This window comes from Acipenser ruthenus, chromosome 24, assembly GCF_902713425.1.
Source record: "Acipenser ruthenus chromosome 24, fAciRut3.2 maternal haplotype, whole genome shotgun sequence".
Lineage (NCBI taxonomy): Eukaryota > Metazoa > Chordata > Actinopteri > Acipenseriformes > Acipenseridae > Acipenser > Acipenser ruthenus.
In genome coordinates, this window is record NC_081212.1 from 14,377,523 (window position 1) to 14,490,822 (window position 113,300).

At 43.4% G+C, this 113,300-nt stretch overlaps 2 protein-coding genes across 8 annotated transcripts; one reads left to right on the plus strand and one right to left on the minus strand.

Moving 5' to 3' along the window:
• Positions 1-32,668: 32,668 nt before the first annotated feature.
• Positions 32,669-83,070, minus strand: LOC117429240 (protein mono-ADP-ribosyltransferase PARP6). Of its 4 annotated transcripts, none has more exons than XM_058998416.1 (23): positions 82,743-83,070; positions 80,142-80,300; positions 76,109-76,268; positions 73,536-73,630; positions 72,871-72,931; positions 71,889-71,979; positions 70,567-70,633; positions 68,663-68,812; positions 67,856-68,006; positions 65,094-65,225; positions 64,871-64,966; positions 64,282-64,374; positions 63,693-63,818; positions 61,803-61,868; positions 60,339-60,406; positions 60,206-60,254; positions 54,308-54,420; positions 53,173-53,245; positions 50,283-50,352; positions 41,498-41,577; positions 40,819-40,882; positions 37,510-37,594; positions 32,669-36,979 (listed from the first exon to the last, which is right to left on the minus strand). In XM_058998416.1, exons 3-23 carry the CDS (start codon positions 76,217-76,219, stop codon positions 36,877-36,879), a joined length of 1,944 nt encoding a protein of 647 aa, XP_058854399.1. In that variant the 5' UTR covers positions 76,220-76,268; positions 80,142-80,300; positions 82,743-83,070; the 3' UTR covers positions 32,669-36,876. The 4 variants fall into 4 exon arrangements, with proteins under 4 accessions (XP_058854399.1, XP_058854400.1, XP_058854398.1 ...); XM_058998417.1 differs by having other exon boundaries at positions 76,109-76,183; positions 80,142-80,304; XM_058998415.1 differs by having other exon boundaries at positions 80,142-80,304.
• Positions 83,071-87,393: 4,323 nt separating this feature from the next.
• Positions 87,394-112,220, plus strand: LOC117429241 (pyruvate kinase PKM-like). Of its 4 annotated transcripts, none has more exons than XM_058998419.1 (11): positions 87,394-87,438; positions 97,136-97,317; positions 97,899-97,990; positions 103,450-103,581; positions 104,495-104,681; positions 105,006-105,276; positions 105,354-105,504; positions 105,784-105,936; positions 107,675-107,841; positions 109,877-110,058; positions 110,671-112,220. In XM_058998419.1, exons 1-11 carry the CDS (start codon positions 87,410-87,412, stop codon positions 110,775-110,777), a joined length of 1,653 nt encoding a protein of 550 aa, XP_058854402.1. In that variant the 5' UTR covers positions 87,394-87,409; the 3' UTR covers positions 110,778-112,220. The 4 variants fall into 4 exon arrangements, with proteins under 4 accessions (XP_058854402.1, XP_058854403.1, XP_033904423.3 ...); XM_058998420.1 differs by lacking the exon at positions 107,675-107,841 and adding an exon at positions 108,414-108,580; XM_034048532.3 differs by lacking the exon at positions 87,394-87,438 and adding an exon at positions 88,587-88,866.
• The last annotated feature ends 1,080 nt before the right edge of the window (positions 112,221-113,300 follow it).

Below are 113,300 nucleotides of genomic sequence, written 5' to 3' on the forward strand. Positions count from 1 at the left end.
TTGCTCTTCTTTTTTGCTCTCGCTTTTTCTAGAGCAGCAATATCCTTTTTGTAGCGAGGTGACCAGAACTGAACACAATATTCTAGATGAGGTTTTACTAATGCATTGTAAAGTTTTAACATTAATTGCCTTGATTTAAATTCAACACTTTTCATTATATATCCAAGCATTTTGTTGCCTTTTTTATAGCTTCCCCACATTGCCTAGATGAAGACATTTCTGAGTCAACTTAAACTCCTAGGTCTTTTTCATAGGTTCCTTCTTCAATTTCAGTATCTCCCATATGGTATTTTTAATCGACATTTGTATTACCTGCGGGCAGTACCTTACACTTTTCTTTATTAAATGTCATTTGCCATGTTTCTGCCCAGTTCTGAATGCTATCTAGATCATTTTGAATGAGCTTTGCTACTACAACTGTGTTTGCCACTCCTCCTATTTTTGTGTCGTCTGCAAATTTAACAAGTTTGCTTATGTGACAGGATTGACCGAGGTTTGAGACTCAGAGACAGTTTAGAGTTCAAAAATAAAGTTTTTAATAAACAAAAATACAAAATAAACCAGCACAAGGGCCAAACAAAAAGGTTTTAAACATAAAATACAAACACAAAACAAAAACTTACAAAATAAAGTTTCCAGGCTGGGCGTTGCCTTCACTGGAACAGAAAAACACAGCACAAAAAAAACACTCCTTCTCCTTCTCCCACTCCTTCTCCCACTCCTTCTCCTTCTCCTTCTCCTTCTCCTTCTCCTTCTCCTTCTCCTTCTCCTTCTCCTTCTCCTTCTCCTTCTCCTTCTCCTTCCAGAACTCTCTCTACAATTCTCCCTCTCCTAGCCAGGGCCTCTCCCCTGGCTTTTATCCCCTGTGGCTGGAGCCCAATTATTCAATAATTGCTGATTAGTCAATTAGGGCTCCAGCCACATTCTCACATGTTTTCCTGTCAGGGAGGAATTTTAACCCCCTCCCTGCCAGTCCCAACCATGATCATAAAGACGGGGCAGTCCCCCGTCACAGCTTACTATACCAGAATCTAAGTCATTAATGTAGATTATGAAGAGCGGAGGACCTAATACTGATCCCTGTGGTACACCACTGGTTACCTCGCTCCATTTTGAGGTTTCTCCTCTAATCAGTACTTTCTGTTTTCTGCAAGTTAATCACTCCCTAATCCATGTGCATGCATTTTAATTCCCTACTGCATTTAATTCTCATATGTTTTCCTGGCAGGGAGGAATTTAAACCCCCTCCCTGCCAGTCCCAACCATGACCATAAAGACGGGGCAGTCCCCCGTCACATATACCCCCCCTTGTGCCAAGCACAACATGGCCTAAATGGCCACCTCCCCCCTCAGTCTCAGTCCCGGAAGAGGGGGAAGCACAGTATCCATGGGGGTGGCCATGGTGGGACGTCCGGCACCACCCAATTCTTCGTGGCCGGCAGCTCCCTCTTCCGGGGCTCCGGCCACACACTATCTTGCCACGAAAGTGCCGCTGGGGGAGCTGGTCTACTGTCCTCCCTCCCCCTCTTCATGGCCAGCAACTCCCCTCTGTGGGGCTCCGGCCATAGTGTAGCGACCCCAGGTGAAGCAGGATCCCTGGCAACCCCAGGCGAAGCAGGATTCCCGAAGACCCCAAGCGACGGCAGCAGCAGCGGACCCTCGGGAGGCGACGGCAGCAGCAGCGGACCCTCGGGAGGCGACGGCAGCAGCAGCGGACCCTCGGGAGGCGGAGACGGGAACGGCGGCCCGGCTCCCTCTGGTGGCGGAGGCGGGAACGGCGGCCCGGCTCCCTCTGGTGGCGGAGGCGGGAACGGCGGCCCGGCTCCCTCTGCTGGCGGAGGCGGGAACGGCGGCCCGGCTCCCTCTGCTGGCGGAGGCGGGAACGGCGGCCCGGCTCCCTCTGCTGGCGGAGGCGGGAACGGCGGCCCGGCTCCCTCTGCTAGCGGAGGCGGGAACGGCGGCACGGCTCCCTCTGCTGGCGGAGGCGGGAACGGCGGCTCGGCTCCCTCTGCTGGCGGAGGCGGGAACGGCGGCTCGGCTCCCTCTGCTGGCGGAGGCGGGAACAACGGCTCGTCTCCCTCTGCTGGCGGAGGCGGGAACAACGGCTCGTCTCCCTCTGCTGGCGGAGGCGGGAACAACGGCTCGTCTCCCTCTAGTGGCGGAGGCGGGAACAGCAACTCGTCTCCCTCTGCTGGCAGAGGCGGGAACAGCAGCTCGTCTCCCTCTGCTGGCGGAGGCGGGAACAGCAGCTCGTCTCCCTCTGCTGGCGGAGGCGGGAACAGCAGCTCGTCTCCCTCTGCGGGCGGAGGCGGGAACAGCAGCTCGTCTCCCTCTGCTGGCGGAGGCGGGAACAGCAGCTCGTCTCCCTCTGCTGGCGGAGGCGGGAACAGCAGCTCGTCTCCCTCTGCTGGCGGAGGCGGGAACAGCAGCTCGTCTCCCTCTTCTGGCTCTCGGGACAGCGGCTCCTCCCCTTCTGGCTCTCGGGACGGCGGCTCCTCCCCTTCTGGCTCTCGGGACGGCGGCTCCTCCCCTCTGGCTCTCGGGACGGCGGCAGCAGGGGAACCAGCAGGCATGCTCCTTCTGCTGGTGACAGTGATGGAGGCAAAACCAGCAGGAACTCTCCCTCTGCTGGTGGACACCTGGATCGTGGACATTGGGCCTTCCCCCTCTTGGGCTCTGGATGCACCGACTTCCCCCTCTTGGGCTCTGGACGCACTGACTCCCCCCTCTTGGGCTCTGGACGCACCGACTCCCCCCTCTTGGGCGCAGGACGTTCGGGCTCCTCCCACTCAGGCGCAGGACGTTCGGGCTCCTCCCACTCAGGCGCAGGACGTTCGGGCTCCTCCCACTCCAGGTCTGTGTCCGGTAACACCTCCGGGCAGTGGTGCTCCTCATGCCCGTACTGCATGCACTGGGTGCACCACTCCTCTTCCTCCCATGTCTTCCTTCCTCTCTGCCTCCTTCTTCTCCCCTCTGTTTGCGTGGGGCAGATGGCCACTGTGTGCTCATATGCCCCACAGCCAGTGCACAACTCTGCCGCGAGACTTTTTAAAAACAACTCCCCGTCGTCATCTGCCTCCTCCTGGGCCAGGGCGTAGGGGCGTCCTGCCCAGTTGTGGCCATAGACTTCACCACGCCCACGCCAGTCCGCTGGTAGCACTTCAGGGCAGGATCTCCATCGATGGTCCAGCATCCCGCACCATGAGCACCAGGGGAAAAGACTGGCTGGGTCCTCCAGCTGGGGTGGCTGTTGTTGCAGCAGCCTACATTTCTTCGGCTGCTGCATCTCCTGCCTTTGCCGCTGTCTGCTCTTCTTCCCCATTTAAATAAAGTTTCCAAAAAAAAACTCCCAAAAAAGAAAGAAAAAAAAAATACTGCTCTGAGCCTCCAGGTGGCGCTATCCCACTCTGACACCAACTGTGACAGGATTGACCGAGGTTTGAGACTCAGAGACAGTTTAGAGTTCAAAAATAAAGTTTTTAATAAACAAAAATACAAAATAAACCAGCACAAGGGCCAAACAAAAAGGTTTTAAACATAAAATACAAACACAAAACAAAAACTTACAAAATAAAGTTTCCAGGCTGGGCGTTGCCTTCACTGGAACAGAAAAACACAGCACAAAAAAAACACTCCTTCTCCTTCTCCTTCTCCTTCTCCTTCTCCTTCTCCTTCTCCTTCTCCTTCTCCTTCTCCTTCCAGAACTCTCTCTATAATTCTCCCTCTCCTAGCCAGGGCCTCTCCCCTGGCTTTTATCCCCTGTGGCTGGAGCCCAATTATTCAATAATTGCTGATTAGTCAATTAGGGCTCCAGCCACATTCTCACATGTTTTCCTGTCAGGGAGGAATTTTAACCCCCTCCCTGCCAGTCCCAACCATGATCATAAAGACGGGGCAGTCCCCCGTCACAGCTTACTATACCAGAATCTAAGTCATTAATGTAGATTATGAAGAGCGGAGGACCTAATACTGATCCCTGTGGTACACCACTGGTTACCTCGCTCCATTTTGAGGTTTCTCCTCTAATCAGTACTTTCTGTTTTCTGCAAGTTAATCACTCCATAATCCATGTGCATGCATTTTAATTCCCTACTGCATTTAATTCCCTACTGCATTCAGTTTGAGAATTCATCTTTTATGCAGGACTTTTTCAAAAGCTTTTTTGAAATCTATATAAACCATGTCATATGCTTTGCAATTATCCATTGTCGACGTTGCATCCTCAGAAAAATCAAGCAGGTTAGTTAGACACCATCAGGCTTATTGGTCTGTAGTTACCTGGTTGGGTTTTGTCTCCCTTTTTGTGGATTGGTATTACGTTTGCAATTTTCCAGTCTGTTGGTACAATCCCTGTGTCAAGAGACTGTTGCATGATCTTAGTTAGCGGTTTGTAAATAACTTCTTAGTTAGCGGTTTGTAAATAACTTCTTAGTTAGCAGTTTGTAAATAACTTTTTAGTTTGTGGTTTGTGAATAACTTCTTAGTTAGCAGTTTGTAAATAACTTCTTTCTACAGTATGTACTTTAACCAAAGCATATTTGGTTAGTGACATAGGCACTGTTGTGCAACAAAGGATTCTGAAGAGATCATCTAGAAAGGGGGCATTAGAGGGGGTGTGGCAGGACCCTCTAGGCATAGAGTGAGGCATCCCTATAAGATGGAGGATGAATGCAAATCCTGCTGGGTACAGGAACCCTCAGCACTCACGTTACCAGCTCTGGGTTGGGTACAGGAACCCTCAGCACTCACGTTACCAGCTCTGGGTTGGGTACAGGAACCCTCAGCACTCACATTACCAGCTCTGGGTTGGGTACAGGAACCCTCAGCACTCACGTTACCACCTCTGGGTTGGGTACAGGGACCCTCAGCACTCACATTACCAGCTCTGGGTTGAGTACAGGGACCCTCAGCACTCACGTTACCAGCTCTGGGTTGGGTACAGGGACCCTCAGCACTCACGTTACCAGCTCTGGGTTGGGTACAGGAACCCTCACAGCACTCACGTTACCAGCTCTGGGTTGAGTACAGGAACCCTCAGCAGTCACGTTACCAGCTCTAGATTGCTCCCAGATAAACTGATGAGCAGAAAGCACTGATACATCCCAGCATTCCCCTAGCCTGTGCTCCAGATCCTCCGTGGACTGCTGAAATCTGCATCAGAGTGTGGGACATGTTCACTGGTACGCAGGAGAGGGAGCTGCATCATCAGTAGAGAGAGGGACAACTCCAACCAGTTTGGAGGGCAAAGAATTTGGATATCGGCTAGTCAGGACCTCAACAAAGGGCTCCCTAGCAGTGGATGGGGGAGGGTAAATCAAAGGTGATCAGAGAAAGCAAGACTGGTTCAGAGTGTGTCTTCCTGTGTTAGGAATGTGAATTTATCATTGTCATCAAACATGATGCCTGAGAGCCACAGAGCAGTATGGGGTCTTGTATGAGGGATCAACCAGACCAATCCTTTAAGACCAGCGAACTCTACAGCCTTGAAAGCAGGTCTGGACAGAAGTAGGAGAAGAGAGAATCAATAGCCACAATCCAATTAATGAAGTGACTTTCTCAAAGGCATCTGTCATTAGCAGTGAACCCATTAGGTCGTTAATGTGCTGATTTTCTTACAAGATCCAATAATGTAACGTTTTCATCTGCACAATGAAACCAGTCTGTAAAAATCTCATTGCATCCCCACTATCTGAGTTCTAAGTTCAGGCTACAATCCACTTTGTAATTCAGCATTATACAAAGGTAAAACATGTCCAATTTGTAGCATGTTTTAATTCCCATGCAGGAATTCCCTCTGGTGCCTCCGTTAGCCTCCAGCATCCTCTCAGTGGACACTTGTTTGGCAGCTTGAGAAGGAGATCTGCAGCTAGCCACAATCCTAACCGGGACTGACAGAGGCTTAGGTCAATGCAGTTTGATCTCAGTCAGGGCTGATTACAAATCCTCTCTAACTCGGCTCTAGTGGCAGATGGAAATGTAACAGTTTGTCCAGGATCCAGGCCAGCATTCTTATTGACTATATCCTGTAAACCCCTCAACTCTTGCTCTTTGAAAGACAGTAATCCAGTCCCAGACTGAAGTTCTGTCTTGACTAGTTTAACATCAGGTACACAACTAAAAGTTCTCACCTGTAGTTTTCCTCCTTTCTTTACTTGGCCGGGGAGACGCCCAATAATATATAAGGAATATTTTTGTTTTAGACGGCTCTGTACTGTAGTATTTCTATGGTTAAGTTTCACACTTTCACTTGGGCCCTTCCACCTGGTTCTCCATTTGCATTCCAGCCCTGGCGACTCTATAAAACATTTACAAGATCACATGCTTTTAATTGATCTGCGTAGATTACTGTGGCATTTTTCTCACCTTTTATTCTAAATGTCATCGGCGCAGTCAAAGCCCAGTTTTTACACTGTAATTTTAAACTAATTATTTCCCAGCTGCACTATGCTGGTGATCTTCTGCTCTCCGGCGACGTTACGTTGTGCAACCTTGCGAGTCTGAGGAGGAGGCTGAGAGGTGACAGGTCCGCTGTGCTTATTGTCAGACTCAGCAACACACACACCGCTCTGCACTTTCACCCTCACACCTCCTACAGGCAAACACCAAGAGGATGCCAGGAACCCCTTTAATGCGCTTCAATGCAGTTTATATCTTGACAGAGAAGATGATATTTTAGAACAGCTATTCCTGACGATCACTGAATATTCCTGCACTATTAGAGCTGAGAAGCAGCTCCCTCCTATTCTGTGGGTTGCAGAGTCCCTTTAAACATCCCTGGCCTGGCAGCTTAACACAGACTGCAGAGAAGACAGTGAATAAAAAGAGGTTAGATTTGCAAAGCTAGTTCAGAAGAAAAAAACACCAATTAAAATTTTAAAAATGAATAAGAGACACCTTTTTTCTGGTTCTGTAACTTTATTGGGCGCCTTTTTTCCCTTGTGCTAATGATGATTTGGATTTGGTAAAGAGCTTTGAGAATCTAGCCCAGTGTGTGCAAGCTGGCAAATATACTGACAGCGGTTGCTTGGTTACCAAGTTGTATCTCGGTAAAGATGACTGTGTGACTGTGCCTGTACAACTGTGCTGCACCAAAGCAAATTTCAGAGCAAATGCAATACATACAGGTGATACATGGTAGTTGTTTCAGATTAGTATGCTGGTCCCCCAAAATGAATTATATAGTTGCTACACTATTGGGCAACAAGATATGGTACTGTTCAGAAAACATGACTTGTGTTTAAATTTTATCTTAGAATTCTGATTGAGTGTTTTTATGTATGGATGATAACATGTATATTGCACAGCTGCTTGTGGTTTTAAACTAAAAGCCAGAATGTCATTACAGCACATTTAATTGTTAATACATGAAGAGCTGCTACTTATTCTATTTGCTGTTAGTGATATAATGAGGTTGCAAGTGTCTTCAAGATAAATGCAGCTGATCTGGAAATGGAAATCCTAACCTTGCAAACTGGTGTGCAGTTAAAGACAAGATAATCTCAGCCAGAGTTCTGGTTATTAGCAGACAAACTGAAATTTCCACGTCTGCAAGGGGTTTCCCTTCGATTTAAGTGTGTGTTTTAGGTCAACACACATCTGACTAAAATACAAAATAAAATAACTCCCTCTTTATAATGCACATATAGTGAAGCAAAAATGTAACTTTCCGTGAATTAACCATGCATAAAGCACCATGTAATCTATATTTTTTACAAAAAAAAAAGGTAACATTCCCACTCGTGGATCATTTTAATTAGCAGTTTTTAAACTATAAATAGCCTGGCTAAACAGAGGTCAGGAGTTCAATTTGACGTTACAGAACAAGTGCGAGAAGGAGAGCGGGTCGGGAGAGGGGAAGAGGGAATGGGCTCGCCCCAGGTTCGGCTGCCGGAGCGGGCCTGAAGCGAAGCTGAAGCATCTCGTCTCCCAGAGAAAGCCGCAGCTCCTCTCGCAACAAAAAAGTAAATACATTAGGAAAGATAACCACGTGATAGGCCTAATATTTATTTAGTTATAAAACAAATGCTGAATAAGATGTATGTGTTATAAAGTACCATCACAGCCTTTCTTCTATTCAGATACTGTATCATAAGGGAGAGACAGAAACAGAAGTTAGACTGAGAAGTTGTTTATAGTTTGAACAACACCGGTACTGTATTTACTGTAGAAATATTGCATGAATCACTAGGATAGGGAATTTGCTGGACATGCTGTAGGAGCGTTATATCTGAGGCGCTTTATAATCGAGAGCTTTATAGCGAGAAAACAAAAAAACCTTGTCTAAAATGCAAGACAAAATGACATTTTAACCAAAACCCTAGATTCAACACTCCTATATTAATAGTAGTACTGGCTTCTCAGAGGAGGCAAGCCTCCATTATAAACTCCTATCTGCTATGAACCACAGTACTAGCAGTAGCAGATGACATGATTTAAGCACAGGTGGAACACAGAGAGTTTTTTTCATCAGAGGAGACCACACACAGTACCAGTGGCAGATGATGTAGTCTGATCCCTGGTTTTAATTGGAGAAGCAACTCACTGCTGAAGCAAAGCTGTAGGCCTGCTATGCGCGATTATGAGTGAATTGTTGAATAATGGAAATTGCATCATTCAGTTTCAAGATTTTAAAGTGACCAGAAAAAAAATCCATTATAATGGTAGGAAATGTTTTAAAACACTACATATCTTTAAAAAAAGAAATACAGGCTCCCGAGTGGCGCATCCAGTAAAAGCACTCGCTAGAGTGCAGGATGCGCTCTATAGCCTGGACGTCGCGAGTTCGAGTCCAGGCTATTCCACAGCCGACCGTGGATGGGAGCTTCCAGGGGGCGGCGCTCAATTAATTGGCCGAGCGTCGCCCGGGGGGAGAGAGGGTTAGGTCGGCCAGGGTGTCCTCGGCTCACCGCGCACCAGCGACCCCTGTAGTCTGGCCGGGCACCTGCGGGCTTGCCTGTAAGTTGCCCAGAGCTGCGTTGTCCTCCGACGCTGTAGCTCTGAGTTGGCTGCACGGTGAGTTCGCAGTGTGTAAAGAAGCGGGCGGCTGAGGGCACACGCTTCGGAGGACAGCGTGTGTTCATCTTCGCCCCTCCCGAGTCAGCGCAGGGGTGGTAGCGGTGAGCTGAGCCTAAAAAATAATTGGGCATTTCAAATTGGGGAGAAAATAATAAGAACTAATTGGCAACGACTAAATTTAAAAATAAAGAAATAAAGAAATAAAGAAATACAGCACGTAATTGAAAAATATTACATTGAAATATAATGACCTACGAATTTGTGCTAGTATTATTATTTATTACTGATACTGTACAGTTTTACGCATACATCTGTGTATACGTTGTGATGATTTTAAATGCTTCTACCTTTGAGTCGTCTGAGGCACATATATAAACAAAAAGCAGGCAGAAAGGAAAGTAATAACTACTGTGTTCATTTATTTTTCACTTGATCTGTTTTGTGTTTTGGTGTTTTTGTACTGTTTTGATGTCTAAAAACATTTAATTTATAATGCCAAAAGTTTACATTGAAACCTGGGTGGTAATAAATTATTATGCGCATATTTAAAGTCATGCAAAATTTGGCACAACACAGGGAACTTACAGAAATAATTCTCGATATGACGAGTTACTGCAGCTCACATTGAAATAAGGAACCGTATTTACTAGGATGTCAGAAACCTTACAGAATGACCTGATTCCACCCGTTTCCTTTACTGTGCTAGAAGAAATCAATAAAGAAACGAACGAAGCTCCTTTTTTGCATGGCAGATTGATTAGATGAAACAACAGGTTTGTAATTGGACCTCTTGTGACTTAAGTCACCAGCCACCACTGGTACAGAACGGTCCATAGTTATTTTGTAGGTCATTTATTTACATTTAATAAATAAAGTCGATAGGATGTGCTTGATTTATGTCTACTTTTCTCCTGGCTTACAACTTTATTTAGAATTTTTTTTTTTTGGAGAGTTAGCAGGGTGCAGTTTGACGTGTCCCTGGATCTGATTTTTGTATCACAGGCTCTGCTCTTTCAATTTTCATCCACAGCAGGGAAAATAGATTTTGTAGTGACAATGTCTTTCTGCTGGAAAATGTCATTTGTACAGATGATATTCAAACATTTTGCATATAGTATGGCAATTCTGTATACTTACAGTACACCGTCACAGTGTTTTTAGTTAAAAATGTTGTTTGTAGCAATATAAGCAGACGTTGTTATTACATTTTAGTTATCGATAATAATAACAATAATATAATCATAAAATGTGTGAAATGACAATAACATTTGCATGGTGGAAGATCTTAGCATGTTAGTGACCCCCCCACTGGAAGGTTGACAAATTAGCCCCTGTGATGTGGTCTTGAAATCTACATGCTATATTAATCCTGTATGCAGTGCATTTATAAACATACATTGGCAGTGTGTAACAGTTACGTTTATTAGAATAAACTATGATGGGCTACTGTTTTATTTTCTCTGCTGGCTAGTGGAGAAAATGCATTAAATACATTGGGGTAAGTTAAGAAGATGTGAAAAGTGTTGTCAGACAGAATACAATAATAAGATCCTAATGCTGCAGCCCCCTGCCTTTTTTCCTGCCTCCCCATTCATTTTGGCCACCAGCTGCCACTGATGCGAATGGCAGTGACACATTGCACACCGGCTGAGAATATGCAATGGAGTCGCTCTGAAGAGCTATCTTTGTAACACAGGGAGGAATCATATAACGTAGTGTCTGTCACTAGGATTGTATGCTTTTATTTTTGTAGTATTAGGAATTCAATACATTGAGCCATATTGAATGTATATGGCAGCATAGAAAGGGGGTGTGAGGGTGTTGTTGTTTTAGCAGGGTGCTTAGTGAAAAACAAACACAATATAACTTAGACCACAGAGAGTTTGAAGAAAGATATTGTCAGCAGAGGCTTGGTGTATTCTTAAACCCTGGAATTCTGACCTTAACCATTTTATAAGCCAAAGATATCTTCAGGTTGACTTATCATGATTATCATGATTATTGTTATTGTTATTGTTATATTTCAGTTTGATGCTAATAGGGCCTGTGGTCTTTTTCTCCCACACCGTGCTGAGAGTGATTGAGCTGGCTGTTAAGCACAGATGCTGTTCTTAGGGTATGCTACAGGCCTCACGGTGAAATTGCAAATTGCAAATTGTGTGTCATGCAATGAACATGAAATAAGTAGGGCTATAAAAAAGCCTGCTGGAGGTGTGGCAGCGAGAAGGTCAGCCTGTACTGTGATCTGCCGGCTCAGCCTTGCAGGGGACCAGTGAAGCCAGGCCACCTGAATGAGAAGCTGCGCTTCAGAGCTGCTTTCAAACACAGCATCAAAGTGGCACAGAAATGTCATCCCCGCTGGAAGGGAAAGCATCTTAATGTCATCGTCTCTCGGGACACAACCCTACAGCAGGGGGGCGAGAGAGCCTTGAGAAGGGATGAAGACAGGGACTGAAGCCCCTCCCTCCCCCATCCTTCCACTCCCCTCCAAATTAATATGGGGAACAAAATACCTTAGTAGGTGCAACTGTACACTGTGTCATATTGTTTTTTATTTGTTTATAACAATATCACCGCAAGTTTCACCTTCACTTCAGTCCAAGTGCTTGAGCCAAAAACAAGTTTTTGTTCACAGTTTTTTTTTATATGAGACAGATTTATTAAATTTTATTAAAGTAACAAACTACAAGAATGGTTATGTACAAACTCTAAAGTCCACCTACATTGTTTGTTACTTGTGTGAACAGGAGAGACGGAATCTGAGGAATCTACCTCCTGACCATGAAGGGCACTAAAGTAAGGTTGGTGGTGTGCAGGGCCGGATTAACACAGGGCAGCAGTGTGGAGTAGTGGTTAGGGCTCTGGACTCTGGACCAGAGGGTTGTGGGTTCAATCCCCAGTGGGGGACACTGCTGTTGTACCCTTGAGCAAGGTACTTTACCTAGATTGCTCCAGTAAAAACCCAACTGTATATATGTGGGTAATTGTATGTAAAATAATGTGATATCTGTATAATGTGAAACAATGTATAATGTGATATCTTGTAACAATTGTAAGTCGCCCTGGATAAGGGCGTCTGCTAAGAAATAAATAATAATAATAATAATAATAATAATAATAGGCACACTAGGCCCAAAGTCATGGGGGGCCCCAAAACGAAAGGTTTATTTATTTATTTATTTATTTATTTATTTATTTATTTATTTTTAAACAGATATGGAATTGTGCGCAAACTGGAAGAACTTCACTCACTGACATTTCAACCTAGGCAGTGTATCTCACTTGTGTTCACACAAAATCAAATTGGCTGACTTGGAACTTACTTTCATGCTCACTTTCATGCGACGACACTAAAGTAAATTCCAGGTCAGTAAGTTTCATTTTGCTTGAATACAGCAAACAATGTCTCTTTCATGGGCAGCAAAGCATAAACACAAGAAATGGGAGGAAGAGGAATGTAATTGTTATTGGAAATATGTGGAATAGCCTTGATGGAATTTATGCAGTACAAAGTGACTGACTTGACTGATCTCAGACAGGATCTGGCAGCTGATGAATACTGGCACAAAACTGCAATCTTGTCTACACCTAGCGGAGAGACACGTTTCCTACACTTGCCAAGGTTGCCATTAATATGTTGACTTTGCCACACAGTACTGCAGAATTAGAATTCTCAGATGAACCTTGTAAAAACAGACGTAAAAAATCAATTGTCTCCAGACATTCTGAATGGAATTCTGAATATCAAGAGTGCTGTTAAAAACACCAGTAAGACCTAAACAAATGTAAGTACACAAAACCAGACTATTTTATAATGTATTTTTGGTTATTGTTTCTATTTGTTTTTTAAATGATGTCAGTAAAAAAATACAGTGTCAGTAAAAAAAAAAAAATGACAAGGTTGGCAACCCTGATTTGACTACACGACAATGTGCAGGTGTGTTTGTTTATTTATATATATTTTTGTGGACTATGGGGGACCTAGTTAGTGGACAGAAATTTGAGCACCCTCCTATATAGAAGTACTGTATCATGTTTTTTTTTTTAATTGGATAACAATCAACATGGTGCTCTTGTCCATATTTGAACTGTTGTGTTTATATTCAGTAAATCGTGAAAGGTGATTATCAAGCTCCGCTATGGGATTTGACGTAGGCTTCAGGTTTTTCCAAATTTATTTTGAAATGTATTTAGCACATCGCCTTCAGTTGAACTGTTTCTGGCAGATATGGTCAGTCGTTCAGTTCAGAGCAGTGCATGAAATTTTTGTCATAATTAATAACCATAATTGACTGTTTCTGATCAAAACCATGTATAATAGCTTAAAAACAAAAATTATACCTTTTGCAAATTGGTGGAGCGTGAGTTAAGCGAATATATATATATATATATATATATATATATATATATATATATATATATATATATATATATATATATATATATATATTGTTGTTATTCATATAAGAAGATAGGGGGCCCAGACATGTATGTTTGCCTAGGGCCCCGTCGGCCCTGGTGATACGCCTTCACAGGAATGGGCCGACTCGATGGTAGGACTGAACCGAAAGTTGGCCACCTTGGCCGTAGCTGTAAGGCTGCTGAACGACTCTATTGTATGTCGTGCAGTGATTGGATAGAGTGTGGTGCCACACTGATCACAGGGAGGAGCTTAGCAGTACAAAGGGAACGCAGCGACATGAGTACGGCCTCTTATGCTGAAACGTGAATCCAGCCGGAGCACTGTGTTTTGTGTTGTTTTGTTGTTGGCAGACTTGTGGGCCACAGATTATTATTTGTTTTTTTGTGAAACCTTTTTGTTTGGGACTGTAAATTCACTGTATGACCCCCATACCATTGCTGGTATAGGGGTGGATCTTTTTATTACAGTTTTTTACGATTGCTTTGACTCATTTTTCAATACAGCGACCCAATGTGCACAACTCTTAACAAAAAATGACAAACTGAGTGGTAAAATGCAACCGTTTAGACACATTTTTCCATGCTAACATACAACATGCATAACTGTAAATCACCTCTTCCAATCATAAAGTTGCCCTGTCAACCATTAGGACTTATGTCAAATGCTAACATTTATCTGGTAGAGTTCTTAACTATTTGATCACCTGGTAACAATTGGGGGTCATAATTGCAAATATCTTTCTCTATGTGAGAATGCAAGACAGCTTAATTGATAATTAGTTCATCACTACATAAAGCTCTGAGGAAATGGCAGTAGTAGTTAAAATGGAGCTAGAGGAAGTTGCTGATCGTGCTCGTGGTCGTGCTCATGGTCGCGGCCGCGGTCGTGCTCAAGGTCGTGGTCAACAAGAAAGGCGCATTACAGTGTCCAATGAAATCGGAGCTACAGTGGTTGATCTTGTTATAAACAGGGGTTCAACTATGGCAGAGGCTGGTCACACGGTCCAACCAAACCTCAAATGGTCAACGGTTGCATCAATTATCCGGACATTTCGCGCTGAAAATAGGTATGTGTGTAGCATTCAAATTTTATTCTTTACAGTAATTACTCAATGTTACTCATTGTATATACTTGGTGCTGATGTCAAAGTTTTGTCTTGCAGAACCGAAAGAAGACCTTCCTCTGGAGGGCGAGGGCGCACCCTTACTACTCAGCAGGAGATGGCCATTGTGGACATGGTGGTGGCACAAAATGAAATATGCCTCAGGGACATACAGCAAAACATCTTAGGAAATAATGAAACGTTCCAAGGGGTTGAGACCATAAGCATTACCACTATAGCACGCATTCTGAAAAGGCACCAAATATCTATGAAGCAGATATATTTGGTTCCTTTCCAAAGAAATGAGGACCGAGTCAAGGCATTACAACGTGAATATGTTCAAGTGAGTTTACAGTAATGTTGCAAGTATTCTAGTGGTGGTATGAACACGGTGGTGCTTAGTGGTACATCATTTTGCATCATTGCGCATATTCTTTTGCCTAGTGGCCATTGTTCTACAGTACAATGGACAAGCTCTAAACATTGCTCTGTGATTGTAATATGGCAGAATCTACTGTAAATCACATGCATTATCATTGTTGTTCAGAGAATGATGGAATTGGATGCAGGGGTCAACCACCACGAATTCATCTACATGGATGAGGCAGGCTTCAACCTGGCCAAACGTTGACGACGGGGTCGCAATATCATTGGACAACGAGCCACTGTCAATGTGCCTGGACAGCGTGGTGGAAATATAACCATGTGTGCAGCAATTTCTGACAATGGTATTGTGGCCAGATACCCAGTCATTGGGCCATATAATTCTGCTCACCGTCTCCATTTTCTGGATGTGCTTCACAGTCGCCTCGTACAACCACATGCAGCAACAACATTTGTCATAGTTTGGGACAATGTGAGTTTCCATCACGCAGTGAGGAATTATTTTCTGCCTGGAGGTGGAAGGTCTATGAGAGTAACCCTTACCAGCAGGCCACACTCATCCAAGCCATGGATGAGACATGTGAGGATATAACAGCACAACAGTGCCAGGCTTGGATAAGGCATTCCAAAAGTTACTTTCCTCTGTGCCTTGCTAATGAAAACATAAACTGTGATGTTGATGAAAATCTTTGGCCAAATGCAGAGCAGAGAATAGATCATTGATGTCAATATCAGTAAATTCATGTTACAGTATATCTAATATTCTATAGTTACTGTAAGTAGATTTTGTTCATTTGTAATGTTGATTATTTTATGTATTATACTTTGTAAAACAAAATGTCAGCATACTTTACTTTAGCTTTCTATTACTGTAGTTTTATTTTTTTTTATTTTTTTCCCCCAACAGCAGTATTTGTTATTGTTACTGTAAGACTCATTTATGTTATTGTGTTTCAAAGATTAAAAAGAAAATGTTCACACAGTTTCTGATGTTTTGGACACTATTTGCTTTTGATGTCTTTATTGTTGCATGGTTGACTCCACTGCATCCATTGATTTTGACCAGTAGTTTGGGTTTTGGTCATCTTTGGACTGCTACATAATATTTGATACAATTGTGCAGAATATCACTGAATGCTTACTGTACATTATTTAGAATATGTTTTATTCTGTAGGTTGCTATCATTTTGCTCATTATAATGGTGATCATTTGAATATGAGCAAATTACACTTTTAGACTTTGTTTTGATTTGAATGATTTTGTGTTTGACAGCATTATTTGCTAATGGGTGTTTTATTTAGCAATGCTTCAATGATTACACTTCAGTGATCAAAGCATCTGATGTTTTGGTGCTATGATTTGCTTTTGCATGATGTATTTATCTCATTTGACACAGTAGTATTTATTTTGCACTCTGCATGGGATTTTGACCCCAAAATGAGCAGTTCAGCATCTTGTGTTAAGAGTTATGCACATTGGAATGCTGTATTGAAAAACGAGTCAAAGCAATTGTAAAAAACTGTAAAATACAGATGTTTTGTGTAAATATACCCTATGTTTAGGACATTCAGTTATTCCCACACTTTTCACATCCTGACACTTGTGTTGTAACATTTTATTTTTCTTATATAAAAAATTGTACAAATTGCTCTGTGAAAAAAAGGTGTAAAAATTGATAAATCAGCCTGAAATGTGCTAAGGATCAATTTGTAGTCTTGGTTATTTGTATGGGAATGGATGCAATGTTTACTCTCTATGTTTTGTTTGACACATTACATTTCTAGTGTGTCCGCTTCCATGATATTATGACATTGTGAGTTAATATTTACTGTTTCTCTTCATTCAATCAATAAAGCACAACTGTTCACATTGGTTTACTGTGTTTTAGGTTATAGGGCGCTATTCACAATGTTAAATAATGCAATTATAAATAGTTATCAACTGTTCTAGGGTTTATTCTTATTTTCCAAAACACTTTTTAAAAGCTGTCCTTTGGCCCAGAGCTGTAAAACATCATTGTCGCATTTTTCTTTCTGAAAGGAAAAAACATCTGTAACGGGGTGACCCACATCACTTTATTTAGGCTCTTTTTATTAACATTTTAAATGATAGTAATCACGGTTTGATTTATCACCTTTTATTTAATGTTAGTTTGTTTTGATGATACCACCTTGCTTTTGTAGTCTAAGCACAGATCCCACTGGCACGTTTATGCTCACTTGTTCTCAGCGCCCATAGGTGTCAATTGGATAATTTGAAGAATCTGAGCACCTGGTATAAAAGTTCCTGATTGCTTCCATTCGAGAGATTGGATTTTGGTTGGACGAACAGCCAGCAGGAGCAGAGAAGGAATTAGACTTGTTTGTGTTCGGCGGTGGGTTGGGAGAAAAATGAATGAAACAGCCGCTGACATTTAGAGCAAGGCTCCTGCTGTGCTTCCTGTCTCCCTCCATGAGTGTGTGTGTGTGTTTAACTGCTTTAGATTTAATATTTTTAAAAGGCATTGGGGATTTTGGAGGAGTGCTGTAGATGGGGGCTATCGGCGATCGTATTGAGCAGCACTGCACTTTGTTCTTGAATTATTATTCACTATTTATTGTTTTTATTGAATAGTGCAAACCCCGTGCCGTGACTGTGTATTCTAGACTTGTCCTATTTGTTAAATATAGTTAAGCACCTGTATTTAATGAAACGATGTTCGTTGCCCTGCATGTTGTTGTGCTCTTAGTTTATTTCCTTCTGGTATTCTGCCTGACTGATCCCACCCCGATTGAAAAGAAGGAGTGCCCTTCCCAGGTGCTACACATCTATTTATTTATTTACAAGCCACAAATGAAACATCAGAGTTATTTATTTCTGGTTTGGTAACTTTTAATAGGTGCTTTTTCCCTTTCTTACAAAATGTGCAAATTACAGTTTGGAGCCACACAGTGCCATAGAACAGGAAACACATCCACACAGTGCCATAGAACAGGAAACACATCCACACAGTGCCATAGAACAGGAAACACACGCATCCACACAGTGCCATAGAACAGGAAACACATCCACACAGTGCCATAGAACAGGAAACACACACATCCACACAGCACCATAGAACAGGAAACACACACATCCACACAGTGCCATAGAACAGGAAACACACACATCCACACAGTGCCATAGAACAGGAAACACACGCATCCACACAGTGCCATAGAACAGGAAACACACACATCCACACAGTGCTATAGAACAGGAAACACACACATCCACACAGTGCCATAGAACAAGGGTGTTGATTTATTTAAACATGTTCACAAAAACAACGTAAGCACACACATTAAGCTGGGGTCTCTGTAAAAGCCAGTCCAAACCGTGCCCATGCCCTTTTGGCAGGCTAGTTAAAAGGAGCACAGTTTGCTGAACTGTGACTAAATGAATGCCAGTGTAGTAGGAAATAAGTTGACCAGGAAAAAAGTTGATCACGCAAGCGCAGTAAGGCAAAAGTAGACAAAAGTAAGGCGGGGCTACAGTTTGATTAAAGGGGAGGTTCATTGCTTGGCATTTTATTTTTATCTGGCCGTTTTATTTACTAGACTGTAAATTGGTGCGTGTTCGTGCCACTGTCTTTTTGTATGAACTTTAAAATGTGTGATCGACGGCTCTTTATACGGTAAAATGTTTTAAATTCCTGTCTTTTTATGTTTCTATAACATCGTTGTCAATCAGATGTAGTTTATGTGTGATCGCAGAGATTTATTTATATATTAAATTATTTTACACGTCAAAATGTTGTCAATCTTTAATCAAAATTAAAATGTTTCAGTAATATAATCTGATGACATGCTGCATCCATCATATTAGTATGACAAGGTCGTATTTTTACATTTTAAAAGAGTATAGCTGTAACTTTACTACAGTTTAGACGTGGCAGAACCGCCAGTTAAAAAACACTATGTAACACAATTTTTGTTCCTGGGTAGTAAGTGTTATTTCCTAATTGCTTATGCCTCAAAAGTATAGAAAATGGCTATTATTCCCCACAAACTTTGCTTTTGTGACCAGGACAGTGACATTTTGAAATGTACCTATTTCCAATGAGAAAACGGGAGAATTTGTGTCTTTTCGTTCACATAAAGTCATAAAAAAACAACACATGAATCTAAATTAACATGTATTTATACTAAAGTAATACAAAAAATGACTACAAAAGATTTAGAAGTGAGTAGTTTTTCGAGATTTACGATTATACTGTAAATCACTTTCACGAATCAGCCCCCAAATGTAGTCTCCCATCATGTTCTCGTTATACTGTCCTTGGTAGCGGCGTTCAAAGTCCAGTATATCCTGGTGGAAGCGCTCGCCTTGCTCCTCCGAGTACGCTCCCATGTTCTCCTTGAATTTATCAAGATGAGCATCAAGGATATGGACTTTGAGGGACATCCTACAGCCCATTGTGCTGTAATTCTTCACCAGTCTCAACCAGCTCCACATAGTTTTCGGCCTTGTGATTGCCCAGGAAGCCCCGAACCACTGCGACAAAGCTGTTCCAAGCCGCTTTCTTCTTACTAGTGAGCTTCTTGGGGAATTCATTGCACTCCAGGATCTTCTTTATCTGTGGTCCGACGAAGACACCGGCTTTGACCTTTGCCTCAGACAGCTTAGGGAAGAAGTCTTGAAGGTACTTGAAGGCTGCCGACTCCTTATCTAGAGCTCTGACAAATTGTTTCATAAGGCCCAATTTGATGTGCAGTGGTGGCATCAGCACCTTCCGGGGGTCCACCAGTGGCTCCCACTTGACGTTGTTCCTCCCCACAGAGAACTCGGTCCGCTGTGGCCAGTCCCACCTGTGGTAGTGCGCCTTGGTGTCCCTGCTGTCCCATAGGCAAAGATAGCAGGGAAACTTGGTAAACGCCTTGGAGACCCATCAGGAATGGGAAGTTTGTGGGGAATAATAGCCATTTTCTATACTTTTGAGGCATAAGCAATTAGGAAATAACACTTACCACCCAGGAACCAAAAAAAAAAAAAAATTGTTACACGATGTAGTATATACAGGACCTTGATTTGTCTGCATGTCTTATGTTTATTTTAAAAAGTTCTAGGTTTAGGATTGTGGTTTTTAAATTGGGATAGGGTGAAGGAAATTAACCACAAATAGCCAGACGAAAGTTTTTTTTTAGAAAGGAATTGTGTCGTGTAGGCTGGGAATTAAAAAATTTAAAAAAACAAATCTCTCATGTTGTTTGCACACAATATACATTAACATAAATGCCATATTCTTCGTAAACGTGACAATTGTATTCCTTGCAGTAATATATAGTATTACTAAGGGATAAGATTTGTACTATGTTTAAAAAAAAAAAAAAGGACCCTGTCATATCCTCTTGATAGGACAAATACAGAAATGAAAAACGTATGCCATGGTAGATGATTGCTTATGTCTTACATGGTTGTTGCACTACAGGAATTTATAATGAGATAGAGATATATATATATATATATATATATATATATATATATATATATATATATATAAAGACATATATAATGAAGGAAGAGAGACACTGTGTATATATGTATATCTACATTAGGGTGATTGTTGCATTTAATAAACATTAAGTTCTCAAAAGTACTTCAATTTGCATGTAAACGTTAATAAACTTTACCAGCAATACTGAAAAACTATTATAATTAATATTATTGAAAAGTATTTAAATGCATTTGAAATAATTTGAAGCTTTAAATACAAATGGAAATATGTATTTAGAATAGTCACATGCAAATAGTTCAGAAGATTACATTTAAATACAAATGCATTAACATTTGACGCCACATCTGCTTTACATTACACTGTACAGTGTATTTTAAAACACATTCATATTCGTGTATACATACCCGCCTAAAAAAAGGCGCAATTTGTAATAACTTGCTACTCCGCCAGCGTTACAGCATAATCCATCTGTAAGGATTTCCTTGAAAAACATTTTAGGTTGATTATGTAGTAGCCCTATGCCGACAGAAATATAAGAGTTAATTCTACTCATTAAAAAAAGTAAATTGCAATTATTAATGTATGGATAACAACCTTATTAAAAAGAAAGATTTCGCATTAGTATCGTGTCGTAGGTTTATTTCTTTTTTTTTTCGCAATCCTGCTTCACGTATGATTATAACGAGATGTGTTTATGTGTTTATTTCTTACCTTGAAATAAATGCAGGTTTTACTGAGAGTACTTTATATTCTTCTTGAGTTAACAAGTTAAGATAATACACATTTTAACATCACCATGATTAACTTTTAACGCTATTTCCTACATTACAGGCGTATACAATTGCCTGCATGTAAAAACTACCAGAGTTGAAAGGTCGTAGTTAAATTACACACATTTAAAGGTGTGGGTACAAATGTATTAGTTGTGGCATTTTTGTTTTCTACAACTAATTGTGTTCATGCATTTTATCTTATAGTTTATTCAACAACTTCAACAACAGCAGGTAAAATACCCATTTAATATCGCCAGTATTATTATACTGAAAAAAGCCATCCATGTGTTTTGTTTTGTAATCTCTGTCTTTTGCATAGTTTACACTTGTGTAGTGTTCATATTATTACAATACTTACAAGGAGGGCACATTGATTTCTTATATTAGGCACACATAATGCATATAAATATGTTTTTCAATTATATACCTTGTATGCAGCAAACTTCTGATGACAATGTATTTATACACACACATATATTGTTTCTAACAGACTCAAAAAATAAATAAAAAAATAAAAAACAACTATGGACGCCAGGAGAACTGCCTCAGAAAGTAAGAGTATTATGTTACCTGTGTATGAATTGTGGCAGAGCTGTGTCTCTGCCACTGTGTAATGTAATGATGCGAAAACATATAAATTACTATGAATGCAGTTATTGTAATGTGAGAGTTAAACCACAGTGGAAGATGTCTAATTATTTTGATTATTTAAAGACATTCTTTAAGCTACTTCGTTACCTTATAGCTGATGTCTTTGTAATATTTTGCAACTGAAGTTTTGACAATTCACCTGATTTTGAGAACACATACTGTACATATACCTGTTAAGCAAAACTCATACTGTTTACAAAGATGCATGCTTTAATTTATTGACCACTTATTGCTGTGTTTGTAGTGATTGCAATCAAACTTCTTGACGCTACATCATTTTTCTTCACAGTATCTGTGTGGATTGTCGGACACAGTTTTGTCCACTGGGCTGAACAGCAGGCCAGAAGAGGGCTCGGGCTGGGCCTGCAGCTCCAAGGCGCCTCCATCCATTGGTTCGGATGGAGGGGCCTGAAATGGCACATGTTTTTTAATTTTTTTTATTTCTTTGATTACTAATGGTTCACCTCCTGATGTCCTGGTCATCCATGCTGGGGGCAGTGATTTAGGGAAACTTAGAAGTGTGGAGTTAATTCGAGTTATAAAGAAAGATATAACTAAATTGCATGAGATATTTCCATAAACAAAAATTGTTTTCTCATGCATCACCCAGAGACGTCTTTGGAAAAATATTAAGGCATCACCAAAAATAAACAAAGCACGTAACTGGGTGAACAATGTCATTTCGGATTTTGTAAGGGGTTTAGGGGGGGGTTCAATTCGGCACCCCAAAATTAAATATGATCAGGTTGGGCTTTTTAGGAGGGATGGTGTCCATTTAAGTGACACAGGTAATGGTATATTCCTAAGAAACCTCCAGCATGGAATCAAAGACCTTATGTAAATGATTCCCCATCCCATTCCCAACACTTACTGTTTCTGAATTGTTTAAAGTTGTTTTTTTTTAAAAAGTCTCTCATTCTTTCCATCCATCCATTATCATAACCGCTTATTCCTTAACCTAACCCAGCAGACACAGGGCAATGCAAGGCAGGACTACACCCTGGACGGGACACCAGTCCATTGCAGGGCACCACACACACACACACACAGAGGGCAATTTTAGAGTAACCAACCTGAAAGTGATTTTATACTGTATTATCTCTCTTTATTATAAATGTATATTGGTTGGTATTGAACCACAGATTAAAATCATGCTGGTACACTCTATGATCTCTCTTCCTCACTATTTAAGTCTCTTGGCTGGTATTGAAAAATTGTAATTCAACACAACAGACATATAATGAGGAAGAGAGATACTGTATATATGTGTATATCTACATAATTTTAAATCGTGATAATTCACTTTAATTCAATATACTGTATCTCTTTCTTGTTATATGTCTTATTGGTTGTTGGACTGCAGGGATTTACCATTTTAAAATTACGCTGATATAGAGTAGCCTACATATACTGTATGATCTCTCTCACAACACAGAATCTTGGTTGGTATTGAACTACAGTTATTTACTACGGTTTAGCAAACTCTAACTCTAGTTTTTAATTAATGAATGTATTGTTTCTTCCCACATTTGTAATTGAAATGCATACACTATGATAACCATTCTCCTGTTTGTTTTCTGTCCTAATTATACAAAGTACTGTATGTAAAAAATAAATGAAAGAACAAATATAAAAAATACTGTAGCGATCTCGGTTCCCGCAAGCAGGCACATCACACAGGGCGAGGCAATCCACACACAGGCGGAGGGCGGGCGCGAACCCGGGACCTCTCGCACTAAAGCATAGCGCCGATACCGCTGTACAAAAGAGCCGGCTCCTTTGCAAGGAGCGTATATCGGGCTTATGTCACCTACCAGCCCTACTGCTGCCTTCTCCCCTGCACATTACAATACTGTATAAGCAACGTTTTTCAAGTACATCGTGTGATTGATGTGCACCGTGGCCTAGTTAGTAATCGCAGCATGGAGCTTAATACCAGCACAGAGCAGTGAGCCCAGCTCACCTGTAGACATACCAGCACAGAGCAGTGAGCCCAGCTCACCTGTACCCATACCCAGCACAGAGATTTCCATTACACGAGAGTAGATGTTAAAACTTCATGCTGATTTGAACTCGGCCCTCGCCAAGATAAGCACCAACTAAGACGTAGCTTTACAGTAAACTAATGTGATCCATATGTGTCTCCATCCATTTACGTTTCCTTCCATATGATGATGTAGATATCCTTCAGTCTGGTGTTAATGGCTGAAGTGTAATGCTGGCTCCAGGGATCAGCTTATTTTGCCTCCCTGGCGCATCAGCACACACAACGGCTGCGATGCTGGCTCCGGGGATCAACCACAGTGCGGCCTCCCCAGCGCATCAGCATGACAACCGTCTGGATTGAGCTAAGTAGGGTACATCTCTGGGGTTTTCAAGTGGGCACCTTCCATCCTCAGTGTTTCGTCGACTAGCCCACGACACCTCAAGAGGGCTCGACGGTGATTCTGGCGTCCCAGCATCACCCCCCTCCGTCCCCCACTCAACTCAGCCCAGCTTACTTACCTGTACATCAGCGTTTCTTTCTTTCTATTGTGCTTGAGATCCCCAGCCAAAATCTTTCCGTCTCAACCACAGCCAGTTGCTGCTCCTCTCTGCTGCTTCAGATAAGTTCTTCACTGTGCGACGCAACTCTTGGCCACTGAATCAGACGTCTCTGAGAAACCGGGTTGTAGAGTGTGCCACAAATCCTCGACAACCCACTTCCACTGGGTAAACCCAAACTCTCCATCCTCGCTGTTCCGCTTCAGTGGCTAGTTGAGCATACCGCAGTTTCTTCCTCTCATACGCCTCATCTACAGCATCCTCCCATGGCACTGTTAACTCTACCAGGTGAACAAGGCGTGCTGATCCAGACCCCAAGACAATATCTGGTCGAAGGTTAGTGATGGCAATCTCAGGTGGAAAAATAAGCCGTTGACCAACATTTGCCAGCATTTTCCAGTCTCTAGCAGCTTCCAGTTGTCCTGGGCGAGGATTGGTTTCAACACCATTTCTTGGTGGTTGCTCTCCTGGGCGGAGGAATGTTGTCTTTTGTGTGTAATGTTTTGATGGAACAGGTGACAACTTATTGGTCATGTTACGCTTGTCTTCCAATGCTAAGGCCAAACATCGCAGCACCTGGTCATGGCGCCAAGTAAACCATCCTTGGCTAAGAGCCACCTTACATCCTGTCAAAATGTGCCTTAATGTTGCAGGTGATGCACACAAAGGACATGAGGGATCCTCTCCTACCCAGAGGTTTAGGTTCTGTGGTGATGGGAGAACATCATATGTTGACCTGATGAGGAAACTGATCCTGCTCTGTTCCATTGACCATAGGTCTTGCCAGCCAATCTTGCGTTGTTCCACACTCTCCCATCTCATCCATTCTCCCTGCTTGGCCTGGGAAATGGCCTTTATACACCTCATCCTCTCCTCCTGCTTTTGCACCTCGTTGACTACCAGCTTCCTCCTTTGAGCTGGGGCTGCCTTGTGCCATGTAGGAGGAGCTGAACTGAAACCAAGACCCCCTCTTCCATGCTGAACTTGCCCCATGATATCACCAATTCGAAGGGCAGCCTTTGCATCTTCCACAGCTTTCTTTACCGCCCACTTTCTTCCAGTTTTCAACACAGGTGCTGCCTCCCTTACGCATTTATCGCGTGACTCTACTAATGTCATTTCCAGTCTGACCTTGGCGCACTTAAACTCCTCGGTTAGAGCAGAGACTGGTAGCTGCAGTATTCCTTTACCATAAAGTCCCACTCTGCTGAGGCAGCGTGGAACTCCCAACCATTTCCTGATGTATGAACTGATTAAAGCTTCCAGCTTCTCTACTGTTGTCAAAGAAACCTTGTACACAGTCAGTGGCCACAGCAACCTCGGCAGTAGACCAAACTGAAAGCACCAGAGTTTTAGTTTACCTGCTAGAGCGCAGCTGTCTATGCTCTTCAACCCTTCCACTGCTTGTTGTCTAACTTCTCCCACACGAACTGTGTCCTTTAGATCCCCGTCGTACCATCTCCCAAGACTCTTCACTGGCTTCTCAGACACTGTTGGTATTGCCTCACCATTAATGAAGAATGTTTTATCTACTACTTTGCCTTTAATTATAGAGATGCTCCTTGATTTAGTGGGCTTGAATTGCATTCGTGCCCATTCAATGTATTTGGTTAATTTGCCCAATAATCGATTAGTGCAGGCTACTGTTGTAGTCATGGTTGTCATGTCATCCATGTATGCTCGAATTGGTGGTAGTCGCATTCCAGAAGCCAAGCGCTCTCCTCCTACTACCCATTTTGATGCCCTAATGATTACTTCCATTGCCATGGTAAAAGCCAGTGGAGAAATGGTGCATCCTGCCATTATTCCAACCTCTAGGCATTGCCATGTAGTGCTGAATTCTGAAGTTGAAAAACTGAATTGCAAATCTCCAAAATAGGCTTTCGCTAAATTTGTTATTGTCATCGGTACACTGAAAAAATCAAATGCTGCCCAAAGTAGTTCATGTGGCACTGAACCATATGCATTAGCCAAATCCAGGAATGTCACATGGAGCTCCTTCCTCTCCTTTTTAGCTGATTGAATTTGTTGCCAGATCACATTGATGTGTTCTAAGCAACCTGGGAAACCTGGAATGCCCGCTTTTTGTATTGAAGTGTCAATGAAGCAGTTCTTTAATAGGTAAGCTGACAATCTCTGAGCAATAATGCTGAAGAAAATCTTGCATTCTACGTTTAATAGGGAAATGGGACGAAACTGACTGATGCTTGTAGAATCTTTTTCTTTAGGTATAAAGACTCCACCTGCTCGGCGCCATGCTCTTGGTACAACCTGTTTTTCCCATGCCACTTTCATCAATTTCCACAGAATTCGTAGAACTCCTGAAGCACTCTTGTACACTCTGTACGGAACTCCATTAGGCCCTGGAGATGATGAAGCCATTGCTTTTTTCACAGCTTGCTCTATTTCTTTCCACTTAGGTGCACAGTCCTCCATTTGGTATTCTGGTGGATTGATAGGTGGGATGTCTGACGGAATTGACATAGGCTCCTGCCTTTTTGAATCTGTATGTGTTTCCTCCAAATATCTCTCCAGCTCAACCTTAGATGCTTTTAGTGTGCCATTCTTCTCACTGGTGAATAACTTCTTTACAAATTTGAATGGGTCTTTATAAAAGTTAGCTCTCGCACGCTCCTTCTTTTTGTAGCGTTTCCGTAGGCGCTCAGCTCTGCGCAATGTTGCAACTTATCTTTTATGACCCTTTGTAAGAGATTGAGTCCCTCCTTCTGACTTTGTTCTGCTCTTCTCCATTGATTCCTCAGCTGTCTCCTTTCTCTAACTAAGCGTTCAATCTCCTGCTGCCGTCTAGACTTTCCAGGAATAGTTTGTACTTTTTCCTTCCTTTTTTCAACTCCAAACCTCTCACTTCCATATGCGTAGATGATCTCCCCAAATTTATCCAGCTTCTTTTCAACTGTTCCTCTTAATCTTTCCAATGCAACGCAGAGATCTGTGTTTACTGTGTCCCATGCAGTTTTCTCACAAGCTCTTGGCCATTTAACTCCAGGCTTGTGCCCGTTGAGGTTCTTTTCTCTCTTATGCTGGTTTGTCTGACCGGGTTCACAAGGATCATTAGGTTCATCACTAACTGTGTCCATGCAAGTCCTCCTCACATCTATGACAGGGGTGCTGATATCCTGCGAACTGTGGTTTGCTTCCTGTCGCTGGATTTCATTCGACTGACTTGACTGACTTCGTAAGAAGTACTGATCAATGCGAGGCCCTTGTCCCTTCTCCCTCAAGCATTTCATTCTCCCTTGATGAATCTTCAAACCCCTGACTGTTGTCGCCTTGCTCCAGCCGCAGACACAAACCTGGAGTTCCATGTCTTTGTTAACTGCAGATCTTGAACTAGTCTTTTGTGAAGTACTCTCCATACTCATATCCGTTTCCATTCCTAAGTCGTTAACCGTGTTGTCCAACGTTGAGTCATCTTCCGCCCCCGCTCTCGCAGACTCTAGGGGTATTTTGCTCTTTAATTTCTTAGAAGCCTTGGGCGGGTGTCTCCAGCATCCTGTAAACACAGAGCTGGATACTGCCGACAAGGGCAGCTAACCCTTACCAGCCCCAATGGGGTCTCTTTCCTCCTGTCAGCTGTCTCTCCAGGCTGTCACAAGGTCTTTCCCTTGTTGCCAGCTGCACTATTCACAGCAGTCACTGGACGTATCCAGATCTTCATGATTTCCATTACACGAGAGTAGATGTTAAAACTTCATGCTGATTTGAACTCGGCTCTCGCCAAGATAAGCACCAACTAAGACGTAGCTTTACAGTAAACTAATGTGATCCATATGTGTCTCCATCCATTTACGTTTCCTTTCATATGATGATGTAGATATCCTTCAGTCTGGTGTTAATGGCTGAAGTGTAATGCTGGCTCCAGGGATCAGCTTATTTTGCCTCCCTGGCGCATCAGCACACACAACGGCTGCGATGCTGGCTCCGGGGATCAACCACAGTGCGGCCTCCCCAGCGCATCAGCATGACAACCGTCTGGATTGAGCTAAGTAGGGTACATCACCTGTACCCATACCAGCACAGAGCAGTGAGCCCAGCTCACCTGTACACATACCCAGCACAGAGCAGTAAGCCCAGCTCACCTGTACACATACCAGCACAGAGCAGTGAGCCCAGCTCACCTGTAGACATACCAGCACAGAGCAGTGAGCCCAGCTCACCTGTACACATACCAGCACAGAGCAGTGAGCCCAGCTCACCTGTACACATACCAGCACAGAGCAGTGAGCCCAGCTCACCTGTAGACATACCAGCACAGAGCAGTGAGCTCAGCTTGCAGAAGATATGCTACCCCTGTGGTGCCAATACTTATACATTCAAAACAAAGCGTTTCCAAGGGCCACAGTTCAGCCTGGTTAGTTCCAGTGTTTTCCAGTTACACATCTATTCATTGCTGTCCAATCAAGAACTGATTGGGATTACTAGAGCGGAATTGAATTTGTGAGTGCTGAAAAATATCCATCCCCTCACTGGCAGCACAAATAAGAAGGCAGAGCTCTGGGGAAATTTAGTAAAAATAATCATTTAGAGGGAAAAAAAGAAGTTTGGACAATAGCAGGAGAGCAAATATAATTGGGATTGGAAGCAGAATTCTTTATGAGGTAGGTGTGTAGTAAATCCGTCCTGAAGAATTTCCATTTAAATACATTCAGACAAATTCAAGTGATTTACAGAATGCAGAGTCCTGGGTGACTTGCCAATACATTTAGACAAATTCAAGTGATTTACAGAACGCAGAGTCCTGGGTGACTTGCCAAGAAAGCTCTTTCTGCCTTCTGACCTCGCTTAGCTGCCTCTCTTTAAAGTGCTGCATATATCTAGAGAACTTCCCAATTGTGATGAAGCTAATAATGCTGAAACTTGACAATGAAACTTATTGAGTTGATTTTAATCAGTATATGGAGGCTTTTTAACTGCGACTGTGTCTGTGTGTGACACCTACATGTGTACATATATGTGTGTGACACCTACATGTGTACATATATTATTATTTCTTAGCAGAAATAATAATATATGTATACATGTAGGTGTCACACACAGACACAGTCGCAGTGTACATATATCTACAGCACTGCTCATCCAATTGAGATGGAACTTGCTGAGGACGTTTTATAAAAAGTTAGTGAGTAGCTGACAATATGGGGTACATGCACGCTTCCTGACAGTCTGTCACACTTATTATATTTTTACATAAATGCAGAGAACCACTTATCAAACTGTGTTGAAACGTGTTGGTCAGCAAATATTATTCTGAATCTGGGGTTATGTATTGGCTGTCTGTCTGTCTGTCTGAGTGTTTTAAACTTGAACGCATGCTTGACAGAAATGAGTAACAGCAGTTCACTTCATAAAGTGATGTACACAGGATTTGAAATTCAAATGCATGTGTGTCATGTGTACACAGGTCATTCACTTGCAAGATTAACAGTCACTGTAGGTGTTATTTAAAATACAAGTGGCATAAAGTACATTTTAGACCCTAAAGAGAATGTCATGTAGCATGTGGTAGTAAAGGGTTCATTCATGCAGTGTGCTTCTGTGTCATGAAGAGTGCCTCTCCTGAGCTATGCACCACACTGACACATCTTTCATCTGCCACTGGGAGCGAGGTGAAAGCCTTTTGAACCCAGCGATAGCGATCCAATCAGTTTGAATTGGGACTCTGTCAGCCTGTGAGGAACTCAGTCTCTCTGTTACCTAATGAGTGTCCAAAGCAAAGAATGCTTGATACAGCCTGTGTTGAGCCTTGCACTACAAAGAGCATGCATGCTGGCAGAACGAAAGGTAGTAGGTGAAGAAATGTCAGTGAATGTATGTACATTTTTATATTATAAATTCTATACAAATTGTGTATGTTTGTCCTTTGTGGAAAGCCTGGTCGCAGACTGGATTGCAGCCCCAGTTTGACACTAGAATGAGATGAAATGGAATTCTTGAGCATGCACACTGGTGCATATGCGGTGCCTGCTATTGGAGGGGTTAGTTTACAAAGGTCTCCTCTCTGAGACTGGCAGCACACAGCCTCACAGTTATACACCACTGCCTCCTAGTGGAGTGTTCTGAGATTACCTTCTGGGAAGAAGCTTACTGGTTGAGAGAGAGTAGTGGGCTCGTGCAAAATTATCAGATTGATACCTGGTCCACTGAATAGATATAGATGAGATGCCCTCATTGTATACTGGATTTATTGTTCTGATCCAATACCCACAATCAAACTTGATCAAGAGAATCACAGGTGTTCAGAGTATGAAGTGAATATTTAAAAGGTATTTTTCATCCAAAACAAAAAAAGTCAAACAATATGGCGCACATTTTAGGTGAAAGGTCACGCGAGGGACACCATGAGATGGTTTTCCATAACGCTGACAATCAGCGCCACGAATGCTTTGAGAGACGTGAGCAGTACAAGTAGATATATAGAAACGTTTAAAAGATTCATCAATCCTACACATACTAGAAACAATGCAAGAATTCAGAACTGACCAGTTAGGTAAAATTGTGCAAAATTCTTTATTTTTCTTCCATTCACACACACCACAGACAACGACTAAAGAAGTTGATTATAAATACATAAATACTGTACAGGTCACCATCGGACGAAATTATTCACAGTCCACGCTCACAACATCGAGACAGCCTGGGGAGGGGGGGCCAGGCTGTTTGGGAACATCCAAGAGAAACCAGTCCAGTCCTCCAGAGCTCCACTCCCAGTTAGAAGAGGACCTAACCCTGGGGAGTCCTGTGACTGAGTGCCTATGAAGGTGCAGCCCCGGTAAGCAGAGGAGGGAATGTAGTAGTGCTGCATTATTACACTGCCCTTAATGACAGCCCTACTTAATTTAAAGTATTTTCATATTCAAAATAGACTGTTTTGCACTAAACATGTCTGCTTCAAAATATAGCTGTTTATGGAAAGGTGAAGCAAATTTGTCCCGCGGCACACATTACAAGGCTTAAGTGGATGTAGTCCTGAGTTTTAGAACTGCTGTCAATAACGTATATTACGTAAATGATCAGGAGCAGGAGTCTGATGTTCAGTACATTGTTCCTCCCTGACAGATGCATCAACAACTCATGTAGTAAACGTACAGACTCAGGTTTGACTTACTAATGCTGCGATAAGCATATTAACCAGGGACCTAACTGTTCAAACTCATGCAGTAAATGTACAGACTCAGGTGTGACTTCTTAATGCTGCAATGAGAAGTGTTATCAGTTCATTGTGAGCAGATTAACCAGGGACCTAACTGTTCAAACTCATGGCACCTGGTCATTTCAACAATATACCTGAACAAGGATGTTCTGAAAGCCAGGACTGGGTGCAGAGCTAGCATGACACTGACTCACTTCCTTCCTGTGTTACCGGTTACCTCAATGTCTATATTGCTATTGATAGGAACCAAGGTTTTTAAGAGCTGTTTAGCACAGGCAGAACTGAATGCTGTGCTGACTGCACTTCCTTGTCAGTGCAGAGGAGAACATTTCTTTTCAATTCTCGTGATCGGTTTGAAGACACACTGGAACTCAGGTAGAGGACTCTGACAATACCCTCTCCTCCTCCTTGAAAAGAGTTGTTTTTGTATTTACATACAGGAGAACAAATACAGGAATATATTCAGCATCTCCACTGGAAAAGTAGGCATCATTGAACAGGATGCATGCTGGAGGGCTGTTAGGGATATTTTATTTAAGAGTTATCAGGTTAGTAGGTTCTTGCTTGGTTTGGGAATGCAAAAGTGCAACAGAATGTATTTAACATTTGCACCTTCTTTAACTTCAAAATACAGTTTGAAAAAGTGCCTGTGGCAAAGTGCCCCGCCCCTGTGTGCATTTGTGTGTTCTATGTTGTATATATGCGTGCGTATGTTAATGTTGGTGTATAGATTGGTACACGGGATATAAACAGGTCTGTGTTTCACGTGTGTTTAAAAAGTGTATATTTGTATTTAGGCACGGGATTGCACATCACGCACGTGCATTTAAAATATAATATGTGAGCACGGGGTTGCACAGAATTAATTCACGTGCTGGGATTCAAGGTGAATAATTAATTAGTAATTGAATCCCAGCACAACAGTATAAATAGGCACATTTTTAGTCAGTCAGGGTTAGGTGTTCGGAAGAGGAGAACGGGTGAGAGAGAGAGAGAGAGAGAGAGAGAGAGAGAGAGAGGAGAGAGAGAGAGAGGAGAGAGAGAGAGAGGAGAGAGAGAGAGAGAGAGGAGAGAGAGAGAGAGAGAGAGAGAGAGAGAGAGGAGAGAGAGAGAGAGAGAGAGAGAGGAGAGAGAGAGAGAGAGAGAGAGAGAGAGAGAGAGAGAGAGAGAGAGAGAGAGAGAGAGGAGAGTTAAAATCATTAAAAGTAAACGTAAAGTGTTTGTTCTCACCGTGTTTGTTTGTCTCTCCGTGCACCGTTTGTTTAGTGTTAGTCCGTTTTGTCTGTCTTTTTTTTTTGGCTACAAGTGCCGTGTCCTGTGTTTTGTGTACCGTTTAAAACCTTTTATTTGTTAATAAACGCTGAGTGCAGCCATTGCACTCAGCTCATCACCACCGTCTGTCTGTGTGTTTGAATTCCTGTCTGGTCTGACGCAACCCACTCTGGCCGTCTTTGTGACAGTGCCATACTGTAGTGCTGCACTGTAGCTATATTGCCAATCTCTTTAAATATGACAGGAATTTGAAATAAAATGGCCTATTCCGGTCGTTAGAAACTGTCCTGTGGCTGCCATTAGCGCTCCTGGATTTTAGTTCTGGGACGAACATGAGTTTAATGGAATAATCAAACTTTCTTTTATTCTCCATTAGCTGGAAATTGAAAGTATAAATCTCTCAGGAGTAAAGTACCCAATTAAATGACCTAAGGGAAACATCATGTGTTTCCATTGCATGATATCTTTTTAATACAAACATTTATAAATTCTGGAATAAGAATACACACAAGGTGATTTTTGCCATTTCACGCAGTGTTTGTTTGAATATTTTAAAATGTGTCCCAGCACTGCTGTATTTATTGGAGTAATACTTTAGACATGTCTGCTTGTAGCCGTCACTAACCAGAATATGGATTCCAAGCAGGCAATAAAAAAAAAAAAACCTCAACGCACCACCCTCAGGCAATAAAATAATAAAAGAAAAGACTACTCAGATCGATTGAAAACATCAGTAAAAAAAATGTTTTTACTTTCTTTCCAGTTACTACAATAATCTTTGTGATTGGGGTGTCATTTGAATCAGTCAGGAGATGACAGTTGTCTTTAATGATCTAAACAGAAGCAGATCTCAACACTGCTGCCATAAAGCTTGCGAACCTGCCCCACTGAAAACATCTTTCCAGAATATTGTATTTTGTAATGTTAATTGAGGGGAAACCCCAGCTGGATTACTATAAGTGAAAGGGATATGCAGACCCTGCTGTCTGAAACAGATCCAAGGTTAGTGAAAAGTAGCGCTTCACACTGCCAGAGTCCTAAAGCTTCTGAATGAACAAACCTGCCTCCTGAAACAGGCCTGTAATCGACAGGGCACAACGCCAGCTAGGGAACACTGCGGCACACACTAGAAAGACGCCAGCTAGGGAACACATAGTGGCACGCAGTAGAAACTCATCATGGTGACAAACCTGAAAAAATCCAGTCGTTTAGAAATGGCACAGAAGTTTCAAGCAAGTCCTTATAGAATATAATGTTCCCAAGTAGCTGTTTTAAGGAAGGCATTGCAAGCAACCTGCCCCTAGTTGCTGTTCATGTTGTTCTACTTTCACCTGGTGCGAGACCCTGGGGAACAGCAGGGTTTGGGCTCTCTGTCACCTCTCTTAGTCTGTGGCTGCAGGATAGAGAGCTGGTCTTTGTGCTGTGATCACAATGCTGAGCCTGGGGGAGTGGAGCTGATGACAATGCTGAGCCCGGGGGAGTGGAGCTGATTACATTGCTGAGCCCGGGGGGAGTGGAGCTGATCACAATGCTGAGTCTGGGGGAGTGGAGCTGATCACAATGCTGAGCTGGGCTGGGGTGGAGCTGATCACAATGCTGAGCTGGGCTGGGAGTGGAGCTGATCACAATGCTGAGTCTGGGGGAGTGGAGCTGATCACAATGCTGAGCCTGGGGGAGTGGAGCTGATGACAATGCTGAGCCCGGGGGAGTGGAGCTGATCACAATGCTGAGCCCGGGGGAGTGGAGCTGATCACAATGCTGAGCTGGGCTGGGAGTGGAGCTGATCACAATGCTGAGCCTGGGGGAGTGGAGCTGATCACAATGCTGAGCCCGGGGGAGTGGAGCTGATCACAATGCTGAGCCCAGGGGAGTGGAGCTGATCACAATGCTGAGCTGGGCTGGGAGTGGAGCTGATCACAATGTTGAGCCTGGGGGAGTGGAGCTGATCACAATGCTGAGCCTGGGGGAGTGGAGCTGATGACAATGCTGAGCCTGGGGGAGTGGAGCTGATGACAATGCTGAGCTGGGCTGGGAGTGGAGCTGATCACAATGCTGAGCTTGTGGGAGTGGAGCTGATCACAATGCTGAGCTGGGCTGGGAGTGGAGCTGATTACAATGCTGAGCCTGGGGGAGTGGAGCTGATCACAATGCTGAGCCCGGGGGAGTGGAGCTGATCACAATGCTGAGCTGGGCTGGGAGTGGAGCTGATCACAATGCTGAGCTTGTGGGAGTGGAGCTGATCACAATGCTGAGCCTGGGGGAGTGGAGCTGATCACAATGCTGAGCCCTGGGGAGTGGAGCTGATCACAATGCTGAGCCCGGGGGAGTGGAGCTGATCACAATGCTGAGCTGGGCTGGGAGTGGAGCTGATCACAATGCTGAGCTTGTGGGAGTGGAGCTGATCACAATGCTGAGCTTGTGGGAGTGGAGCTGATCACAATGCTGAGCCCGGGGGAGTGGAGCTGATCACAATGCTGAGCTGGGCTGGGAGTGGAGCTGATCACAATGCTGAGCTTGTGGGAGTGGAGCTGATCACAATGCTGAGCCCGGGGGAGTGGAGCTGATCACAATGCTGAGCCCTGGGGAGTGGAGCTGATCACAATGCTGAGCCCTGGGGAGTGGAGCTGATCACAATGCTGAGCTGGGCTGGGAGTGGAGCTGATCACAATGCAGAGCTCAGCTGGGAGTGGAGCTGATGACAATGCTGACCCCGGGGGAGTGGAGCTGATCACAATGCTGAGCCCTGGGGAGTGGAGCTGATCACAATGCTGAGCTGGGCTGGGAGTGGAGCTGATCACAATGCTGAGCCTGGGGGAGTGGAGCTGATCACAATGCTGAGCCCGGGGGAGTGGAGCTGATCACAATGCTGAGCTGGGCTGGGAGTGGAGCTGATCACAATGCTGAGCTTGTGGGAGTGGAGCTGATGACAATGCTGAGCCCTCGGGAGTGGAGCTGATCACAATGCTGAGCTGGGCTGGGAGTGGAGCTGATCACAATGCTGAGCTGGGCTGGGAGTGGAGCTGATCACAATGCTGAGCCTGGGGGAGTGGAGCTGATCACAATGCTGAGCCCTGGGGAGTGGAAATGATCACAATGCTGAGCCCTGGGGAGTGGAGCTGATCACAATGCTGAGCTGGGCTGGGAGTGGAGCTGATCACAATGCAGAGCTCAGCTGGGAGTGGAGCTGATCACAATGCTGAGCCCGGGGGAGTGGAGCTGATCACAATGCTGAGCCCTGGGGAGTGGAGCTGATCACAATGCTGAGCTGGGCTGGGAGTGGAGCTGATCACAATGCAGAGCTCAGCTGGTAGTGGAGCTGATCACAATGCTGAGCCCGGGGGAGTGGAGCTGATCACAATGCTGAGCTTGTGGGAGTGGAGCTGATCACAATGCTGAGCTTGTGGGAGTGGAGCTGATCACAATGCTGAGCTCAGCTGGGAGTGGAGCTGATCACAATGCTGAGCTGGGCTGGGAGTGGAGCTGATCACAATGCTGAGCTGGGCTGGGAGTGGAGCTGATCACAATGCTGAGCCTGGGGGAGTGGAGCTGATGACAATGCTGAGCCCGGGGGAGTGGAGCTGATCACAATGCTGAGCCCGGGGGAGTGGAGCTGATCACAATGCTGAGCCTGGGGGAGTGGAGCTGATCACAATGCTGAGCTGGGCTGAGAGTAGAGCTGATCACAATGCTGAGCCTGGGGGAGTGGAGCTGATCACAATGCTGAGCCCTGGGGAGTGGAGCTGATCACAATGCTGAGCCCAGGGGAGTGGAGCTAATTACAATGCTGAGCCCGGGGGAGTGGAGCTGATCACAATGCTGAGCCCAGGGGAGTGGAGCTGATCACAATGCTGAGCCTGGGGGAGTGGAGCTGATCACAATGCTGAGCTGGGCTGGGAGTGGAGCTGATCACAATGCTGAGCCCAGGGGAGTGGAGCTGATCACAATGCTGAGCCCAGGGGAGTGGAGCTGATCACAATGCTGAGCCTGGGGGAGTGGAGCTGGTCGTGTTCTTGTTTCCTCAGTGTAGTAGCTGCCCTCTCCCTGTCTCATCCCCTGCCCCTCCCTCAGCTGGAGTAGACATGAGTCCCGATCACACGCATGATCTCCTTCTGGATTTTAGGCTCCTGAGTATTGATATTGGCATCTCCCACTTGGCCATCTTCATATCTGCAGTATAGGGAGCAAGCAAAATAACAACTCTGTCCTAATCCAGCAAATAGAATCTAGAACTAAAACACTCACTCATAAAACACGTTGTCTGCTTACCCTAAACCTTCATTAAAAAAAATGAATCATACTAAGTGAGAAACTGAAAGCTGGAAGTTTTTAAGTTAAAAGAAAAAAAAATAATTGTTGAGTTTTTTTACAGCTGTTAGATACTGTGTTTAGACCTACGGTAACACCCTCATCCTCATGTTATTAACCAGTTGCTTTCGGAAGACAATGATTACTACCCGATTCCAAACTGAGTGAAAAAGCAACTGGATTCAAAAGAACATTGTACCAACTATTTAAACAAAATCATCTTCAAAACCCATCTTGTTTTTTTTCCAATGCAGCCAGGTTAAAACCAATATTTGCCAAAGGGAAATATTTGTATCTTGTTAAATCTGCCATTTTAAAATATTTTAGCAGTTTGTCTTACCAGGATTTGTATCCAGCCCAATATATGTTCTAAATCCAGGCTTCTTACTTACACAAAGAAGAATCTTGTGCAGACATGGTCTGACACGGGGCACACCCAAATATTCCCGTGCTTCTGCAGGTCTTTTGACGTTATGACTGCGAAAACAACAAAGAGAAGCACACTGCATCATTAGACTTCAGAAGACAACTCCCAGGAGCAGCTTTAAAAGACAGCAGGATTCGTGCCGGAGGCAGGTTAGTACTGCACCCGGGGGTCTTGTTCAGCATCGCTGCAGCTTGTCACCAATCTCGCGAACCACAGTAAGGAGGAATGCAGGAGCCAGGAAAGAAGGCTTCATATGAATACTTACAAGCCCCCAGCCTCCTCCTGTCTGTGCTGTGCGTGTGTAATAATACTCATTACTTTGGCCTGGGCTGGTTCTCAAATGACTAATTCATTTGTCATGCAAGTGGTATCCCTGACATGGTATATATCTCCCTGTTGGATCACTGATAGAAGTACTGGGTGGGCAGGTGCTCTCCAAGAGAAATTACAGATGATTCCAGAGGAACAATGTGAAAAGTGATGACCCTCTATGGGCTATTCTAGAGAACTAAATGATCGACAGCATAATAACGGACCTTGTGAGAAGACTGTGGTGCTAATGACAGATAAGAAAATATTTGATGCCTTGGTTATATCTCTTTCATGTAAAATGCTAAGGTTTGGATTAAGCGATAGTGCCCATCGATGAAGGCTCTACCTCATGGTAGTTGACCAAGTCGAGGGCGTGAACGAAAGTCAAGGTCAACTACCACAAGGTAGAGCCTTCATAAAGAGGGCACTATCGCTATTAGAAAACCTATTTTTTGAAAAAAAAAACACTTTAAAACCTAGATTTATAATCTAGGTTAATAAATTTGGACCAGTTGTGTCTCTGTTTAGTATTTGCCGTGCAATAGATATGAGCTACACTTTCAATACAAGAAGTCAAAATGAAAAAGCCGACACTTGCATAGATTGGTTTTGCGTTTGATTTACAGTTGATGCTGTGACATTCTAGCAGGAGGTCAAAGGACGGGTTTGTAGTGTCTCTGTGGGGTTTTCAGTGTTTCTATGGTTTGTAGTGTCTCTATGGGGTTTGTAGAGTTTCTATGGTTTGTCGTGTCTCTATGGGGTTTGTAGAGTCTCTATGGTTTGTCGTGTCTATATGAGGTTTGTAGTGTCTCTATGGTTTGTCGTGTCTCTATGAGGTTTGTAGTGTCTCTATGGTTTGTAGTGTCTCTGTGAGGTTTGTAGTCTCTCTTTGGGTTTTGTAGTGTCTCTATGGTTTGTAGTGTCCCTATGGTTTGTAGTGTCTCTATGGGGTTTGTAGTGTCCCTATGGTTTGTAGTGTCTCTATGGGGTTTGTAGTGTCTCTATGGTTTGTAGTGTCTCTATGGGGTTTGTAGTGTCTCTATGAGGTTTGTAGTGTCTCTGAGGTTTGTAGTGTCCCTATGGTTTGTAGTGTCTCTATGAGGTTTGTAGTGTCTCTATGAGGTTTGTAGTGTCTCTATGGGGTGTGTGGTGTCTCTATGGGGTTTGTGGTGTCTCTATGGGGTTTGTAGTGTCTCTATGGTTTGTAGTGTCTCTATGGGGTTTGTAGTGTCTCTATGCGGATTGTAGTGTCTCTATGCGGATTGTAGTGTCTCTGTGGGGTTTTTAGTGTCTCTATGGGATTTTTAGTGTCTCTATGGGGTTTGTAGTGTCTCTATGGGGTTTGTAGTGTCGCTATGGGGTGTGTGATGTCTCTATGGGGTTTGTAGTGTCTCTATGAGGTTTGTAGTGTCTCTATGGGGTTTGTAGTGTATCTATGGGGTTTGTAGTGTCTCTATGGTTTGTAGTGTCTCTACGAGGTTTATTGTGTTTCTATGGGGTTTCTAGTGTGTCTATGGGGTTTGTAGTGTCTCTATGAGGTTTGTAGTGTCTCTGTGAGGTTTGTGTGTCTCTATGGGGTTTATAGTGTCTCTATGGGGTTTGTGGTGTCTCTATGGTTTGCAGTGTTTCTATGGTTTGTAGTGTTTCTATGGTTTGTAGTGTCTCTATGGGGTTTGTAGTGTTTCTATGGGGTTTGTAGTGTATCTATCAGGTCTGTAGTGTCTCTATGGGATTTGTAGTGTCTCTATGGTATAGTATTTTCTTCTCGTTTTTTGATTCCTTGGTTCTTGAGAAATCAAAAAATCCTCAACACTGTCACAATATCAAAGTAGGGACAACAGACAATGCCAAACCAACATAAGCCTGATTTGGCAGCCACTATTATTACAGTAAGATATAGTACCTCCCAACCATTCAAAACAATACATCATAAAAGGGTATACAACTATTAGGCATTTATATAATTTAAAATGCACCATGGTAATGTGGTGGTGACTGTGGACAGATATGAACCAGGATTCAAATAAGCATCCACAAATCCACAAGCGGCCCAGAATTGAAAAATGTGGACTTCATAACATGGATGATGAGCGCCAATGCGGACCATGGAGCATTGAAGGAAAGTAAACAATCCCACAATCACGCTCCGGGGCCTGGGCTGGACGATGCAGACTGATGTCACATCTCATTCCAGGATTGTGCTCGACTGCAGGATTATTTATAGCACTGACTGACATCGCAATTTTAATAACCACCCATTCAACAAAGTCATTTCCAGCTCATTACCCATATTCACAATTTTCCAGACGGCCATGTAATCCCATAAATAACAGTCTCTGAGTGGCGCGATATGAGGCACTTAATTTTGATTGCTCTCTCTGTTAAAGGTTGGTTAAAAGAGACATTTTAATCACTCTGCGACTTGAAGAGAAATGCAGTATTGACATTCTGTACTGCACACTGCAATCCATAGAAATATAAAGCTGTTCATGTGTAGCTAGAGGGAATGGCGGAGATATGAGATTTCAAAACCTTGTTCGCTAACTTCTCTCCATTCTTCTAAACACCGGATTTCAATACCACCACTGTTAAGATACCAGTAATTACAATAGGGCTGTACCAAGATTATGAGAATCAAACATCAAATGCATGTGCTATTTTATTAATAAAAATGCAGGGATTGGAAATTTGCTCTCCAGAATACCTCATAAACTGAGACATCAATCATTTATGCCATTTTAGATATGGAAGCATCTACCAACCAAGCAACTGCTATTAGTTGTCAACCAAAGTCAGTGTGATCTGTTTAGTGATCTTAACAGCAGCAGATTTAAATGTGTATGATTATTTCCCATCTTACTAACATCAAACAATACAGTGGATAAGCGTTACTGCAGGTTCACAAGTGTTCTGTTGGTAGACTGCAAGTGTTATGATGAATAGAATGTGAAGCAGCTCTTACCTTCACAAAGCGCTATGCAGTTTAAATTGCGGCTCTGCAGGAATCTGGACTGGATCGGGCGACTCTGAAAAACAGAAATGAGACACCTGACTGGGAATTCTGGGGCAGGACTGCACTGAAAGCACAAACAAGGAAGAGAAGGCTGGAGACTAGAGCTGAGGGGCTGGGAGGGAGGCAGTGTGGTCTAGTGGTTAGAGCTGAGGGGCTGGGAGGGAGGTAGTGTGATCTAGTGGTTAGAGCTGAGGGACTGGGAGGGAGGCAGTGTGGTCTAGTGGTTAGAGCTGAGGGGCTGGGAGGGAGGCAGTGTGGTCTAGTGGTTAGAGCTGAGGGGCTGGGAGGGAGGTAGTGTGGTCTAGTGGTTAGAGCTGAGGGGCTGGGAGGGAGGCAGTGTGGTCTAGTGGATAGAGCTGAGGGGCTGGGAGGGAGGCAGGGTGGTCTAGTGGTTAGAGCTGAGGGGCTGGGAGGGAGGCAGTGTGGTCTAGTGGTTAGAGCTGAGGGGCTGGGAGGGAGGCAGGGTGGTCTAGTGGTTAGAGCTGAGAGGCTGGGAGGGAGGCAGTGTGGTCTAGTGGTTAGAGCTGAGAGGCTGGGAGGGAGGCAGTGTGGTCTAGTGGTTAGAGCTGACGGAAATAGTGGTAGTATTTCCAGTACTGCCGTAGCTCCCTGTACCCTTACACTGTACCTGTGGGATGGTGTTCATCCTGTTGTAGCGCTGAACTAGCTCGTCTTTCGAAGGCATGCGGTGCTGCCCCTTCCCCATCCCTATCAGAGAACAAAACAACAACAACAGCCTGTCAGCAGAGCTCCTCTAGAGCAGCCCCCCTACACACTCCCCTGCGCTCCTCTAGAGCAGCCCCCTACACACTCCCCAGCGCTCCTCTAGAGCAGCCTCCTATACACTCCCCTGCGCTCCTCTAGAGCAGCCCCCTACACACTCCACTCCGGCACAATCCACAAACCAAGCAGAGGCATACCTTGAAATGTGCACTATGATCCTGTCTGTAAACACTATGCTGTCCAGATTGTGGACCACATTTAGCTCTGTTCTCCAGTATTGTTACTGAACTAGTAAGAAACAACAGAGGTGCATGTAGTGCAGTTCAATTCACTTTTTAAGGGATTTTATTGTTTTCCTCCTATAGGGCTAGGGGACACAGGCCTCTACTGTCATTCAGCGCTGGAGGCCTGGGGTTCTACTCAGGTCACAAGTGAAAGGAGTTGTTGGTCTCGACTTAGCCCCCCCAGAGTACTGAGGTGTGCTTGCAGCTTGCAAAGTGATTGGGGGGGGGGGCTTTCACATGTACAAAAACAAACAAATACGGAAAAAAGGGACAGCCATATAAAGAGGTTAAACAAGACACAATTGGGGCAAACTTGGACACCCATTTTAATGTCAGTGGAGAAATACTTCCAATAAAGTTTCAAGAGCAATGAAACGGTTGTGTGCTGCTCACATTTCTTTTCTGACCTGTCCCTTCTATGAGATATCCTGTCCCTTCTATGAGATATCCTGTCCCTTCTATGAGATATCGTCCCTTCTATGAGATATCCTGTCCCTTCTATGAAATATCCTGTCCCTTCTATGAGGTATCCTGTCCCTTCTATGAGATATCATCCCTTCTATGAGATATCCTGTCCCTTCTATGAGATATCCTGTCCCTTCTTTGAGATATCGTCCCTTCTATGAGATATCCTGTCCCTTCTATGAGATATCCTGTCCCTTCTTTGAGATATCCTGTCCCTTCTATGAGATATCCTGTCCCTTCTTTGAGATATCCTGTCCCTTCAATGAGATATCCTGTCCCTTCTATGAGATATCGTCCCTTCTATTAGATATCCTGTCCCTTCTATGAGATATCCTGTCCCTTCTATGAGATATCATCCCTTCTATGAGATATCCTTTCCCTTCTATGAGATATCCTGTTCCTTCTATGAGATATTCTGTCCCTTCTATGAGATATCCTGTCCCTTCTATGAGATATCCTGTCCCTTCTATGAGATATCGTCTCTTCTATGAGATATCCTGTCCCTTCTATGAGATATCCTGTTCCTTCTATGAGATATTCTGTCCCTTCTATGAGATATCCTGTCCCTTCTATGAGATATCCTGTCCCTTTGAGATATCCTGTCCCTTCTATGAGATATCCTGTCCCTTCTATGAGATATCCTGTCCCTTCTATGAGATATCCTGTCCCTTCTATGAGATATCATCCCTTCTATGAGATATCCTGTCCCTTCTATGAGATATCCTGTCCCTTCTATGAGATATCATCCCTTCTATGAGATATCCTGTCCCTTCTATGAGATATCCTGTCCCTTCTATGAGATATCATCCCTTCTATGAGATATCCTTTTCCTTCTATGAGATATCCTGTTCCTTCTATGAGATATTCTGTCCCTTCTATGAGATATCCTGTCCCTTCTATGAGATATCCTGTCCCTTCTATGAGATATTGTCCCTTCTATGAGATATCCTGTCCCTTCTATGAGATATCCTGTTCCTTCTATGAGATATCCTGTCCCTTCTTTGAGATATCCTGTCCCTTCTTTGAGATATCCTGTCCCTTCTTTGAGATATCCTGTCCCTTCTTTGAGATATCCTGTCCCTTCTATGAGATATTGTCCCTTCTATGAGATATTGTCCCTTCTATGAGATATCCTGTCCCTTCTATGAGATATCCTGTCCCTTCTATGAGATATCATCCCTTCTATGAGATATCCTGTCCCTTCTATGAGATATCCTGTCCCTTCTATGAGATATCCTGTCCCTTCTATGAGATATCGTCCCTTCTATGAGATATCCTGTCCCTTCTATGAGATATCCTGTTCCTTCTATGAGATATCCTGTCCCTTCTTTGAGATATCCTGTCCCTTCTTTGAGATATCCTGTCCCTTCTTTGAGATATCCTGTCCCTTCTATGAGATATTGTCCCTTCTATGAGATATTGTCCCTTCTATGAGATATCCTGTCCCTTCTATGAGATATCCTGTCCCTTCTATGAGATATCATCCCTTCTATGAAATATCCTGTCCCTTCTATGAGATATCCTGTCCCTTCTATGAGATATCCTGTCCCTTCTATGAGATATCCTGTTCCTTCTATGAGATATCCTGTCCCTTCTTTGAGATATCCTGTCCCTTCTTTGAGATATCCTGTCCCTTCTTTGAGATATCCTGTCCCTTCTATGAGATATCCTGTCCCTTCTTTGAGATATCTTGTCCCTTCTTTGAGATATCGCATTGCATAATCTGTTGATTGCCTAAACTCTTGTTTTGGGAGTAAAATGAAGAATAAATGTCTCTCCATTCCGTTGATAATAACTGGGGTACCACTGCACTGTGAGATTGCTTGCTCATTAAAGTTATTTACATGCATGTAAGAGGTTGATTAGTAATTCAGGATACCAAGATATTTAGTGAACAAGCAAGGGGTGTAAGTAGTGGGGTTAAATGTGAACGAATTCCCCATTATTCTGAAACATTGATATGGTCCTATAGGAAGGTAGTGTGTGCGTGTGTGCATGTGTGTGTGTGTGTGTGTGTATGTGTGTGTGTGCGTTGTGTGTGTGTGTGTGTATGTAGGAAATCTGAATCTTCACATGTGCAATTCTCTGTTTTGAAATTTAACATTGAAATTTAACATGTGATTTAGACAGCACGACAGAGACATCTGGTGGCCATAGAGGTACTCTGCAAACAATTACATCAGTCTGGGAGACAGACAGACTTACTCCACGCTGGGCAATTTCTCTCAGTTCTTCCATGGGTGGGTGTGGCAAAGTGCCCCGCCCCTGTGTGCATTTGTGTGTTCTGTGTTTGTATGTTCCGTGCGTGTGTTAATGTTGGTGTATAGATTGGTACACGGGGATATAAACGGGTCTGTGTTTCACGTGTATTTAAAAAGTGTAGAATTGTATTTAGGCACGGGATTGCACATCACGCACGTGCATTTAAAATATAATATGTGAACACGGGGTTTCACGTAATTAATTCACGTGCTGGGATTCAAGTGAATAATTAATTAGTAATTGAATCCCAGCACAAACAGTATAAATAGATGCACGTTTAGTCACTCGTGGTTTTGGTGTTCGGTGAGTGGAGAACGGGAGAGAGAGAAGGAGAAAGTAAAAGAAAGCAAAAGCGTAAAGATAAGTGTTTTCACTCACCGTGTTTGTTCGTCTGTCCTGCACCGTCTGTTTAGTGTTTAGTCGTTTTGTATGTCTGTTTATTTTGGCGCAAGTGCCGTGTCCTGTTTTGTGTACTGTTTAAAACCTTTTATTTGTTATTAAACGCTGAGTGCAGCCATTGCACTCAGCTCATCATCACCACCGTCTCTGTCTGTGTATTCCTCTCTGGTCTGACGCCACCCACTCTGGCCGTCTTTGTGACACGTGGTGTCAGAACCGGGACAACAGCGCCTCCAGGGCTCAGGCCAGAGCGGGAACCGCAGTTTTTTTTTGGGAAAAAAAAAAAAAAAAAAAAAAAAACCCAAAGGAGAAGAAATGGGGAGAAGAGCACAGGAGGGCAAAGGGAGAAAGGTGGAAGCAGGGCTGTGGTGTTTCGACTGTGGCCAAACTAGCCACACCACCATACCCTGCTCCGTCCACCGGACCCTACAGGCAATGGCCCAAAGACTGTGGGGCATATGGGCACACGTTGGCCCTATGCCCCATGCAGGATGAAGAAGAGGAGCCCTTGCTGCCATGTCCTATGCCTGAGCGGGAGGAGCCCGAACGTCCACAGCCCGAGTGGGTGGAGCCCGAACGTCCACAGCCCGAGTGGGAGGAGCCCGAACGTCCACAGCCCGAGTGGGAGGAGCCCGAACGTCCACAGCCCGAGGGAGAGGAGCAGGAGCTGCCTCTGCCTCCACCACCCGAGGGAGAGGAGCAGGAGCTGCCTCTGCCTCCACCACCACCACCTGAGGGAGAGGAGCAGGAGCTGCCTCTGCCTCCACCACCTGAGGGAGAGGAGCAGGAGCTGCCTCTGCCTCCACCACCACCACCTGAGGGAGAGGAGCAGGAGCTGCCTCTGCCTCCACCACCACCACCCGAGGGAGAGGAGCAGGAGCTGCCTCTGCCTCCACCACCACCACCTGAGGGAGAGGAGCAGGAGCTGCCTCTGCCTCCACCACCTGAGGGAGAGGAGCAGGAGCTGCCTCTGCCTCCACCACCACCACCACCCGAGGGAGAGGAGCAGGAGCTGCCTCTGCCTCCACCACCTCCAGGAGCAGAGGAGCAGGAGCTGCCTCTGCCTCCGCCACCACCACCGCAAGGAGCAGAGGAGCAGGAGCTGCCTCTGCCTCCGCCACCACCACCGCAAGGAGCAGAGGAGCAGGAGCTGCCTCTGCCTCTGCCTCCACCACCGCCAGGAGCAGAGGAGCTGGAGCTGCCTCTGCCTCCACCACCACCAGGAGCAGAGGAGCTGGAGCTGCCTCTGCCTCCACCACCACCAGGAGCAGAGGAGCTGGAGCTGCCTCTGCCTCCACCACCGCCAGGAGCAGAGGACCTGGAGCTGCCTCTGCCTCCACCACCTCCAGGAGCAGAGGAGCAGGAGCTGCCTCTGCCTCCACCACCTCCAGGAGCAGAGGAGCAGGAGCTGCCTCTGCCTCCGCCACCACCACCGCAAGGAGCAGAGGAGCAGGAGCTGCCTCTGCCTCCGCCACCACCACCGCAAGGAGCAGAGGAGCAGGAGCTGCCTCTGCCTCTGCCTCCACCACCGCCAGGAGCAGAGGAGCTGGAGCTGCCTCTGCCTCCACCACCACCAGGAGCAGAGGAGCTGGAGCTGCCTCTGCCTCCACCACCACCAGGAGCAGAGGAGCTGGAGCTGCCTCTGCCTCCACCACCGCCAGGAGCAGAGGACCTGGAGCTGCCTCTGCCTCCACCACCGTCAGGAGCAGAGGAGCTGGAGCTGCCTCTGCTGCCCGTACCTCCACAGGGAGTACGGTGGCCGGAGCCCCAGAAAGGGGAGCTGCCGGCCACGAAGAAGGGGGACGAGGTCTGGAGACCACTTTCCCCAGCAGTAGTTTCGCTGCAGGAGTTCTTGTGGCCGGAGCCCCACAGGAGGGAGCTGCCGGCTACGAAGAAGGGGGAGGTCGGGGGACCACCTGCCCCCGCAGCTTTTTCGCTGCAGGACGGGACCAGCATGCTGTCAGCCGTGCCACTACCGGCAGGGGAGCTGACAGCATTTCCAGACATGGGCCCACTGAAGCCTTCCTTCCCAGCCCAAGACTTTGGCCTGGACTGCTGGGTATTTAAGGGGGGAGGTGGCCGTTGAGGCCATGTGTGCTGCGCACAAGGGGGGGTATATGTGGCAAAGTGCCCCGCCCCTGTGTGCATTTGTGTGTTCTGTGTTTGTATGTTCCGTGCGTGTGTTAATGTTGGTGTATAGATTGGTACACGGGGATATAAACGGGTCTGTGTTTCACGTGTATTTAAAAAGTGTAGAATTGTATTTAGGCACGGGATTGCACATCACGCACGTGCATTTAAAATATAATATGTGAACACGGGGTTTCACGTAATTAATTCACGTGCTGGGATTCAAGTGAATAATTAATTAGTAATTGAATCCCAGCACAAACAGTATAAATAGATGCACGTTTAGTCACTCGTGGTTTTGGTGTTCGGTGAGTGGAGAACGGGAGAGAGAGAAGGAGAAAGTAAAAGAAAGCAAAAGCGTAAAGATAAGTGTTTTCACTCACCGTGTTTGTTCGTCTGTCCTGCACCGTCTGTTTAGTGTTTAGTCGTTTTGTATGTCTGTTTATTTTGGCGCAAGTGCCGTGTCCTGTTTTGTGTACTGTTTAAAACCTTTTATTTGTTATTAAACGCTGAGTGCAGCCATTGCACTCAGCTCATCATCACCACCGTCTCTGTCTGTGTATTCCTCTCTGGTCTGACGCCACCCACTCTGGCCGTCTTTGTGACAGTGGGACAAAAAATAGCAAACACCAGCAGCATGTACAACACACTTTTATGAAAATAGGCAGTCCCTCACATGACTGATTCATTTACTATAGTGCATGAACACAATAAACACAAAATGCAACATGACTGATTCATTTACTATAGTGCATAACCACAATAAACACAAACTGCAACATGACTGATTCATTTACTATAGTGCATGAACACAAGAAACACAAACTGCAACATGACTGATTCATTTACTATAGTGCATGAACACAAGAAACACAAACTGCAACATGACTGATTCATTTACCTTAGTGCATGAACACAAGAAACACAAACTGCAACATGACTGATTCATTTACTATAGTGCATGAACACAATAAACACAAACTGCAACATGACTGATTCATTTACTATAGTGCATGAACACAATAAACACAAACTCTGTGCAGGTCAGGTCAAGCAGGACAGACAGGAGAGTGAAGAAAGTTTGATAGAGAGCACACAGTAGGTGCACTATTGGAAAGTGATTTTATTGTCATCTTGGTTTGTCCCATGGTTATACAATACTCAACCATGCTTGCACTGAAACGGTTTGGATTCCATATCACAAAACAATCTGCTTGAGAGAGGCACAGGACTGAACAGCTGTTCAGAGTCACCATGTACTGTATATGAGTTAACCATGCACATCAATGCACATCACACCAACATAAGAGTCCTTCATCAGCTAAAATGCCATGGAGTCCAATGAGTTTTTTGTTTTTTAAGAACTGATAAAGCCAAGTGGGGCTTCATGGTAGAATGTTCATCCCAAGAGGTTCCGTGCAGAGTTTGAAAATCAGCTTGTGTTCTTTTTGCTTTCTGGTTGTGTGTGTTCCATAGCATTTGTAAATTCCACAGACAGTGACATCACCAATAGAATGTCCAACAGTATTAAAATGTATAGCTACAGATGACCAGGTGGATTTGATCTTAATGCTTCTGAGGTGTTCTACAAAGCGAGCTGCTAAACGTCCTTTAGGATCTACAATATATAGCAGGTTGCACTTTTTGCAGACGATACAATCCACAATCCCCTTGTTAGTGCAAGTCAATTGTTCATTGATGGTGATAGAAGATTTAGGACCAGGAATTTCCAAGTTTGTGTTTGTGTGTTTACAGGTTGCACAACGAGATGTTTCTTAGACATCAATGTATGTGTTGTCGACAATTCCTGTATTACTACCAGCGTCTGTTACAAAGAAACAGACTCCCATTCAAATCTCCAATACAACTCCTTGAATCTCCAATATGACTCCCATTCGAATCTCCAATACAACTCCCATTCAAATCTCCAATATGACTCCCATTCGAATCGCCAATACAACTCCTCACACCCTAAAACCTGTTGAGATTCCATTGCTTATTCACAACTATTGTGCCTCAGACGCATCTGCAGTGAAGAGGATGATTTCAAAACAAAAGCAGATGAAATTTGCAAGTTTAAGAGCTGTGGATACACAGACCACATCATCAATACAGCCAAGACCCGGATATTTATATTAAACAGGAGCGAAGCCCTATATCAAAGAAAGCAATATGCAAATCATCATATACCTCTTCTACTAACAGATCCTCCTACAAATAATTCAATACATCATTGAAAAGAGCTTTACAATTTTGCAAGAGGGTCCATCTACGGCAGTCATTTTTAAAGAACCTCCATTAATATCATATAGGAGAGTAAAAGCATTAGAGACTATTTGGTCCACAGCTCTATCCCTTCTGAAAGCAATACTTCAAAAGGCACTTTTCCTTTCAACAGATCTCGTTGTGCAACCTGTAAACACAAACTTGGAAATTCATGGTCCGAAATCTTCTATCACCATTAACGAACAGTTGACTTGCACTACGAAGGGGATTGTGGATTGTATCATCTGCAAAAAGTGTAACTTGCTATATATTGGAGAGAATAAAATACATTTGGCAGATCACTCAGAAAGATTAAGATCAAATCCACTTGGTCATCTGTAGCTATATATTTTAATACTGTTGGATAGTCTATTGATGATGTCACTGTCCGTGGAATTTACAAATGCTATGGAACACCTGAAACCAGAAAGCAGAAAGAACACAAGCTTTTTCAAACTCTGCACTTCGGAACCTTTTGAGAGGAACATTCTACCATGAAGCCCCACTTGGCTTTATTTGAAATTAATTCTTTAAAACAAACAACTCACTGGACTCTTGTTGTAGCTGATGAATGACTCTCATGTCTGAAACCTAAATACGTTTGAATTCATGTTGTACTTGTCCACCTTTACTATTACTTTAAAGTTTTTGTTTATAAGGACTGAACAGCTGCTCAAAGTAACCATACATATTAGTTAACCATGCACAGCAATGCATATCAGATCAAACATATATATATATATATATATATATATATATATATATATATATATATATATATATATATATATATATATATACTGTATGTATATATGGTTGATGTGATATGCAAACACAATCCCATCTGGCTTCATGGTTTGGTAAGTTAGTAAAGTGTATTCCTACCTGAGTATCCAAATGATATACTGGAGATGGGGCTGAGATAGATGCCCTTCCCGTACGCTGCCCCGTGCAGCTTGCATTGAAAAGACACGGTGACAATCACAATTACACTCACAGTGAGAGAGGCAAGGGCAAGGAGTGTGTGTGTGAGTGAGTGTGTGAGCGTGCTGTAGAAAAACATCCCGGCTTGTCTCTCTTCAGCTCTATTGTAATGATCTGAACACAGGCAGCTCCCAACACCAGACACAGGGAGGATATTACTTTACAGTTACTTTATACTTCACAGCATCAAAGTGCTAATGTAGAATTGATCCAAAACGTTCAGCTATTGTCAAGGATATGCAAGTATAGAGGCCAGCTTCTCATGATGGCCTTTCTCCTTGGTTAAAAACATTTGAAATATTTAAAAGTTTAAATGAGAAATGAAATAGAATCTGTGAATTCTACCCCCTGAATCGTGTCAGTGCAGCGCAGTGAAAGCACTGTGAATTCTACCCCCTGAGTCGTGTCTGTGCAGCAGTGACAGCACTATGAATTCTACCCCGAGTCGTGTCAGTGCAGCGCAGTGACAGCACCATGAATTCTACCCCGAGTCGTGCCAGTACAGCACAGTGACAGCACTATGAATTCTACCTCCTGAGTCGTGTCAGTACAGCACAGTGACAGCACTATGAATTCTACCCCGAGTCGTGTCAGTACAGCACAGTGACAGCACTATGAATTCTACCCCCTGAATCGTGTCAGTCCAGCACAGTGACAGCACTGTGAATTCTACCCCCTGAGTCGTGTCAGTGCAGCACAGTGACAGCACTGTGAATTCTACCCTGAGTCGTGTCAGTGCAGCGCAGTGACAGCACCATGAATTTTACCCCGAGTCGTGCCAGTACAGCACAGTGACAGCACTATGAATTCTACCCCCTGAGTCGTGTCAGTGCAGCACAGTGACAGCACTGTGAATTCTACCCAGAGTCGTGTCAGTGCAGCACAGTGACAGCACTGTGAATTCTACCCTGAGTCGTGTCAGTGCAGCACAGTGACAGCACTGTGAATTCTACCCTGAGTCGTGTCAGTGCAGCACAGTGACAGCACTGTGAATTCTACCCCCTGAGTCGTGTCAGTGCAGCACAGTGACAGCACTGTGAATTCTACCCCGAGTCGTGTCAGTGCAGCACAGTGACAGCACTGTGAATTCTACCCCCTGAGTCGTGTCAGTGCAGCGCAGTGACAGCACTGTGAATTCTACCCCCTGAGTCGTGTCAGTGCAGCACAGTGACAGCACTGTGAATTCTACCCCGAGTCGTGTCAGTGCAGCACAGTGACAGCACTGTGAATTCTACCCCCTGAGTCGTGTCAGTGCAGCACAGTGACAGCACTGTGAATTCTACCCCGAGTCGTGTCAGTGCAGCACAGTGACAGCACTGTAAATTCTACCCCCTGAGTCGTGTCAGTGCAGCACAGTGACAGCACTGTGAATTCTACCCCGAGTCGTGTCAGTGCAGCACAGTGACAGCACTGTGAATTCTACCCCCTGAGTCGTGTCAGTGCAGCGCAGTGACAGCACTGTGAATTCTACCCCGAGTCGTGTCAGTGCAGCACAGTGACAGCACTGTGAATTCTACCCCCTGAGTCGTGTCAGTGCAGCGCAGTGACAGCACTGTGAATTCTACCCCGAGTCGTGTCAGTGCAGCACAATGACAGCACTGTGAATTCTACCCCGAGTCGTGTCAGTGCAGCACAGTGACAGCACTGTGAATTCTACCCTGAGTCGTGTCAGTGCAGCACAGTGACAGCACTATGAATTATACCCCCTGAGTCGTGACAGTGACGCAGTATCTGCACTATATGCACTTGCTCCTTACTTCCTGTATAAACATGCGCTCTATGGTGCTTGCTTTGTGCTTTTTGTACTCACACTTTAGATGGAGTATAATGCTCTGTCTAACACAGCAGTCAATCATTTTTTGTTGCTCGGTCAGTGCAGGGCTCCCCATTGAAGTCAAAGAGGATTTACGGTATTGTTTGATAATTATGTGTGAACATAGTGTAATATTGCAGTGTGAGTTACCTAACTGCCTATTGTCTATTGTCTTTTTCCCCTTTGGGTGGCCGGTGCACAGATCTTACCCTGAACCTGTCCGGATGGTTGTTACATTGTGTCTTGTGTAAACCATTTAATTCTGAGAATGTTTGTGGGTGACAGCTATTGAGAAGGCTGGACAAGTGAGGGTCTAACCCAGACCCTTACAACCAGTTTTGTGTGTTGGGTGTAAACTGTATCTTTATTCAACCACCATCACAGACAATTCTCTGCTTTGAAAAAATAAATGTTAGTAAACAGCAGCATACATTAGCAGAGTTCAAAGGTAAAAAAAAAAAAAAAAAAAAAACAACCATGCTCAATGGTGAATTACTAACCTTGCTGTTGGATTCTCTTTCCCACTACAACCTTTTACCAATGTCCCCCACCGACCTCAATGCCTTTAGGCTGCCAGCTGTTTCCAGGGGCCACCCTGGAAAAGGTTCTTTCATGGAAGCAAAATTCCGCTCTGAAAACTGATGGTTAGTGGTTCGCGCTCCAGCTAGTGGCCCACCCTTGCCTTAGCAAGGCAGACCGAAAACCCAGCCACCCAGTGGACGCCATATTCCACACTTCCACGCTGGATGTGACAGCCAATAGGAACAGGGAGGAGAAACATGGCGTCCATTGCTGTCAGAGCTGAAGAGGAGGGTGACATGGGCTGGGTTCACCGGTGGGCCTTGCAGAAACCCATTGCAATGAGGAGGAACATGGCATCCGTTACTGTCAAAATGGAGCAGCTGGACCCCAGGCCTGGGTTAAGGCAGGCCTTGGTCCAGGGATGGATGCATCTCTCTAGCTGTGATAGCTACATACCTGCAGTTTGGTATAAGACGCATTGACTAGTCCATTTCTCAGAATGGAGTGCCAGTTCTCAATATGGGAACCACTAGAATGGGGGCAGGGAGAGAGAGAAACAGAGAAACTGTGAGAACAAAAAGGGACCCGGATACTGTCTGAACACTGTCCTGAGGTGTGCCTGTGTTCTACAATACAGGAGATGGGCTCACTCAGGGGTATATAGGACTACCGTAATTATTAGAATACAACATTCTCCCTGTGTATAACACACAACCAGGGAATAACACACACCTCTTCTGTTTGTGTGTACATCTCTCACTTCTTTGAAGATACTTAGCATCTCAGCCAATTCAATTGAATGGAAAGGCAAAGACTGGACACGAAGCGATAACGGTTCAAAGACGAACATCTTAACATTCAACAAAAGCTCAAGCTCTGTAGTCGAGAGGTACAGTAAGTATGTGGCTCTTGCCAATGTCGGTATTATTAACTAATCAGCAGTGATCCATTACATCCTGCTTTCAACCCTAGCAACAAATATTATTCAGGTGAACTGCACAACCTCAATATAACTCACAGACATTATCCAAATAATGTTGTACTCTGTATATTACGGTACTTTTGTAGTTTCTTTCTAAAAGAAGTTACCAAGGGCTGATTGAACTATGGGGTAGTTTTACCATTTTTTAAACTGGTTATATTACTTTAATGGGTGTGTTGCTACTGTATATATTTCAAAAAGTCAAAAAACTAATTTCAATATAGCCAACATATACTACAGGGCTCCCTGCTCAATTCACCATTTCATTATTAAAGGGCCCTTATAATGTAAAATATAGAACTGTTTAAATTTACTGTCAACATGACCTAACAGTGAGTTAAACACGTCACTGATCTATCGAACGGAGAAGTATCAGTGCTGCACTGTATGCCCATCTGGCAAAGTGAAATCTCTTTTGAAAAGGGTTGGTGGAAATTGTGATACAGAGCACACCTCTTATAAAAAGAAAACTACAAATCCCATCAACCATGAGAAGCCTGGGAGGCCTGGGGAGGGCCGCACACGCCCTGGGGCTTGTGTTTGACACTCATGCTGTGTGAGGTGAGCTCTGTCCTGCTCTGTTCTGAAGGGAGCTGGGGCGTCACTCACTGGAAGGCGAAGGTGCTACCATACAGCTTCTTGGCGGTCCGGAAACGAGCTTCCTTTGCGGGGGGGCTGCTTAGCAACAGGAACTGGTGAGAGGTGTGCATGAACTTGAGTTGCTAAGAAGAGAGAGGGGGGCGCAAGGTTAGGAATAAGTAGCTACATATGTCATTTTAATTTCTGTTTTTACATTTGCTATACTAGTTTGGTCCTTTGGTGTTTGGTGCTTGGGTCGTCTTCTCCAATATTGAGCCTTTACTTGGCTTTGAGCTGCTTGTCTGGAGAACGTGCCAGGACAGAACAGTCTTGTCTACATGTATATAGGTGGGGCTGGCAGTGTTGAAAGGTTATATTGCCACCTGCTGGCAACTTGGATTCTCCAGACAAGCCAGGTAAATACAGATTTATAGAAAAACATTATGGCAAATCAATATTGGAGCAACAGAACCCGTCACCACTCTGAATGACATAACACAATAAACAGAACCCGTCACCACTCTGAATGACATAACACCATAACAAGACCCGTCACCACTCTGAATGACATAACACCATAAACAGAACCCGTCACCACTCTGAATGACATAACACCATAAACAGAACCTGTCACCACTCTGAATGACATAACACCATAAACAGAACCCGTCACCACTCTGAATGACATAACACCATAAACAGAACCTGTCACCACTCTGAATGACATAACACCATAAACAGAACCCGTCACCACTCTGAATGACATAACACGATAAACATAACCCGTCATCACTCTGAATGACATAATACCATAAACAGAACCCGTCACCACTCTGAATGACATAACACCATAAACAGAACCAGTCACCACTCTGAATGACTACCAACACCATAAACAGAACCCATCACCACTCTGAATGACATAACACCATAAACAGAACCCGTCACCACTCTGAATGACATAACACCATAAACAGAACACGTCACCACTCTGAATGACATAACACCATAAACAGAACCCGTCACCACTCTGAATGACATAACACCATAAACAGAACCCGTCACCACTCTGAATGACATAACACTATAAACAGAACCCGTCACCACTCTGAATGACTGCCAACACCATAAACAGAACCCGTCACCGCTCTGAATGACATAACACCATAAACAGAACAAGTCACCACTCTGAATGACATAACACCATAAACAGAACCCGTCACCACTCTGAATGACATAACACCATAAACAGAACCCGTCACCACTCTGAATGACATCACACCATAAACAGAACCCGTCACCACTCTGAATGACATAACACCATAAACAGAACCCGTCACCACTCTTAATGACATAACACCATAAACAGAACCAGTCACCACTCTGAATGACTGCCAACACCATAAACAGAACCCATCACCACTCTGAATGACATAACACCATAAACAGAACCCGTCACCACTCTGAATGACATAACACCATAAACAGAACACGTCACCACTCTGAATGACATAACACCATAAACAGAACCCGTCACCACTCTGAATGACATAACACCATAAACAGAACCCGTCACCACTCTGAATGACATAACACCATAAACAGAACCCGTCACCACTCTGAATGACTGCCAACACCATAAACAGAACCCGTCACCGCTCTGAATGACATAACACCATAAACAGAACAAGTCACCACTCTGAATGACATAACACCATAAACAGAACCCGTCACCACTCTGAATGACATAACACCATAAACAGAACCCGTCACCACTCTGAATGACATCACACCATAAACAGAACCCGTCACCACTCTGAATGACATAACACCATAAACAGAACCCGTCACCACTCTGAATGACATAACACCATAAACAGAACAAGTCATCACTCTGAATGACATAACACCATAAACAGAACCCGTCACCACTCTGAATGACATAATACCATAAACAGAACCCGTCACCACTCTGAATGACTGCAATCACCATAAACAGAACCTGTCACCACTCTGAATAACATAACACCATAAACAGAACCCGTCACCACTCTGAATGACATAACACCATAAAACAGAACCCGTCACCACTCTGAATGACATAACACCATAAACAGAACCCATCACCACTCTGAATGACTGCCAACACCATAAACAGAACCCATCACCACTCTGAATGACATAACACCATAAACAGAACCCGTCACCACTCTGAATGACATAACACCATAAACAGAACCCGTCACCACTCTGAATGACATAACACCATAAACAGAACCCGTCACCACTCTGAATGACATCACACCATAAACAGAACCCGTCACCACTCTGAATGACATAACACCATAAACAGAACCCGTCACCACTCTGAATGACATAACACCATAAACAGAACAAGTCATCACTCTGAATGACATAACACCATAAACAGAACCCGTCACCACTCTGAATGACATAATACCATAAACAGAACCCGTCACCACTCTGAATGACTGCAATCACCATAAACAGAACCTGTCACCACTCTGAATAACATAACACCATAAACAGAACCCGTCACCACTCTGAATGACATAACACCATAAAACAGAACCCGTCACCACTCTGAATGACATAACACCATAAACAGAACCCATCACCACTCTGAATGACTGCCAACACCATAAACAGAACCCATCACCACTCTGAATGACATAACACCATAAACAGAACCCGTCACCACTCTGAATGACATAACACCATAAACAGAACCCGTCACCACTCTGAATGACATAACACCATAAACAGAACCCGTCACCACTCTGAATGACTGCAATCACCATAAACTAGCAAGGGAAATATAAAAAAAGAAGTCAGATGCCATTTGAAACAACTTGCTCTTTAACAATGAGAAAGATTGAGGTAGAAGCAGTGGCTTGAGAGGGCCACTGAATTAGAACTCAACACATCAACATTTTCATCGGGATAACAGAAATGTGACATGTTTTGCACTTCTATTAGCTAGATACTGTAGGTCTCTTATATGCAGTTTGGGAAGAAACAAATGTTATACCAAACATGATATTTTAAAACATGACATCTGGTACAACAGGTTGAATAAAATTTACACGCCTTCCCTTATAAAATCTTACCACAATAACAAGAGTAATAAGGCATAGAAAACGATTCACTACGATCAGCCAATCAGCTTCCAGCTCTACCGGGCTTCTATTAGACAGTAGATGCACGCTGGAACGTCACCGCATCAACTGTCAATCAAACTTAAAATCAATTTGAGAAAGTGCCGTTTTTTTCATTGTGACATGCTGTATTAAAAGCTCAGTTCACATCTATTGGACAGCAAATACTGAACAAAGACACAATTGCTCCAAATTTATTTTATTATCCACCAAAACCAGCCAATCAATACTTTGCACTAGCAAAAGCAACTAGTCCTGTACCCGCAACTGCCGAATCAGCCAATCACAGCCTGTCAGCTCAAATGGAGCTCAGCTTCTTTCAACAACAACAACAAACTGAGACACAGACAATTTAGCAATATTGCTCCATTCAGATATCTGTTAAATACAGTTTTCTTTTTTCTCTAATTATGTGTGCGATCGTTTATGAAAACTTTCAGGACTATTTTCCTTTATTATCCCCCTAAAGCTTCTCAGTGGAAGGTTACCTGAAAATCATTAGCAGTTCAAAGTAAATGTAGGTTTTGAAGTGGTTTTTAAAAGAAAATAATAATAAAAATTCTTATTGAAAAATAGTGCCCGTCGATGAAGGCTCTACCGTGTGGTAGTTGACCATGACTTTCGTTAGTACCCTCGCCTTCGGCTTGGGACGCATAACTCCAGTCGTGGTCAACTATGACATGGTAAAGTTGTCACTGGATGATATTGAACAGTTTCCACTGCCTGACCTTCACTCACACATCTCTCTGTGAGAATCATGTGATACAGCCAGGCAGTGCTACAAATCTATTGTCGCATTGTTCTGTCCATGAAGTCTCATCTAATTTCACTCAGTTCATTCAAGACATATTAGAAATGACTGAGATAACCACTGCCTTGTTCATAGAATCACAGTGGAATTGGATTCAATCCACCTGTTTGAGGAATTGATTCCAAAACGATCAAGATATTCTGCATGTAACCCGCTCGGGAGCAGCAGTTGGGTTTGACTGGATTTAAGTGCATACGGTTGGTTAGCCTGCTAGTACCAGCCAGTAAACCCTGAAGTACTTTTCTCAACATAGTGAATGAGAGAGCCAGTTATCCACCTGTTAGTTCAGCTTTCACTCAATTGATATTGGCAGGTGGTACATTACAGTGATTTATTACTGATTTATGCTGGACAACAAATAAACACAAATTACATTTAATAACTTAAATTTCCTAGGAAGACGGCTATCTGATTGTCTTCCTTTGAAATACAATGTTTCTCCTTTTGGAGTGATAGAGGTGTTCTGTATGGTTTATTGCATTGGAATTGCACAGTTCTTTAGTTTCCAGCAGCTGTTCCAACTCTGAAACATCCTGATTGTTCATCACCTAGGCAGAAAGCAGCACGCAAACAACACAGTGTTCTGTATTTCAAAGGGTTGTTAAAAGACTGCTTCTGTTTTTCCAACGTGGCTCTTAGTATTATAATGTCCAGTTCAACAGCTGGATGCTCTGCAAATGTGTGAGGAACTTTCTAAACAAAACAACAAGGTCTTAGAATCTGAGTGAATGGAACAACCGGATTGACTAGGGCTGTTCTAGTGAGTTATAATATCAAAGAGCCAGTCGCTTCAGCATCATTTTAATGGATATTTTCCATTTCTCTTGCTATGGTATGGTGTTTGGAATCATGCTGTGGTTCTGGTTCTGTTGCTCCAGTATCCAGATATTATCACATTTCTGTCAATCTGCCTTTACTGGGCTTGTCTAGAGAATCATAAAGGACCTTTCAAAAGTGAAGCAAATCGAAAAATCGACATACTATTCAAATGAAGTGTTACCGTACCACAAACAATACAGCCTACACATTACCAGCATTGTAGTCAAACCATAAAATCATTTTTAAAAATACAGTATGTTTGTTAATACAGTACCCAAGAGGGAGGGGGGCATTAAACACATCTAAAACACAAATCATCTTGTTAAGGATGAACAGTATAGAGCCATGTAAATTCCTAAAAGCTCTCTGGCGCTCTCTGCTGGAAAAATAAAGTATTGAGTTAACACTTAAAGTGCAGTAGAGATTGACTTTCCTCGAGTTAGCCTGCGATTTACTGTGGTACAGGGGCCCTTTTCTATGGGACCCACTGTATTCAGCTACAAACACAGCTGTGTGGCTGTGGCCCACAGAATCACTGCAAGATAGCAGAGCAACTCCGTGTGCGTGTGTGTGCTTGGTGGCTGGCGGCCATCTTGGCTCAGGTATGGAGGAACAGCCTGTGGCCAAGATGGACACTTTTGCACAGCCCTCCACTGTAAATTGGGTTTCATTGTTTAATAGGTATTTAGTTTGACTGAATAATTTAAGGGTGGAATGTTTGAGTGTGTGATTGGAAAAGTGTGGAATGTGGCCAGCTGGTGATTAAATGATTGATTGTCAATTAACCACTGGCCACATGGTATAGAAAGGGACAAAGGAATGCTTGTTTTGTGAGAGCGAGAGCAGCAGGTTGTGCTCTGTGTGTTTATACACCGAGATAGCGAAGCGTGGGTGGGGTGTACGTTGAGAGTTGTGTTTAAACCTTTATTTTGTTCCTGTTTGGTTTTTTGGGGGAATTGAAAGTGTGCAAGAAATGCTTAAATTGCATTTTCTGTGTCTGGCTCTATTGTTTCAAAAGCTGCAGACCAGCCTTGACCTTGGGGGGCTACGCCACCCCCCCCCCCCCCCCCCACCCCCCCCACCCCCACCAGTACAGTCTGATCTGAAACATGAACATACCCTGCTCAGTGGCAGCTTGACGATGTGGGATCTGTTGCTTGATATGATCCTGAAACAGGAGAATCAGAAGAAAGATTCACTATACAGCACTCTATTGGACTTTTCTATGACAATATAACGATTTTCCACTCACCACTGGAGCAGAGGGTGGGCTAAGGGGTCCAGCTTGTCCATCTGTTTCTTAATCTCCAAATACGAGCCCTGAAATAGAGGATATCAAGTCAGCCATTCAAAACAAGCCATGTGGTCAGCTGTCCAAGCCCACAGTCTGACCACACTGCTGCCTGCTAGTGAAATTCTCTAGATCTGCCGCGATCCTAGACAGAAATGTATGTGCGCACAAACAAATACATTTCTTTAATCAAGGTGTGGAAGGGTGGTGGATAATTCACTGACACACAGGACACAGAGAAGTAATTTAGGAACACCGCACAGGTGCCCAGTTTTATTATGGGAGCTTAATTTCTTTTCAGCCCGCAGAGGGCGCTGTTGTCTGTGGTCTGCCATACCAACTATGGTAGCGACAGAGCCACAACTATACCGGGGGCGGTACAGGATACAGAGTCTCAAACAAAACACTAATCAAAAGGCGAAAGGAACAGGGAAAATAAAACACAGTAAACAAAACTACAAATAAAAGGTGCTGTGCTCGGCAGCTTCACCCCAACCGTCGCTACCCACACGGCCCGGGTCTCCGTCCTACACTAGCGGCTCCCTCAGCCTGCTATACACTGTTTACCGGGGCTGCCCAAGGTTTTTCCCCGCTACCGCTAATTCTTTTATTTATTTGTTTATTTATTTTTCTTGTTGGGATTTCCATCCCCACAGCTTTTTCTCCAGCGCTTCCGCACACCTTTTATGTCTCAGAGGGCAGACCTGAGGGAACAGCAGAATGTTAACTTATAGGGCCAGCAATTCCCCCAAGACCCGCCTCTCAGCCACTCAGAGAGAAGGAAAGCCCGCACACCCACTCTCCCACCTCTCCGTGTCACTGCCATGACTGACAGGCGGATATTGACGGGCTGCTGCCCTCTCCCTGCAGCACTATGAACACATCAGAAGAGTCAGCACAGGTCTCCCCCTGTTACACAATGATAGACTTCTTATTTGTTTCTTAGTACCGGTTTTATTACCTGGTGAACACCAAGCTTTATTTCTTTTCAAAGCCACTCATAAAACTCATCATTCAAAGGGCCTCCAAACAAAGACTGCACTAATCACTTCATGGATGTCACTTATTTTAGTTGTTGCGCTATCAGTGGTGGAGCTATTCAAACAAGTCATTGCCTTGTAGTGTCTGTGGAAAGCTACCAAAGTACCAAAAAACTGTACCAGCTTGTTGTGCCTTGCAATGCCAGCTGGCATAATCTGGAATAGTGCAACACTGTTGTATTGGTACAGAAACTAAAGACATTACAATTAACTACTCTGGGTCTCAATCTCTGCTTTTGTGTCGTTTGATAGATCCATATTTGCATGTCATTGTATTTGTATTTTACATTTTAGAAACATGATCATGCCCTTAACCTTACTCAATACACAAATGCTCCTGTTGCCATCATGATCTCTGGTCTAGTCACTGGGTTTGAACTCTCACCTGTGTCATCTCCCGGATAGACATCACACTGTCCAGAGCCTTCTGCAGACGCTCATAGTTCTTCTTCTGTGGGGAGAGGAAGGAGGAGACACAGCGACTGGGTCACTAATCCACATACAGACGTGCTCAAATTTGTTGGTACCCCTCCACAAAAAACGAAGAATGCTGAATTTTCTCTGAAATAACTTGAAACTGACAAAAGTAATTGTTTATTCCATATTTAATAGAAATCAGACTTTGCTTTTGATTTTTTATTCAACATAATATTGTAAATAAGAAAACAAATGAAAATGGCATGGACAAAAATGATGGGACCACTAACCTAATATTTTGTTGCACAACCTTTAGAGGCAATCACTGCAATCAAACGTTTTCTGTAGCTCTCAATGAGACTTCTGCACCTGTTAACAGGTAGTTTGGCCCACTCTTCCTGAGCAAACTGCTCCAGCTGTCTCAGGTTTGATGGGTGCCTTCTCCAGACTGCAAGTTTCAGCTCTTTCCATAGATGTTCGATAGGATTCAGATCAGGACTCATAGAAGGCCACTTCAGAATAGTCCAATGTTTTGTTCTTATCCATTCTTGGGTGCTTTTAGCTGTGTGTTTTGGGTTATTATCCTGTTGGAGGACCCATGACCTGTGACTGAGACAGAGCTTTCTGACACTGGGCAGTACATTTCGCTCCAGAATGCCTTGATAGTCTTGAGATTTCATTGTGCCCTGCACAGATTCAAGGCACCCTGTGCCAGGCGCAGCAAAGCAGCCCCAAAACATAACCGAGCCTCCTCCATGTTTCACTGTAGGTATGGTGTTCTTTTCTTTGAAAGCTTCATTTTTTCGTCTGTGAACATAGAGCTGATGTGACTTGCCAAAAAGCTCCAGTTTTGACTCATCTGCCCAAAGGACATTCTCCCAGAAGGATTGTGGCTTGTCAATATGCATTTTAGCAAATTCCAGTCTGGCTTTTTTATGTTTTTCTGTCAAAAGTGGAGTCCTCCTGGGTCTTCTTCCATGGAGCCCACTTTCGCTCAAAAAGTGACGGATGGTGCGATCAGAAACTGACGTACCTTGGAGTTCAGCTTGTATCTCTTTGGCAGTTATCCTTGGTTCTTTTTCTACCATTCGCACGATCCTTCTGTTCACTCTGGGGTCGATTTTCCTCTTGCAGCCGTGCCCAGGGAGGTTGGCTACAGTTCCATGGACCTTAAACTTCCTAATAATATTTGCAACTGTTGTCACAGGAACATCAAGCTGCTTGGAGATGGTCTTGTAGCCTTTACCTTTACCATGCGTGTCTATTATTTTCTTTCTGATCTCCTCAGACAACTCTCTCCTTTGCTTTCTCTGGTCCATGTTCAGTGTGGTGCACACAATGATACCAAACAGCACAGTGACTACTTTTCTCCATTTAAATAGGCTGAATGACTGATTACAAGATTGGAGACATGTGTGATACTAATTAAAGAAACTAATTAGTTTGAAATATCACTATAATCCAATTATGTATTATCTTTTCTAAGGGGTACCAACAAATGTGTCCAGGCCATTTTAGAATATCTTTGTAGAATAAGCAATAATTCATCTCTTTTCACAGCTTCTTTGCTTTATTCTATGACATACCAAAGGCATGGAAGTATACATGATAAAATAGCTTTTAATTTCATCACTTTTCAGGAGGAATGAAGCATTATTTCAATGAGCTGTAAGGGTACCAACAAATTTGAGCACATCTGTATATTTCATATACTGCAGGCCAAATATACATTCTAACTGCTTCTGAAATACAGGGTGGCTTCATAATCCTAGTTATTGATTTGGGGCTTGTACAGGCACCTTGAAGTCCTCAGGCTGGTATCTGGGAGTTGACAGCACTGGCAGACTGCAGTATTTACCTTGGGATTGAAGGCCAAGGTCTTGGGGTCGTTGGGGTCGACCACAGAAGGGTAGGGCTCAAAGATGATGCTCTTCCGGGGCGACTCCAGCGCCGCTCTGCACATGGCAACTAACAGGTCAACCACCTGGAACACAAACACAGGCACACACAGGCGTGAAGCCTCTTCTAACAGATCAACCACCTGGAACACACACTCACACGCACACGCACACACACACACACACACACAGGCGTGAAGCCTCTTCTACCTGATCAACCACCTGGAACACACACACACACACACACACACACACACACACACACAGAGGCGTGAAGCCTCTTCTATCAGATCAACCACCTGGAACACACACACACACACACACAGGCATGAAGCCCATCTTGTACCAGGAATTAACGTCCGACGATACCATCTTGTCACTTTTCAGAAGTTAAGCAGGGAGGTCTCTGATGAATATCATGTGTATCAGCATATGATGTGAGGGGCCAACCAATGCCTTAGAGTGGCATTACCAAAGTAGAATGTACAGTGTTAACTGTAGAAACACTGACAGTAGTGTATGAATACGTGTATCTCATAATGTGGTCACCTCTGCTCCAGTGGCTACTTCCTCAGCTGCTCCGGACATGACCCCCAGCGTGTAGAAGGAGAAGACGCACAGCTCCCTGGTGCACACCGCTGGCTGCAGAGACACAAAAAAACATCAGAACCTTCACAAGCGATTCAGACCATCAGCACACGCCCAGGTCCTTGCAGCTGATTGATAATTCAAAACACTGTCAAAGGAGCCCCTTTGCCTTTGTATGAGGTTTACAATCCTTCTGAGTGTTTCTTATTGCAGCATCTCAATATTGTGTTTGTAAAGGTTCTTTGCTTACAGTATGAGAGTTGAGAAGCTGCTGTAGACATCTATTAGGAAGGCTAGATCAGTCAAGTGTATTTACACTAGTAAGCATCATCACCACCTAGTGCAGTTAGTTTACTGCCTGAAAAACAAAAAGGAAATCAAATGGCAGATCCCTAGATGGTGATGGCTTATTGGTGAATTTGGAACGATACAGTGCGAGAGGTCCTGATGGTATGTGTTCGTATGTTCTGTCATGCACCAGTGCTTCACATTGTTTTCATGATGGTGTCGGTACATCCTGTCAATGAGATCTGTGATCTTGATACTCCACCTTTAGCATGGATCCGTTCTGAAAGACATGCTGCTCATCACACACCACGCAGTATTCATTGAGAGTGGGGATGCGCTGCTCCGCATACTTCATAATCTACAGCGAGAGGAGGAGGGGTTGGTAAGCTAACAGTAATGTAAGAGTTTATCAGACTGAATGATTTGTAAAACCACCCGTGACCTATCCCCAGTGCGAGAGCAGCTCAGCACTAGGCCAGCCCTACCTGCACAAGGAAGCCGTACTCCAGGGTAGGGATGTTCTTGCAGTGTCCGCCCGCCTGGGATGAGAAAAACAATTCAATCAGCTGCTTCGTGGTAATCTGCGGGGGAGGCCTGGTGGCTGGAACAGACACGCTCTGATGGGTCAAGTGGAGACAAGGAGATTATGGGAGGGGTGGTAGCCACACAGCAAGGGGCTTCCCTCCTCATTGATTATGGCAGGGGTGGTAGCCACATATCAAGGGGGTTTCCCTCCTCATTGATTATGGGAGGGGTGGTAGCCACATATCAAGGGGGTTTCCCTCCTCATTGATTATGGGAGGGGTGGTAGCCACATATCAAAGCGGCTTCCCTCCTCATTGATTATGGCAGGGGTGGTAGCCACATATCAAGGGGGTTTCCCTCCTCATTGATTATGGGAGGGGTGGTAGCCACATATCAAGGGGGTTTCCCTCCTCATTGATTATGGGAGGGGTGGTAGCCACATATCAAAGCGGCTTCCCTCCTCATTGATTATGGGAGGGGTGGTAGCCACATATCAAAGCGGCTTCCCTCCTCATTGATTATGGGAGGGGTGGTAGCCACATATCAAAGCGGCTTCCCTCCTCATTGATTATGGGAGGGGTGGTAGCCACATATCAAGGGGCTTCCCTCCTCATTGATTATGGGAGGGGTGGTAGCCACATATCAAGGGGCTTCCCTCCTCATTGATTATGGGAGGGGTGGTAGCCACATATCAAGGGGGTTTCCCTCCTCATTGATTATGGGAGGGGTGGTAGCCACATATCAAGGGGGTTTCCCTCCTCATTGATTATGGGAGGGGTGGTAGCCACATATCAAAGCGGCTTCCCTCCTCATTGATTATGGGAGGGGTGGTAGCCACATATCAAAGCGGCTTCCCTCCTCATTGATTATGGGAGGGGTGGTAGCCACATATCAAAGCGGCTTCCCTCCTCATTGATTATGGGAGGGGTGGTAGCCACATATCAAGGGGCTTCCCTCCTCATTGATTATGGGAGGGGTGGTAGCCACATATCAAGGGGCTTCCCTCCTCATTGATTATGGGAGGGGTGGTAGCCACATATCAAGGGGGTTTCCCTCCTCATTGATTATGGGAGGGGTGGTAGCCACATATCAAGGGGGTTTCCCTCCTCATTGATTATGGGAGGGGTGGTAGCCACATATCAAAGCGGCTTCCCTCCTCATTGATTATGGGAGGGGTGGTAGCCACATATCAAAGCGGCTTCCATCCTCATTGATTATGGGAGGGGTGGTAGCCACATATCAAGGGGCTTCCCTCCTCATTGATTATGGGAGGGGTGGTAGCCACATATCAAGGGGCTTCCCTCCTCATTGATTATGGGAGGGGTGGTAGCCACACATCAAGGGGGCTTCCCTCCTCATTGATTATGGGAGAGGTGCTAGTCAGACAGCAAGGGGGTTCCATCCTCATTGATTATGGGGGGTTGGTAGCCAGATAGCAAAGGGGCTTCCCTCCTCATTCTAGACATACACTGTGCACATGACATAATAATATCACAAATCAATATTCTGAATGCTTTTTAATGTATAAATCCACACTTTAGTTCCAGAAATGTTCTCTGCCATCCACAGCCATTCATTATATACGTCTCAAATGTGCAGTTTTGAAAGAATCACGTGTTTTAGCAAACATTCATTTGATATCTGGTAGTACTCTAGGTTGAAGAAATCTCTGTTTGCAAGCCATGCTTTAAGACTTGCCTGCACACCCCTTCCCTAGCTTCTATCATTTCGATAACCAATCAGCTGCTTCCCCTATTGACTGGCATGCTCTCAGTAACTTGCTCTGTCTCTGAAGACACTGCTGGAGTGAAATGGCCAAAGACATGAAGCAGTAACAGACTTCCTGGAAGGTAAGTCCAGCAAACTGAGAACTTACTGTAGTACCAGATATCTGTTTAAAATGAAAATACATGTTTGAGCTTGAATAGAGAATTCCAAGTGCCAGGACTGAGCAGCCTTCATTCCATTCAAAACATGTGACAATGTGAGCTTTCAGCTCTACCAGCCCTCCTACTCTACCCTAACCCTAACCCTAACCCTAACCCTCATTCCATTACAAACATTATTATTATTATTATTATTATTATTATTATTATTATTATTATTATTATTATTATTATTATTATTATTAATTTCTTAGCAGACACCCTTATCCAGGGCGACTTACAATTGTTACAAGATACCACATTATTTTTACATACAATTACCCATATAATCACCTGGGATTGAACCCACGACCCACCGGTCAAGAGTCCAGAGCCCTAACCAGGGATGTGATGGGAAATTGAACTATTATAATGTTGATGTTACAAAAAAGCACACTGTTAGAAAAGTTAACTTATCTGAGAGACAATTAATAATTTATATAGAAAAAAAAAATCTTGTGTGGCACCCAAATATGCTCGAAATGATTTAACCGAATTATATTTCATTGTAATTGTTTTTTTTCTCTAAGAAAAAAAAAATCTGATAACACTTCATCAAATGTATATGCATTTGAACAGAGTTTCATAGGTGGGACATTTATAACATGTTTTGTTGTCCATTGGAAAAACTTATATTCAAGGACTATAGGAACATACAAATACATGTTTATCAAAGAATGTTCCACATTTTTTTAGCATTTCTACAGAACTGTTTACTGGAGAGAGCTCTGTATCACAAAATTGTATTGAGACAATATCTCAAAGGGTTAACTCTCCTGTTTAACAGTGTGACTTGCCTGGCTGCTTGGGGGGTAGCTGAAGAGCTCCCCCTTGGGGTTCTTTATGGTACAGGAGATGGAGCGGTTCATGAGCCTTGTCACACGCAGCTCCGGCACACCCAGCTTCCCCTTTAACACAGAGTCCTGGAGGAGAGGGAAACTGGGAGACCTGCCGGAGAGAGGGTGGGGGAGAGGGGGGGGGAGGGGAGAGAGGGGGAGACAGGTGAGAGGGAAAGGGTGTGAGATATGGAGGGGAGAGAGGGAGAAAGAGTGGGGGGAGAGGGGGAGAGAGAGGGGGAGAGAGATGAGGGGAAAGGGCACGAGATAGGGAGGGGAGGAAGAGAGAAGGGGAGGGGAGTGGGAGGAGATAGAGGGGGAGGGGATAGAAAGAGAGAGATACAGATTACAAAGAGAGGGGGTAAGGGGGAGGAGGAGGGGAGGGAGAAGGGTAGTGGTGGGGAGAGAAGGAGAGAGAGAGTTAGTTCAGAGTAAATAATGGTATGAAAAAGTCACACGCTAAACAGGAATACAACAGGGTACTAAAAATCAACTGAATTCTGGCTCAATACCTGAAAGACATTCCAAATATCCAGCCATGCAGATCATAAACTACAAGCACAGTGCCGGCACGAAGGAGTTTGAGGTGTACATACACACGCTTCTCTAGTCCAGGAAGCGCAATAAGGCTCAAAAGCGTGGCCACTACAGGCTTTATGGTGAGTTTATACAATTCCACATATTTAGGCTTAATTCCTGTTGGCTCAACAAGATTCCAGGTTTAACCGGGGTGTTGGGGATGGAGAGGGCTGGGTGGCAGCTACTCACTTTGGGATGGGGGAGAATATACTGAGTCCGGCTCTGAACTTCTTGATGGTGCCCCCTGCCTTGAACCAGCTGTGCCTCTTCTCCTGCTGGCTCTTCAGGAAATCATTGCTCAGGTGCTTCCACTGCTGAGAGGTGAACATGCCCAGGATCCTGCAGGAAGAGAAGTGGCGTTACCAACCAGAGCAGCCCACTCACAGTGAGCCCTACCCCTGGATTAGCTGGAAGGGGTCTAGCGACAGTACCTGGAAGAAGCAAATGTCACTACAAACATTTACTCTTTTACTTTTTAAATGCTATCTGGTATCATATTAGATCATCATGAATAGAACAATACTGATGTGTTCCTAGGAGAACCAAAGCCATTACAATCTACTACTCAGACAAAAAAATAGAAATAATAAAAATGAAGACTGCTCAGGAAGTACTATTAAACACAAAGAGAGCTGTCTTTTTTAACTTTACATCTGTCTCATCTGCTCCATGCACAGCAAGACATCTCTATACAAAATAAAATGTACCGGAATTCTGACAGATCTTTCACAGTGCTTGGTTGATTTCTTCCCGGTGATTAATAATTCTTCTGATACGCAAATGTAACTTACAGCACATTTTTTTTAAAATGCCCATTTACATCTGAAGAACCTTCTGAGGTCTTGAAAGCCAGATCTTATAACAGTTAATCTGATCAACAGTATCAGCTCTTCAAATTAGCACTATTCCCTCGATTAACACAACTATCTCTTTCTTTGAAGTTCTGTAGCTCACTAAATAAATCCCAAACCGTACCTGCTGTGCACTTCCATTCGTTATACAGGCCTCAAGTGTGCAGTTTTAAAAGAAACACATGGTTTGCGTGTTTTTATTTGAAAACAGGATAGCTGGTACTACATTTAGTTAAAGAAATCTCTGTTTGCAAGCCATGCTTTTAGTTAGATGTCAATTACTTATTTCCTGTCATAACTCAATGTGACAAGCAGGCTCTAGTGGTTACGTCAGACCAGAAAGGAGTACACAGACAGACGGTGGATGAAATGGTAAATGCGCTTGCTTGCGCCATTTTATTGTAAAATAAAAGGTTTGAACAAAACAAAACACAGGACACGGCACTTGAGGCCAAAATAAATAGACAAACAAAACGGACTAACACTTAACAAATGGTGCACAGACAGACACACAAACACGGTGAGTTTAAATAAACAAACAAGTATCGTGCTGGTCCTACCAGCATGCAATAGCAATTGTTATCTTTTTATTTAACTTTAATTCTCCTCCTCTCTCTCCCGTTCACTACTCACCGAACACCCAACCCTGAGTGAATGAAACATGCATCTATATATACTGTTGTGCTGGGATTCAATTACTAATTAATTATTCACTTGAATCCCAGCACGTGAATTAATTATGTGCAACCTCGTGCTCACATATTATATACTTTAAATGCACGTGAAGTGATGTGCAATCCCGTGCCTAAATACAATTATGCATTTTAAATAACTTGTGCTGCACACACCCATTTATATCCCGTGCAGCCAGATCTATACACCCACATTAACACACGCAACATACAACATATAACACACAAATGCACACAGGGGCGGGGCACATTGCCACACTCAACCAGCTGTCTCCTCTTATGACTGACATGCTTTCAGCCAGTAACATACTTTCACTCAGAAGACACTGCTGAGGTGAAAAGGAAGTGCAAGTGTAACAGATGACCTGAAGAAAGGCAATGAAACTGAGAACTTCCTTTAACCAAAAGTAGTACCGATATCATGTTTTAAACAGAAACCACATGTTACCTATAACATTTGTTTCTATACAAACTGCACATAATGTAACCAATGGAAGTGCATAATTTTGTTGGCTACAACTACTTTAAATAACGCGATAGACTTGGTTACTTTTTCAACTGCAGCCCCAAACTGAATCCCTCCTTGTTGGATGGCTGGAACACTTCCACTGATGGCTCTGCAATTCAAACACAAGAGATGAGCTCAGAGACCCTGATTAATCATATCAGCACACTGCAATTCAAACACAAGAGATGAGCTCAGAGACCCTGGTTAATCATATCAGCACACTGCAATTCAAACACAAGAGATGAGCTCAGAGACCCTGGTTAATCATATCAGCACACTGCAATTCAAACACAAGAGATGAGCTCAGAGACCCTGGTTAATCATATCAGCACACTGCAATTCAAACACAAGAGATGAGCTCAGAGACCCTGGTTAATCATATCAGCACACTGCAATTCAAACACAAGAGATGAGCTCAGAGACCCTGGTTAATCATATCAGCACACTGCTCTGCACTGAACTGTCTTCATCACTCTCCTCCAGACATGTGTGGAGAACGCTGCACTAGCCTGGCTACACCCTAGGCATTCTTTACTGCTGATCTAGCTTTGAAACATCTATCAACTGCTAAGATTCAGCCTCTGTCAATTTGAAATCTTGTTTAAAGAGGTTCACAAATGCCATTGCATTTCTAATTGTTTTATCTGACTGTGAGCTTGTCTGAAAATTCTTACTGGACTGAAACCTCCTTCTACTCAAATCATGAGACAAAACGGCCTTTCAATTCTCCAGCCCAAAACAAATTCAAAGCCAGATGAAGACAGATATAGCTCAAAACCCAGAGAAGCACACGTTGCATGTATACAAAGGGTATATTAGATAGAAAATTTTGAGCAGTGGTTTCCAGCAGGGAGCACCAGGTGTACCAGTAACCATGTGCAATCTTAAACGGCTGTTGTAAAACAGAGACTGAACGCATTACAACCGGTTTTCTCACTGAAAATGGGACGACATCACTTGACATGAGTTCACACAATCACCAACACAGAGCGGCTGCTATGGTTCCCCATCAGGAACTTTGAAAGTTCACAACAAATACCGCTCATCATCATTTCTCATTCTCTGTGATTCAGTGATACACAGACTGATACATTATGATTGAGGGAGTATTGTGGTTGAGGAATCATATCGTCATAAAGAACAACTGCCGGTGTGTACCAGTTGCAAGCCTGTCACGTGCCAGCACTGGTACACCTACCACAGGGGGAAAACCACTGCTTTAGAGCTATCATTGAAAAAGTAGCATTAACATTTTTAAAAAAAAGGTGTGTTCCACAATTCTAAAAGAAAAATAGATATTAAAGAATCCTATTTTTCACAGTCCTGTTGAGTGGATGGAGTCCACTGCAGCTGCCCTTGCTTACCTGGTCCATCGAGGTACTGGGACAGAGAGAAACGAAGGCGCACAATGATTGGTTCCGTTCTAATCACCTTCCATGCAGTCGCCACCTCCTCCTGAGGAGAAGAGACAGACAGTCACAGATTTGGAGGCGAAATGAAGATCAAGAACAAAAACATTAGGGATCCTCAGCAGAGCAGGCACACATTGAGACAGACAGACAATGCATGAACAATATATGCAGACAGCCGCTCACAAAGGCAGGGCATTACAAGCCAGAGTGCGCATTGTGATTTCACACCTCAGTAACTCCTAAATTCACAGTCAGGATAGGCTGAAAGGAAACTGTACAGGTACAGTACTGTGTAAGGACCCTTGACTAATTCACTGGACTCAGAATGTCCAAGATTTATTTAATAAGGAAGTCTGATAGAGAAATAATGAGGGAGGCAGGGAGAACTGATGGAGCGATATCCCAGCAGTGTGAGCATTGTAGCTGTAGTTTGCTATAGTCGGCAGGATGTGTATTAACATCAGTACTGACGGGCAGACATACAGACAGGCAGAAAGACACAATGACAAAGGGACAGAAAGAAATACAGACAGACAGACAAGTGAATGGGTAAATAGGTAGAGACAGACAGACAGATAGATATATAGATCGATCGATAGATAGATACATAGATTGATATATAGACAGATAGACAGACAGATAAACAGACAGACAGAAAGAAAGACAACGACAAAGGGACAGAAAGAAATATAGACAGACAGACAAGTGAATGGATAAATAGGTAGAGACAGATAAACAGATAGATAGATAGATAGATAGATAGATATATAGATAGATAGATAGATAGATAGATAGATAGACAGACAGACAGACAGACAGATAGATAGATAGATAGATAGATAGATAGATAGATAGATAGATAGATAGACAGACAGACAGACAGACAGACAGACAGACAGACAGACAGACAGCCCTGTCCTGCAGGTCTACTTACATCCAGGAAACTGATGTTAATTTGCAGGTCGATGTCCACATCGTCAATGGTTCCATACTCCCTATCGGTGAAAATGGTGTAGAAAACGCACAATAAATTCAGCACCTTCCCAAGAGACAGTCAGTACCAAACTACCTAGAACTTTTCAACATGTTTCAATCATTTCATAGCATAGTTTCAGAGACACTTAATAAAGGACTGATGACCCAGGCTTGATTATCATTAGCAGTCTAATCATTGGCTCCTGTTATATTGTGACAAAAAGCTTTTAGAATGACTGGGTGAGAAATGTGTTCAGCATTTTACAGCCAAAAACAGGTGTGAAAGGTGACTACCACCCTTAGAAAAGTTTCCCACAGTAAATGTGCACATTAATGTATCAGTTTTCCTGATGCCACGGTTATACTGCAGTATACATTGTCCATAGTTTACCCTGGTTGGACATGTTTTTAATATGTTTTACTATACCGTTAGGCTTTACAATGCTTACTTATGCTTCACTATACTTTATTAAACTGCTGTGCTTTTACTGTGGATCACTATTCTAAGGCATGACTGGCACAACATTCAATGTGATACCATTCTCAGCACACAGTATGCCAGTGTTTGGCAATAAAAAGAGTTTCTATAAAGCCCTTGTTAATTTGTCCAGTGTCGCCTCTCACCTGACAGAGAGGGCAGTGTCAGTGTAGATCTCCTTCACGGCCTCGATGTCCGCGTCCAGCTGGGGATGTCTGTACAGGTCTGCAGCACAGCTCCCCTATGAACACAGCACACAGGCAATGAGGCCAACACTGCTCCCTGCAAACACAGGACAGGCAGTGAGGCCAACACTGCTCCCTGTGAACACAGCACACGGGCAGTGAGGCCAACACTGCTCCCTGTGAAAACAGCACACAGGCAGTGAGGCCAACACTGCTCCCCTACAAACACAGCACACAGGCAGTGAGGCCAATACTGCTCCCTGTGAACACAGCACACAGGCAGTGAGCCCAACACTGCTCCCTGTGAACACAGTGCACAGGCAGTGAGACCAGCACTGCTCCCTGTGAACACAGCACACAGGCAGTGAGGCCAACACTGCTCCCCATGAACACAGCGCACAGGCAGTGAGGCCAACACTGCTCCCCATGAACACAGCACACAGGCAGTGAGCCCAACACTGCTCCCCATGAACACAGCACACAGGCAGTGAAGCCAACACTGCTCCCCATGAACATAGGGCACAGGCAGTGAGGCCAACACTGCTCCCCATGAACACAGCACACAGGCAGTGAGGCCAAAACTGCTCCCTGTGAACACAGCACACAGGCAGTGAGTGAGGCCAACACTGCTCCCCGTGAACACAGCACACAGGCAGTGATGCCAACACTGCTCCCTGTGAACACAGCACACAGGCAGTGAGTGAGGCCAACACTGCTCCCCGTGAACACAGCACACAGGCAGTGAGGCCAAAACTGCTCCCTGTGAACACAGCACACATGCAGTGAGGCCAACACTGCTCCCCATGAACACAGCACACAGGCAGTGAGTGAGGCCAACACTGCTCCCCGTGAACACAGCACACAGGCAGTGAAGCCAACACTGCTCCCCGTGAACACAGGGCACAGGCAGTGAGGCCAACACTGCTCCCCATGAACACAGCACACAGGCAGTGAGGCCAAAACTGCTCCCTGTGAACACAGCACACAGGCAGTGAGTGAGGCCAACACTGCTCCCCGTGAACACAGCACACAGGCAGTGAGGCCAAAACTGCTCTCCATGAACACAGCGCACATGCAGCAAGGCCAACACTGCTCCCCGTGAACACAGCACACAGGCAGTGAGGCCAAAACTGCTCCCTGTGAACACAGCACACAGGCAGTGAGTGAGGCCAACACTGCTCCCCATGAACACAGCACACAGGCAGTGAGGCCAACACTGCTCCCCGTGAACACAGCACACAGGCAGTGATGCCAACACTGCTCCCTGTGAACACAGCAAACGGGCAGTGAGGCCAACACTGCTCCCCTGTGAACACAGCACACAGGCAGTGAGGCCAACACTGCTCCCTGTGAACACAGGGCACAGGCAATGAAGCTAACACTGCTCCCCATGAACACAGCACACAGGCAGTGAGGCCAAAACTGCTCCCCATGAACACAGCACACAGGCAGTGAGGCCAATACTGCTCCCTGTGAACACAGGGCACAGGCAGTGAGGCCAACACTGCTCCCTGTGAACACAGGGCACAGGCAATGAAGCTAACACTGCTCCCCATGAACACAGCGCACAGGCAGTGAGGCCAATACTGCTCCCTGTGAACACAGCACACAGGCAGTGAGGCCAACACTGCTCCCTGTGAACACAGGGCACAGGAAGTGAGGCCAACACTGCTCCCCATGAACACAGCGCACAGGCAGTGAGGCCAGCACTGCTCCCTGTGAACACAGCTCACAGGCAGTGAGGCCAACACTGCTCCCCATGAACACAGCGCACAGGCAGTGAGACCAGCACTGCTCCCTGTGAACACAGGGCACAGGAAGTGAGGCCAACACTGCTCCCCATGAACACAGCGCACAGGCAGTGAGACCAGCACTGCTCCCTGTGAACAAAGCACACAGGAAGTGAGGCCAACACTGCTCCCCATGAACACAGCGCACAGGCAGTGAGACCAACACTGCTCCCCATGAACACAGCACACAGGCAGTGAGGCCAACACTGCTCCCCTGCAAACACAGCACACAGGCAGTGAAGCCAACACTGCTCCCTATGAACACAGCGCAAAGGCAGTGAGGCCAACGCTGCTCCCCATGAACACAGCACACATGTAGTGAGGCCAACACTGCTCCTTGTGAACACAGCACACAGGCATTGAGGCCAACACTGCTCCCCATGAACACAGCGCACAGGCAGTGAGTAATGCCAACACTGCTCCCTGTGAACACAACTCACAGGAAGTGAAGCTAACACTGCTCCCCATGAACACAGCACACAGGCAGTGAGGCCAACACTGCTCCCCATGAACACAGCACACATGCAATGAGGCCAACACTGCTCCCTGTGAACACAGCTCACAGGAAGTGAAGCCAACACTGCAGTAGCAGCAGGTCAGGTTTATTAGACAGGGATAGTGAATGCAGTTACAGCAGGTCAGGTTTATTAGACAGGGATAGTGAATGCAGTGACAGCAGGTCAGGTTTAGGAATGATTTTGTTTGCTCCAGCAAGCTCATGGATTGAAGTGCTGAGGGCTCTACCTGGATTCCGTACAGGAACTCCGAGTCATTGTCTCCATCGGAATCCTCGTCGGTCCAGTACTGGCCTTTAATGTCCTGCAGACATAGAGATTGACAGGATAGCCTCAGCATTGAGAATGCGAGCAAGCCAACACCCTCACATTAACCTGCGGCACTCAATCTGCAGGAGAAAGGGTTACAACAGGGGAGAGGTTTGTACACTACTGAGGAAAGAGTCAAGCAAACCAACAGAGCCCTGTCCTGCTTCAGGGTTCAGTCTGACAGGAATTGAAGTTCAGTTAGAAAGGTTGGGATTAAGCAGTTTCTTATAAAAGTTTACCACAGTGCATTGACAGTTTTCTCGTGTTTTTTTCCATGTTTATACTGAGCATTTAGTTTTGCTGTTTTTTTAAATATTCTTTCCCATACCTCTCAGGGCGGTACAATGCTTTTTACTGTGCTTTGTTACACTTTGCTGTGCTTTTACTGTGGGGAACTTTTATCAGAGCTGCCTCCAGAAGTGACCCGTCCTTGGAGTTTCATCATTCCACACAGCAATACTAAAACAAGAAGCAACTTCAGGCTACTCACAGTCCCTAAATGCACTCACAGCCCCTAAAAGTCTCTTTATTGAGTGCATTTTTACTATCTCAATTTATACATATATATATATATATATATATATATATATATATATATATATATATATATATATATATATATATATATATGACGATTTGGAAGTAAATAGCTTTGAGCACCTAGCCTTTTTCAGAAAGGAAAAAACAATTACTTAGTCCAAAACATGCAAGAAACATGGGTATGAGTTTGAAATATGAACAGTTAACAAATGTTTTCTTTTTGTTTAGATTCACTTGTTTTTTGTTCAGTCATTACATTCTCGTGACTTTTCAAGAACTCCAGTGTTGTGGGTGGGGGCAGGTTAACGGTTCCACTCTGGTGTACCTGGAGGTTACACGTGATTCTGAGAGCTCTGCTTGAGGATTACACGTGATTCAGAGAGCTCTGCTTGAGGGTTACTCGTGATTCTGAGAGCTCTGCTTGAGGGTTACTCGTGATTCTGAGAGCTCTGCTTGAGGGTTACTCGTGATTCTGAGAGCTCTGCTTGAGGGTTACTCGTGATTCTGAGAGCTCTGCTTGAGGGTTACACGTGATTCTGAGAGCTCTGCTTGAGGGTTACACGTGATTCGGAGAGCTATGCTTGGAGGTTACACGTGATTCAGAGAGCTCTGCTTTGAGGTTACATGTGATTCAGAGGGCTCTGCTTGAGGGTTATATGTGATTCTGAGAGCTCTGCTTGAGGATTACACGTGATTCTGAGAGCTCTGCTTGAGGGTTACACGTGATTCAGCGAGCTCTGCTTGAGGGTTACACGTGATTCTGAGAGCTATGCTTGAGGATTATACGTGATTCTGAGAGCTCTGCTTGAGGGTTACACGTGATTCAGAGAGCTCTGCTTGAGGATTACATGTGATTCTGAGAGCTCTGCTTGAGGATTACACGTGATTCAGAGAGCTCTGCTTGAGGGTTACACGTGATTCAGAGAGCTCTGCTTGAGGGTTACACGTGATTCTGAGAGCTCTGCTTGAGGGTTACATGTGATTCGGAGAGCTCTGCTTGAGGGTTACACGTGATTCGGAGAGCTCTGTTTGAGGGTTACACATGATTCTGAGAGCTCTGCTTGAGGGTTACACGTGTTTCAGAGAGCTCTGCCTGAGGATTACACATGATTCAGAGAGCTCTGTTTGAGGGTTACACATGATTCAGAGAGCTGTGCTTGAGGGTTACACGTGATTCAAAGAGCTCTGCTTGAGGGTTACACGTGATTCTGAGAGCTCTGCTTGAGGGTTACTCGTGATTCTGAGAGCTCTGCTTCAGGGTTACTCGTGATTCTGAGAGCTCTGCTTGAGGGTTACTTGTGATTCTGAGAGCTCTGCTTCAGGGTTACTCGTGATTCTGAGAGCTCTGCTTGAGGGTTACGTGATTCTGAGAGCTCTGCTTGAGGGATACACATGATTCTAAGAGCTCTGCTTGAGGGTTACACGTGATTCTGAGAGCTCTGCTTGAGGGTTACACGTGATTCTGAGAGCTCTGCTTGAGGGTTACACGTGATTCTGAGAGCTCTGCTTGAGGGATACACATGATTCTAAGAGCTCTGCTTGAGGGTTACACATGATTCAGAGAGCTCTGCTTGAGGGTTACACGTGATTCTGAGAGCTCTGCTTGAGGGTTACACGTGATTCTGAGAGCTCTGCTTGAGGGTTACGTGATTCTGAGAGCTCTGCTTGAGGGATACACATGATTCTAAGAGCTCTGCTTTAGGGTTACACGTGATTCTGAGAGCTCTGCTTGAGGGTTACACATGATTCAGAGAGCTCTGCTTGAGGGTTACACGTGATTCTGAGAGCTCTGCTTGAGGGATACACATGATTCTAAGAGCTCTGCTTGAGGGTTACACATGATTCAGAGAGCTCTGCTTGAGGGTTACACGTGATTCTGAGAGCTCTGCTTGAGGGTTACACGTGATTCTGAGAGCTCTGCTTGAGGGTTACGTGATTCTGAGAGCTCTGCTTGAGGGATACACATGATTCTAAGAGCTCTGCTTGAGGGTTACACGTGATTCTGAGAGCTCTGCTTGAGGGTTACACGTGATTCAGAGAGCTCTGCTTGAGGGTTACACATGATTCTAAGAGCTCTGCTTGAGGGTTACACGTGATTCTGAGAGCTCTGCTTGAGGGTTACACGTGATTCAGAGAGCTCTGCTTGAGGGTTACACGTGATTCGGAGAGCTCTGCTTGAGGGTTACACGTGATTCGGAGAGCTCTGTTTGAGGGTTACACATGATTCAGAGAGCTCTGCCTGAGGATTACACATGATTCAGAGAGCTCTGTTTGAGGGTTACACATGATTCAGAGAGCTGTGCTTAGAGGTTACATGTGATTCTGAGAGCTCTGCCTGAGGATTACACATGATTCAGAGAGCTCTGTTTGAGGGTTACACATGATTCAGAGAGCTGCGCTTAAAAGATACACATGATTCTGAGAGTTCTGCTTGGAGGTTACACACAATTCAGAGAGCTGTGCTTGAGGGTTACAAACGATTCAGAGAGCTCTGCTCTGCAGAGAGCTCTACTGAACCCACAGGGGGCTTTAGAAAGTCACAAGGATGTGGTGACAAATAGGAAATGATAACTGACATCTGTATGCCCACATCAGGTTACTTTTTAAGAGTTTTTTTTTATCTCTGGGTTTTTTACTTCACTGGGTGCGTTTTTCCTTTCTGAAAGTGAAAATCTGGAGTAAAGAGCTTTGCGAATCTAGCCTGAAGTGTATAGCGATTATAGTATAAAAATGAAGTCAGAGCCTGGGACTGGAAGTGTTAATCAATGGGCTTGGCTTTCATTCCAGGTTTGGTTCAGTGTAACTGGTGCTCAGATTGGGTTCTATGTGTGGGTTAAGGTACCACTAATGGCAGGGCACAATACAGCCTTTTTTGGCTACTGGAAGCCATTTTAGTAGTACAGTATTTCATGTTAGATTTCAAAATATTACATTTTTCAATTTTTGTCAGTTTTTGTTAATTATATGGAGAACAACAAAGTGGTATGTAATTAAATATGTTAACGTAACATTATTCAGCAGGTTTCATTTGACTTTATGAAGCAAAAATTGGGTGATACTGGTACCTATCTACAATTTCCTATGCTGTAGGGCACTTGCTCTGATTGGAGCTAGTCCACTGACTGACTTACTGCACAACAGGTTATTTCAAAGGTACACAAAGCCAGCAGCCAATTGTAATCTAATGTGTTGCATTTAAATCTGAATATTCGGTTTACAAAAAAAAAAAAAAATACAAAAATGAAGGTAGGCTTGGTTCCATTTTAGATGGTTGTCTTTATGGACCATTTTGAAACACAAGCATTCACTGCCCTTAATAACATCCTCATCCACAAACAAACCATTGGTAAACAACAAGTTACAAAACTGTAAATGACCATTTTACATAAACAGAACCTGGTCCCCATGCTTACCATTTCATAGGTGTTGCTGAGACAGGACTAGGCTGCTCCCGTCCATTCCGGCTACAATGGGTGAAGAGTAGGACAGCAATCCAGGAAATTTGCAGGCCTCACATCAGATGCTAGGCTCCAGTCTTTGCTGTTTCCGTGGCAACCTCTGCTTCACAGCAACTGCCTTAGTCAATTAACATGAGAAAAGAGAGTCCTATAAATAAATACTATCAGCAGCACAGTACAAAGGCTGACAGTGAATTCAGAAGGCAGAAACAATGGAAGATGGTAGGAGGACTCAGTGGATGAATATAAGAAAATGCATTGACACAGGAACACCTGTGTCCTCATCCTAGACCCAAGATAAACGTATTGGTTGAGACGCTGTCAGCACCAGTTACTATCCTCTGTGTGTGCCTGGATTAAGTATTACAGTACAGTCAAAACCGCTCAATATCACTGCTCTTAATGTCCACATTGCTTATCATCACCACATTGAAATGTCCTGGATTTGCCCCAGCCTTCACCAAACCTTTATCAAACAATCCTAGCTTCCTACAGACACTTAGGATGAGCTATCAGTTTGATGCACCTATTAATAACCTTTCAAGTCCTGTGCGATGATTCACAGATTATGGGTTAGTTCAATGCTTACTTTTACTTTTTCGAGTCTTCTTGCCAATACTGACACATCAGCACCACATCAGTGCAGAAGACCAGTATCCCAGTTAGAGCAATCCCAGAACAGGACCAGGCCATGCCAAATCGAGTTCAGTTTCCTAAGTGATGGAACCCCAGTCCTGGTATCTCAGTGCTACAGTATATATAATACCTGTTGAAAGTGGGTCACCTCATTGTTTTGACACATCACTGAATTTAGATATGCTGGCTCTGTAAGATGTTATATAAACGCACACTGCATCGTGTCTGACCTGCCCAGTCTCTCACACTTGGCTTGCCAATTTCAGGCTGAAATATTGTGCCTCTTCAGAAAACATTCTTAGCCCATTTATTTCAATGAAACTAGCAACAGTCTCATTTCAAACCTTACTGGCATTCATATAATATTGTACTGAAAAGAATTAATTAAATTGTGTTGCGGTTTAACGCTATGTTAGCACAGCTGGTGTTGACAATACAAATAAAGTGGAATTCAGTGTACGCTGTTAAAATCTTAAACAAAACTCAAAACAGGGTTATTAGCATGAAGTATTCAATGAATAAAATGCTTTTCTTTTTAAAGAAGTGATTTAAACGGAATGTTTTTTTTTATTTTATTTGTTATAGCGCAAATTAGAAAAAGAGAACCAGACCCCTCCTGCTGTGAGTGTCTGTGTGGAAATATATCCCAATTAAACAGGTTTGTTATCATTGAAGCGCATTTGTGAACCCCAAAACAATCTACACATCAACATGGAGCTATGTTAATGTAAGAAACAATATCAAAAACCACCAAGCCTCAATGGGCAATATCAAAGTGCTGCCTATAGAGGGTGGCTTTACATACACTTATTTCTTCCCATCCCCATTTTCAAGATATTTCATTATTATTATCTGTAGTTTGTTTATATTGCTATGGTTCTGCTTCTGCTTCTGAAAAGACTCTTGAATGGGGAATAAAAAAATAAAAACAGGTGGCTTGAACAATGACCCTCTACTACTATGACTTTGTGTCGAGGTGTTCCATTTACTAAGGCACAGTTGCCTTATTTGGGGACAGAAATGATAGTTGTGCTAATAGGAGACTTTTCAGAAGCTGTGGTTAAAGGAGGACTTTATTGGTGGTGGTGAAAAATGATCAAAGTTGCCCCGGACATTGACAATTATACAAAACAGACATACAGTGCAATAGGAGAAGAGATGGGCAAGAAGTCAAATATTCAGAACATGTAGATAAATATATATACTAACCAACACTGTGTATATAGGTGGTCAGTCTATTCATAATACAAGTGTGACTGTATATTGCTAATCCAATCTGTTTATTCAGGTACAGCCATTCGACTAAACCTGACCACGAGCTATGGTGCTGATCTGCCATTCCATGCAGGTATCCGGAGTCTCTGATAGCTGGCTGGTGTTCTAGCCCTGCTAGGTTCTTTGCATGCCAGCTTCATCCCTGATAGCAGTGTTTGACTCCTCTGATTCAACACAAAGTCCCTGTTCGGTGTGAGCTCCGATTCTCACCCCCCTGCTGTCCAGTCCCCCCTGGAATTTCACCCCAGTGTGTTGTCAGTAAGCACCCACTTACCTCCTCAAGCCCCGGGACACAATTACATGTGACAGCTCAATTCCTGCTTGTGCGAATAAACCCAGCCATTTTGTTGCAGCACAATACAACTCTCCAGTCTTGCAATAGTAACGCAAAATGAAAATAAATATAAAATCCTGTTGTTTGGTAAACACTCCATTAAAAAAATAACTATTGCTGCACAGACCCTCCCATTCTACAAATAAACAACGAGCTGCATTTCCAATCGTCCCTGCTCTTCATCTCCCTTCTCTTCCAATGAAGGTAGGCCCAGGCACACCTCTTTATTCAGGGATCTGCCTTCCTGGCTCACCTATGGATCATCATCAATGGACGACAAAGCAGGCATCCTCTCCCCATCCCACACTTACCAACTCAGAAGGTGCCAGATGAATAGAGGAGATTGTCTGTGTTTATTCTTCAATCACCAAGACCTAGCACCTTGCTTTGTTCAACTACTCTTCTCCAGAAGCAGGGATATTTCTCTCTCTCTCTCTCTCTCTCTCTCTCTCTCTCGCTAGCTTGCGCAGTGTTTTATCTATCGCAGATCTCCAGTCCTTCTGCCTTCTTATTTTGCCTGACAACACAGCCTGGTGTGCACATGCTCAGTGTGGCTAGGCTCCTGGTCACGTGACTTCCAGCTGACAGAGCCTGTAGACTGGAGAGAGCAGAGCTGAGAGGAGAGGATGAGAGGGTTTTTAAAAAGGGGTATTCATATTAGAGGTTTGTATCAAGGGGAATTTATTGAACGGTTTATGCAGTAGCTGTTACTAAAATAACAGAAGTTCAATTCAAATAATAAAGTAAACACTATATATAAAATATAACATCTTAAAAACCTCAGGGTCTATTCAATGAAACTGCAGCACATCTAATAACACTGTTGTTTAAATCATGAAGAGGACCCTTCCTAGTGTTAGAACTGCAGTAGCCATACAGTCAGTATCCTGAGCCATGTATAGCTCATTCAGCTCCACTGCATCTCTCTTTAAAGGGTTGCAATGACTTTTAAAGGACTGCATGGTCTGGTCTTGGGTAGAAGCAAGTAGAAGAATTCAGCATATTAAAACATACTTTGTGTTACATGAGCAGAAAACTACTTTTCTGTTTTGTTGCAGGGCTCAGTGTAGTTCCTGCTATCTCATGTTTTTCTGTAGAGCTGGGTTTTGCTATAGGGCTCAGTGTAGTTCCTGCTATCTCATGTTTTTCTGTAGAGCTGGGTTTTGTTGCAGGGCTCAGTGTAGTTGCTGCTATCTCATGTTTTTCTGTAGTGCTAGGTTTTGCTACAGGGCTCAGTGTAGTTGCTGCTATCTCATGTTTTTCTGTAGTGCTGGGTTTTGCTACAGGGCTCAGTGTAGTTGCTGCTATCTAGTCCTCTTTTTAGATCATTGTTTTCTGTGGTGCTGGGTTTTGTTGCAGAGCTCCATTTTGTGCAGCTCTGCACTAATACACTGTTAGACAAAGCAGCTGGAATGCATTTGCAGAAACACCTGTCTTTGCTATTATATTCCAAGTGTAATGTACACGTTTCCTGAATGTTGTCAGGCTGACTGCACCTGCTCTAGAACAGGCTTGGCACACTGCTTGTTCTCTCGTGCTGCTGCAGTGTACTGTATGAGAATCAGAAGCAGATCTGCAGGACAGGGAGCCCTTCAGGAATGCATACACACTGCTTACTGACGAGGCTGGAGGAATCAGTGAACAGACTCCAAAGAAACACAGTGACATTCACACAGCTAACCTTTAAGGACAAGGGTCTGGAAGATGGGAATTTTGCCAACAAGTGATGGACAAAAAAGAAATATTTACCATGGAAGTTGTTTCACTTTTAATGGCACTATCATTGAACTTGCCTCTTGTCACATTCTTAAGAACATAAGAACATAAGAAAGTTTACAAACGAGAGGAGGCCATTCAGCCCATCTTGCTCGTTTGGTTGTTAGTAGCTTATTGATCCCAGAATCTCATCAAGCAGCTTCTTGAAGGATCCCAGGGTGTCAGCTTCAACAACATTACTGGGGAGTTGGTTCCAGACCCTCACAATTCTCTGTGTAAAAAAGTGCCTCCTATTTTCTGTTCTGAATGCCCCTTTATCTAATCTCCATTTGTGACCCCTGGTCCTTGTTTCTTTTTTCAGGTCAAAAAAAGTCCCCTGGGTCGACATTGTCTATACCTTTTAGGATTTTGAATGTTTGAATCAGATGGCCGCGTAGTCTTCTTTGTTCAAAACTGAATAGATTCAATTCTTTTAGCCTGTCTGCATACGACATGCCTTTTAAACCCGGGATAATTTTGGTTGCTCTTCTTTGCACTCTTTCTAGAGCAGCAATATCCTTTTTGTAACAAGGTGACCAGAACTGAACACAATAATCTAGGTGAGGTCTTACTAATGCATTGTATTACTTCCCTTGATTTAAATTCAATACTTCTCACAATTTATCCGAGCATCTTGTTGACCTTTTTTATAGCTTCCCCACATTGTCTAGATGAAGACATTTCTGAGTCAACATAAACTCCTAGGTCTTTTTCATAGTTCCCTTCTTCAATTTCACTATCTCCCATATGATATTTATAATGCACATTTTTTTTGCCTGCATGCAATACTTTACACTTTTCTCTATTAAATTTCATTTGCCATGTTTCTGCCCAGTTCTGAATGCTGTCTAGATCATTTTGAATGACCTTTGCTGCTGCAACAGTGTTTGCCACTCCTCCTATTTTTGTGTCGTCTGCAAATTTAACGAGTTTGCTTACTATACCTGAATTTAAATCATTAATGTAGATTAGGAATAGCAGAGGACCTAATACTGATCCCTGTTGTACACCACTGGTTACCTCACTCCATTTTGAGGTTTCTCCTCTAATCAGTACATTTTGTTTTCTACATGTTAACCACTCCCTAATCCATGTGCATGCATTTCCTTGAATCCCTACTGCGTTCAGTTTGAGAATTAATCTTTTATGCGGGACTTTATCAAAAGCTTTCTGGAAATTTTCTTATTTTCCCCATAGGTATCAAATCCTATGTAGGCTCACTTGAGCAATTGTGCTCATTTTAAAGGTAATATCTCGTACTTTACTTCCATTTTTTAATGTGAGCACCTTCTTTTAACAACATCATCTGCTAATATATTGTAGCGAACCTGCTATAATCAAGAGTATGCAAGAGAAGCAGTATGCAGTTCCAAACAGCAGTTCTTTATTAGGTGCATTTCAAGATCACACAACAGCTGGACAGCACTTCTCTGTACACCCCCAATACACTCCTATACACTCAAGCACGCTCCACCCAGAGCAGCTTGCAGGCTCTACTTAAACAACCCCCCCCCCCCCCCCCCCCAATCAGGAGGCTGTCCGTGCATCCTCCACCTAGCTCCTACTAGGTGCAAATATGTATTTTCATTTTTAAAAATGACATCTGGTACTACAGATAAAAGAATGGTCTCAGAGTGCTTGCCTTCCAGGAAATCTGTTACTGCTTCACTTCCTAGGTCGTTTCACTAGGGCAGTATCTTCAGGGTCAAAGCATCTTACTGGCTGCAAAGCATGTCAGTCATTCGTGGAAGCAGCTGGTTGGTACCTGGCAGGAGAGGCAGCACTGAAGTGGTGGGGACAATGTCATTCTCCATGTGAAATGACAATGAAAGTATCTGAAGACAAGCCTGTAAGCAGAGGTTTCTGTAACATTGTGCAGTAACAGATATCAGGCTGTTTTCAGAACATTTACTCCAGTCTTTAACTCCTGTGTTTTGAAAGAGGTAAAAACACCTTTAAATTTTACAAAACTGAAATTAAACAGCAAAGTTATATATTTCAAGTCCTCTTATTCCCTCTCAAGGTGTTTTTTCCCCCATTCAAAAAAATATGGACCATCATAATTTATAATGAAAGCACATGTTTGCAAAGGTTTCTACACTGATTGGATGTGCAGTCGTGGGCTTTCTCTTTATTATTATTTATTTCTTAGCAGACGCCCTTATCCAGGGCGACTTACAATTGTTACAAGATATCACATTATACATTATTTCACATTATACAGATATCACATTATTTTACATACAATTCCCCATTTATACAGTTCGGTTTTTACTGGAGCAATCTAGGTAAAGTACCTTGCTCAAGGGTACAACAGCAGTGTCCCCCACTGGGGATTGAACCCACAACCCTCCGGTCAAGAGTCCAGAGCCCTAACCACTACTCCACACTGCTGCCCCTTTAATATTTCACATCTTCCCTGTTTAATATCCTATTATGAGCAGCTCAGTACCGAATATACTTTTTCAGCCACTGTTTCTGAAGTGAGGTGGTTTGACGAAGCACCATTAGTGAGTGTGCAATTGTAACTTTGTTCCCTTCTGAAGGAAGCTTGTGATTTTATATAATATAAAAGGACAGGTAAGGCATGCAATATTAAGCAAAAGGTAGATATTATAAAGTATTGAAACAACATGAATTGCAGTTTGGCAGAGTTGGCTGCTCTGTATCTGTGTCCCTAATCAGCATTTACCCTTGATAGCTCTAATCTGACAGATTAATGAGCATGCAGCTCCAGAAAAGGCAGTCAGATGAGGCTTTCCACAGATGTCTAAAGGAATACCTGCCGTCTATGGCTGCTGGCTTAACTAAACTTTAATAAGCATTTGCAGGGCTCATGAAAGGTAAGGGACAGTGGCACTGGCTAGTTTCAGGCAGGCAGGCACTGGGAGAGTGTGTGCAAGTGTGTGGGGTTTTGTTAGTGATGTCGATTGCACTGATGTCCAGAAACCTTGATCTGGACCTGCGAGCTAAAGCTTCAGGAGTCCGAATTTCTCTGCTTTAACTGAGTGAAGCCACCTGGGTCTCTTTAGTGTGATGCAGGAGATTTAGTACTTAATAAAAGGGGTGGAGCTACCTATGTTATTCATGATGAACATTCTGTCCTGATTGGCTACTGTACATGCTAGTAGTGCTTTCAGAGGCAGTGATTGGTTGAAGCATGCTAAGCTGGACAGTAAGAGGCAGCTAGGAAGGGGTGGAGGGGGAGTGTGAGGGAGAGATCATGGGCAGTGGCAGCAGCAAAGAGACCAGGTGAGGGGGTGAGGAGGGCGAGGGGGTTCCATATAACTAACTACAAGGAGGGAAGGGGTCTACTTAGATCAGCTTCTTGGTTTAAGATACAAGAAGTAATTTAAGTTTAATCAGTTCATAATAATACTAATAACATTACTTATAATAATAATAATAATAATAATAATAATAATAATAATAATAATAATAATAATATGTTTGATATTTATACTACTACTACTACTACTACTAATAATAATAATAATAATAATAATAATAATAATAATAATAATAATGTATTGCTATTATTAATACTGTTGTTGTGAAGAAGTCAGTTATTTGCATTGCATGGTCTTAATTGCTTTGGTAGAAACTAAGATGCTGACAATGCTTAATGTGTGAACATGAAGTCAAATGGAAAAGTGAAAGTATCATTGGCTAAGAACAATATGGCATTGAAATGGTTTATTTCTACTGGGCTGTACTGGATCTTTATAGAGAGAATAATCAAACACAGCTTGTAAAGACAATGTATGACAGTGAGTGTTAGGGTTCATTAATATGGCCAGAGGTAAAAAGAATGTGGCACTGGCACAGGTAAGGGTTACTGAGTACCACCTGTAATGGAATTTTATTGCAAGAACCAATGAGAGAACCAGACTCAATTTTAAAGCATGTGTTCTTTATCACTGATATGGCCAGAGGTTCCAACAACACAGCAGTGAAAGGGTTAACATATTTTTATTTTACATTTTATTTTACAATCAATCAAAATGTAACAGGGAAACTGGTTTCTGTCTGTTCAAATGCTGCCAACATTTGGGGAATTACAGTGGTGCATTGAGTTTGTTCTCGTGTTTCCATGAAATCTTTCCATACCTGCAGTCACAACCTTTCCCCACTAGATGGAGCTATTGACCCTTAAAGTGCAGGTACGATATTCGTGAAATAAAACTGAACAACGACTTAACATAATAATAATAATAATAATAATAATAATAATAATAATAATAATAATAATAATAAAATAAAAATCATTACCCTGACATGCGTTTGGCATGTTCTTTAAGAGCCGTCACTGCCGCAGCATGCTGTTCACGTGATCACCTCATGCCTCAGTGGCAGTCAGAGCGCATTGATTGGCTGACTAAAGACCGCAACGCAGCCCCTGCAGTGGATCCTTCCTCTATTGAAAATAACCTATATATTTTAATTTCCGCTGACATATTTTCTCCTTGGCCCAATTCCCTATTCTTTTCATTCTTAGTGTGTCGGCAAAAGTAGAGTGCGCGGAAGGTAATACCAGAGGTTGCCGTTTCTAGTGTCTGTTAGTGTGCGGATTCATACATATCAGTGAAACTGAAAAGTAGACCCGGTAGCACGGGTAGGTCATCTTGAGCCGGTTGTCGAAGCAGCGCATCAGTCCGCAGCAGAGCGCATCGAGTGAAGGTGAGTGTTGAAAAGTTATAGGCGTTGCGTAGCATCTTAATGCCGGAGAAAACTTAGATTTAAAAGAGGGTACCAACTAGGGGGCGACTACCAGGAGGTTTCTGTAGTGTGATTAAAAAGGAAAATATGTAACGTGGTAGGGGTAATAACGTTTAACTTGTTTTGAAATGATTCAGTTAATTCATTCGTACCGCCAAACATCTTAGTTCTGAATGTTATTATGGTAACGGTTGTTATGCGGCGTATAATTCGTTATTTTACGTAGTGGGTGTGTGCGCACAATTACATCTCGTATCATTATTTCAAATCACGTATTACAGGTTTGTCTATTATTCTGCTAAGCTATTACAGTTTCTGAGATTTTTTTGAAAAGATAACAAGCATTGCCATTCATCCTTCAATAAACGCAGTGGACGATGCAGCTCTAAAACTGCGTCATGGAGCCCCGAGTCGCTGGTGTGGGGTGATGTGAGGAGATGCCCGCTACGGCCCCTTAGTTTTTCCAGCACAGTGGGGACGGTTTTTCTACAGGACGTTTAGTTATGCGGGCCATGGCAGTCTTTGGCAGCTTGTGCTAGCTGTACTGAGACGATTGGAGGTGCTTTATCTGTAGATGTTAAATTCCTCTGCCAGACCAACTGACTACCTGTCCATATTTCAGTTCAGCTGTGTTCTCACTCCCCCTAACGAAACGTGTGTGCGTTGGGGTAAAACCATTTCATATACGGTATCTTTTATTACAATGTGCTACTGCTCAGCTCACAGACTAAATGCAGAAATGTAACTGACTGCAATCTTACTAAATGTTTAACTTTAATTCTCCCACTGGCTTACCTAATTTTAGAAGCCAGAGTTGGGTTAGCTACAGACAACAAACCGTTAAGGATGGCCCCTCAAGAATATCTAGCTCTTTGATCCCCAGCACAATCTAGCTCCCCTACCCAATTATGTGGTAGTTGAGGGCCAGTTTAGTTAGGTTGGTTCAGTCTAGTAGGACTAGGTCATTCTAATGACATATCATGCCGGTAATTGCACTGCAGGGATGTAGGACTTGTTGATTTTTGTTCTGTGAGTCTGATTTCCTGAGGTGCTGTTTTTTGTTTGTAATGCCTCCTTAAGCTTTACGTCAGCGGTTGCTTTTCTGAACTGAATGATCCAAACTATCGCGGTATATTGTGTACCTTTTTAATGACTTCCAAGGGTAGGATTTTTCGTGTAATGTTTCTTTCCAAAACGACAGCCCTTTAAAACAATCTCTGTGAATGTGTATGCATTTAAAACTGTAAAGCGTGTCATTGCTCATCAGTAAGAAGAGACCTGGCTGTTGCAGCGTAGTCCGTTTGGATTAGGAGGATGTGGTTCATCCACGGTCTCTGGGTGGAGATTGACTGTACTCTTGCATCGGACAGGCTATTCATTTATTCTCGGGCTGCGTTCTGACGATTCTAAATTGATTGCTACCAGTACACTGGGAAAATACCTTGGTGTGGAGGACAGGGGAGGGGGGAGTCTTGAACTAATATTGTAACAAACTTAATCACATTAAGCAAAGTTAGCCGATACTGGGGTAGCAAATCAAGACTTTTAAACATCCATGTTAAGAGCTTATGCTTTTCAACTGCTGTGTCATTAAGCCTTTGGAGAGGTCAAGTTCATATTTTCAATAACAACTCCTCTGGTCACATGACAACACGTTGAGGTAGTGACTCCATCTTGCATTGTTTTATAAACACTTGTAATGGTGCCCTTGATATTACAGAAACTTGTGCCTGATATGAGGCGAAGTGACTGTAGTTTTGTGGAGAAAGAGGCAGTATAGTTTGAGTTGCTGATGGAACCTCTTTGATACACCAGTGAACATGAACTGTTCCTGTGCCACGTTGTTTTGTATTGAAGTGAGTAATGTGGTAGTTAACTGAGTGAGTAGCAGGGAAATATCGGGTAAGGGGGCTGTAGTTGAATTTGCTGTTTGATCAAACCCCCCTCTTCTCCAGTTTTATTGAAGTGGAATTTCCCAGTGTGATTCAGATGTGTGCTTGGTTGGGAGTTGATATGTGTCAGGGTTTTTTAAAATTATTATTTATTTATTAATTTTTTTTTTTTGTGTGACCTTGCCAGGATTGTGGTGTGCCATACTCCTTCCCTTCACTGTTGATCAATAGTGTCCCTGTTTCCTGTTGCAGTAATGTCCTGTAGTACATTCTGAAAGCACAGCACCTCTGTTAACAAGGCACCTGGTCCTGTTCATGAACAGTAATGTGTTTGCATGTTTTACTGTAGCATCCAAGCCTTTAAACTCTTACCCAGCACCCAGACTACCTTGCTGGTACCCAACTGCAAGTAGGCCATTTATTGGAAGTTGGTAGGTAACTTTAAGAAGGACTCAAGGGAGGAAGCTCCCTTCAAGTCACTCTTGATTTGGGTTGTAGGATCAGCTACATAATTGTCTTGTGTTCTGAGAATGTAGGCGTTCTATAGGGTTAGAGGGTTAAGGATAAGTGAGAGGATTTATCCCTAGTTCTGTGAAGAAGGTGCATAGCTTTTTCAGGGTAGGTGGAGACAGTAAGGCACTGGCCTGGCCTCGGTGTGTCTGAGGAATCTGGAGAGCTAGAGACTGGGGTTGCTAGGTAAAGGACCAGCAGTGAAACAACTGCTCAGCATCTGGAGGAAATCCAGCGCTCTCAGGTATGTGCGTCTATGATGTGAGCGCATGTACGAGATTAAGAAGCCCTGCTGAGGCCTGTGATTGCATGCAGCCTCTTGCACAGAAGTACTACAGGGAATGCATTTTATGTATAGGTTGGAAATACAGGGGCGGGGCACAACACTTTAATGTTAAATTTTTTTTTTTTTTTTCTTTTTTTTTTTTTTTTTTTTTTTTAAAAGGTATTGTTGGATCTGTAGGACTTTAACTGACCTTCAAGGAATTGTTCCTCCAAGACACTGTGTATCCAACTAAGCTTCTTGTGATTTAGAATGTGAAGTCAGGGAGGTATCAGCTGCTTTCAGTACAGATACCAGACTCTCCTGATGCCTCTAATCTTTGAATGTTTGTAAGAATTTCCACTTTTACTGTTTCCTGAATTAGTTGCATCTCAAAGTCAGGAGTTTACTGTGAAACAGAGCAAAGTACAGTAACTTACTGACCGTCTCCAAAGGGGACACTTGCTGCATGCATTGCAGTGCTGGTGAATAATGAAAGACTTTGCCTGGGAAGCTGTAATTCTCATTTGCATTGTAAAGAGATACTTGCGTTTAATAATGCATGTGTACCACGTCACCACTGGAACAGTACGATCTTTGTGCTACTCCTGCCAGGATTCATGGGAAAGAAAAGGAACTGAGGTAAAGGTGCGGTTAAGGTCCCCCCCAGAAGCAAGGTTGTAATAGTTTCAAAGTCTGAACTGCCTTTATTACGTCAGTGACAAACTCCCTGCCATCTTTGGCTTTCTGATCCAACATGTCGTGATTAGATCAAAGGATGGAAATAAGACTGTCGCATAGCTGTTTGATCCGTTCCAGGTTTTACTAAGTTAATAAGGCACATCTGAACTTGTTACACACTGTGGTTAATCAAGCTTGTAGTTAAACCTGGAATGGGTGAAACTGCTATGCAATAAGGCTTATTTCCATCTGTGCAATCACTCTAACCTGCAATTTTTATATTTAGAAAAATCCACATACTTGTGTCAGTCTCTGATAAGCCTATGTGGATTGTTTGTGTTCCTAATATCTCTTGATATATATTACTTTTGTATTTGTTGCATTCATTTTAATCCACTTCTACACTGTATACCCTGTGGAATGTGTTCTGGTGACCTCGTATGCTGCATTTATTCTGGTTTTTATTTGTCCATTTAAGGACTCTGGGGTACATTGCACAGACTTTACAAGGTCATGTTACCGACACCCGATTTGCTGTCGGGGAACTGCATGGCTGTTTCTTGCTGTGTAAGGAAGGAATTAACTAAACTTTCATTTAAATGTAGTGATTTTATAAAGAATCACAATCTACTGCTCCCTGTTTAGTAAGCAATACTGCTTTTCAAGTAATAAAGGAAATGCTGTATTTTGCTAAATGGATTGAGTGGTTGAAAGTTGTGTTCTATTGTGGTACTGGTAATCCTCTCCTGAAACCATTTATTAAATTTGTTGGTCAAAGGAGTGAAAAAGCATCATGTGTGGGGTGCTGGTCGGCTGCTCGAGGTGATTTTTAAATCTGTGGTTTGCTAACATTGTGCAGTACAGCACACTAATGTAGACTGTCCTCCTGGGATGCTGTGCTGTGCAGTACTGCTCCTGTGTGTTTACACAGTATTTGCATCAGGTTGGTGAATTCCCCCAGGATTATCTGGCTGTCTGTGTATGAACAGAGATGGCGCGTCTGCAGTGAGATGTGAGTCTGCTCACGTACTGTACTGCTTAGTCACTGCCCACAGCTTATGCTGCAGTAACCTTTACAGCCTAGGAGACCACTGGAAGCCCGCCCCGTCTGAGCCCATGCTGTGTGCTTTTTATCTACCAAGAGGACCCAGCATGACGTACCGTGCATGTGTCTAAATTGTTTGTTAAATTAGAATGTATAGAACAAGCACCTATAATGTAAATACTGCCACTGTCATTTTACCAATAGTGCCAAATGTGTTGGGTTTAAATGTTTGAAACCCTTTTGTAGCAAGAATAAAATAAACTAATGCATATTTAGGCACAAATAGATTAGAGATGCTGTTCTGCAGCTTGAGCCCTGGGACCCTTATTCTGATGCACAATATTGAATGTGATGCTGCTGTATGATTAAGGGCAGTCTAATGCAGTAGGATGTGACAGCCAGCATGTCTTCTCCAGGAATGGAAGTGCTCATGCTGTGCTTGGTCAGGAAGGAGTTGTGCTGATTACAGGTAATCCTGTTCTGCATTCAGGCCACCTGTGAGTTCAGCCCCCAATCCCAAGGGATTTAACCTTCAAAGACTTTTATTTAGCTGCCTGACACATTTATACCTGACACATTCTGTTTGCAGTCTACACAAACCTTTGTTTGCTAGTTGTATGATTCGGGGATGGTTCTCAGTTATGAAATATTCAACTGCTAGTATATGTTTAGAAATCTTTCTGAAGCAACTTCCTCCTGCACAAATGTACTGTAAAGCCAGGTGCTCCCCTTTTTGTCATTAGGAAGTAGAGATACTTGCTACAGTAGCAACCAACTTCTGTGAATGCTGTGGGTATTTTTACTAGTGGTTGTACACAGTACAGCTGGGTTCTTAGGAGTAAGTCCCATTTTGGACTGTTTTCCAAGCTTCCTATTTCAACTGCCCTTCATGTGCATGTGGTTAATGGGAACTTGTGCATTTACTAGGGATGGGTTCAGGTCCTCAGTACTTGTTTTGTCTTTCGTCTGGTCCTGTGCCTTTTACGTTATCTCACCGGTGTGTGAGCCACTTTTGGGTAAGGACCATGTCATCTAGTGTTGGAATTAATTCACAGGACCGCTAAGAAACCTGTTCTACTTTCAAATTCTTTGTTACGTGATCATCTTGGCCTATTTTTCCTTCCCTGGGAGTTGTTTTCCCTTCAGTCTTGATTTCTAAGAGAACTGACTACCCTCTGGCATTCATTCTCTACACAATGCAGTCTGAACATGCTGTCTTTAGATCTTTGTATTGAGCAGATGATTTACCTGTATGATGGGTACAGAAGTGTTTCATTTCCACAGAGGTGAGCGTGTGGAATAATGTTATCCTGATAGACTATCAATTATTTAGACCCATTGCTTCATTGAGAGCTGTAAAGTATAATTTGTTCCCAATGGTAACCCTGGTGTTTAGTTGGCACTGAAGTAAATTGCCCTTGTTGCTGTTTGAAAGAAAGGAGTATCCTGTACCTTTTGATAAAATGTATTCAAACACTGAGCAACGTTGTAGTTTAATTGCATTACTGCTTTTGAGTCTATCCCTCAGTTGTAGGCTACACCTGTTCATGTAGTTTTAGTGAGCATGCAGGGCTTATTGGGGAAAACCTATTCTGTTCAGCTTCACCACTTCCCCTCCTGTTTCTCATTTAGCCTTGAAAGACTGAAGCCAGTGAGCAGTGGAAATTTACCCACTTATGTAATTCATACCATCTGCACTGCAGTTTGCTGTGATTTCTGGTATACAATCCTAATGTAGTAATAATCTCTCTCTCCAGTTTTCTCAATTTTGATAATGCACATTAGTGTTTCCTTAATGACAACTAGAATTGTCACTTTCAAATGTACATCTGCAAGGCGCGCTTTTATACAGATGAGAACCATGAAGGTAATAGAAGCTGATTTTAAGGTGCAGCTCAGGATCTGGTGTCGGAAGTGTGTTGCGTAATAAAACGAGGAGGGCTTAGTCATGTCTGTGTGCGAGAGGCAGCACGTAGTGGAGCTGTCGGGGGGGGGGGGGGGGGGGCTACTGCATCAGACACTTCCTCTGAGGCAGAGCTACAGCTTCTTCCTCCTTTGTGTCTCATGTGCTGCCCTAGGAACTGGTAGTGTGTTTATATCTGAGCTTCTCATCTCCATATTTTAACATCTCCAGCTGACTGAAGAACATAGTCTCTTAACTAAGGTAAGGTACATTGTAATTACCTTGATGGAAAGCTGAGACTACTGTGATTTCCCACCTTTTAATCATGCAGTCCAACTGTTAGCCCAGAGGGGTTGTAGTAGGCTCTTTAGGATCTGTATCTCGGGGAAACCAGGTTTTCCGGATCAATTCAAACTCATGCAAGTTTTTAATTATATGTAATTTCTATTGCTAGCAAGGCTCTTACAGTGCCTTGCATAAGTATTCACCCCCCTTGGACTTTTCCAGATTTTGTAGTGTTACAACCTGGAATTAAAATGGATTTAATTAGGATTTTGTCACTGATCTACACAATTGTCCATAATGTCGAAGTGAGGAAAAAAAATCTACATATTTTTCAAAATTATTTATGTACTTATGCAAGGCACTGTAACTACATATCTGACACAGCACTGCTTCTGCTGGTAGGTGCATGCAGCAACATGCGCTTTGATCAGAGCTGAAGCTATGAGAAATTAAGTTGACAATGAAAATAACCCACCGCTGACTTGTGCATGAAAGAGCACATATTCATACATCAGTAATAATCATTGGTGTGTAGCCTAGACTTCCTAAAGTTGGTACACCCTGGGCCATGTAACCAGACCTCTGCAGAGTTGCTGCTTATATTTAATAGACTTGCTTGATTGATTGAGTCAGCAGGCAGGTCTGGATTAGTACATTCCAGCATTGACCTTGCAATGAGAATTAATATAGTGGGTGGCAGATGAAAAGTGGAATCCAAGGTCATTTTTTTTTTTTTTTTTTAATAATGTGCAACCTGTGTTCTGTGATCAGTGCTCACTCTGCAATGCATTTAATCTTCTGTTCTCAAACAAATGTACTGCTCTGTTGATAGATTGCCTTTTAAAGCAAAACTAGTGTATTGCAGCTTGGGTGACTTAAATTTACTATGACACATTTTACCGTGCATGTTTACATCTGCATTAAAGTCCATGATTGGTTATATGAGTGAGTGCATCTCTAGAAACCATTGGCATCTCTCCTGCCTAAACTTGTTCGACCTGCTGGCATGGCACCCTTAAACGCCTAGGAATAGATCATTGAAAAGGGCCAAATCTTCATTCAGCAATTGGAAGCAACCCTTTTCAGTTCCTGTGTAGGGTTAACCACCACCAGAATAATGAAGATAAATTCTTTTTTTTATCCCCCCCCCCCCCCCCCCCCATGTTGCTCTTTGCTTAAATTGGGTCAGTTGATTGAGACAGTAATGTAAGGTTAATGGTACATGGCTAACTTTCTGAAGTTAGCTCATTTCTGGTGGCTCAATTAAATGTCAGCCCAGTACAGTTTGTAGTACAGTCTCGGTCCTTCTGTGGCTGTTCATCAGGAAGATGTGCAACAGTGGTTCTGTGAAGTAAATAAACGTTTGTGATGTGGGCGCACACACACACTGGCACAACTGCTGAGAGAACCGAAATCTGTCTTCGGGACAGATGTGGCTGAGCATGGAGGACGTAGCTCACGTTGCCTTCTTTCAGTTACTTTGTGGAAATGTATGTAAATGTTTCTTTTGTTTGCTGGATTTCCTTCAAAGACCAACCTCTTAATGTTAAACTGTGTGTACTGAGATCCACAGATCTGAACTCTTAAGTGACAGTTGCTGGACTGAAGCTGTTGAGCTAACCTTCTCCCACACCCACCATTCTGAATTGCAGGACAGACCCAGTAGTGACCATGCCCTCATCAAAGACTCATTCCCAAGAGATGGGCAGTGCCTTTATCCAGACCCAGCAGCTCAACGCTTCCATGGCTGACACCTTCCTGGAGCACCTGTGTCTGCTGGACATCGACTCTGAGCCGACCACTGCCCGCAACACCGGCATTATCTGCACGATCGGTGAGTGCTGCCAGGGGACCACGACTGAGCAGTTTCACCTCAACCAGGGACTACATATATAAATGTCAAAATACACAAGTGCTAATTTTAGCACAAGCTATTGAGTAGTTTTACATCCATCCTCACCAGTGAAAGTAACTGCTCATGGAGGGTTCTATTTATATTGTGTGTGTATATATCTACATTTTATATTGTGATGAGGATATGTTGTAGACCATTTTACTGCAGTATAAAATGCAGCACATTAATTTCACTTGGCAGCCAGCACTTGATGAGATATAGCCAGCTCTGTACAAACACACTGCATCATGTTCTTAGATTCTTAGATTTCTCTTTTAATGAAGCTGTCTTTGGATGTGTTACTGAAGTTCCGGGACTCGTGACAGTGCAGTGAAAATATATAAATACTTTAAAGACCTGAAGCTCTGTAAATTTGTGTGCAAGTTTCCTGAAAACGAATGCAACTTTGGATCTTCAATTTTTATATTATACCAGTGGAGGTTGTGTTGCATTATTTCTAAGTTGTGCAGTTCATGTTGGTGCTGACTGTTTGTTTTCTTTGCTCCTGATTGTGAGCGTAGGGCCGGTCTCGCGTTCCGTGGAGACTCTGAAGGAGATGATCAAGGCTGGAATGAATGTGGCTCGTCTCAACTTCTCTCACGGCACTCACGAGGTGGGTCTGATTCTTGGGGACCCAAGAAAGTAACTAATTTAGGGCCTTTCCACCTGTGTACCTCTAGTGGAGTCATACTCCCTGTGTTGGGGGCCCCAGTTAAAGTCCTTCTGTGTTAGGGGAGTAGGGGGGTTTCCTTGAACCCAGATCTGGGACAGTGCTGTGTTGCTGGGGCTCCTCCAGCAGAACTAACCCTTTGCCCTGGCTTGGATGTGACCTTTTTGTTTTGACTTCTGGACTGTTATCTGAAATGTCATGTCTGTAAGGAGATAGGTCTAGTCCCTGTTGCCCTTCTCGTCTCCCCTGGTCTGTCTAGAGCAGTGCTCATGAAATGGTGTAACTCACACAGGAGGCTTTGGCTATAACATTACCAGCAGAGATACCATGATAAATTGCCAACTTACATTTGCTGCACTACAGGAAGTCTTTAGAGGTTACAAGTGTCTAATGACTTCTTGTGAAGGTCATTTTGCTTATTTGTCCACTGACTATGAAAAGCAAAGATATGTCTCTTGTAAAATTGTTTTGAATTTTTTGTAGATCATTCACTGAACACCATTCTATAGATAGCTTTGCCAATTTAATTTAATGTCGCTGTAAACACGATCAAGCTGTACAGAATATTATTATAATGCATGTTTGCCTAGGGTATTCAAACAATTTTGCACTGAAACCAAAAGTCTGCATGAGTTCCTGACATTTCAGGAGTAGAGGGTAAGATGGTGGCTGCATGTTCTCAAAAGGGCACTGGAAACACAATCTCTCTGACCTACCAGTCTTGCCTTGCAGTCTATAAATAATCTATCGTTTTACTTTTCCCACTATAACAGCTTTCCATATATAGCACTCATGCACTAGCCGGTTCAGTTCCCATTGACTGCAAGCATTCAAACATGGTACCTAGAGGTCAGACTGACGCCATCTCTTCTGACTTGTAGATTGAGTGTGTAACTGTAGAAATTTGCTGTTCTCTTCACCAGAGCTCAAACAGTATAAACTGGTAAGATTAGCTCCCAATGTCCTCCTACAATGTGGGTTACACAACAAGGCTTAAACTCTTTGCAGTTATCATTGCCAACCCTGCAGGATGTTTTAAACGACACTGTCATTTCCCCGCAAGCATAACATGTGACAAATGCTGTTTCTTCCTGTTTTTCAAGATGTGCATTTCTTTTTTTTTTATTTCTTTTTTTTATTTATTGTGGCGAGATTGAGCAAGTGCAACTGAGGACTTCGATTGTCAGTTGGAGGGGAATCTGTGCCTGATTCCAAAGTTGTGTGACTTGGCGGGTTAATTTTTATAAGAGGAATTTGTCCTTTTTTATCATCATTGGCCCAGCACTAGCTAGCAGCCAGCCAGAGTATAATCTTTCTTCTACAGACGCCCTGATCTGCTTAAGCACTTTCAATATCAGTGGCATGATATCTAAGAGCATTTAAAAGAAATAAAAATAAATTCTCAATATACAAATAAAACCATTGGCTCTCCAAACGCATTCATTGAATGAATTTATCTACACCAGTTTAAGTAGTCTTGTTGTGTGTCTGCATACTGGTTTCCTAAGTTGTGAACTGAATAAGCCCGGCCCAGTCTATACTGCAGTAGAGCTTGGTTTTGTTCCACTGCTGCCTATTGCCTGGTTCTATCCTTGTTGTAGTTCAGTGTGTGTGTTAGTCTTGCTGTGTGCTGGGAGCTACTGTTCATGTTTAGTTGTGTAAATGTAGTTCTTGCGGGGAAGGGGGGAGGGGATTCAAAAAGGACCGAGTGACCAAGTTTAGCAGTGGCAAGCTGCCAGGTTATCTAGTCCTCCAGCATTAAGCCTGTCTGGGTCGGGTGCACTGACGAAAGGAATCCTTTTCCAAATTGGCTTAGGCTTTTATTTAATGTAGGAGCACTACAGTTGGGACCTATGCCAGGAAATTGTTTTGCTTTATACAATGACTGTATTCCAACATCCTCGTGATTTAATATCATTTGTGAAGTGCACTGCAGTCTTATCTAGACTTTTCAAAGGGACTTTCTGAAGATGTTATATATACTCTCTCTGGACTTTGGGTACAGATTAAGGATTTTAATATTATACTATCGCAGAAGGATTTTATATTTGTACTTCCTCTGCTTTACAAGCCAAGTGCTGCATACTAACGGCTCTGCCAGTAGTTTGTCTGAACAAAGTACACAACGCATTGCTTGTCTATTGAACCCTGCTTCACCAGCCCCACTGGCACAGTGATTCCCCAAAGACTTCCTCCTTTTCTGTAAGAATAGTGGATGAAAGCGCAAGTGTGTTGGAAAATGGTTACTTTTTCTCCAAGTCTACTACATAGATATCTATATCTCAACTGTGGAAGCAAGGAAGGAACCTCCCTTTTAACATAACTTGGTCAGTAAGCTACACATTGCATTAGAAAGTGTAACCGTGGCAAGAACCCCTCCCCCCCCTCCCCCCCCCCCCCAGTTTTTTCATTTGTGTGGAGCCGTGTGTGCTGTGATTGTGACTGAGTGAAGGAGAGCAAGGGATACGCATCATCAGATCCGTTAGTGCAATTCTAATCCCGAGTGGGTCAAAGCAAGCATTCATGCAGATAATGCAATGAGCGACACTGAGTTTGTTTCCTCGTGTGTAAAGAGGCTGGAAAATATGGTTTTGTAAATTATTTGCTTGTGTGTGTATATATAGGTATGAATTATCGGAAGTTGTCTGGTGTTCCATAGGGCTCCATTCTAGGTCCCTTGCTGTTCTCATTCTATATGCTACCGTTTGACATTATCTGCAGACATGGTGTGAACTTCCATTGCTATGCTGATGATACCCAGCTATATTTGTCCCTAAAGCCAGTAATTTCTTTTGCCTTTGTGTTATTAGCTGCTTGCCTTGCAGACATCAAGCATTGACTGTCACAGAATTTTCTAATGTCATTCAGATAAAACAGAGGTTATGCTAGTGGGATCACAGAACCAACTAAAAGGAAATGTGGGATTACATGAGCTTGACCCTTGCAGTCTCATCAAAATTTAAACTAAAAATTAAGAGTTTGTTTCCATATCTGATGCCGAGAGACTAATGCATGTCTTTGTTTCATCTAGAATGGATTATTGTAATGCACTTTTTTCTGGTGTCCCAAAACATGTGGTATCCGGCTTGCAGCTTGTTCAGAATACCGCTGCTAGAATTCTGACTAAAACTAGGAAAAGTGAACATATTACCCCTGTTTTGACTTCTTTACACTGGCTCCCTGTGCAGTATAGAATTGATTAAGATTTTGCTGTTAATTTACAAGGCCCGAATGGATTAGCACCTAGTTATTTGCACCTGAGTTATTGACCCTGTATCTCGCAATCTGAGATCGCAGGATGCAGGGCTGCTGGTTATTCCTAGGGTCAACAAAAGCAACACGGGAGGTAGGGCTCTTGTAAAGCTCCTAAATTTATACAGTGCCTTGCGAAAGTATTCGGCCCCCTTGAACTTTGCGACCTTTTGCCACATTTCATGCTTCGAACATAAAGATATGAAACTGTATTTTTTTGTGAAGAATCAACAAGTGGGACACAATCATGAAGTGGAACGAAATTTATTGGATATTTCAAACTTTTTTAACAAATAAAAAACTGAAAAATTGGGCGTGCAAAATTATTCAGCCCCCTTAAGTTAATACTTTGTAGCGCCACCTTTTGCTGCGATTACAGCTGTAAGTCGCTTGGGGTATGTCTCTATCAGTTTTGCACATCGAGAGACTGAAATTTTTGTCCATTCCTCCTTGCAAAACAGCTCGAGCTCAGTGAGGTTGGATGGAGAGCATTTGTGAACAGCAGTTTTCAGTTCTTTCCACAGATTCTCGATTGGATTCAGGTCTGGACTTTGACTTGGCCATTCTAACACCTGGATATGTTTATTTGTGAACCATTCCATTGTAGATTTTGCTTTATGTTTTGGATCATTGTCTTGTTGGAAGACAAATCTCCGTCCCAGTCTCAGGTCTTTTGCAGACTCCATCAGGTTTTCTTCCAGAATGGTCCTGTATTTGGCTCCATCCATCTTCCCATCAATTTTAACCATCTTCCCTGTCCCTGCTGAAGAAAAGCAGGCCCAAACCATGATGCTGCCACCACCATGTTTGACAGTGGGGATGGTGTGTTCAGGGTGATGAGCTGTGTTGCTTTTACGCCAAACATAACGTTTTGCATTGTTGCCAAAAAGTTCGATTTTGGTTTCATCTGACCAGAGCACCTTCTTCCACATGTTTGGTGTGTCTCCCAGGTGGCTTGTGGCAAACTGTAAACGACACTTTTTATGGATATCTTTAAGAAATGGCTTTCTTCTTGCCACTCTTCCATAAAGGGCAGATTTGTGCAGTATACGACTGATTGTTGTCCTATGGACAGAGTCTTCCACCTCAGCTGTAGATCTCTGCAGTTCATCCAGAGTGATCATGGGCCTCTTGGCTGCATCTCTGATCAGTCTTCTCCTTGTATGAGCTGAAAGTTTAGAGGGACGGCCAGGTCTTGGTAGATTTGCAGTGGTCTGATACTCCTTCCATTTCAATATTATCGCTTGCACAGTGCTCCTTGGGATGTTTAAAGCTTGGGAAATCTTTTTGTATCCAAATCCGGCTTTAAACTTCTCCACAACAGTATCTCGGACCTGCCTGGTGTGTTCCTTGTTCTTCATGATGCTCTCTGCGCTTTAAACGGACCTCTGAGACTATCACAGTGCAGGTGCATTTATACGGAGACTTGATTACACACAGGTGGATTCTATTTATCATTAGTCATTTAGGTCAACATTGGATCATTCAGAGATCCTCACTGAACTTCTGGAGAGAGTTTGCTGCACTGAAAGTAAAGGGGCTGAATAATTTTGCACGCCCAATTTTTCAGTTTATTTGTTAAAGTTTGAAATATCCAATAAATTTCATTCCACTTCATGATTGTGTCCCACTTGTTGTTGATTCTTCACACAAAATTACAGTTTCATATCTTTGTTTGAAGCCTGAAATGTGGCAAAAGGTCGCAAAGTTCAAGGGGGCCGAATACTTTCGCAAGGCACTGTAGAATGCTCTGCCTTAGTTTGTCAGGGAAGCTGGGACCGTTGGGTTTTAAGTCAAGACTAAATGCTCTTTTTTTTTTTTTTTAATAAAATGGCTTTCTTGTCTTAATGGGTTTTAATGTAAACTTTAAAATTGCTGGTTTTGTATTGTGTATACTGTTATTTAAATAGTCTAACTTTGGTAGTTTTATGTGTGACATGCTGTACTAATGTGTGTGTGTGTGGGTGTTTTTTTTTGTGCTATGTACAGTGCTTTGCGATACTTTGTATAAAGTGCTATAGAAATGCAATAAAGTGGATATGTTTATTTTTGCAATAAGGCACCAGTGCATTTCTTTTTCATAATGAGTAGGGGTGTGTCCTTGTGGGTTTGACTGTTTTTTATAGTAACACGGTTGTCATCTCTTGCAGTACCATGAAGGCACCATCAAGAATGTGCGTGAAGCCACCGAGAGCTTTGCTGCTAACCCCATCCTCTACAGACCAGTGGCTGTGGCACTGGACACAAAGGGACCAGAAATCAGAACTGGACTCATCAAGGGAGTGAGTACTGATGCTTGCATCATTGAACCAAACAAAATGAGTGGACTATTCGATTCAGGTCGATTTTTTAGCATGCTATTGAGAGCTCTCTGCAGTACTATGCTGTTCTAGCACTTCATCCTCCACCAGCTGTCTACTACTAACAATGAACGATATGTTAATTTTGTACATTTCTAGTTGCTGGTTAGCTTTTATTATTATTATTATTATTTATTATTTATTTCTTAGCAGACGCCCTTATCCAGGGCGACTTACAATCGTAAGCAAAAACATTTCAAGCGTTACAATACAAGTAATACAATAAGAGCAAGAAATACAATAACTTTTGTTCAAGTAAAGTACAAGTTTGACAAACCACAATTCAATAATACAGCAGGTAATAGTGATAGTTACGTCAGGATATGATTAAATAGTGATAGTTACATCAGGATGTGATTAAATACAAAGTACTACAGGTTAAAAACTTGGCAGATTACAGTATTCTGAAGTACAGGATTAAATGCAGTAAAATAGGGGCTGATAAGATTATCTGCGAAACTGGCAAGTTTGAGTGGAAACTGGGAAGTCAGTCCTCTTGTTCTGCTTTTTAGCAGTGCCCTACAGAACTGTAAAAACAGGATATGCGTATGAAAGTAATTGCTGTTGGACAAAATTCATTGGTTACATGAATTTTTTGGTAAACTGTTGGAAGGGTGTGTACTACTGTATATCCTGTGATTGAGTATTTAAGGTTTGAGGATCTTTTTTGCCTCCACTGTAGCCACTTGTTGAATGTTCTCGGCAAATAAACTGGGATTAGAGATGTTAAATGGAAACCCAAATAGTTTGTTCTACAAGAAAGACTTGCATTGCCTGCAAGCTGAGCAGGTGTTTCAAGTTGCTGAACGAGTGTGGCATGCTGTCTCCTGCACAGAGTGGAACAGCCGAGGTGGAGCTGCAGAAGGGCGCCTCTCTGAAGGTAACCCTGGACGACGCCTTCATGGAGAAATGTGATGAGAACACGCTGTGGGTCGACTACAAAAACCTGACCAAGGTGGTGCAGGCGGGCAGCAAGATCTACATTGATGACGGACTCATCTCCCTCCTAGTGAAGGAGCTAGGTGAGAGGATGGGAACAGCATTGGGGGGGGGAGGAAGTCATTAGGATCGGCACTAGCAACGTCTGCATGACCTGTTCTCTGGGTTACCTCTTTAGATAACCACAGGCCAAAATAAATTGTAAGGTAGTGAACCTTATCCAACAGTATACATTTTCTTGAGGGGAGAAACTATCCTTAACCAATATTGGATCATATTACCTATGTGGGAGTAGGTGGGGAGGGCGGACAGACTTGTAGGTAGAATTCGGCATTTAGAACTGAGGCCTAAGGGGCAGTGTTTCCTAATGAGTGCGAGACTGGTTTGTTGTGTTTTTTTTTGTGCAGGGTCTAACTACGTCATGTGTGAGGTAGAGAACGGTGGTAGCCTGGGCAGCAAAAAGGGAGTGAACCTGCCAGGTGCTGCGGTGGACCTGCCTGCTGTCTCTGAGAAAGACATCCAGGACCTGCAGTTCGGAGTGGCACAGGGGGTAGACATGGTTTTCGCCTCCTTCATCCGCAAGGCTTCTGATGTGCAGGCTGTGAGGAAGGTCCTGGGAGAGAAGGGCAAGAACATAAAGATCATCAGCAAGATTGAGAACCATGAGGGCGTGCGCAGGTAGGGAGTTGAGCATCCGAGAGGGGAGCTAGGAGAGGGCTTGGCATGTAGGTAACGCCACTTCCTTTGTGTTGCAGGTTTGATGAAATCCTGGAAGCCAGTGACGGCATCATGGTTGCCCGTGGAGATCTTGGAATTGAGATTCCTGCCGAGAAAGTCTTTCTTGCACAGAAGATGATGATTGGTCGTTGCAACAAAGCTGGCAAACCAGTCATCTGTGCCACTCAGGTACCTGCCAACAAACAGTAACCATACTGCACAGCATAGATAACCATTTAGAAAAGTGCTTTGTCTTTTAATGGGTTTGTTTTCAAAGTTTTTCTATGGAAATACAAATCTGCAAAGCCAATCCTGTTATACTTCTGTTACTACACCTGACTGGACATGGGGGACCCAAAATATACCATGGTAACTGGGATAATATGTTTCTGTTAAATAAAAAAATAAATACATAATAATGAAGTGTTTGACACCTGGTACCCCAATCGTGTGGGTGTGTTTCTCTAGATGTTGGAGAGCATGATTAAGAAGCCCCGCCCCACTCGTGCAGAGGCCAGTGATGTAGCCAATGCAGTCCTGGATGGAGCTGACTGCATCATGCTGAGTGGAGAGACAGCCAAGGGAGACTATCCCCTGGAGGCTGTGTGCATGCAGCACGCGGTGAGTATGGACTGGGGTGGGGCGGACAGACTACGACACAACCCTCTCCTTACTTGCAGGAAACCCACAGCCTAGTCTCAAGTTACCTTGGATAAAGGCGTCTGCTAAATAAACTAATACAGAAAACCCCCAGTTTAGCGGCTATATCTGAACATTACACTGTGGATGCGAAAGATCCCTTTGCCCTGTAGGGGAGGGGGCATGCTATATCTCAAGGGTCTTGACACTAGAAAGCAGTCAATACTGTCCCCTGTATTTCCATCCTGTGTGCTGTATAGCTATATCCTGGTTTTAAATTGAAATACCTATATAAAATGAACACCTTGTAATAAACAAACCATAGCTTGGTTTCCATTTTTAAATTGATAGGAAATGTTTTTATGTAAGTTTACCCACATCTGCTGTAATATAGCAAGTTAATTCTCATGTCGGACACTTTTTCTCTTAATTTTAAACTCTTAGCTCAAAGCCACGGTTCTGTGGTTATTCTCACCAACCTGTCCCACTTGTTGAGCATGCTGCTCCAAGCAGCCGTAATGTGGCTCCTCAACCTAGTGGCTCATCTCAAAAGTAATATTCAAATCACTAAAATCTTCAGGAAATTTGCTTATGAAACCCAAATCCCAAAGAATAGAGAGAGAGAGAGAACTGCTGCTTTTTTTTTTTTCCAGCACTTGGATCTTTTTATTTAGGATGCATCTCTTGCGCTAACCCCTTCATCCTAACACCAGTCTAATCTTCCTCCTAATTGTAGCTGTGGTTAGGTAGTCCTAGATTAGTGGGTCTGTGAAAACAGACATTAATATGTCTTGTTATATAAATGTTACTAGTATTTATTAATTACTTCTGCTGCTCTAAGAGGCTATGCTTCTAGTTTGAAGCTTTCACTTTTTCCACAGAAATAACTAATGGCTGTGTATTTAATGTTCCAGTCAAACGCTTGCATAGAATTAACACCCCTGTTCTTGAAAGCTAAGCTAACCTTTCCTGTCCTTGCTGCTTTGACTAATCTGATGGTTTTGCTTTGGAACAGATACCGTTTCCACACTCCTGCTTTTGAATCCCAAAGTTGTTACCTTCAGAAAACTAGTCCAGAACCCACTATCCAAATGCTTTGAAAATGTTTAGAATGGCAAAGCTCACTACTGTATTCAAGCCTAGTGTGAAACTAGTAAAGTAATTCAGGTTGTACACTGACAATTAACTAATTTTAATGACGATGTATTGCATGGTGGTTTGTGCATAATAGCAGTAGCAATGTCTGGATGATTTGGTAAAGTTTGCTGCTGTGTGCTTGATCTAAAACCTTGGATTTGTGTTTTATGTATTGCATGAAGGGGCTTATTTTGGTAGTTTTATATGGAACCAAGTTATTAATTTTTCACAAAGCTGCATGACTGGCATTTGGGATATTTACCAACTGTAAAGTTGTGGAATGTGTAATAGTCTTGCAGGTAGTTTAATTCTGTCTCAACAGTAAATTAAACTTGTAGTTCAATTGTTTAACCTAGATACTGAACCAAATTATATGACTTGGTTAATACTGTACATTTAGCTGATTTGTCTTTTTTTTTCCCAGATCAAACTGACTGTGCACAACCAGCCAGTAAAACTACCTGCATGTTGGTAATGAAACTTGTTTGATTCCACTAACTACTTTTGCACCACTCTTTCCCATCTTCTGTCTCTGCTCGTTTCCCCTCCGTTCTCTCTCTTCACTCCCGTTCCTTGGCTGCAGATTGCTCGCGAGGCCGAGGCAGCTATTTTCCACCGGCAGGTGTTTCAGGACCTCCACCGCATAACCGCGCACTCCACTGACTCAACCGAGGCTATTGCTATTGGAGCCGTGGAGGCATCCTTTAAGATCTTAGCATCAGCTTTCATAGTATTGACCGGGTCTGGCAGGTATGAAGACAGACAGGAGAGGTCCTTGGCTGTCAAGAAACAGATCTTGCCTTCTGCTTCCCCTCCAAGCCTTGAACAGCCTACACCGTTGCATCAATTTATCAGCAACTGCTATATTTTGCAGCTTGGGTTTTGACCCAAGTATTGTTTCCGCCTTGGAGTGCTAGATTAACCGTTTTAGTTCAACAATGCATTTACCAATTCAGAAGTTTGAAAATGAGTTTCAGTAGTGTGTTGCTGAAGTCTAGGGGGGAAAATGAAGGCAAGGTGTTTGGTGAGAGTCTTCCTGGAAGTGAGAATAACCCAGCCTGATGAGCAAAGAGAGCTTGGTGGTCTATAGCTGAGGCCCTGAGTAAAGGGTTATTGCAGTGGTATTAATAGATTGTGATGTGGAGGATGTAGGTACAAAAGCTAAATTTCCTTTTAACGTGAAATTTGATTAATACCAAATTGTTTATCTGGTAAATTTCACAGCAATTGGATTTCTTTGCCACATCACAATGTATTGGTTGCTTCTGCAATATTGTGGGTTTGACTCTCTCCTCCCTTCTGGGTGGTGCTGTGGCTCTCAGATTGCCCGTGAGGCAGAGGCCGCTATTTTCCACAGGCAGCTGTTTGAGGAACTGCGGCGCCTGTCTCCCCTGACCCGGGACCCAACTGAGGCTGCCGCCATCGGCGGAGTCGAGTCTTCCTTCAAGTGCTGCGCCAGCGCCATCATCGTGCTCACCAAGACTGGCAGGTAAGGTACAGGCCTGCATGCTGCTGGTAAGAGCTGCCTTCATGGAGTCCACAAGCAGTCTGCACCCAGTACCTCCAAGAAGCTCCTTAACCCTATGCATTAGAATTGATTGGAATGGTGACAACTGCATACAACAAGTACAAAGAGCAATAAAAACCCTTCAGCAAACTTCAATCAACCAACAATGCAGTTTTCTGTTGAGATTCAGCAATCTCCAGTTTTAAAGCATTACCTGACAGCAGACTAAATAGCCTAAAATGTTTGTAAACTCCAAAAATGAAGACTACATTTTACTGTAGTAAAATATCCATAGGAGAAACTACAGGGATAACACCCCAATCAAAATGGATTTCGCTGAAGCCCCAAGCCAATGGATACTTTTTATGTAGTGCAGCATTTCGGTCTATGGTTTAGATTCCTGTATAGCATGGCATCAACACACTCGCACTGGAAGCATACTAAATCGCTTTGCATAACCAAGAATGCGTACTGACCTGAAAGGAAGATGTTGGTGGAATGACAGATCTCATCATGTCTGTCGGACCTCGTCTGCACAGGGTTAAAGGATACTTGAATTCTGACCAAAACAAGGAATCTTTCAATACAGATGTTCAGAAGATGCAAGTCTGAGTGGTCATGTGTTTTAAACTTAAGGTTGTGGGGTTGGTTGTGTGTTTGTGTTTTTTTGTGTTTGTTTTTTTTTCAATGGCAGTGAAACTGAATGAATGAAGGATTTGTCTTGCTTTTTGAACATCTACGGTCTTGCTTTAGGGACTCTTGCTGCGAGTCCTGAACCCTGACATTTCAGAAGGCTATGTTTAGCTCTCCTACAGCTGCCTCTCACTGAGTAGACAGTTTGTCAGGAGCCTCCCCGAGGGGCTGAAACTGATGTTCAGAATGGAAGCCTGTAGGGGAGGGTGTGACATGCCCCAACTGGAGACAGTCTTATCTGTGAAGGATGGAAAATGTTTCCTATTGTATATCAGTTTGAACTATTCCAGGTTTTATACAGCAAGCCAAATCATTCATCGCATGAGAGCTCAAGACAAATGTGTGTGGGCGGGGCAGGGGCAGGGCAATGCCAAAATTACAATAATTGGGGATGATAAGATTGCCACCTCATTTCCTTCCCTGAGTGATTTTGTTGATACCTCCAAAGTGTGTGTTTTCTTGATAATTTTGGGTATGGGCTCAGAGTTCTTTGCATGCACCTGCACATGGTGACAGTGGACTGTGACTAAGCAACTAAAGTGAAGCACAATCCTCTTGGTTAATATTGATGTATTTGCTCTTTAGGTCTGCCCACCTGATCTCCAGGTACCGCCCCCGTGCCCCCATCATCGCCGTGACTCGTCAAGGACAGACTGCTCGCCAGGCCCACCTGTACCGCGGGATCTTCCCTGTGCTGTTCAACGAGCCCGCCCTTGACGTGTGGGCAGATGACGTTGACCTCCGTGTCAACTTTGCCATGGATATCGGTACGCCTGCTTTTATAATAAATGATAGTTTCAGTACGCATCTTAAGTTGTGCATTTATTTTGAAGCTGTAGTAATCCAAGCTTTGAACATTTACGTCACTCGACAACACAACTTTCTCCCACGTCCCCTTTTTTTAATTGAAGACTATTGGGGACTTTAATAGTGTTAATGAGAAGGTGTTTGTAGAACCTTGCTTGCTGGAATATTGTATTCTGCAATATTGTAGTGTGCTGAATGCATGGGTCTGACTCTCCCCTCCCTTCTGGGTGGTGGTGTGGCTCTCGGATTGCCCGTGAGGCAGAGGCTGCTATTTTCCACAGGCAAATCGCATCCTAACTGCTATGCTTTAAAAAAAAAAAATAAAAAAAAAAAAATATATATATATATATATATATATATATATATATAGGTATTCCACTGCCTTCATTCACCTTTTGTTCTGTTGCATGGCTTCCACCAGCCAGAAAAGTACCACACATTTTCAGAAGCAGCTCTTTAACCCATTGCAAATTGCATCGGACACTCTTGCTTTGCAATGCTAAACAGGTTGCTAGTTATCTATATACAATCCAACCGTTGCTCTAACTGTTTTGTCTCCTGTTTCAACCCAGGCAAGGCTCGTGGATTCTTCAAGTCTGGCAATGTGGTCATCGTGCTGACTGGCTGGCGCCCAGGTTCCGGTTACACTAACACCATGCGTGTTCTCCCCGTGCCCTAAAGGGCACTCCCTTCACCCCAGTCCCCTCTCCTCTCCCTTCCCCTGCGGCAGCTTGCGAGGCCCCCACTCCTTTCACTCCTCATCTTGACACACTAGACAATCCTCTTAGTCCTCAGACCAGCTTCCTCATTTCCCCGCATAGCCAGGGCACTTGTTCTAGCTGCCAGAACCTGTAGTATTTATTAAAGGAATAAACACCACACTGAACGTATCTGAAGCAATTCATCTGGATGTCTTTGTGCAGGTCAGGCAACTCTGTTCTTGCTGTGAGGAACCAGAGTTTACAGAACATGCAGTTAACAGATTTAAGTAATTGAGGGGTGTTTTACGTGTTTGTAACTGATGTTGGACAAGCACATTGTTAGTTGTGGGTGCTATACCCTAGTTATTCTTGCTGGAAAGATCAAGGGATACTGCCTTGTCTCTTGTATAATTTAAAAGGTATGATTTTGTTAAACTCCCACCCTGGAAATATTCTTGTCAGAGTTGCCTGGGCCTACCTGCTTTGTAGTTTGTGTCCATCTCACTTTGTATCTTCTGTACTGTGTGTTTTGAAAATGCTGCACTCCACTTACTGAAAGTAGATAATATTGTATGTTACATTCTCCATTTATACTTGACTTTTGAGTTTGATCGGAAGGTAACCAATATCTATATTTTATGTCATGCTGGATGGTTGATGGAATGAATGGACTGCACTTACTGCAGGGGAATAAGAGCCCTTTTTAAGTAGTGATTTTGTGAAATACCCTGTGTTTCTGAAAATTGTGATATTTTGGCAGCACACCCTTTTGAATCCTGGCCCATGCATTTAGAGTTGCAAAGAAAGAAAATGCATTATCCACTGGATTATCTGTAAAGCCAGTAGTTTCTCCTGAGTAATAGCTTCCTTCCACAAGGCATTGGCCTGTCTAAAATACAACCTTGCTTGTCCTGACTTCCAGTCTTTCTGAAGGTTCAAGAAACCTGCTTGTTTTTCATACTGTGGAGATCAGTTTAAGTGGTCAACTCAGCCTCCTGCCATTTGCAATGGAGTTCATGCAAGCCTATTTTAGGGGTGACTTTGAGCTCTTCAAATTAGGAATTGCCCCACTATACAATATTAATTTGCTGCTACATTGTGCAAAGCAAATTTGAGGATAGAATTAAGGAAGTCTGCAGTACAAATCTACTGTGCTGTTTTTGAAGGCGGTTTACCCCCTGGTGCAGGGCAGGATTTGGCACTTTGAGGGTTTCAGGTTGAGACCTTGCACTCCCTGCTGCTGTAGCTCACGTTGTCAAGTCTGTTTTCTAGTGTGTGTATGCTCGCGCTCCTGAGATTCCCACTTGCTTTCTGATTGTGATGGTTTGAAAAAGTTCAGTCTATAAAAACAATGTAGAAAATACGGTGCCCTGAGTTGTCCTGGACTACTGGATTTACATCAATAAAAGATGAGCACCTGCCATCTGAGTTTGTGTTTCTTTTGTTTATAGAGCAACATTTCACATAACACTAATTTGAGAATTAAATAGAACATCCTCTTATTTACCATTTGTATTGTGATGGAATATTTTTGGCTCTCCTGATTTATTTTTATTGAAGATGTACAAGTGTTTAAAATACAGGACTGCCTGTGTGGATGAGGAATTGGAACCAGTTTAAATTGCAGCATAGGAGGGGTTTAGTTGCCAGGAATAGGCAGTAATGAAACATCTACAAAATAGGGTTACAGGGAAGAACATGATTTTAAATGTTGATGTACAAAGCTTGTACTGGAGAAGAGCCTCGGAAGTGCCACTTCTTGAAAGCAGCTGTGTCCACGCACATGTCTGTAGCGGCTGGTTCCAAGGTGGAATAAAGGAATCGGACACTTGGTATCACCAGACACTGGCCGACCACCCAAACGGTTTAAATATTTATTTTTAATGTGATTGAGACAACAATGTGAAAGTGGGCATGATTTAAAGATGAATATTTATATTGGGTGAGTCAAACAGTATAAAATGTGGGTGGTAAATAGTATGGGGAAAACCTATGCTTATTTTCTCAAGATCTATACTCTGCTGTGAAGGGTAAGGCATCTACAAAGAATGGGTTGAAATGAAATGGCAATCCTCACCAGTTTTGATTAAAGAAAACACCCTTTTTAGGAAGAAAACCATTTATGTACAGTACTTAAGTCTTGCTGAAGTTTGTATCTTAATAGTCCACACTGGGTAATATTTTATGTTAATACCTTTTCACATGCATATAGTGGTCTATGCTAATAATGAGGGATCGCTATATTTAAGCATCCCTGTGAGCTATTTCACCTGCTAACATCTCAACCAATGTTATAACATGTATAGTGTTATGGGAACTTGAAAAGCACCCCTCACTGAGACCCAAGGACTGCCATACTGTGAGTTTGGTTTTTTTTTTTTCCCCAAATTAATTCCTGGTACACAACTTTAATGTGGCAATGCCCTTTCAAACCCTAATATATCTGGTATCATTAAGGCAGTAACTTCATATTTGCAGGGTTATAGGTTTTAAGTTTCTGG

Excerpts from the sequence above, each read along its gene's own strand:
- LOC117429240 (XM_058998416.1), bottom strand. The coding sequence starts at position 76,219 with ATGCTGAGGCTATCCTGTCAATCTCTATGTCTGCAGGACATTAAAGGC. Across the intron at positions 68,813-70,566 it reads TTGGGGCTGCAGTTGAAAAA|GATCCTGGGCATGTTCACCT; the intron begins GTAACCAAGTCT and ends CTCTTCCTGCAG. Across the intron at positions 53,246-54,307 it reads GGTAGCACCTTCGCCTTCCA|TGGTTCCCATATTGAGAACT; the intron begins GTGAGTGACGCC and ends CCCCCATTCTAG.
- LOC117429241 (XM_058998419.1), top strand. The coding sequence starts at position 87,410 with ATGGGCAGTGGCAGCAGCAAAGAGACCAG. Across the intron at positions 87,439-97,135 it reads GGCAGCAGCAAAGAGACCAG|GACAGACCCAGTAGTGACCA; the intron begins GTGAGGGGGTGA and ends TCTGAATTGCAG. Across the intron at positions 107,842-109,876 it reads GTATTGACCGGGTCTGGCAG|GTCTGCCCACCTGATCTCCA; the intron begins GTATGAAGACAG and ends TTTGCTCTTTAG.